General features: G+C 37.2%; 8 protein-coding genes, 2 long non-coding RNA genes and 2 other non-coding genes across 19 annotated transcripts in view; 6 read left to right on the forward strand and 6 right to left on the reverse strand.

Moving 5' to 3' along the window:
• Window positions 1-20801: 20801 nt before the first annotated feature.
• On the reverse strand, window positions 20802-57811 carry LOC112152817 (BTG3 associated nuclear protein). The gene is made up of 13 exons (XM_024282611.2): window positions 57656-57811; window positions 55023-55101; window positions 54757-54866; window positions 54452-54651; window positions 53192-53281; window positions 52864-53036; window positions 51822-52061; window positions 49386-49544; window positions 47975-48096; window positions 45729-45800; window positions 43031-43075; window positions 27463-27603; window positions 20802-21701 (listed from the first exon to the last, which is right to left on the reverse strand). Exons 2-13 carry the CDS (start codon window positions 55093-55095, stop codon window positions 21585-21587), a joined length of 1542 nt encoding a protein of 513 aa, XP_024138379.1. The 5' UTR covers window positions 55096-55101; window positions 57656-57811; the 3' UTR covers window positions 20802-21584.
• Window positions 57812-61525: 3714 nt separating this feature from the next.
• fbxo31 (F-box protein 31) lies at window positions 61526-68832 on the forward strand. 2 transcript variants are annotated; one of them, XM_024282585.2, is made up of 10 exons: window positions 61526-62034; window positions 63338-63409; window positions 64316-64402; window positions 64719-64795; window positions 65787-65954; window positions 66060-66134; window positions 66227-66336; window positions 67313-67466; window positions 67644-68017; window positions 68298-68832. In XM_024282585.2, exons 1-10 carry the CDS (start codon window positions 61626-61628, stop codon window positions 68518-68520), a joined length of 1749 nt encoding a protein of 582 aa, XP_024138353.1. In that variant the 5' UTR covers window positions 61526-61625; the 3' UTR covers window positions 68521-68832. The 2 variants fall into 2 exon arrangements, with proteins under 2 accessions (XP_024138353.1, XP_024138354.1); XM_024282586.2 differs by lacking the exon at window positions 64316-64402 and having other exon boundaries at window positions 61527-62034.
• Window positions 68833-70990: 2158 nt separating this feature from the next.
• On the reverse strand, window positions 70991-76696 carry ces2b (carboxylesterase 2b). Its single transcript, XM_024282641.2, has 13 exons — window positions 76518-76696; window positions 74625-74817; window positions 74375-74516; window positions 74093-74226; window positions 73866-74019; window positions 73683-73787; window positions 73501-73599; window positions 73279-73422; window positions 73130-73207; window positions 72905-73052; window positions 72682-72831; window positions 71603-71675; window positions 70991-71533 (listed from the first exon to the last, which is right to left on the reverse strand). The coding sequence occupies exons 1-13, from the start codon at window positions 76588-76590 to the stop codon at window positions 71347-71349; spliced, it is 1680 nt and encodes a 559-aa protein (XP_024138409.1). The 5' UTR covers window positions 76591-76696; the 3' UTR covers window positions 70991-71346.
• Window positions 76697-80642: 3946 nt separating this feature from the next.
• Window positions 80643-80715, reverse strand: trnar-acg. The gene has a single exon. It is a non-coding gene; the product is annotated as a tRNA-Arg (tRNA).
• Window positions 80716-81723: 1008 nt separating this feature from the next.
• Window positions 81724-92131, forward strand: fanci (FA complementation group I). Of its 4 annotated transcripts, XM_024281656.2 has the most exons (37): window positions 81724-82015; window positions 82116-82188; window positions 82271-82401; window positions 82548-82701; window positions 82812-82869; window positions 82975-83016; window positions 83088-83211; window positions 83288-83373; window positions 83445-83577; window positions 83649-83726; window positions 83824-83960; window positions 84107-84287; window positions 84356-84443; window positions 84518-84648; window positions 84725-84795; window positions 84889-85003; window positions 85077-85199; window positions 85396-85464; window positions 85547-85648; window positions 85722-85910; window positions 86983-87104; window positions 87289-87450; window positions 87531-87710; window positions 87794-87960; window positions 88034-88104; window positions 88199-88315; window positions 88382-88433; window positions 88521-88648; window positions 89720-89785; window positions 89876-89972; window positions 90043-90227; window positions 90304-90360; window positions 91301-91360; window positions 91439-91507; window positions 91592-91687; window positions 91776-91877; window positions 91989-92131. In XM_024281656.2, the coding sequence occupies exons 1-37, from the start codon at window positions 81923-81925 to the stop codon at window positions 92049-92051; spliced, it is 3972 nt and encodes a 1323-aa protein (XP_024137424.1). In that variant the 5' UTR covers window positions 81724-81922; the 3' UTR covers window positions 92052-92131. The 4 variants fall into 4 exon arrangements, with proteins under 4 accessions (XP_024137424.1, XP_024137423.1, XP_036068372.1 ...); XM_024281655.2 differs by having other exon boundaries at window positions 91592-91877; XM_036212479.1 differs by lacking the exon at window positions 91989-92131 and having other exon boundaries at window positions 91776-91936.
• Window positions 91504-101518, reverse strand: polg (polymerase (DNA directed), gamma). Of its 3 annotated transcripts, XM_024281659.2 has the most exons (23): window positions 101106-101515; window positions 100211-100808; window positions 99904-100099; window positions 98545-98712; window positions 98295-98441; window positions 98137-98216; window positions 97879-98061; window positions 97665-97807; window positions 97451-97574; window positions 97159-97383; window positions 96960-97077; window positions 96593-96673; window positions 96410-96523; window positions 96177-96337; window positions 96051-96104; window positions 95857-95974; window positions 95044-95179; window positions 94719-94965; window positions 94527-94649; window positions 94263-94431; window positions 93675-93883; window positions 93435-93595; window positions 91504-92181 (listed from the first exon to the last, which is right to left on the reverse strand). In XM_024281659.2, exons 2-23 carry the CDS (start codon window positions 100780-100782, stop codon window positions 92117-92119), a joined length of 3594 nt encoding a protein of 1197 aa, XP_024137427.1. In that variant the 5' UTR covers window positions 100783-100808; window positions 101106-101515; the 3' UTR covers window positions 91504-92116. The 3 variants fall into 3 exon arrangements, with proteins under 3 accessions (XP_024137427.1, XP_024137426.1, XP_024137425.1); XM_024281658.2 differs by having other exon boundaries at window positions 96410-96673; window positions 101111-101518; XM_024281657.2 differs by having other exon boundaries at window positions 96410-96673; window positions 101106-101518.
• Window positions 101519-101599: 81 nt separating this feature from the next.
• Window positions 101600-101672, forward strand: trnar-ucg. Its single transcript has one exon. It is a non-coding gene; the product is annotated as a tRNA-Arg (tRNA).
• Window positions 101673-102426: 754 nt separating this feature from the next.
• Window positions 102427-102825, forward strand: LOC112152218. The gene is made up of 2 exons (XR_002920255.2): window positions 102427-102673; window positions 102761-102825. It is a non-coding gene; the product is annotated as an uncharacterized LOC112152218 (long non-coding RNA).
• Window positions 102826-105691: 2866 nt separating this feature from the next.
• LOC112152933 lies at window positions 105692-112659 on the forward strand. The gene is made up of 3 exons (XR_002920414.2): window positions 105692-105828; window positions 106985-107205; window positions 112148-112659. It is a non-coding gene; the product is annotated as an uncharacterized LOC112152933 (long non-coding RNA).
• Window positions 112660-122594: 9935 nt separating this feature from the next.
• rhcgb (Rh family, C glycoprotein b) lies at window positions 122595-135070 on the reverse strand. 2 transcript variants are annotated; one of them, XM_024282579.2, is made up of 11 exons: window positions 134755-135070; window positions 126695-126884; window positions 125776-125926; window positions 125529-125676; window positions 125283-125449; window positions 124290-124427; window positions 124056-124192; window positions 123864-123964; window positions 123689-123762; window positions 123359-123429; window positions 122595-122829 (listed from the first exon to the last, which is right to left on the reverse strand). In XM_024282579.2, the coding sequence occupies exons 1-11, from the start codon at window positions 134969-134971 to the stop codon at window positions 122781-122783; spliced, it is 1443 nt and encodes a 480-aa protein (XP_024138347.1). In that variant the 5' UTR covers window positions 134972-135070; the 3' UTR covers window positions 122595-122780. The 2 variants fall into 2 exon arrangements, with proteins under 2 accessions (XP_024138347.1, XP_024138346.1); XM_024282578.2 differs by lacking the exon at window positions 134755-135070 and adding an exon at window positions 130090-130390.
• Window positions 135071-137459: 2389 nt separating this feature from the next.
• On the reverse strand, window positions 137460-140205 carry gdpgp1 (GDP-D-glucose phosphorylase 1). The gene is made up of 2 exons (XM_024282577.2): window positions 140052-140205; window positions 137460-138877 (listed from the first exon to the last, which is right to left on the reverse strand). Exon 2 carries the CDS (start codon window positions 138867-138869, stop codon window positions 137802-137804), a length of 1068 nt encoding a protein of 355 aa, XP_024138345.1. The 5' UTR covers window positions 138870-138877; window positions 140052-140205; the 3' UTR covers window positions 137460-137801.
• Window positions 140206-141003: 798 nt separating this feature from the next.
• Window positions 141004-142867, forward strand: part of LOC112152873 (titin) — a 7657-nt gene continuing 5793 nt past the window's right edge. The window contains exons 1-3 of the mRNA XM_024282707.2: window positions 141004-141162; window positions 141547-141613; window positions 141825-142867. The exon at window positions 141825-142867 is cut by the window's right edge and continues 5218 nt beyond it. Of these exons, the coding sequence (XP_024138475.1) occupies window positions 141142-141162; window positions 141547-141613; window positions 141825-142867 (1131 nt within the window). The 5' untranslated portion in view covers window positions 141004-141141. The remainder of the gene's footprint in view (window positions 141163-141546; window positions 141614-141824) is intronic.

A 142867-nucleotide genomic window follows, 5' to 3' on the forward strand; every position in this document is an offset into this window, starting at 1 on the left:
ATCTGACAAAACTTTGTCAGATTCAGTTGGCTTTCAGACTGATGTACTGTATGTTTCAGTGGAGCAGAGGTAGGACAGAAATCCTGACGATGAGGTTTATAAAAAGCTGGAAACATGGATGGAAGTTTCAGTTTCTGGTCCTCTCCTTAGATTTACAAATCATTTTCCAGCTCACAGACAGATTAGCCTTCTTTCCAGTTGCTGGCTCCTAAATATGTAACTTGCATGTTTTATGTGGGGATGCATCCTGTTGGCAGTTTTCTCAAAACCTTAAAGCTTTTGGGCTTATTGGAAGAAACTCAATCTCACAAGCAGCTGTTCGCATTACTGATAAAAGGCTATGGCATGTGTGTTATTTGGGATGCATGTTGTATTGGAAAGTATACAAAAGGATGTAATGAGGTTCTACGACCTATGCGAACACTATTCAACAGGCGACCACAGACAAAGAGCTTTAAAGGGCCTATAACAAGATTTTCTAAAGCCTTTTAGAATAAACTATATCCTTATATATGACCATATATTTTCCTGAAGACACACATGTTTCAGTCTTTCCTAATTAATCGGTGGTCAGACCAGTTCCTCTAATTCTTCATTCATTTTCACCTCCTCCAGGAAATAGTTTGCTCTCTTTCTGCAAACGTCTTTATCTCCCTGTGCAATTCTTGGATTTGTTTAGGATCCACCCAAACATGTCGTGCAGATTCATCACCACTATGTTGTTTGACGTATGCCACCACACAAAGTTTTAACGCTAAACCAAAAAAGCCTTTCTTGGTAATCACTACACGAATGCAAACAGAACCTGCACGACTGTGCACGGCCCAGGGGATGGGTGTGTGTGTCTTAAAGGAGCCTGGCCACTATTAGAGACTGTCATCTAAAGTAAAGAACACTTGTTAAACCCTGCGGATATTGGAGGCTAGATTGGGAGATTGTGCATTTAAAATTGAAGTGTTTTGCTTCGCACCGTTAGCTCAGCAGAGAAAATGTGTGTGTTAGCCTGGAGGCGGAGCTGGAAGTGGAGACTCTTCCTGGAAGGGGCTGTTCTCACTTTTTGACATCAGCTAGTGAGAACCTGCTCGTTTTTGTGGGTTGGGAGGGGCTGGTGCTCAGAGCGCAGGCTTTTTAGAGGAATGCTCAGAAATATGTGAATGGATCAAAATACCACTTTGGGGTGTTTTAATGAGAAATGAACTTATAATTCAATTAAAAGATCAAAAAGTTGATTTTACATGGTATACATCCCTTAACCCCTTCACATAGTTCGTGTATGATTTAATAAAGGACTCCACTTTATTCAGCATCACCATAATCAGAAAAAACACTGAAGTATATTTTTTATATACTGTATTTTTCAGACGATAAGTCTTTCCAGAGTATTAGTTACAACAGCAAAAAATGCATAATAAACCATAAAAAGAAAAACATATACAAATCAGTTTGGAATCTAAATTAAACTTTTTGTAGAAACTGAATAAAATACAGAATCAACAATGGACATTTCTTCTTGAAAGGCAAATAATACTAATAGAATAGATGACAATAATAAACTTAATATAAGCATGCTTCACTATCGTAACATATTGATACTTATTTAATGAAACATAGGAGGAATCTAGTGTAAAAACGCAACATATGAACAACTATACAGATAACCACAGCATACAGAACATATTAACAAGTTAACTAAACTCTTTGTATTACTTAAAAAAATGTTTCATCCTCTATTTTTCCTTCAGAACAACTCCGCAAAGCCCGGCGTCAGACAGAGCAGATCTACTTCTTCTGTATTACTATAAGTAGCAAATACTAATGCACCTACACTGCCCTCTAGTGGTTTTTGCTATGCATTTTGGAGAAAAAAAAAATCACATACAAGTCACACCTGAACATAGGTCGCACCCCCCAGTCAAACTTTGCAAAAAAATGTAACTTATAATCCAAAAATATGAAAATTGGAAATAAATGTAAGCATGAAGTAGTTAAATGGTGCTTTAGAGGAGAATCTGTATGTACATCGGTACCATATTTCTCATTTCATTCATTTGTTCAGTGTGAACAGCTGCCTGTTAAAAGCACATTTTTCATGCATCAATTATAAGCAACTGTTGAGTGAAAAAAAATACTAAAAAAAAGAAATATCACACTTGTAACAATGTTTTTGTGGGGCATGAAAGATGTTTTGGTTTGGTCACACCAGAATCTCCATCCTCTGCTGTGATACACTATTCAGTTTTCATAAAGCCCAACTTATCACCGATTCAAACAAATAGATCCCATATGCAGGGGACAACGATTTTGTATATATTTGTATCAAAAAAAGGAATGCACCCCACCCCACAATGCTCCTTATTTATATAAGAAAGAAATCCAACAAATCTGATATTCTCAAGGTGATTATCCCGAGAAGAAAGATGCAATAATGGGATAAGACAGCAACACATGGAAGGCATTGGTAGCAATTAAAGTACAGTAGTTGAGACAATTTTATACAAGCTGAGCAACATGTATACGGAGAGAGTGCACGAATGTTGCCAAAAAAAGGTTAGGGCAAACTTGCATCTCTGTGCCAATATCCAGAAGTGATTAGCCTGAGAGACATGGGAGGTACATGCAACAGATCACTAACAGATGAAGAGGAAACGCAAAGACATACGAAATGCGTTTAAATATCCAGACGATTTCCCACAATTTACTCATCTCACCAAGTTGTTCCTGTCAATAAACTCCGCTGAAGCCAAAGCATCTGTGGTGGATGGAGGCAGCCAGCTGTTAATGATTTAAGATCTTATTAATCTATTGTGCTTTTTACACATGTAGGGGGAAAAACACTAATTGTCCTAGAGTTGGATGAGCCCTGGAACAATCAGGCTCACTTTGTCCTTCAGATTTTATGTTAGAAAGTGTAAATAGAAATGCATCAACTTCAAAAAGCAAAGAATTACACACAATCTTGCTGTGGGTAATGCAAAATGACAAACAAGCTGTAGTTTCATCTTTCAAAATTAGGCTGGATGCATTTAAATATAATAAAGTTCATATTTGAAAACATAGATCTACGTCACTAGATCAAAAACTGGCATGCGAACAGGAAGCACATGGGGATGTGATTTGTCTTTAACAAATCGCCATGAACATCATTCTCACATTACCATGTTCCCAACTTTTTGTTTTCCCCTTTTACCCAAGAAATTGGATCCTCCTAACTTAAAATCTGTGCTGGTGACAATCTCACATGCTGGCTGAGCGATTTCTGAATGCAGTTATCCAAGTCCTCTGCCATTCCATCAAAATCCTGATGAAAAAATACTTAATATTTCTAAAGTTATCTTGGATCTTAACAAGTTCAAAACAGAAACGGTGCCAGCGAGTGTTCTGCATTTTGCGAGGAACATGTGACCATAAGAAAATCCGATTGCGGTTTATAGCTGCGATGTGCAATGTTACTTTACTGGCTCCAGAACCAGACTCAAAAACAAAGAGCGACGGTTTTTTGGACTCAGAGTTTGCGCCCTCTCAAGAATGATGTCACTAAGTAGTTTTTCCCCCCGACCCTGTCATCTCCTGCTCTTAAAGTTTGGGCCTCCTTCAGTTGTGATGTCTCTGGCCTCGGACCATTACCAGGAGAGCTAGGCCAGAGAGATGGAATGAGGGAGCTGCCAAACTGTTTTTCCAGCATTTGATCAAGCCATATTTCTTTGCAAATTTGTGGCGAGACTGATTTGTGTGTTCACAAACACCTGCAGCTGCTTTTCCCATTTCTGGTTTTCTTGTTTTTCATGGTACATTTAAAAGAATGTATGCTCTGCTTGGGGTAAAACTGACAACCAGAGCTTTAGGAATAAAAGGATTTGTCTAATAAATACATCTAAAAACATCCTCAAATTTAAATAAAATGCATACGGATAATTATGAATCATTTTGGTATAAATTAAGCAAATGTCTTTACAGGCTTGTTGTATCTGGGGGATTCTCAAGTACACTCCATCTTTCTTTAATCGAATCCAAGTCTATTTCAATCTTTATTTCTTTTTGTTTACCCGGAAATGTCCTCCACTAAATGTCCTCATTTGATCCAAGCCCATCCATTCTGAAGAACCTGCAGGGAATCTACAACTGCGATCCTCATTTGGGACTTCTGAGTCCCACACAACTACAAAAGTTGCAGCTCTGTGTGGGCCTTACATGTGGAAGCAATCACAGCAGACAGAAAAGAAATGAAATATAGAGCTAATACAAAGATGGACCGGTAATGACCGAAATCTGATACCTAATCATAATATGGTTGCTCAGCAAAAGCGGTGACTTCAGCTGTGTGGGTGACTCTGATCTGAGGTCCAGGTCAGTAAAAGCCCAGATCAGATGTCTGTTTTTTACTACACAAAGGAGCACTTTCACTATAAAGTAAATTCAAGCCAAAACTACTGTTCACACTGTCACTAATGCAATTCAGCTAACAAATTAATTTAAAAAAGCACTTCAGGTAAATAACAAAGAAATTGCAAATTAGTATGACATAATATAGGAAGTCTAAAAGGCACAGCAGACATATTTTCAATGTTGAAAATTGCTCCTCTTAAGAAGAAATTTAGTTTTTAAAACTATTTTACCAAAAAACATTCATTTTCATGACTAATGACTATTTGAAATGCATCTGTAGAATGAATTCATCTCATGAATTATATGATTGAACAATTTATCAGACTTTGAAAGAGCCTAAATGCAAAATTTTCAAGTTTATTCTCTCATGAAAACAGCTTCAATATTTAACCATGTCAAAAACAAACAAGTAATAATTTCTTAGGATCAGATCAATTTACTTTTACTAGCCAAAATTCAATTTACTAATAACAAAAGAATGATTAAGATGTTCTCTAGGTATTTTTTTTAATAAAAAACAAGTTATACAACTAATATTCAGTCAGTTCGGGTATCAAATTGCAGTCTCAGAATATAGACACAAATAAAAATTATTTAGGAAAATAATAATAATAAATCTATAAAAGCAAAACTGATCTGGTAGTCTCAGTATTATCTTTAAAAAGGAACTTTTCCAGAGATGTGTCAAACACTAATATCACTGTTTTCCCAGTTGAGAGATTTGATTCAGCTCATATCCTGTAGACATTTAGGAGGAGGGAGATTTATGGATTATCTGCTCTAATAAAAAAAAGTAAAGATTCCACAAAAATGTTTCTGATTCCAAAATGGGGGAAAAGCACCTAAAATGTGGAAAATATCTTCAGAGTTTTTTTCTTTTCAAAATCCAATTCGAGTTTTTTGCAAATACTTAAAATTTCAAAGAATAAAAGTTGAATGAGACTAATTAGTTAGTCCTTTTTGAATTGACTTTTTCAGCATTGTACACATTAAAATGCTGCACACAGTTTTACTTGAAAATATATTTTTTTCTAAATTGAATGTAATAATACTTTAGAATAACCAGAAGCTGAAGTCTGTACCATTAAAAAAAACAAGTTAAATCTATACAAGTATGGACAAATAAGCCAAAACAAAATACCAAAACTGTAGAATTTGCTTGGTTTCCATGTTTAAACAAAACTTTTCATTGATGTTCTTCTTTATTTATATTATTACCAACATGCATCACAAGTGAACAGACTTCATTGCATCCACTACAGTTTATGGTTTCTAAAACACTAAAAGCATGGTATGTGTGGTTGTCAAGTTCTGCATATTTATTGACTAAAATGGTTTTAAAATCCTTTTAAAAATATTCAGTCAAACAAAAAAGACATTGATTAATCAATACAGAAAAGTTCATGGTCTAAAATGTTTATAAAGAGAAGATCAGTCTGTCCTCCTCACTTTGTAAGACAAAGCGAGAAACGTGTTTGGCTAAAATTGGACAGAAAATTGACTAAAGCCACACTTTTTGTTTAGGATAAAGACCTCAAAAACAGTCTCATGAATAGAAAACAGCTCCACACCACTTAGATGTGTTTATGCCTTCTAAGCTTTGTGCTCGTCGTTCTGTCCACTTTCATGAAACGCCAAATGATGTGGTTGTAATCTTCTAACTGTGTGAAATGAGAACAATCACGGGACAGGAGAGAACAGTCATCCACAAGTCTCACAAGTGAGTTTTTCCAAATCTAACACAGGTTCTATGGAGAGAAAATAGACTCTTTTAGTTTGTTTGAGCGTAATTCATGACTTGTAATCCCTACAATACATGACTGGTCACAGTGGTTCCTCTTAAAATGTGACTCAACTTGGACCAACCACTGTCAACAGGGCGGCAGTATCAGGAAGCCACGGCGATGGCGGTAAGGGATTTTCTATGGGTGGCATCAGCACCTGCTTCGTCCAGTTCATTAATATATGTCTATGGTGTGCATGTATCAGGTGACTGGTGAGCACTTTTAAATGATTTGTATGTGTAGTTAGTCTTAAGCTGCTGGAATTTTAAGTTATGTAAATTTTACTTTGTATTTTGTCATTTTTATACATTGTGAATACACAACTGCAAGTGCACACAGTTAGTCACAAAATGTAGTTACAAATCAAGAAATAGACTCGCACATATCCAAGTCTCTGATTGTTGTGGCGCCAAGCCAGGTCTCCTCATAGTTAAAACCACCAAAGTCATGAAGACTAACTGAGATCGCTGCAAATATTGGTTTAAAAAAAGATGCATTTAACTATTGGTACATAAATAACAAACAAGCAAAAAACAGATTAATAAAACAGTCAAGCCTTTATCTCCAACAAGAGGACTTAACCAATAAGGACAATTTTCATTATGAACAGAACATTCTGTTGAACTTAATAGAAAATACATTTTAGTTTGAAGTGTTACACCAATTAAAGCTGTTCCAAATACTCAATAAATATGTAGGCTAAACGTATGTGTTACAATGTGGTTAATTTAAGATAAAACACATTAAAGTGCCTCTATGCTACTCAATCTTAGTGTGTTTTTCTTGTTCGTCTTTTTACTAAAAACTGTTTTCATATGTGCATAGATTTGTTGTTTCTAGGCTAAATAAAGAGATTTACATTTCCTAATGTCTCATCTTGTTATTTATCTTCAGTTATATTTCTCTTTTAAGATATCATACAACACTTTGAAAATTTGAATCCCGACTCTTTTATAATACATATAATCTAAGAAGTGATTGTGAAGGTGAAGGTTCTAGAAAACAAAATAGCAGCTTATTTTGGTTAAGCACCTTCATTAATGTGCTTAAAGGCTACACAGTGCAGAGGTTCTGCAATACATGTTTCAACCGGCAACAATCTCACATGTTCACCAGGTTTGACCTGCAATATAGGTTCAATGTCATGCGATTTGTACGTAGAATCCGAAAATGAACATAGCAATTTCCATTGCTATGTATGGATGTGAGTCTTGAAACGCACATTTACACTTTGATTGGAAATGGCAACTTGAACCAAGGACAGTGTGGACAAAGCCTTACAACATGTTAGCTTAGAATTAAGCAGATTGCATCTAGAAATATTGTTCTGAAAAAGTCCATAGTCCAACTATAGGACACAATGAAGGGAAAAAAACACATTGTCTGATTTTTAAAGCATTTATCTGTAAATTATGATGGAAAATAATTTGGTCAATAACAAAAGTTTAACTCAATACTTTGCTATATACACTTTGTTGGCAATGACAGCAAACGTTTTCTGTAAGTTTTCACAAACTGTTGCTGGTATTTTGGTCCATTCCTCCATCCAGATCTCCTCTAGAGCATTGATGTTATGGGGCTGTTGCTGGGCAACACGGACTTAGAACTCCTTCCAATGACTTTCTATGGCATTGAGATCTGGAGACTCGCTAGGCCACTTCAAGACCTTGAAATGCTTCTTACAAAGCCACTCCCTTCGTTATCCGGGCCGTGTGTTTGGGATGCTGAAAGACCCAGCCATGTTTCATCTTCAATGCCCTTATCCATAGAAGGAGGTTTTCTCTCAAAATTTGACATTACATGGCCCCATTCACATCAAGCTGCTTACCTTTTGCAGATTTCCAGCCTGGTGCAGGTCAACAATTTTGTTTCTGGTGTCCTTAGACAGCTCTTTGGTTTTGGCTATAGTGGAGTTTGGAGTGTGACCGTTTGAAGTTGTGGACAGGTGTCTTTGATATAGATAACAAATTCAAACAGGTATACAGGTAACGAGTGGAGGACAGTGGATCCTCTTACAGAAGAAGTTAAAGGTCTGTGAGAGACAAATCTCGCTTGTTAGTAAATGACCAAATACTTAATTTTCTGCCATAATTTACAAATAAATTCTTTAAAAATCAGACAATGTGATTTTCTTCATTTTTTTTCCATTTTGTCTCTCATAGTTGAGGTATACCCAAGATGAAAATAACAGGCCTCTCTCATCTTTATAAGTGGGTGAACTTGCCCAATAGGTGGCTAACTACCGGTAAATGCTTTTTTGCTCCACTATATACACAGAAAATGTTAAAAATGGGAATTCTGGGTATTTCTTTAGTCAAATCGTGAATCTGGAGCAGATGAATAAATACAAAAGTCTGTAGCGGTAACAAAGGTGCAATATTCGGCAGGCCACAAACTCCGTTCTGATGCATCCACTTTCAGACAAATAGATCCATGTATGTCTTTGTTTTCCAAGCTGGCCGATAAAAATATATAAATACACTGAACAGCGTGATATTGTGGAATGAGGAGGAGAGAGCATGACTGATTTACAGCAAAAGCAGTTATTCTGATTCTTTGAGGTACCACAATCAAATAAGTAATTAGACACTAAACGGAGAAAAAAAGATCAGTAATGATTGTAACATGGCTTCTTCTGGTTGTGTGCAAAGAATTATTGTTAAATATCTTCAACATGATGACTCAACATGAGTCAGAAAACATCTGCACAGCATTGTTGTGGGATGTGACCTAATTATGGGCATTTCAAACAAGTTTTGCAATTTAATACCATTTTCCACGAGTAAAAGGATTTGTCATAAAATATGAAGAAAGGAAAATACTAGAAATCTTATCTGTGACCTTTAAGAACGTGTGATTTACTCACATTTTTTTAAATGTCAAATTGTTGGGAAAGTCCCTAAACCTCTACATTTCAGTTCAAAGATCCAAGTTAGAACTGCAGAAAAGATAGGTTAAAGTTACATGGAGAAAATTAGCACTTATGGTAAGACAAGAGCACCAGGAAATGAATATAAATCAGTATAATGTCCTGTGAAGTAATGGAAACACATCCGAGTGTGAGTGTTGTTACTAAATTCCTTCACCCACTGATCACGTGACCACAAAGAGTCAAACCAGATGGTGGAGAGTCAGTGTAAAAAATGAAAACTCTATTGTTTACTCACAAAAACAAGCATGCAGACATAAAAAAAACACCACCCCAGCTCCAAAAGCTTTAAAGAACTGCACAGATCCAACACTAAAAAGTACCAACTTCCCTCTAATCTCTGATAATGTGACATATTCGGTAAAACAGAATTATTCTCCTCTGTTGCAAAAACTGTCCGAAGACATTATGCTCATCATTGTGGCAGGAACACATGAAACAGACTCGCACTGACCTCTGACCCTGCAGTGCACCCCCTGAACCTGACGTTATGTTCCGTTCGGAGTTTCCTGAGTGGAGCTTCGTTAAGCCTTTGAGCTTACATGTGATTTCTCAGAGGACTTGAAGAGTCGCCGCTAGCCGCGCTCACTTCTTCACATTAGCCATGAATATGGGGTGTTTCCTGATCTTATCTCTCGTGGTCCAATTGCATTAAAGTGCTGCAGTGCCGGCACACAGCGAGGCAGAACAACATGCACCTAATTTTCTGGGCCGAATCAGGCCAAGCCAACTGATGCTTTTGTACTTGGGAAAAGGTTGTACTCACTGACTGCAAACCAAATAAGTCAGTAGAACATCCTGATTTTGTACCAATTCTGTTACTGCTTCTACTAAAACTGACATCATTCAAAAGTCTGAAGCACAATTTGTATTACACTATGACACAAACCACACAAATAACCACAAAGGTCATAAATTCTTATATTAGTTTTTGTGCGTGTGTATTTTGCTGTTTTTTTTTTTTTTTTACATGCTCTTGTGACCTTTTTCTGATGGTGGAGGACAAATATAAAGAAAATGTAGTCAAAAATTTTATTTCTGAATATTTCTTCATTCAAAATTGTTGTGAATCAGGAGCAGACGAAAATATTCTGTTTGAAAAAGCTTGTAGTTCTGACGTAGAAGCCACAATCGGTAAGTTACAAGACCCCTGCTCCGCTCCGTTCTGGTGCATCCACTAGCAAATACATGTACATCTTTATACATCTTTGTTTTCCTCGCCCAAGCTGGCATTCAACTCAAAACTGTATGGTTGGGTAGCTTGATTTGACAATTTTTCATCTGGCAATTTTCGTATTGATTTAAAATGTTGATAAGACGATATTTAATTAATTATTTATGAGCCTCCTTCAGTGTCTTAGTTTTGTTTTCCACCTAAACTCTGAACCTCTAGTTAGAAGAACAGCACACTGCGTTTCTTTATGCAGTTCTACGCCGCACCACAACAACAAAATCTCACGTTGATGCCGGTATCGTGAAAACATGGATTGTGGTGCTTCTTAGCACCAGATAAAAACCAGTGAAGCAATGAGGCTGTGCAGCGGATCATGTGTGGAGCTTTAGCTTAAAAAAAAAGAAAATTTGTTTTGGTAAAGTCGTGGGATATATCATAATATTTATTGTAGCGTGAGACGCAAATCGTGGTACATATTGCACTGCCAGATCCTTGCCAATACACACCCCTACCAATACCGTTAGGTTGGGGGTGTTAGGGACTAGTGGGAGAAAGTGTAAACAGACAGATGATGGGATGTGAGGGGGGCTTAGTCCATATCAATAGTCCAACACACTGTTAGGCAAATTTCTAATGAACTACTGCCAAGCCGCAGACACTTTGTCCAAGAAAACAACTGTTTTTTTTTCTTTTTAATTTTGGCTAAAAATCACATGAAAATAGATCAAAAGAAGATCCAAGCAGGACTTTAGAGTTACTTTAACTCCAAGAGTTTTGATTTCTAGAAGCTAATAGAAAAATTTACATTATGGGAAGAAAAAAAGGCTTGAAGGTTCTAGAAAACAAACAAAAAAAACATATTTTAGTGGGGACAGTGTCATGTAGCTGCACCTTCATCAATGTGCTTAAAAGCTGCACTATGAAGAGGTTTTGTAACCATCTCACACCTCTACAGTTGGGGACCAGACCTCTTCTTTTAAGATGACAAAGAGCAGAGGTCATCAGAAACTCCCTCTAGACTGCACGTAAAGAAGATAAAACGTGCAGCCAGCAGTCCTGACCTCAACCTCAATAACAAACTCTCCTGTGGGATCCTCTTGGGTGTGTTGTTTGCACAATAACGACAAAAAAACACAGTTGGCTGATTTGGAGCTGAGATGCTATACTTTAGTGTCACATAAAAGGGTGACGTATGATTACTCCACACACTAGTGTCTTCTTTTAACCGGACTTAAACCATCCAAAATACACCTTGACTGCAGAGAATGAAGTTTGTCTTTGTCAGAGAAGATTTGGCAAATGATTGTATCGCTATCATTCAACCACATCTCAGAAATGCAAGCTCTTTATTATTCATGCAATATGCTTCAAAATAACTGAAAAAGGAGCCACAACAAGACCTGAGCCCTCTGCAGTTACTGAGGTGAGTTCACACAGCCGTGCAACACAAATGGTGCACATCAAGAAGAAGAAGTTAGGTTTTGGATTTATATGGATGACACCAAAATCTCCTGCAGACACTACAGACCTGTGGAAAAGCATGCAGTCAAATGATTGTAGCAACAATGTTAACGGCAATGAAATGAAATCCAGAAAACATTAAAACATCTATCTTTATGATGTGGCTCCAAATGGTGGGTTTACATTAATATAACTGGTGTTTTTCTTATTACCAACATATTCATTTGTTTTTCTGTTGATCTGTTAATCACGCCTTATGGTATCTGCCCTGAGACTGAAAGGTTGTGAGTTCAAATCCAGGCCGAGTCATACAAAAGACTCTAAAAATGGGACCCCACGCCTCCCTGCTTGAAACTCAGCATTAAGGGGTTGGATTGGGGGATTAAACTGAAAAATGGTTCCCAAGTGCAGCTGTGTCTGCAACTCACCACTTCCACCCAGATGCGTGACACTTAATGGGAGTTTAACTTTATCCGGAAAATAAATAAAAGGGATAAGGAGAAAATATAAAAACTGGGATGGGATCAACATTCTTTTTAAGACAGTAAACATGATTTATGATTTTAAAAACTCACATTTCTCCAAACTACTGCCAATTAAAGAGGTTGAAAATTTGAGATTGACTTTCTTACTGGTCTTAAATGAGCTTCTCCTCCTAAAAAGAAGCTGTAATTGTTTTCAAAATAGAAGAAATACTATCACTTTTTATGTCATTATAGGTCAATGGGCTTGTTAGCACAGAAAACTTTTCTAACATTTTAGAGCTTGCAAATTTAAATAAATTAAAAGAGTTTTCAGTTTTCTATGACTTTGACTCTTCTTTGCAACAATGATCGTCAATGAAATGGAGCATGTTTTTTCCTCAACCGTTTTGATTAGTCAGAAATGTGTTTATGGAAAAGTTAGGTCAATTGCATAAACAAAAGTTCCTCATCTCGCCTGTAAAAAAACAATTTGTGAAATACTTTTTGACATGTATATGAAATACCTGATATTGGTTTAGAACTGAAGTTTAGTGAGAAACATTGCTAAACGATTCCATTTAAATACTTCTCAAGTATACACTTTCAGATCTGCCAAAGTTTATTTTTATTTTAGATGGATGGTATTATATTACCCTGAAACTAAATCATTATTTTATCTTTGTGTAATCTATAATACCACTATAATCTGACTTTATTTCACAAAATTGCCTGGATTCCCAGCTCCTTCAATCATCTGAATCACACATGACTGACTCAGTCGTGATGATTGCTCCATATCTTGACTTTCTATGAATGTGAAAACTCAGCCTCACCCAAGAATTTCTCGTTTCTATTGACTTTGGTTTAGTGCCAGAAAAAAAAAAAAAACATGATTTAACTTCATATTCTGCATTTGCAACAAACTAAGATCCCATCTGCTCAAAGCGTGTTCATTCTGGAGACGAGTAAATAATCGAGTCCAGAAAAAGATGAAGTCCTCTGCTAAATATACCCGAACTTTAAAGTTATGTGGACTACTTTGCAGCAAACACTGACGGATTCACATGAATTGGATCTGTGGGAGTTTTGATGAGTTCATGAGTGAGTACGGCCAAAGGTGGCGGGATGCAGTGTCAGACTGGCGTTCAGCAGATCCAGAGACCTCGGAGTTCCTGTTTTCCTGGGCTGACCTCCTGGTACGGCTGGACCAGGGGAAAACATGCTCTGAGAGATCAGCCGTGTATGGCTCCAAACAAAGCACTGTACTGCATGCCACATCTGGCATAATCATATTTGGAACCAAAACAAAGATAAGAGGAGGAAAAAACAAGTCTCTGTGAGTATTTAAACTCCTTAATAAGAATCATACTCGTGGAGTTTCCTTTCATCACGTGAGAAATGCCGGCGTTAACAAACAAGCAGTCTGTCTCCCATGGAATCAAGAGCTGGCCTCGGTCCAAACTGGGCGACCTCGCAAAGTCTGTAATGTGTCTGCAGACAAAAGACCATTCCGGCTTGTCAAAACTCACAAGGTGTGAACTAAAGCACACAGCAGAGGGTCATTTCATCCTTCACTCCAGTCCGTCATAAAAGAATTATATTTGTTTTTGTTTATTTGTTACCTAAGAAACACTCAAAGGAGATCTTCACACACATTTTAATACTACTATAACTGATCTGACAAATGTTTCCCAACATTTGAAGTAAGGTGGCTTGCTTCAACTGACCCACACACTGAGTGAATGCCTCACACTTACTGTCTTGCCAGGAAGATTAGATGTTTATCCCGCTGCGGTTCATAAAAATGTCTAGGCCTCCCAGCATCCTAGACATGATTTCTTGCAATCCCCTCCTTATCACACATACCAAAACATATTCATATCTCTCTTTGAAACAAATCATTTTGCATGTTGCAAAACCTCAAAGAAAATCCTCTTGAAAACCACTTTCTGTGTGGCCAAAAACCAGATTAAGGTATAAATATTTGCTTGTTTATGTGTTGACACTTCCCATGCTTGTAAATGGAGTCCATCACGTGGTGCACTTGCTGGTTGCATGCTTGTTTACCTAAACACTATAAAAATACAAAACACCCAAAGCTACAGAACTCTGGACATGATGTTAAATAAAGAAATTAATACATACATTTTTACATCAAAGTAGCATTGTTTGGCATACAAATTAGTATTTTGTGGCCATACATTATCAATATACTGGCAATTTGGTCACTTGTGCACACGGTAAATGCTAACTTGTGTGAAAAAAATACTAACCCCTGCCCAAAAATTGCTAATAGAATGCTAACTAAATGCTAATTTGAGGCCACAAAATAGCAATTAATGCACACTTGTTGGAATTTTGTGCACACAAAATACTAATTTTGATAACCTGTGCCTACAAAATGCTAACTTGTATCTGCAAAATACTGACTTATGTGCAAAAAATGCAAATATGTGGCCACAAAATAGCCATTTGTGTGCAAAAGTTACCAGTTTGTGTACAAAAAATAGAAATTTGTGCACACAATTTTATCCTGAGCACGAATAAGGCTAATTTTGATAACTTGAGTGCACAGAATACTAAAGTATGTGCAAAAAATACTAATTTATACAAGAAAAAGGTTAATAAAATGCTAATTTGTGGCCACAAACTAGCCGTATGTGCGCGCACACATAATGTTTATTTTGTAGTTACAAATTCATTAGTATTTTATTAGAGATATTTGGCACTTCAATTTAGTACTTTGTGAGCATAAAATGCTAACTTGTGCAAACAAAATACTAACCTTTGTGCAAAAAAATGCTGATAAAATACAAATACATTTTTAATTTGTAGCCACTAAATTGGTATTTGTCCACACAAGTTAGTATGTTGTGCACAAAAGTTAGCATTTTTGCACACAAAATCGCAATTGGTGCACACAGTTTAGCATGTTGTGCGCAAATAATGCTATTTTTGATAACTTACAGAATGCTAACGTATATAGGCAAAATGCTAAATTGTGTGAAAAAAAAATGTTATTAGTAGCCACAAAAAACATTTGTGCCTACAAGGTACCATTATACCATATACCAAATACCATATAATGCTAATTTTGATCATTTGAACGTACAAAATGCTAATTTATGCAAACAAAATACCAACTTGTGCGCAAAAATGCTAAAAAATTGCTTATTTGTGGCCACAAAATTAGCAATCTGAGAGCACAAAAAACTAATTTGAGTTAACTTTGGTGTTTGTTGTTGTTTTTAATAATGTCATGTCCAGGGCTCCGTAGAAAGCAACTAAAAGAGGAAATACAAAGAAAAGTAAAGTTTGTAAATACAGCTCTCTCCTTTTGGTTACGTTTGAAAAAAAAAATCAATCAATAAACATTTCATTGAATGATTCAAAGCGTCTCCAACTCACCACAGACGATCGAAGCAGCCGGATTCGCCCGAGTCTGAGCTGTCACATCCCGGTTTGCGTCTGAAGAAGCGTTTTGGACCGTGCCGCCGCTGTCTGCAACACTGTACCCCTCTTCTCTCACACATCTGGTCCCCAAACTGAAGCAGCACCTCCTCCCCATCCAGGCAGCCGCAGCTGGACACCGCGCGCCCTCCTCTGAGTTTTTACAACTTTTGACGAGGCGAGGGATTCCCTCCGCTGTCTGCGTGAATTATCAAAGCTGCACAAGCAAACTATTCATGTGTGATGTTCCTCATCCCACCTCCATTTAGGCAGCGGAGGCTTTGATCCAGAAACACGGTCTCCTTCACACAGAGATGAGCGCAGCGGAGGCAAGGTGGGGTTACGCGGGTTGCCAAAAACGCACTAATCTGATACAAGGCTGGTAATTGAACCAGCAACCGGATCCGCAGATTGATGCTCTGCTAAAGGTGGGCAGTACTAACTTAATGAAGTAGCTAGGTTTTGACGAAACTGTTACGAATAATTTTACTACACAACTCTGGACATGATCAATTAAAACTAACATCCAACTCACATCCTAGCGATTTCAGCAATCTTGGCATCAAAACTTCTTCAGGGCATTACTGCTTGTATTTTTGTTATTCAAATACTTTAAATATTGGACAAAATATGAAGTCTTCAAATATTGCTATTTTAAGTAAATTAAAATATTGTTTACCTCATATTTTAGCTACATGCTAACATTTTTTGCTAATTTGTTATCTACTGGGGTTTTTTAGGCTAATTTCGAGTTTAGCTTCTATTTTAGCAACAGGCTAATGTTTTTGACCAATTTAGTTTACTTAGGAATTTTTGGCTATTTTGGAGTTTAGCTAATATTTTGGCTATATGCTAATATTTTTGCTAATTTGTTATCTACTGGGTTTTTTAGGCTAATTTCGAGTTTAGCTTCTATTTTAGCAACAGGCTAATGTTTTTGACTAATTTAGTTTATTTAGGAATTTTTGGCTATTTTGGAGTTTAGCTAATATTTTAGCAACATGCTAACATTTTTTGCTAATTTAATATCTACGGTGTGGGGGGTTTGGCCAATTTAGAGTTTAGCTTATATTTTAGCAACATGCTAACATTTTTGGCTAATTTCATTTACTGAGGAATTTAAGGCTATTTTTGAGTTTAGCTTTAAGCAACAAGCTAGCTTTATGGCTAATTTGGCATCTACTACGTTTTTTGGGCTAATTTGTACTTTAGCTCATATTTAAGCAACACACTAAATATTTTAGCAAAATAGTTATGTATTAGGGATTTTTAAGCAATTTTACTACACATTTTTTCAGAAATTAAGGTCAACTTAAACACTCTTAGTTCTTTAACAAAGTGTCCAGGTTTTTTTTTTTTAGAACATTTAACATTTTGCAAATAGCTTTTGCATTTTCAGCAAATCCCTTCAGCAGTTAAAGTAAATTGCATCACCAGCAAAAAGCTTCAGCATCTTTACTACTTTCAGATCACAATCACAAGTAATACAACTTTTCTAGTTTACTTTTTGCTAATTCTTCAATTTAACAGCCCAATTAATTAATTAATTATTATTAATCCAATTCTTAATCCAAAAACCAAAGTAAAGGTTAGAAACTTGTTTAGGGCATAAACAGGTATTAAGGTAAATACCTCAGCAAGAACCAGACTTGGCTGTAATGATAATTTACTGAGACTGTTACACAAAAGTAACCCAGTCTGTATGAAAAGGGCATCTCACAGGTGTATCTAATTAGAAAGTGATCAAATCAGTCAGAACCATCTGATGAGGAGAACCAGTAAGTGAACCACATGGCTGATGTTGCAATACAGGAACTATCCAGCCGCACAGTTTTGAGCTAGAAGCCAGATCAGACAAAGAAAATGAAGACCTACATGGATCTTGTCGTCTACAGATATATCAGAATGACTGTCACATCTACAAGCTTTTTCCAATGTCATTTTTATCCATCTCCTCCCAATTCACAATGATTTAAATAAAAAAAATACTCGGTAATATAATTTTAAGCTTAATTTTCTTTATATATGTCCTCCATCGTGAGAAAAATGTCACAAGAACATGTTCAAAACACAGAAAACCCCCATTTTCTTCAGAGTGGGTCACTCATTACGACAATGTGTTACTTCAGCCAGAGTAAAATTATTTTGGTAAATGGCATTTACTTATATAGCGCTTTTCTACCTTCCTCAAAGGTCCACTTTACACTCACAGACCCATTTGCACAATACTGGTGGCTCAGCTACCGAAAACAGATGCCAACCTTCCACCAGAGGCAAGATGGGGTTCAGTGTCTTGCCCAAGAACACTTCGACACATGGGCGGGCAAGGTGGTAATCGAACCTGCAATCTACCGATCAAGGGCTGACCGCCCTACCACTGCCCCACAGCTGCCCCATTTTGGAGAAACTCCTATCATGCAGTGGAGGACAAAGCATATCTCAAGGACACTCTTACTTAATACAAGTCATAACTGGTCTTTAGTCATTAGTCAGTATAGTGCTTAAGACTCACAGTTAACTGAAAATATAAAAGTTTGACTGGAATAATTTCAATTATTCCTCTTGAGCCAATCTCTACATGTTTTTAGAAGCAGTGGAGCACTGAAAAAAGCAGCAAGCTCAACACCACTCACACAAATTAATTTGTCATTCAGTTGTAGGGCTGCACTGGGAATTGGACGGAGCCACCAATATTAATAACAAGTGGCAAGTAGCCAAGCAAAACACAGATTGTGCTTTTAGTCTGTTTAGGTAGCTTATTGCCGTTTTAAAATAATTGCACTCTATTACCATATCAGTCTTACTATGGGAAAAATCACAATAAAAAGCAGCTGTGGTACAGAACCAGCCTTTAAATAAAATATGTCAATGCATGACTAATTCTAATTTGAGATGGAAGTTTTTATCTTGAACTTCTGGCAAGTGTAGTCAAGTTTTGTCTGCATCTGTGCTATTAAAAATATTTGAACATATAGGATTTTTTTTATTGTAGTTTTGTCCTCTTAGGACCTGAACTCTCATTTGATATCCCTTTTTTAATTCTCTTAGTTATTTGGACCTATTGAAACCTGTTAAGTGTAAAAACTATCATCTATTAAAATGTAATTGAAGAGAAAAATGATGTGCACATATGTGCATACCAGGTCTGAATTTCTATAAAACCCAATAAAGTCACCATTATGTAATAGAATATAAAATGATTTATTTACAAAATTACACAATCCAGCACATCTCAGGGCTTTGGACTCATTTTTGGTTGTCAGAAACCGAACATTAAAATATAGACACAGAAAAAAAGGTAAATCTCATCCACTGATGTGTTGAGTAGGTCCCCACTCCTCGTCAATGTGACATGCCATTAGAGCAACCAGAAATCATTAAGTTTTTCTTAATATATTGTATTAGCATTTAAGCTGCACCAGAATTAGCTGTAAGCTGATGTACACCTGCCTTTTCTGGGTGCATTTATGCTAGTATAATAGCATTCTCCAATAAAGTGAAGTCCCATTGTACACATATTTGAACATCGTGTTTCATCACATTTGCATTTCATGACAAAGTTACAATGCTATATCTAAATAAGTATAAGCTATTAAATATGTTTGGGCTTCTTACCTTGTTGAGCTTTATGTTTGGAGCAGCCGACTGAATTCTCTCTTCCGTTCTCTGCCATTTTGAACTTATTCTGTAATGTGGCGAACTCTTCTGACACCACTAAATGGTTGTATAAGTGTCTACACATGTAGTCATGGGGCCCAAAGCAAGTAGAATTTACTACTGTAGAATTATAACCTAAAATGTGTTGTGCACATATGTGGATGCCAGGTCTTAAACCTTTTCCTTAAGGTTTAAAATGCTTCATATGACTTGAACCATGCTAGTCTTAGCTAGTCTATGCAAATTTAGCCCATTTTCTTTTTTAAATACAGCAGCACAAATGACCACAAAAGATGTATAACAGAAACTCTTCAAACTTAAGCATCAGAAAATAAAATAAAATGTTTTTTTTAAGAATGAAAGATAAGTCTTCCAGTCAGAAATCAACTCCACATCTTTTTGCTCCAAAATGGATTCTCCATGCAAAAAAATTGGATTTCCACATTAGAATTCTTAAAGGCATCCAATTCAGTTCAATTTATTTATAGAGAGCCAGTTTACAAATGAGGTAATCTCTGAGCATTATTACACAAAAAGCAAAAACATCAGTTTTATTAAATATGATGATTCAAATCAGTCCAGAATATTCCAGCAAAGACAGATTGTTCCAACTCTAACAGTAAGTGATCAACAGATTACATCGAAGGGTTTTTTTGGTGCAATCCCAATACTGAGGAAGCATGTTGCCATAGTGACCGATCCCTCTTCTGGGTGGAGCTCAATGAATGATACGGTTCTCTTCCTTCTAAATTTCTACACATGTGACAGGCTTACTGGAAGAGTGATAAGATCAGAGAGTAAATACATATTACACCATGAAAAGCTAATCCACTATTGAGGAGAATTTTAAATGGGAGAAAATGATTTTTTTTAGGTCAAACGAGCAAAAAAAAAGGTTAACGCAAGTTCAAAGAGGGAAAAAAAATAAACATCGGAGGCTCTGTGAGAGAAATTTACAACATGAAGAGGCTGTTTAAAAGGAGTCCAAAACAGCAATGACAGACTCAAAGGAAACAAGAAGAAGCGGCCAAGACCGTGGATGTTGATTTATTGGGTTCGTTTTTGTCGCCTGGTTGTTATCTTCACTACAAAATACTCTCTTACATCACTGTGAGCATGGGAAACACATCCAATCCAGCACATCCATCCCCAGGGGGTCTCAGTCAGTGTCATGCTTATCTTTTTTCTTTCAGACTGCTATGACACTCATGGTTAATGAAGCGTCGCTTCAGCATAACACGTCCCTCGTAGTAAAAAAGAAAAAAAAAAAAAAAAAAAACTAGCACACGATGAGGTTTAAGAAACACGCTGAAAAGCAAAGATTGATTACAAACCCCCATAAGTTTTGCCTTTCATTTCTTTCGGACTGCTGACAGTCCAGTAGCAAGTTTTTTTATGATCTTTGAAACAAATATGATGCACATTTACTTCACAAAACTATTTTGCCCCGGAAACCTCCAAATAGAAATGATCGTTTCAGACGGTCATAAATCGTCTTCTTTTTTTTTTTTGTGAACCCAAAATAAAAGCACCCTTTTATGGTAACCACAAACATGTTTATTCACATGAACGGATCAGTCACACGGACAAAATTGGAGGAAACAAACATCTTTTAAGGTTTTCTTACCCGCCGAAAAGCATCTAGTTGTGCCTACCACTGGCACCATCTCTTTAATTCATGTCCCTCTGAAGTTAAAGCTTCAACTCATATCATCTTACAACAACATAAATAAAACAAACTAAACTGTGGGACTGAACAACTATGTAAACAAGCTGAACACAGTAAAAGAAAGTTAAGCTAATAGCTGGGAGACAAATTATGGTCTGTTGTAATAAAATAAAAAACACTTAAAAACAACTGAGGTTAGCATTTCTTATCTAAATCCACTTTCCAGTGCAAATTCCTGTAAAGATTTAGTACAAATATCTCCGTTATTTTTCAAAACAGATGTGAAAAGAGAATTTGAGCCGATATTGAGGCAGGGCGACGCTCCGCATAGAGACAATTCTCCGTTTTCGTCAGTGCAGAAAGGCCTTTTTCAAGATGATGGAGCACGAAGGTCTTTTTAAGTTCTGTGAATATTTCCAGATTGCAAACTCTGGTTGGCGATGAAGGGAGACGTTTGCCAGGAAAAACAATGGAAAAAAATGTTATCCCTCTGTTTCATCTGCGACCTTTAATATTTCTTCAGACTTTCGAAGTTAGGTGCCTGTCGGACTGTTCATAAAAATGTATTAAGCCAAACTGAGAGGAATAGACTTGTGTTGAACACGATGAGATCTCAGGTGGCAACTGAGGTGACAATCTGGACAACCTCGCCGCTGCCTCCGTGGATGGCACCTTGGATGGCTTCTTTCACCTCTATGTCGGCCTGCAGGGCGGGGGCCAACTCAGCAGCCTGCAGAGAGGACCATGAAAGGAAAATACAGATAAATCATCAAACCATCACTCTTGAACTCACCATTAAATGGGACAAATACTATTTTTCAATCTATCTGAGGCAACTATCAGCTCAAATAATCTAACATGATTGATTCCCCTATGATGAGCCGAACTGAGATAAGAAATGATGTCATATTTTTATTAGTATCATCATTCTTAAGTCCTTCAGTCTTTATTTTAAACCTGTTTTACTCAATGGTGAGCCTCAAAAGTGACAAAAAAGCAGAAACATCATTCACAAAAACACATCAGTTGTTTCAAAAAAAATTTTTTTTTTATTAAAGATTTAAAAAAAGCAACATTTTTTTAAACCATGGGACAAACTGGAATTAGACCATTGATTTTTCTCATCCACAACAATTATAAATATTTATTGGCTTTTATTAACAGTCATGGAGATGAGGGAGAGCACCATATTTTAAACTGGAGTTCTATGGTTAGTGTTGCAACATAAAAGAATGTTTCATAACAGCGTGGTCTCACATGAGTTATGACATTGAAAAGAACAATTCATTCACAGATTTTGTAAAATTGGATACCACTGGGTTTGTATAAATCGATGCCAAAAAGAACAAATTGGAAAGATCCAACAGCACCATTTCAGGAAAAAGAGACCATTCATTACTAGGGAAGAAAAAAACGAAAAACTTCCTTCAAAATACTTGGACAAAGCTCATACTTGTGACAGAGTGACTTAGTTTCTATAGTAAACTTCTCATACGAGTTACTAAATAGATTAGGCGTCAAACTACAAGGAAATCTAGTTGGGCAAATAAATTAATTGTCAATCACAGCTTCTAAAAGTTGTCCCAGTTAAATAGATAGTCGAGTTAAACCAGAGGTCTATAATGTTCATAATAAATACACTTAAGCTGTGAGAGAGACAAGATGTATAAAGAGAATCCAGGAAATTGTTTGATATTTAAATATTTTTTATGCTACCCTGGTTGTTAACTGACAGAAGTCAGTTGTTTTCTGTAAGTTTTCACCAGGTTTAAACACACTATAGTTGCTGTTTTGGTCCATTCCTCCATGCAGATCTTCTCAAGAGCTGTTCTGGGGCAGTTGCTGGACTTTTAAATCCCTCTACAGATTCTTTATCGGATTGAGGTTTTAATGGGGGATAGAAGAGGGACAAAATTCTTACTTGGAGTTTTTTTTTGTCATCATTATACAAACAAATTCTTAAAAAATAAATATAATTCAACAGACATACTCTGGATTCCTTTTTTTACATTCTTTCTTAAAGTGTATTTTATTTGCTTTTATGTAAAGCGCTTTGTGCTTCTGATAAATAAAAGGCGCTGTACAAATTAACAAAGTTTGAAGTGTAAATATGATCAACATTACAGACCTTTCTTATTTTGGAGGGCAATTTGGAGGTTTTGGTATGGTCGCCTCTTTTAAACAAACGTTTTTCAAATCGGAAATTGTTTTAGGTTGATAATTCTTGTTAATTTTATCCTTTTTATCTTTGTATGTGGAATGTGGAAAATTGGTGACTGACACATTCAAATAAGAAATAATGAAGTGTGAAATTCTCTCTAAAAGCCATGCCATCATGTAAACCAATACAACCTAGAGAAAAAGCATTCATAAAAAAGAAAGAAAAAAGCATTTTAGCAGGCTGGGTACTAGTAACCACTGACTTTGGTTGCAAAAAAAAAAAAGAAGATAAAAGAAAAAAAACAACATTCTATATCTGAATAACACCATAACAGAAATGATTTATCCCATAAAAGCGAAACTTTAAGGCAGCTCTATAATAAAAGCATGGCTACCCTCTTGAGACAAGGGATATAGACTAGTGGATCATCAGCAAAGAATGGGCATGTGTGGTTATTTATACCGCTCTCAGCATGTAATAGTGGAGTTTTAGTAAAAAAAACACTGATAAGTAAGATACATGAGTTAGCCCTTTTCATTTTGCTATGAAGTGTTTCACTTCATCTATGTGTACGACTGAGACAAGACTAAAAGATGAAAGGATGTGAACAAGAAACAAGGCAACAGGAAGGGAAAAACATGACAAGAAAACAAGTTTAAATCCTTCCTGACTTCCTTTATGGTTGATGACAGAGTGAGTTTGTGCAGCTAAAAAAACCCAAGAAAGAGAGGTCCGTGACTCAGATGAGGACTATGAGGAGTGACTCACTCCTTCCTGAAATACATGCCAGAGGTTCCTTCAAAGACACCTGCAGCATGTAACCCTCCCTGCAGCCCAGCATGCTGTCACTACACAACAGCTCTGAATGGAGAACAGCTGGACCCCGGCAAAAAGAACAATCCAACAATCAAGCAAGCATCGGCTTAACGGAAGCCAAGTAAACATCAGACTTTTCAGAGGAAATTCAGCCCCTAAACATTGCAAAGTGAATTTTAAATTTAGTTGGAAAATAAGATAAGAATTAATCAGAATCAACATAAAATTCAATTCTTTTAATGTATTTTAAGCAACTGTCAAGATTTTGGAATAAGATTTGGATTGGAACTAGGTTTAAACATATTTAGAAAATAAAATTATTGCTAAACTATTGTAAAGAAATTTCTTTGTTTTTAACATGTTCTTGTAGCACTTTCACGAGGATTGAGGACACACACATATATATATATATAGGGAGGGAGAGAGAGAGAGAGAGAGAGAGAGAGAGAGAGAGAGAGAGAGAGAGAGAGAGAGAGAGAGAAAATTAAGATTAAAATTACGTTTTTTTATTTAACTTCCTGTGAGTTAGGAAGCAGATGAACAAAATCCCATTGGAAAAAGCTTGTCGATTTTCAGAGAAGCTCCAGTTGGTTAAATTGACAAACTCCCAAACCCCAAACTTCATTTTGATGTATCAACTTGTGGACAACTCCATGTACGTCTTTGTTTTTCTCGTCTGAGCTGGTGTCCGGTTCAAAACTGTATAAGGTAATATTAGATTGGGGTATGAGTGTGTAAACAGATGGGTGACAGAACTTGGGGATATGCTTACTCTGTGTCAATAGAGTAAGCATGTTGAAAGCGGTATAAATAACCACACGTTTTAAGCATAACTATTTTTTTTTCTAATTCTTAGCTTATGATGTACTAATCTATATCCCTTGTATCAAGTCATGCTTTTATGCGATTTTGGAGGAACTATGTCCTAGAAAACGACACAGGAGTTTTTGTTTTTTTGGCTAAAAAGGACATAATCATAATTTAAACGCTTTTAAAATAGATCAAAAGATTATCGGAGATGCATATCATTTTCCTGGTTACTTGTATGGTAATTTTTCTTAAACCTAAACATCAATTTTGTGAGATAAACTTATTGGAATTCTGCTTCTATCCACAAATCAGAAAATGTCTTCTGTAGAAAAATGGATGTAAAGTTGCCACTAACGGAGTGCAATAATTTGCTGTTTATCCTCCATATATTAAACAGGTTAAATAATGCTGACTGAAGACAACTCTATCATGGTCACTACTGATTTTCCAACATTTATGCGGAAAATAGCTAAAATCACTTAAGAGTAGGAAAAAAAAAATTCTCTGTCTGCTCAGACTCAAACCACACATTTGTTACAGCTTTCAGTTCAATAAATCAGTAACTTTTATTGAAAAATGTGGAATTGAACTTTATTGCTCAAGCTAATGACATGTGAAGCCCAAGAGTACCAATGGCTTGCTAAAATGCTTGTTGGAAAGCAAAAGATATCCCTTTGTACTTGCCCCTACTTAATCTGGTAATGGAAACAATTAAATAAAAAGGAAGGAAAATGCCGAAGCGAATAAATAGATTGGACCGAGTAATTTTTCAAGGATTTGTTTAAATGCTACCATGTGTCTGGAAACTGATGAGAACAGGTCTCTTTGTAAGATATGTTTCCAAAAGAGTGAAACAAGACCAGCGCTGACCTTTCTGTTAACTTTGACCTGACAGACAGTAAATAGTATGAGTGAGTTCAGAAACTATATTTGATAAGGAACACGCCGCACCAGGTAGGATGAGGATGTTCCTTTCTGGGTCTTGAACGCTGCTCTGTTTCTTCAAACTTCCTTGGAGAGGCTGTAAGGGGTTGGAGCGGACAACGTGCACTTTGAGGTCTGGTTTTTACTAAATTAGTTTTTTTTTTTGTTTTTTGGTTGTTTTTACCCAGAGTTGCTATTGTCCCAGCAACCCAAACCAAACGGCCGTACTGAACCCCATCTGCTCTGAACCGTACGCCAGTGACTGATCAAACCTGCGTCAGCTCTGTTGACTTTGCTGAGCTCTGTGTACAATCAAACACCAAGGAGTAAATGAGATCTTTTCAAGCCAAAAGAGTCCCTTCAAACTAATCAGTTGAGTAAACAAACAGTTGATTGCAAGAAAACAAAGAACAATTAAACACGATTATAGTGTTTTTCTGTGAATCACACCCAAAGAACGTAATGAGAAGCAAAAAGACAATGCGCGTCTAAGACAGTCCAATCATTTAGATAAATGTGAATTAAGAACCAATAATAGTTTCAGACTGAAAAGGAAAAGACTTTCATTCAAAAACGTTTTTATTTTGATATGAAAGTTAAACAAAGTTTTGACTAAAATCATAATTAAAGATCACTGATACAGATAAGAAGAAGTAAATACCAAAAACATTTTTGGAACATTAAGGAATAAAAAAAAACAGTTTAAATAACTGTAAGTTTGGTGACTTCTTCAGAAACCTGTCTGCTTAATCTCAAAATGCACATTTCTCAAACTGCAAAACATGTTTTTATAATGTTAAAATTAGACTTAGGTAAAGTATATCGACTTAAAGTTAAATTACCTTTTTGCTTTTATTAATAAAACACTAAAAATACCCAAAATCAATTGATAAACTACTTGAATCTTATTTTTAACATTATGAGAGCCTCATCATAATCACTTGATAACAGAATAATAAAAACCAAGAGTCAGTTTTTTAAAAATATTATTTAGATGAGAAAAAATGTTTGGTGAAATATAATAATGGAATTGGAGTTAGATATTTGCCTTTAATATGCACACAAAGGATGGTATGCATCAGAACTTAAACAGCAACATAATATTTAATTGGAGGGGACCAATTGTCTTCAAAAAATATTTTTACATGATATTATATTATATTAACAGTAGATGTAGTTAATAAATTAATTTCGATTTAATTTTTAATGATTTTAGGTGATACGTTATTTTTATTATTTATTAAAAATAAAAAAAGCAAAACACTCACTTAAAATAACAAAGTAGTCCTTAGATGATTCAAAAGTAACCAACAGTCTAAATGCCTAAACTTTTTTATGCATTTAGCGTAAAATGTGCTTCTTTAGCGTAAGAAGGTTTAACTGATTCACTTTTAATAATTACAATTATTTTATTCTTTCTGATATTTTTTCTGAAAATATACACATTTAATGTTTTAACAATACAAACCTAAAGAGGTTTAGGGATTTAGTTATATATCTTCCCCACACACATTAAGGCAGACTATGGTGCATGACTTCATGTACTTGACAAGTGAGTTTTTTTTCCTCTAGTTTCAGAAATGTGTGGGATATCCCTCTATTATAAAGAAAAAAAAGTGTAAAGTAGATTCCCATTACTACCACTGATTGTCTGTTTCATAATTGGCAGCTGGAGTACATCCCAACAACAAACAGTTTGTGTTTACCGCAGGGCTGAAGTTCCTTTACCCCCCCCTTTCTGGGAGAGTACTGCAGTGTGACATGTGGAAAGAGGATTTACCTGAACAGCTGCAGCGTGATCTGTTACAGGTGCCAGTTGGACGTACTGCACTTGGATATCAGGCGGGAGGGAGGAGCCTTCTACTGCTGTGGCTGCTCCATCAGCAGACGCAACAGCGATCAGCTGAGCGCCGCGCAGCACCTGAGGAAAGAGACAGCAGAGCGCCGACTTAGGACTATAACCATTTCAGCCTTTCCTCTGCATCGTAAGTTATTCTGCTCACCTGTGAAAAAGATAAAAACTTAACACATATTTTATTTGGTATTTACATTTTGTTATGATCTGATTCTTTTTTTTTTTTACAAACATCTTTGTGTTATTCAGCCAAAAAGAAGCAAGAACCTTTGCATTTTGTATGGAGGAAAGTTTGACTCGGCCATCCTTAAAATCCATTTTAAAAGGGTTTCCAGTGGTCTTTAAGTTATGATTATGTTGTTTATAGTCCCAACTTTTTTCATTATATTTTCTTTCTTTTACTGCAAGTTATTTAAGTTCTAAGTAAAGGCATGTGGTGCCTGCTGGCCCTCACCGTGAACATTTGATTGAGAGATACTCCTAAGCCACTTCTAGAGGAAGGGGTGTGGACTTTGAACAAGCTTACTCATGATTGGCTACAGTAGTTGTCCTAGAAACATTGACTCTGACCGACTCGAACCAATCACTGTCGACTGGCACCAAATGGTGGAGTCCATATCGCAGAAAAATGGCAACAATGGGTGATGCTGTTGGCACGGAGTCACCCCTACTTCCCATCATCCATCTGTTACACGCTAGCTTACAGTCCATCACAACCCTAACCTAACATTACCAGTGCAACAAAAATGGTGAGCAGTACTGGATCTAATCAGCTGTACAGTTCTGAGCCAGATTCCAGGTCGGACAAGGAAAACCAAGAGATCTAGTTGCCTTTAAGTGAACACATTGGAATGGAGCGGAGCAGGGAGTCTGTGACTTGCAGATTGTAGCTTGTTCATTGCAGCAAGAAACTTTTTCCAATAGCACTTTTTTCGTCTGCTCCCGATTTACAACAAATACTCAGAAATGCAAAATTTTAGGCTTACTCTTCTCGATATCTATCCTTCGCCATGAAAAAAAATATGCCACAAGAACATGTTAAAAACACCAAAAACCCCATTTTCATTGGAGTGGGTCTTTAAAACTAACACATAAAAGCTTAATTGGTAAGGATTAGAGTAACCCACTGATCCTTTAAGATGAGTATAAATGAATGACACTGTGATGATAGTCATCCCTTCAACTTGGTGATGCTACAGCGCCGTCCAGACTGTGAATACACAGAGATAAATGCCATGTGAATTTTTATGGTTACACATGTCCCCTTTCAAATATTCAGACACAGCTGCTGTGAGAGGAGTGGGGCACTGCTGTAAATCTTAAAGACTTAACACCCATGTGACAAGAAACATACTAATCAACATGCAATCATCCTGTCAACACAAAGACACAAAAAGATGGATGGAGGGGAAACATTCACTTAGCTTTGAGCAAAAGCATGTTCATTTTAATTAGACAGACAACAATGAATCTCTAAAGTGTGGCCCCAATCTTTTAACCATAAGCTTCCCAGAGGGAGGCTATTACCTTTTTTGAAGTGGGCTATTTGTTGATGATTTTTTTTAAATCCTTGACTCTCCCAACATCCTAAGTCTACAAGTTTTCGCGTGCATCTTGTGGTGGGAGGTCTCTGTTGCCACTTTGTCTTGTTCCAGCTGTGCTTAATGTTGAAACCGACTGAGACATCTTTAACAGACAATAAACATTTTTGTTTAAATATGTGGAATAGTCGAAACCTCACAGGCCTCAGACGATATTTGTTGCCCTATAACCCCCCGAAACCCCGAGCCCGACTGTGACTTTGATGATCTGAGCCTTAGAGGTTCATTGTGAATTCACCAAGGAGACACTTTGCCAGCTTCACCACAATTTCTGCTGCCTCATCACCATAGTGTGCCAAGCCCAATCAGGCCTGATGGAAGCCATTAGTGTAAGAGTTGAGCCTGACTCATCCCATTACGCAGCAAGGCCACTTCAAGAAGTGACTGGATTGGGGTTGACTGTGTTCATCTTTTGATATCACTGAGGAGTCAAACAGCTGTGCCCAAATGAAAACCAGCTTTTGGTGACCCATAAAACACAATCATGTGGAACATACCCTGGAGGGTTGCTATAAACAGTGATCTAGTAGGGAATAGGTCACCATGTTAAGAAACACTCAGATCTGCCATCCTTCCAGGTCTTTAGGAAGAATATCGATGCAGCGTGCGTCTGCCAGCAGAGACATTTCTTAGCAAAAGCTGGAAAACTGGAAATAAACACCTGGCAATATTTGGTAACCAGACGATGAAAATGTTGTCAGGCAAAAATCACAAACATCGGGGATTTCAAAGGCTGAACCCACCCTAACCAGTGCTGACTCAGACAGCTTATTGGGAACATGGAGAACCAAAAAGCAAGTTGGCTAAATATTTCTTAACCAAACACATTCATAGAGAGACATCTTCTTGTCTAACAGTATTTCCGAGCAATGCTTTGTTTTTTGGTGAGATGGTTTTAGTGTAAAACTGTCAGGTTATGCAAGAATACTTAACACTCGTCTGACTCAAACAGTCGCTACTTTCATTTGAGAGCAGTCTGCATTCTCAGCTGTGAGGAGCGGCACACAGAGGCTCGCTAAAGCATTTACAGAGTTGGAACAGAGTATGAGATCTGTGCAGTCATTACACGGAACTTTTTGGCGCTACATCCTGTCCCACGACTTTCTTTGACAGAACAACTGGCCTCCTCTTATTCGGTTTAACAATTTTACACGTGGCTTTAAAGCATAAGCCAGTGGAAATCAATTAGAACTGAATGTACAATCAATAAACGAAAATTGTGTCATGAAAAATATGTTTTTATACATTTATTAATGTTTAAACTTATAAGTAATGAGGCTTAATACGCTACTAATTACGTTTAATTTTGTTAAAGGAGCATAATTATCATAAGACTCACTAGCAATGATGTATTTAAAATTATTATAATGTTTAGAAAAGTCTTGATGAGGTAAAAAAAAATGTAAAAAATGTTATTTGAAAAACTAAAAGAAAAACAAAGTGTGCGCACAAACTTTTGAACACTACTATTGCCCAAAAGACCATCTGCGGCACTTTAGGCGTCTTCTGACCTCCAGATTTTAGGGCCTGACACCTTTAAGTAATCAGATTGTTGGCCAGAATGTGCTGGAAGACCACAGAGCAGTTAAGACAGGCAGGATTAAAGGGCTATTACACCATTACATAATACATAATAGAGAAAAAAAGAACATGGAATAATCTAGAAGTTCTGAAATTCCCTGCAGGCTTTATAGCAGATATAGCCTTGAGGAAAAAAAAAACAGTGAATGCTGAAATGCAAAATGGATTTAAAGCTCTAAAGATGTAAAGCAATGGGAAAGAGAAGACAGATGCATGAAGAAGAAATACAGCAGCAGCTTAAAGTGAAAAAGCATGTTTCAGTGACAGAAGGAAAACAACCCACTGGATAAGGAAAGGTTTAAACTGAACATCCATCTCTGCTTGTCAGAGAAGCTTAAATTTAAACTAGTTTCCTTTCACATTGCAGAAAAGTTGTGAACTGAATCATGACAGCTGTAAGACAGTTAGCAGAAAAATGAGATCTTTTAATTCTCACTTCTCATCTGAGTCACACTTTAATACACAAAAGGGTGCAAACTGACACACCTCAAGGGCCTTTGATGAAAATCGTGCTTTTGGTGTATTTAGCATGTTCTTGTAGCATTTTTCTCACGATGGAGTACATATATAAAGAAAATTAAGCTGAGTCATCTATCCATCTTAAGCTGTGATCCGGGGGTTGCCAGACCCAGTACTGCCATTTTTGTTGCACCTGTAATGTTAGGATGGGGGTATGAGGGGCTGTAAATTAGTGGGAGAGACTTATATTGCTATAGATGCTATGCTAGCCTGTTAGCATTGTATGTAAAGAGCAATGCCACGTTGGAATAGTCAGTAAACAATGAGACGGCTTAGCTGATAGACGAAAATGACCCTAAAATGCTTAATTTTGATCTGATTTTAAAAGGAAAAAAAACCTCTGATCATCACAAAAATAAGACCCAGGCCTTAGTATTAATGTTTTTGTGCAAGGTGCAACAGATAAACGACATTTCAAACGTTTCTATAAATAGATATGTTATTAAATGCAATGCATACCTGATGCATGGTTGTGATTTTATTCAAATCTACATAAATATTAAGATTTATACAAGCTGTTAGACTCCTCGGTCCGTGTTTATAAACAGGTCGGGTGTTCCTCTTCTCTCGCCAGGACTGAGGAAATCCTGGTTAGTTTCTTTTCTTCCGCTTAGTAATATTCTTACCAGAGGGTCGTCTGGTCTGGTCTGAGGTCTGTCCTCCATAAAACAAAAATATTGGCGGTTCTGCCAGAAAATGTGGAAATAGTGCAAAATCTAAAGCTACCGTTACCTTTGAATAGGCTAGAGATCAGCCTTAACATTCACTATTGAGAGTAAACTCACTCAGAATCTTCCGATTATGATTTATATAAATTCTCCTCTATTATCTGACAGCAATAATTTACTTGTAAAAAGTCACATTCTTGTTTTTTCAGCTCCGTTTCTACAATTCTAGCACAGCAGTAAATAAGCATCTCAACATATCCAATATGGCGACCAACTTTGCATATGCATATACTATGTCCTAGAAAACAACGCAGGTTTTTTGATTTTGTCTAAAAATGACATGATCCTAGTTAAAAGACCACTAGGAACACTTTTACAATAAATCAAAGGATGATCGGAGTTTAACGGGAGATCTCAGTTGAATGTCATAATTTTCTAATTGTTTTCCTTGGCGGACTCCCTTTTTTAAAATATTCTTAAGCATCAATGCTCTTTTTTCAAAAGCACACCAGAATCTGTCTTTTTAGACCAAACAAATACACATTTCATGCTACAATAAATGGAGCCACTTAAAGCTGGTTTCTGTCATACTTAAAGAAACACCGGCTCTTCTTTCAGATCTAAGAGGAAAAAAAAAACACGGAAACGAAAAAAGAAACATTTGGACTTTGGAGTGCCTGGAACTTCCTCTCAGTCCAGCAGCTGTCAACAACATCTGAGGTTGCCAATATTGGACAGATGTCCAAGCAGAAACACTAGCTCCGGGTGGGTAGGTGGGGTCAGAGTCAAGGAGTGAGAAAACTGAGGCTGGTCTACAAATTGGCTGGGAAGATCCACATTTGTGCAGCAGAGCTTGTTTTGTGTGGATCTGGAAAGTCAAGTAACGTGTCTAAAAATGCTTTATTGGAGTCAGTGAGTCTCTTAGTTAAGTTAAGCATTGATGTCTCTCTTTTTATTAAGTCTGGGCCTCTGCACATACTGTAAATACCAAATGATTAAAAAGAAAACAGGGAGTTTGTGGTCCTTCTAAAGAGGAAAAAAGCGAAAAACAGAAGTCAGAAATGTTTTTTTTTTTTCTTCCTTTATCAAATGAGATCTCTTTCACCTCTTGTACATTAAATAATCAATAACTCAATTCTCAACTGACATATAATTATTTGCTTCAAATGTTATAAATGACCTTGTGACCTAAAAATTTACAATTTTCCTCCAAACTGCGAGTCTGGAAATGAGCAACAGCTCAACACCTGCAACCAATCAAACCGTCCTCGGCTTCATAACTCCCACCAGCAAAGAGGGAGTCACACTGCAGCAGAGCTTACAAAGCTTTTCAACTGTAGCTTCACTTGACCTCTGATCCCCGGCCACAAAAGCAGGAGAGTGCTGATGACAAAAAAAAAAAATAAGTGAAGTAGAGGAACAGAGCTGCCTGAAGAACAAAAAAGTAAGACAGAGTCATTGGAGGTTTACTCTGTTCTCCATCTCAAAAACAAACTTGGCGCGCCTGAATGACGAAGGCATTTTTACGACGTCAGTAAATTTTTAGGATTTAAGATGTTGCCTTTATCATGTTTCCAATTATCCTGCTTGATTGAACGGAGCCAGAGGAGATGATATACACAGGTTCTAAAACTCTACTAACAAAATATCACACTAAGACACCCATCATAACAAATCAATTTCGCTTATGCCAAAATTTAACAACACAGCGATGAAGGCCAAGACATTTCTTAAAAGAAATATTTTCCAAAGATACCAGAGTGGAAGAATCCTCTTGTGCCGTTATAAAAAAATTTGGTGTAATGTAAAAAAGTAGATCTGAGAACTGTGATTGAAGTTGTCAAAGACACTCGACACTTGCAAACCTGAATCAGGTTTTGGATCCACAAAAACTAAAACGGCATGGAAGCCCATTTTAACACATCAAAGAAGAACAAAAATTCAATTTTACTACTTCTATTACACTTTAAACAGGTAAAATAATGTTTGGTTTACTCCCATTTCCATTAGTCTCATACTATCTCTTTGTATTAATCATCTGTTTAGTTCTCACAACAACGTTTAGAGAGATTGGTGTGTGAATTATGATGTAAATGTTAAAAAAACAACCTTTAGTACAGATTAATGTTACAAAATACTCTTATGATAATAGCAGCCACTTTTGTTTATTCCCATTCAAGCATAAGTGAGGTAATGACGACACTTTGATGTATACTCACGTCTAATATTATGTCTCTCTTGCAAACAAGAGATAAATAACGTGGATGGGGGGGGATGCCATACCCTCTTAGATACAGGCGCTCACACTCAGGACTAAAAAAAAAAATTCCCAGTCTTTCTTCCTTTCCAAAATGCCTTCAGGATACAACACAGAGCACTGCTCCTTTGAAATACGATCCACTGCTAGGCCTCTAAATCTCGAAAAGTTAACGTAGATCAAGCTTATAGTAAATATAGGTCATAAACTATTTTGTCTTTATCTTATCCTCTAATTTTTATCCTCCCTGAGCACTGTAATTCACAGGCATCAGGAAAAATAATCCTATAGAAAGGAAGCATTTTTTTCAAGCAGAGACACATAAGTTACTCAAGCTTACAGCCTGCCAGACGACTCTCGCACACATCAAACTCAGGTTCTGTAAGGTTAAGCCTTCCCTGATCATCTGCTTTGCTTTTTGAATTGCCATATCAGACGTGTATCAAAAGAGACCGTCTTTGTCACACAAGATGAAAACACACGAGTGACTTTGAAAAGTGAAACTTCTTAAACATCCGTCCTCCTTCCCCTCTCTTTCATCGGCAATTAAAACAATTATGTAGTATATTTTTCTTCCTAGAGCCGTCTTCCAAGTCCTGGCAGCAGGACCAGGAGGACCGGTGCCAAGCTGGCCTCTGCTCTGCGACCCATTTCCCACACTGACTGTGAACAGTGTCACTTGGGAAGATCCAACAGGTGCACAGAAACTTGCTGACAGGAAAAGATGGCAAGGATTTAACTATGAGGAGGGGGGAAAAGAAGCAGGGGAAATGTGTTGAGGCTTTGGAGAAACACATCTAAAAGCCTCGATGGCCAGCAGTCAAGTCCATCATCGATAAACGATGCAGGCCGATGACAGAATCACTGAATTTTGCAAGACTTTATAGCCCTCTTGAGATGTGCTGGATTCTTCAGACAGTCATGGTAAGGTTTAATGATATCTGATGTTGAGAGTCCTTTTACATCTACTGGCCTGCTCAACAGTGGATTTGCTGCTGCTCTGCAAGACTCATCACATCAATTTAAGCTTTTTCACACTAGAATAAACAAGAAAAAAATGGTTAAATACCACTACAGTGTACAGTTCACTCACTTCATTTGTTGGAAGATTGAAAGTCTATTGACTTTTATATCAACTCATATTACACCTAACTGAATGAAGAAAGACCCGACATGAGCAATAGACATTTAAAAAAATCAATTTGGAAAGTTTGGTAACTTGTCCAGGGCGTGCCTCGTCTTAAGGGAGCAGAGATTAGAGTCAAGCGAGACTTGTGACCCTCATTAGGAAGAAAGAAGTAAAGAAAGTAGACAGAGTTATAAGAAATTGTGGTAATGATGAACATTTTTTTTTTTTTTTGTTCTTTTCTTATCAGCAACATCAAATGATTCATGAAACGTTAGAACAATAGCGGGAAAATGAGTCAAACAGTTTCTCTATGGATCAAGTTTTTCCCGTCATTTCATTTTGCCTCTCCAGTTTTTCCTAATGTGGCACAGCACTACAGTCATGTTACAAATATGTTTATCAGAAGTGCCTTATTAGTAAGAAACATACTGTGGGAAAATTGGAGGTTTTATAACTTGCTAAAGACATTTTATGCTTGCATTTGGAAAAGTCGGTGATCAAGCTAGATTGAAAGGAAATGACCTTTTTGTACAAAACTCTGCAGGGGTAGGAAAGCTTACCAAATGGACAAAGAGCTTTCCAATGTAGAAAGGTTTCAAGCAAGAAACTAATTCTGTGTTTTCCCAAAAGCTTAGCGGTCTCAACAATTGTGAAACAGAAGAAGTTTGGAACCGCTAAGATTTGGCCAACCAGTAACTCTACAGGGAAGCTTTTCGTCAGAGAAGTAACCAACATCTCTGCCACTTTGGAAGAATGAAGCTGCTCCACTTAGTGAGGCAGAGTCACAAAAGGGCTGTGCACATCGTGACAGTCCAGACAAAGTTAGCCAGATGTCACTGAGAGAACCACAGAACTGAACTCTGTAAAACAACTGCAAACAGAAAGTCTGGCAAACACTAGATACTGCACATTACAATAGTAAAAACCCATGTAACACTGAAGAGAACTGTCACTGTGGCTGCATCTCACAGGGAGGTTTTGGGCGAATGAAAGAAGTTCAAGAAGTTTTGTCAGCATTCCAGGCAAGGAAAGACAAGCCAAGCCATAAACAACAAGATCTGACAGATGAGCTACCTTAAACCCAGCTCTTTTTTTAACTGAATAGTGACCTAGTGTTGCCAAGAGAGCGTCCAAAAAAAAAAAGCTATGAGCCTCTGGGTTTTCCTATAAAATATGACAGTAAAATAGTATAAACCACCAAAAGCTAAATCAGTTTTCTATATTTTTAAAAAATAAATATGCAAATGTAGAACTAATAAAATAATTTTACGAAATCATTAAAATGAAATCAGATTTTTACTAACAAGGCAGAAAATAAAATAATGCTTTTAAAAGACATTTTATCAAACCCTCTTTAAGATAAGCTGTTTGTTTTCTCACTCCTCAATAATTCACTTTTACAATAACTGATAAACAGAGGACCTCATTTGTCATCCTTGACACACTTGGAACGAAACACAACTTTGATTACCTTAGTGGGGGCTCCTCTGCACCCCTGCACAACCTTTCCGCAGCAGGAAGGACTGCAGAGAGCTCGTGCTGAAGCAGAAGAGTTTATATGAGGTCATTGCTCCTGCAGAGGGCCCGATCCCTCTCCATGGTTTTAAACCTGGTAACACCCTTATTTGTTGTGTGATTCCCTGCTCAGTTGGTGTCAACTTTTAAGAATCAATTGTAGAAAAACGTGTCTTCCAGATGGTGTACTTTTTTTTTGCTTCTGTCTCCCTGTTTCCTTTCTGCCGTTTCCTTCCCTCTCCCTCGTTCTCCTTCTCATCAGTCACTCCTTTCATCATCCAGGCTCCCATTTGGTCTGCATCAGTTCAGGGTAAGATCACAGCACAGAGGAAGGAGGGCACTAGATAAGAGGCTGGAGACCGTGCAGTAAAGGACTTGTTATTTTGCAGTTTCATGGCTCTGTCTTTCCTCGGCCGTCTGCATGAGAAGGTTTTTTACGGGGGGATTTTGGATCCCTTTCGATTTGCGTTGCTGCGACTCTCAACTGGCATGGTCACCTACAGTTCAGAGCTTAAGTGGTCCCGATTAACAAGGAAACAGATGTGCAATCTTTTGAATTGAAAGCAATGGTGCACCATAAATCTGTGCTCCAACTGGAGCTATACAGTGAATTCAAATGATGGTGCACATGAGCCGTTAGATAAACATACAAAGGGAAAAGCAAGATGTGTTTTGCGTGCTGCTCGTGCATGTAGAGAGTCTCTAGTGGAAGTTCGGAGGACGATTGATGGACGGAGGGAATACATGGGTCAGTGTGTAGCCTTGTCAATATTTTAATACAGCCTGTCTCCTGAAGGACAAAAACAACTTTTTCTTCTGTAAAGCTGGAAAAATGATTTAACCTCTTGTACTCTACCTAAGTCCTAAATGTATTTGCAAATCTTTTGGTGAAATAGAAAGCTTTAAATTTGGTCTGGAAGTTTTTTAAAAGAATAAAAACCATAGTAGTACTGGCGAGTTTGCATGATTTTATTAGAACAAAGACAACTAGGATTGTTGAAACAAACTAGGCATTAATTAAAGAAAAGCTCATTTTGGAAAGGCAGCTTGACCTATAAATGATTTGGTAAAAGAGCACCTCAATGCATGTGTCTTACATTGTATTTGAAGGTATTTTTGCAAGCGAAAACAAAATTACCCGTATAATTTCGGAAGATCGGTTTTGTCTTTTGACAAACAGCCTAGAGCGTGAACTCAAAACATGTGGTATTTGTTTACACAGGAACAAAAAAAAGAGATTTGGCTTCAACACAACTAATTAAAGAAGCAATTACTTGTATCCATCGCCAGCACAAGGTTCAGAATCTTCTGTCTTGATAAACTCAAGACAGAAGATTCTGAAATTCCTCTTATGTGTGACACAATTTTTGCATCATACAAGAAGCTTCTTGCAAAGCTTGACAATGAATCATCAAGGGTTGATCCTGGGGTTAGATACAAGTTACAGTATGCCCACCAAAAAAAAAAAAGAAAAATAGGGAGCAGATGGACAAATACCAGACAAACAATGCACATTTAAAACACTTTATATAAATGAAAAAAAAAGAAGAATAGTTTTCACAATAATACGCTTCCATCTTGGATTACCCCTGAAGGAGTTAGATGTGAAAACATATGTTAGCTGTTAAAACTCAAAGCCTGAGAAAGCAGCGGGATTTGACCCGACAGTGTAAACATCTCACAGTTAACGTAACTTGGAGCAACTGGATGTGGCAGGTGGCCTTTAAAAAACAAGTGGAACCGCAATCTCGCCACACAGGAAAAATGAAATAAAGAGGAGGAGGCTGCGTCAGAGAGGAGCAGCGAGGAGAGCAGTGGGATGCAATGAACTGCACAGACTAGGTTATGCTAACATAGTCGGTGATATTGCACTGGATTACAAAAACACTGACGTAATGGATAAGTCTTAGCCTTTATCTATGTAAACAGACAAATTGTCTGTCAATTGTTATTAATGAATTTTCTTCCAAGATACTCATAGTCGGTGGATAATGCAGAGTTTGTATGCTTCTTATCAGATTTGGTTAAAAGCAAAATACCCTGTGGAACAGGTGCTACTGATGCACTCATGTTTCTTCTAACGGATCTTCTCCTCTCGGGCTCCTTGTATGAAGAGAAAATAGACTCACTCCAATTTGTGTGTGTAATTCTTGGATTATAGCTCATACAGCTCATTACGACAGCTAATTACACACACAAATCTGATGTGAGACTCTTTCCGTGTCTCAAGATTGGTGTGTAAGAGATGCGTTTAAATACTGCTACAATGCTGGGTCATCATAGTTTTCTTATCCGCCACTTTGAACTTAGATTGTAAATAATATCAAGTGAAAACTTGACATCTTTCCACTTTCGCAAAGTCCACCTATGACTATTTTTTTTTATTAAAAAAAAATTCCCAGTAGTGTTTTAATTGTGATAATGAAGTTTTTAACCAGAATCCATGCACAACCTAAATGCTTAAAAAAAAAACATTTTTCATGGTGATCTGAAGCTCTGTTTCCAAAATCTCCTCTGAGGGGGCGTGGCTTTTGGAACTGAGTGGAACAAAATTTGGGCATGTTGGTGAAGAAGCGGGCTGAAGCTGAGCTTATTAAAGCCCGCCCCTTTTATCTTGCAGCATTCTAGTAGCATTTAATCGCATCACTTATAGTAGTGATGCGTCAGAAACTAGACATTTGTGTGTCATTTTTAAAGATTTGTGGTGTAGTTAGTTTTAAGCTATTGTAATTTTAAATTTTGAATGTGTAAATTGTATTTTGTATCTTTTTTTTATTTTGTCATTTTTTTTCATGTGACTACACAATTGCAAATACACAAAGCTATACACAAAATGTATTATAAATGAGGTACAGATCAAGAATTACGCACACAAATCAGTCTATTTTTTCTCCATATCTTTGTAATGTCAAACACACGTTTAAATATCATATATTCTGGGAACACTGACAGTATTGTCTGTTTTTTATTTATTTAAGGACATAAAAGTGACTTGTTTTGGCCTGAAACATGAACATTAAAGAATATGTTTGCAATATATTGAAATAGTGCCAAAGGAAACACAATGTAAAAAGGTTTCAGACATGCTTTTCATTTGGGAAAAATTTCTTGACATTCCATTAGGAACATTTTTTTGTTGTTGTTTTTTTGCTATTTTTTTAATTGATGTAATTTTAAAGAGGATAGTGATAGTTCACAAGTCAAGACTTGTGTTCAAAGTTGTGTTCTGACTGCATGTTGTTCTTCTGCACAGAAAAGAGTAGTTCATGAACTCAAAGGAATAACTTCTGGAAATCTGTTGCAGAGCTAAATCTAAACCGGGGCCAAAACTTATTTAAGATCCTTGCGAGAGACACAGAGGAATGCAGCTATCAGGCCCCGCCAGCAGGCCATCTGAGGACATCAGCATGCATGCTGGGAATTGGGGGTGGTGAGGATTCACAGCGACTACCTCAATCAATTCGAAAACCCACACAGAGCTTAACAGGCAAATGTAACAATACAAACAACAACAAAAACCCTCATATAAAGCAGATGCCCTCACACATCCCAACACAAAGAGCATCTTGAATCCATAAGGAAACCTAACGACTTAGGTCTTCATCAGAATATAAAGCATTGAGAAGCAAAAGGAACTTTGTTCAAACAGTGGGTGGCTTACCACTCCCTTTCAACATCACATTTCTAAATATTTTCAATGAGTGACAACTTGAGTTTTTTTTTTTTTATTCAAACATTAGAACTAGTACAATCCTGTTGTGGCCAATCCATTGAAAAAAATGTATGTGAACAATGAGAGCATTTTTAATTCAAGCTTAACATTAAAGTATTAAATGTTCTTTCCATGCACAAATGCCACATAGATTATAATGTGCTTTTATAATGTTGAGCCAAGACAAACGTAGGTGATCATTTCTAATGCACAGTGGCCCCAAGCTTATAAAAGAAGCAAAATATCACTAAGAGAGGAGACACTGACCCAAGCACTTAGAATGAGCCAACCAGAATAATACATGAAACTTTCCATTTCTTTGCAATAATGTCCACGGGGAACACTAAAGCTTGAATAAAGTTTTATTTTATTTTTATTTTTTTAGTAAAAATATCAGGGTTATACCAAAAATGTAATTTAATAAACTAAGACTTATTTTTTCTACATTTTATCTTGTTTCATGCCTTAAATTATTAATTTATTAATAGACTAAATTAGCCATTTTTATGGTAAAAAAAAATAAATCTAATTTTTGTTTCAGTTGTTTTCCCCTTTGCCTTTACATGTTTCCTGATCACCCAACATAAATACCTGAGCCGAACAGTCATTTTTTATAGCTTGAACTGTATACCTGTGATGGCCACTTAGAGCCATCAATCTGAAGACACCTTATAAGTTGAGTTATACCATCAATTTTAAGAGCTAATTAGTATTTGAGCTTCAACTCTTCGGTTGATGTGATGATATAAAATTTCAAACATAAATCTCTTTCTTCACAACGTTGACCATTTGCTTACCTTCTGTAAAATATAATAATGATCATTATGACTTGTTAGATTTGTCTCATATCAAACCCAAAAAGCAAAAAGTCAAACATTCCTCTTCTTGCTTTGTGATGTTTTAGCTCAAGTTGAATCAACATTTTTCCAAGGACTGCTGCTCTGACATTCATTTGTATCAAAGCCTTTTTCCTCTTTGGGACACAAAAGCTGTCACCTTCCTGAATGCTGTGATTGCATGCAACCATAGTGTTTATACTTGTGCATGATTATTTAAACAGATGAAAATTGTACTCAAGGTTGAACCAGACTTCTGACGGTTCAAATGTGTTTTTTTTCTTTTCATTCAGGAATACGTTGTTATTTTTTCCCCATGAAGGAATGCAGCAATGTTGGAGTGAGCCCCAAAATACAGCCACAGAAGGGCCTCCTTTCTAATCAAACTACATCAGTTATCAGAAGCTTTTATTGCCAAAGCATCAGGATGTGGAAAGCTGTTTAAAGTCACAGTTAATTTACTTTAGGCAAACGTCTGACTTTGAAGACAGCAACAAAGAAGGGTCATATTTAGGAAAACTTCCCTCAACCTCTTAGTCAGACATGGAGCAAAAACATTTTTTTAAGAATGAACAGTGCTGGTTGTAATTGTGCTAGTAGTGCCATTCATGAAAAACACATTTTTTTTTTAATTTTTTTGAAAGAGCACCTGCTTTGACTAAAGAAAAAAAAACTCTCAGCATGAGAAAGAATTTCCTTTCCTAATGCCTCATTTCTAGGCAAACAAAAAAAACATCATGAAAAAAGGAAATCAGGGACCCGTCTGTGAACTGTAATGGCCAGACAAAAGGCCAGATCTGCTTTGATCAGCGTTCACTGAAATTTGAAAACAAACAGGAAAGTCCCCCAGTCCACAGTCAAAATGGAGGAGGCAGGATTACTGAACGAAAAGACTCAAATCATGAAATACATATTTATGCACCATACTAGCATTTCCCACGATAAGGAATTAAGTTAAAGTGCTGAATCTAAATCCATGTAGAAAGTTAGGACTGCAGACCGACAGCCATGCAGTTTGAATGCTGTGTTTGTGCTCTACACAAGTAGGGCTGGATATCGATAATCATTTCCAGAAAAGATTTCATTCGATTCACAAGAGCCCGGATCGATTCAATTCAGATTTTTTTTTTCTTCTTCAATTCAGGTCAATTTTGAGTTTACACATTTATACACATTGTTTAAAAATACATTAATAATCTACTATATGTTTTGAATATATTCATATTAATCTGATACAGTTCACACACTGTAAAATTTATTAGTGAAATAATGAGATTGTTAATAGGATACATGGATTCTCAAAAGGAGAACCTTTAACAAAAATGTTCAGATCATTAACACTGTAAACATTATTCTGCTTCTCCTGGAGGGTGATTCAGTTTGGCCACTAGGTGGCAATTGTGTTATAGCATTCCACCTTATTCCAGAAGAAGAAGACGGTATGAGGAAAAAAAATATTTTTTAGACCACAAATGGCTAATTTAAAAATATTTCCTTAAACATTTTGGAAAATTCATACCTGCAAGTGTATAAAGATGTTCATTTAGTCAGTAATGTATGTTTAGGTCGACAGAGCATCAGCATTAGCCGTCCTATGGCAAATTCTATTAAACGTTAGTATCAAGCTTAGCTTTATGCATAAGTACAGATGGAAGAAAAAGAAATGCTCTCCTACCTGTCCGTCCTGGCCAACGTGCACCTGATGAATCTGAAGATTTCCCTAAAAGGGACAAAACACAAACAAGTAAGGAGACTATTTTAATCAAAACCTTAAAAAAATGTACCCACAAAGTGATTAAAGTCAGAAAACTGAGCTAAGCTAATTACAATGTGCAGTAAACCAGGGTAAAGAGTGGATTTAAAGCTGTTAAAGCTAATCTTTGCATGCTCAGTGATCACTGGCTGTGTAAGAGGAGGCTAACACATTAATACAAAAATTAGACAATCTACATAAATTCATCTCCAAAATTTAAAGTCCTTACACACTTTACATTTAACAAATTTGACAAATTTCACCCATTTTCTTATTGCCAATTAAATTTCATGCACACACACACACACAATGCAGTCTGAGCTTGCAAACAGACGAGGAAGGGATTTCTGAGATGGTTTAAGCATCATCCTAGAACCAGTGACTTTGATGAAAGGGCCAGCTGCTGATGAAAACATATTTTGGGATTGGCATTCGGCTAATAAGGGATTTTGCTGGTAAGCTTTAAAGTTAAAAAAAGGAAAGAAAAACAAAAATCAATGAAATAGCGAGGAGAAGAAGAAAAATGTTACAGAAAACAAGCTGTGTCACTCAGCTCCTAAATGTTCTTCAGTGCTAACACTGACGGAAATGAGAAAAACACTTGCTTAAGGTGTTAATTTCTTTTGCACAAATGTCGAGCTGTCAGACATGTAGTATATATGTATTATGTACAATATTTGATTACATGAATGAGAGTGTAAGTAGACTGGCGCCTTGAAATAAATCTCTCCGACTTCCTTGAAAAATCATTAGCCGCGATGCTGATGCAGGAATTCCTCCTAAGAACACAGTGTGGTTTGGGAGTAAAGTTTAGAAATGTAACTGGCAGCCTGCAAGTGCGTGCAGCAACGTCTGATGGGGACATGAGTCACCTGAGAATTATGTGGAAACACGGCCCTCTGCTAAAGCTGTTCAATGTATTGTATAAACAATAATATGTGCTGCAGTGGAGCTGCTGCCAATCACAGCTTAAAGGCTTCAACAAGAAAGGAAAATGCTCAAAGGGTACATATGTGTATGTCAATGAGCCCTGTCCGGCTAACATAGCAGAGTTTCGATCATCTTAAAAGCAGACTTCCTGAGTACCTAATAATGTATGTGCAGCATTCATAAATTTGAGTGGCTACTGGAAAGTGGCAATAGTTACTTAATGACACCAATCACTCCTCCGTGTGCACGTGCTTCATCATCGGTTAATCTATCTTGGAAACACTGTGCTAGCTTTGCTAAAAGGGCTCGCCACTTTGGGTTAATAGCATTTTTAAAAAAGCGGGGTTGGATTTAATAATAACCTGACTGTAATACTCTCATTTTACTAGAGAGACGCTATTTTTCTTTTAGAGGCTAGACATTAATCTTCACGCTTGTGTAAATATTGCAGATAATTCAAAACAGCAAGTCAACAATGCCAGTCAAAATATACTCATAAATTAAAAAAAAATACAAACCATTCATAAACAACAATGTAGACACCCTTTTTTAAGCCACAAATTTTTCATGAAGAATGAGCTCTGCTCTGTTTAGAGACATACTTCTCAGTGAGGTAGATGCACCAAAACCAACGATGAGAAAAACCTTCTGGACTATGCTTAAATTCCCTCGCTACTCCCTAACCCAACAGTGGGCAAAATAAAATATATGTCCTGAAACTATTTAATCTGGCCCACCAAACTGGAATAAATTATATTGATCATTTTATTTTCCCTGTAGCTCAAGTATCGCCCCATAGATGGCACACCACAAATAAATTAACTTTTATTCATGGGAAGAAAGTTATTCTGCATTCATGAAGATTTGTTTTGTATTTTTGATATTTGTGTGGGATTTCCAAGGCATTTTTCCCAATTATTCCAACACCACATAAACGCAGCATTTCCCTGAGTTTGAGTTTGTCCCTGAGGGACACCAACCTATTGTTGAAGCTGGAATTAAAATGAGAACAAAAACCACAGTTTTGAAATAAAATCTCCAAAATGTTGTGTTTTAAAGTAATTTTCAGTCAAGAGTAAAGCATGTTTTCCTCCAGATCGCGTGTCATTTCTTTCTTTTACGAGGTGAAATACCAAAACACACAAATCTGCTCCTGGTCCGCCCCTTCTGTCAAATTTTAGAACCCCGAGTAAGAAAGTTTGCCCACCGTGCCCTAATCCCTAAATGACTACAGTATAGGATTATCTAAATTACTATGATTATATATTTTTTTGAAACGGCAAATACAACATCACCCTTTTGCTGAAGTAAATATTAACAAATCTGAACATTTTAGGAAAATGAATACCCTTTGTTCTGACTATAAAAACTTAAATAAAAATTGAAACAAATTTATTTTCAAATTATTAATAGTTCAAACACAATGCATTGTGGGCCATGTTTGCCAATCTATTCAGCGTTGATGAATACTATTTTTTAGCAGAGACTTGTGGGAAATTTCCAGAGCACTGGGTTTTGGAATTGTAGATTTAAACAGTCCTAATAAACTGGTTAATAGCTAATAAAGTGAAGATTGAAAGTGTGGGCACCCCAAGTAAAATGTTATATTATTGTGCATAAAGAATATAACATTTTACCTGGAGTGCCCAAACTTTATAGTGCACTAAATAGTGAGGGAATTCAGACTTACCTCACTGTCCTGTGTGATCTGGACCTCCTCTCCTTGTGGTACCTGGGCGATGTGCAGCTGTCCCTGTGGAATCTGCAAAACAGAAAACAACTACTGAACCTGCAGGAGCATAAATGTGCAATTAGGAAATTTGGGGAAAACAAATTTTTTATCAATAACTGTAAAATAGGTATCTGGGTATGTATTAATTTTTTTGTTAAATTCGTTGTCACTTAAGAGACTAACCCGGATTTTCAAACAGCTATGACATTTTGTTTCACAAATATATCCACACATGACAAAAAAAAGTTATATTTATGGACTTAAAGAGGTTGCAAAAAAGCTAAATGTTTAGATTAAATAGTTGTTGCATAAAAACATTCAAGAAAAAACATGCAGACATTTTTTTTTCTTTTTAATTCTGCCTTCATTAAATTAGTCTTATATTGATAAATAATTACCAATTCAATTTAAAGCTTATTTAAGAACTTTATCCAAAAATGAATAACTGATTAAACTTTCAAAATAAAATATAAAGTTTTTTTTCAAAGGATTTTAACAACCTATAAAATGTAAAAAATGTATATGTAATTTACAAAATAAGAACATTCTTGCATTAACAAGATATTTTCATTTATTTATTTTATTTGAATATGAAAGACACTTTTGATTTTCTACTCTTTTTCAGATTATTTTTCTGATTTTCGTTGCATCACAAGTTCCTTGTGCAACAATGACAATAAAAAAAATGATTCCGATTCTTGTTCACAGGAATTAAAGACTGAAAACATCACCTTTAATCAGTCAAACCCACATCTGGTTTGGACAGGATATACATTGTATGATTTATTATTAAGAAAAGTAATCCAGCAAACAACAAAATTATAAATGTTATTCTTGTTTAAAAATATCGACTTTTTTCCCCTGTTAGTCGAGGAATAAACTCCATTTACTGAAAATTATTTTTGAAGAAAAAAAAATAAAGAGTTAAAACTCAACAAAGCCTTCTTTGAGAAACTGTTGATATTGTGATAAGCCAACAAAAATGCTTCTTCAGACACAGAAAGTTACAAATCCATCTAACTGATTTCTACATTTCAGGCTAATCTCCAACCCTTTATTTCCTGTTTTCTTACATTTTGGTCTTTTCTCAGGACTGTCAAAACATATGAATCACACAACTGTTATCCAAAGCCAGAAACGCCCCAAAATGTAATGACATGAGTGTGGCACTGCCATTACACACGAGAGAAACATGAATCAGAGCTTTTTACTACTTTGTACAGTCAACTGTGTGTTATAATTACATTTTCTTGGTTGGCAGAGCGGCTTTTCAGTTCTTTGGGAAAATGTAAAAGCTGACTCATAATCAAAACTGTCCTGAATTGTTACAACACACAATAACTTAAAGTTGTAAGAAAATATTATTTTCTCTATGGTAGAGAACAGGGGTCTGCAACCTGCGGCTCCAGAGCCACATGTGGCTCTTTTATCTCTTCATGGTGGCTCTTTGGCAAAACATAAAATAAGTCAGGGAGACTGATGATCCAGCCATGTCCACCATCAAGAGTCAGCAGCTCCCTGCTAAAGGCTGCCTAACCAAAACTACCTAAAGAAAACAAATAAACCAAGCCTGCAAACTAAGACTACCAAGGTCCAACCCCAAACTAAAATAACAAAACCCAGCAGTGTAAGACTACTGAGGACAAAGAGGGGAAAAAATAAAAGAAAAATAAAATAGCAAATTTTTAAAGTAAGGATTACTTAATTAGCATTTATACATTTATAAATTGATAGCTGAGGGGCACATAGATGATAAACTATGTAGAGTTTTACATCCCTGTTGACCCAAAGATGTTTTGTTTGCTCAACACTACCTCCAGAATCAACAGATTTTATATGCAAAACAAAACTTTGGTAAAAAGTTAGATATTTTATAAGTTAAAAGCTTATATTATCTTATGCTGCACAACATTGAACTGCACCGAGATGATCCTGTTTGGGCATAGATCGTATTTTATTTTGAAAATAAGCTTAAAAAAATAAAATAAAATCACATTTTGAGAGATGCTAGGTTCTTTTTATATTTCTGCTTTTGTTCGTGCCAAAAAATAGGCACATTTCATATTTATTATTAAAAAACAGAAGGTCGTGAATGTAAATTCAAATTTCCTAATTATGGCTCCTTCTAGGTTTTGATCAGAAGAAAACAAACCCAAAAAGCTTTTTACTGTTAAAGGTTGCCGGCCCCTGGATGAGACACTCACCACCTGAACTTGCCCATCTTCACCGATTCGGTGGAACTGGACCTGCTGATTGGCTAGCGTGTAGTGCAAGGTCTGCTGGGTGGCTGCCTCAATGTGGGGAGTTTCCTCTGAGAGGCTTTCATCTGCATAAAAACAAAAAGAGTCTTTGTTGCATTTACAGTACATATGGTGAGTGCACAGTCCCTGCAAAGAGAAGGAAACAAAATGAAGGCATTCGTGCCATCACACCTAACGTGAAGCAGCTCGGCTAAATGTCTGTGCTTCATTGAGCCAAGCCGCTAACCCAAGGCCTCTCATCACCCCATCCCCGAAAACCCACAAAGAAGATATTATCCTCAAACACATAAGCACAATTTCAAATGTTTGCTTTTAGGATTTCTATACAAAAATTAAAAATAAAAATCAGCAAGAAAGCTTTTTGGACAGATCCCAAAAAGAAGTAAACAGACAACTTTGAGCATGACAGAGGATTTAGTTTCCAAGAACACTTATCAGATGCTGTTTTTGAAAGTAAGACTTTCTCTCATCTTTCATTGCTACAGCTGTGTACCATATTACGTAAATAACTACTAGGACTTTCATTTACCAGATAAGGAAGGATGTGCCAGGTGGTTCGTGTAGACGGAGTCGGTTTGGACCCAATCTGACAGCTTACTAATAAATAGTGATTTTGAAAGCATAAGAAGTGCCTCTTTCTGTAAAATTACTGCACAGAATGCACATATGTGATTTGCATGCTGATAGATGCGCCACATGAACTAAGATTTGTGGAATGAAAAGACCTGACAAATCCACCCCATTGTGTGTGATCACAGGATACGCGAGTTTCCTCATTTCCCTGATCAGAGGTGAAAGGTCACACCTCACTGGGAGGGAAGGACAGAAAGCATTGTGTGTAGATTACAAACATCTGCAGTCATCCAGCCTGCAACTGCGCTTAGGTTATGATTGCTTTCATATAGCAGATGAGGTAAGACAAAAACTCCCTTCCTGCATTGACTGTTAGCGTGTAGTGACCTTCCTGAATGAAATAACTAAGAAGAAAAAGGGTTCACAACCGGAGCACGTGGGTGGTCTGGAAATATATCACCACTCTATAGGAAGAAGGTGAAGAGGAAATTAGCTGCAAAAGTGAGGGCACAACATCTATGAAAAAGGACGAGGAGGTTTTTACTGGATCTAGTGATGCTGAAAAATCTACATTTTATGTTTTCATGGGATTATTTTTGACCAAGTAATATGTTGGGCTGTTATTTTTGAGGAAATAACCACAATAAAAAAGAAATATCATCATCTTGCAGCACATAAAACCCTAAGATAAACAAAAGAGTGCCATTAAATTTCCTTTTACACACTCCAACATACTGTCAAAGACCGTATTCGAGGATATTAGCGAGATAATCTCTTTTACCTGCTGCTGTGTTACGAGGTGTGCGCTTGGAGAAGCTCTTGACTGCCAAACTCTGACCTCGCTGTTTACGCCTCCAAGCAGTGCGACACTTTGAATCAATGCTCTGCTTGATCCGGTACCAGTCCGACTCGGAGATGCCAAATTTGTGGAATAGGTGGCCTGTGGAGAAATGGAGATGGAATCACTGATACAGTTTAATTCTAGAAACATAAATAAAAATATTTCAGGGAAGCACACACATACAGAAAAAAATGCAGATTTTACTTTGGTGGGTCATTCTGTTCTCTAGAAACACCCGGCCGTGGAGATTTGAGGAAGTTCTGGAGGGGATGTTGGAGCAAAGACTGCTCAAGATTAATTGCTAAAGCTGTGCCTTGACTGCACACCAGCATTTGTTTCACTGCTGGCTACTCCTTCTAGCAGAGGCTGCAGCAGGAGTAATCCTCTCGGCATCATCGGAGATTTCGTTTAGCAGGAAACGAAAGCTGCACATGTTGGTCTCAGTGCTAAATGTTTTCTAACTTTGAAGCACAAACAGCAGTTTTCAGAGCCTGTGTGTTTTAGAAAGCATTAAACAAAAGCTCTCCATTTCTGATTAAATCTTAAATTTAAGGAAGCTATAACTGCTTAATTCTGGAAATAAGAAGATTAAAGAGTAATGATATGTTTTTATTAAATTGGATTAAATATTGACTCATTGAATGTCTGATTTGTATTGACTTTTGTACGACTTTGTAAGAGTTTTCACATATATAGTGGTTAAACTAGAGAATTTATGTCTTTAAGCAATAAAATTATTGAAAATATTAACGCTAACATTAAAAAAATTACAGCAATAGCATTTTTCTGTTGCATTATTAAGTAGAACAAAACTGTGTTGTGAAAAAAATGTATTTAATTCAGTTTAATTACATTTTTTTGTTTAGGAGTCTGTATATAACTGCTTAAATGTTAAAAGAACATAATTTTTAATAATAACAAAAATAATAATAATCCCATAACAGTAAAAATGAGCCACTGCCTGGATCATCTTCAACTTTCTCACCTGCTGGCAGGTTAGCACAGGTCTGACTGTCCTGCATGAACTGCTTGACAGCTCATTTCTATGTAAGCTACGGCAAAGCACAACATTTACAACCTGAGGGTGGAAATGAAACAAAAGGAGAGCTGAGGGATCTGAAGGGTTTGGAATGAAATTATATAGCAGCACTTTGTGCACATGATAAGTCTTGCAGAGGCATGCAAAGCAGGTGCACCTTCTTTTTACTCTTTTTTTTTTTCTTCTTCTTTTTGGCAAGGAAAATTAGGTTCAACTAAAGTAATCTAGCTTCTACCAAAGCCTCTGCATTACTGTCACACTGCAGGTGCAAGTGCAAATTACCAAGGAAAATAATGCTTTTTTGTAAAGATTAATTAATTTATTTTTTTGCATGTTTTTATATATATATATATATATATATATATGTGTGTGTGGGTGTAAACTTTAACAAAATTCTCTTAAAAACTTTAGCTTGTTAAATGAAAGGAAACGGTTGAAGGACATATGATGCTTGAGTATAGCTTTTTTTAAGTTAGTGAAAAAGTTAATGTTTTTTTTTTTAATCAAAAACGTACATCCTCCAGCTACACAGTGTTGAAAAGTAAAAGAGCAGGGAACATGCAACGCTATCCGACCATGAGACATGCACTTCAGAAAGAGCTTTAATCCCACATGTGTTACCGGGTAAGATTTACTAAACCCAAATTCAAGTGGGATACACCATGAACTTTTAAACTGCCACAAAACCCATATCAATGTGCATTATATGGCCAAAAGATTTGTTTAATGATGAATCTGTCTACTATTCAAGTCCAGACTTCTCCATCAGAAATCAAAGTTGACTGAATTTAGAGTGACTCCATTAAGATATTTCTACCACACATGTGCATGTCATTTAGAGTCTGGTATGTAGTAAAATGTGTTACACATTAATGTGAGAGCAATGATGAATGCATGTTGTTGTAGGCCACCTTGGGAATAGAGACTGCAATCTATTTCTGTGTCTTATTGAACGCTGCTTTGTAATGGAGTAAGGATGAAAAGTATGAAGGTCTTGGAAAGTTCAGTTACTAAATAACATTTATACATACACTTTGGCAGTGCAGAAATTGTGCAGTAAACATTAATGGTTGCCAGGCACTGATTTAGCAGTTACAACACTGTCAATTTGCCGATTCAGCCACTAAAAACTGACAACTCTATATCACTGAGATCCACTTGCAAGAGTTTTGACAGCTCCTAAAAATCTTACAAGCAGACCCGTTTTCATGTCATTAAACGCTGATGACTTTATCATTAAAAGGAGTTTTTAGAAACTCATGAATTCCATTAAGAAGTATATCGATTTTGATCTGAAGTGACAAAAATCAAAACAGGCGTTTAGAGTTCGAACTCACAGCGAATTCCATAGATCATGAGTGGGTCGAGCTGCTTCTTTCCATGTTTTCCCTGACCAGAAAGGTTCGACATGGCCTGGACCTCGCGGTGGAACAGGTAATCCAAAAGGGTCAGCGCCATTTTCTCTGCTGTGCGACAGTTTGTGCTGATGTGAAGCATGTCGGCCGATGACACTGGACAACGGACGCGCATCTCTGGGTTGTTCTCATCTCCCAACCAGGTGCCTTCGGGATAATCCTCTGAGGAAGAGATCAGTCATTTGTCAATAATACTAATATTTGAGTTTAAAGAAAACTATTTTTTTTGATGCACTCAGTGACCAGCACTCTGAGACAGTGGATGTAACACAATAGCACCCTCATGTGGTGAAGACAGAGTAGTGAATACGTCCAGGACAAAATGAGTGTTTGTCAGCAACATTTGTTACCTGTTAAATGTACCGCATAAACGATGCATAAGAACACGATTATGCTGACGACCACAGTTCTGCCAAGCTAACACAATAACACTTTGCATTCGGGAAAAACAACTTCCCCTCCATTAAAAATTACCCGACCAATGAAATCACACATAACAAACAATGTGGATTTCATTTGGGCTGGCACAAACAAAAATGCGCTTTTCTGTTCTAAAAGCAGGCAGAGACAGCCTATTCAAAACAAGTCTAAACACTGTCATCTGGGGCTGATCAGTAGAGATAATTTCATCTATATGAAATATTTGTTGTAACTGTAACCTTTAAACAGTTGTTTAAAGTTCGAAATTCAGTGCGACTGCTTTAAACGTTCCTATTTTTCTGCTAAAGTTGACATGAAAACTTTGCCAGTAAAAACTTGTGGTTTCTGTAGTATAAAAATTGTAACGTAAGAAGCTTAATTTTCTTCTTGTGTCTCTCCGTCAGAGAAGCAATAACCGTCTAAAATAACAAACAAGAAATAATGGTATTCAACAGGATTTATAAACTTGTCCAAACAAAAAGGCTGCAAACAAACATTCATATTTGCATTTCCTTTTTTGGCATTGACAGCTATGTGCTTGTACCTTCTGCGTTGAGTGTGATGAGTGTGACGTTTTGGCCGTTCTGAGCGCCGCTTGAGTGACCGCTATTAGAGATGGAGTCACTGGCCTCTGAGCCGCTCTCCTGATCCTCCTGGCTTTCCTCACCAGCTGGAACTTTGACCACAATCGTGTTCTGACGCTTCCTGGTCACTGTGCTGCAAGCAGAAGAGCCGTGTTAAACGCAAAGGCAACCACCAACTGATTACTGAAAGCAGATCTACACGACAGTTTTATCAGAGCTAAAGCTAGTTAGAAGATGTAGTTTTTTTTCCCAAAATGAGTCGATTGTTTTAGTTGTGTTAGTTCTCACTTGCTGAGAAGGTTTTCCAAAGGAGAATCCTCTTGGCTTGGGGTCTTCGGATTATCCCTGTTGACTATTACATTCGTCTGTGGGACAACACTGAAAGAACAAACAAAAAATCATAACAATAAGCAATTCTTTGTCATCAATAGTGTGTAAAATGATTGAAACAATAAATTATTCATCAGGGCTGCCACGATCAGTCGACTAATCGACCACTAATCAACTATTGAAACAGTCGACAACTAGTTTCATAGTCGATTAGTTGTTACTTTATATTATATGGAGTCAAGAGTGTAGTAAAGTTTAAAGTTATAGTAAGTTATCTGCTAGCTTTTTTTGGACTATTTTGGCATTTATTAAGGTTTTTTTTAGGCTATTTTGGAGTTTAGCTAATATTTCAGCTAGATGCTAGCTATTTTGGCTTTTAGGATTTTTTCAGTTTTTTTTAAGCTATTTTGGAGTTTAGCTAATATTTCAGCTACGTGCTAGCTATTTTGACTTCAAATGATTTTTTCAGTTTTTTTTAGCTATTTTGGAATTTAGCAAATATTTCAGCTACTTGCTAGCTATTTTGGCTTTTTAGTATTTTTTCTGCTTTTTTAATCTATTTTAAAGTTTAGCTAATATTTCAGCTACATGCTAGCTATTTTGGCTTTTAAGGATTTTTTCAGTTTTTAAGCTATTTTGGAGTTTAGTAAATATTTCAGCTACATACTAGCTATTTTGGCTAATTTAGGTTTTTTTCAGTTTTTGAGCTATTTTGGAGTTTAGCTAATATTTCAGCTATGTGTTAGCTGTTTTGGCTAATTTAGGATATTTTCAGTTTCTGGGCTATTTTTGAGTTTAGCAGACATTCCAGCTACATACTAGCTATTTGGCTAATTTAGGCTTTTTCAGTTTTTTTGGCTAATTTTATATTTAACTAATATTTTAGCTGGCTATTAGCTTGAGCGATTTCAGCTATCAACTTCAGCATTTTTAGATTTTAATTTCAGCATCTTCAGCTATCAGCACTACCATCTTCAGTGCCCAAATTCAGCTTACAGCATTCACACTAGCATTATTCCAGGTAATGCCATATATCTCATTTTTAGTTACTTTAAAGCTAATGATGGTTAAGATGTATGCTTTACATCCAGTTTGCATACGACCCGATTAGTAGACTAATCTGAAAAAATAATTTGTGATTAGTCAACTACTAAAATAATAATTTGTGCAAGCACTAATCCTGTTGACCAAATGAATAAAATATGCGGTGAGCCATACCATCGCACTTTGTTCCAAGTTTGAGTGGCACCCTGTGGTGATCCTGCAACCATAGGAACCTGGATTGGACTCTTGGAACACGGAGACATGCTGTCAAGTTTGCGTCCAAGAGCTTTGCATGTGGCATCCAAGGCCTGTAGCTTTGATTCGATTCCATCCAGACGTTGGCTGATTGATCCAGTGAAAGAAACCAAAAGGTTCTGGAAATAAAAATAATATGACATAGTCGTTCTCTCAAAAATAATATCCAACATTGAAAGATATGTGTGAACGTTTTTGGAAACCTTTTCATGAACAGCTGCTACCTTAATAAAAGATAAATCTTGATTGTTGTTGTTGTTCTCCTGGCTCTGGCTTAGTTTTCTCTTCTTCTTTTGTGGTCTTTCTTCATTGTCGTCATGATTGTCCAGCATTTCTGACAAATATAAAAATATACTTTTAAAAAAAATGACACTACAACATTGAGCATATTTTATAGTCTTATGTATTTAGCAGTTAAAATTAGCTAACTTTAATTAGCCATTAAATATTGATGTAGATGTTATCTTTAAATTCCTTTTGCAAAACTCACCTGTACGGTCTTGGTGTGTAAAGTCCTCCACTGTTATTTGCACAATGTCATCTAACTCTTGTTCAGACATCATTCATAGCTGAAAAGAGACAGGAGGGAAAAACTGAGTTGACACGTACCTTTACGTAAATAATATTTATTTTTTACCTCAAGTTGTTTAAATAACTTGAAACAAAGGAACAAATAAAGAAGCTAATGATTTTTATTTTGAAATTTCAACACGATTTAGAAGTTATATATCAAAATTCAAAGGAAAAATGTTATTATGACTTCTTGTGTGCATAAATATCACCTCCTCTATCATTTAAGAGAAACTTTAACTTGTTTTTTTGTGTTTCTGTCTTTCTTGAATTTAACTGCAGGTCTTTAACTGCCTTAAAAACGTCCATTTGTTGTTCCTGTTCTTAAGACCACAGCCCCCACTAAGGTACACAAAAACTTCTTAAAATTTGAAAAAAATTCTCTAGATGAGCAATAATTCTCCCGATGGGGGAAAGAAAAATAGTCTTACCAAGAAATCTTTTTTTTAAACTAAGATTAGTTTGCTATTGAAAAGTTTGTATATCACCTTTACTTAACAGAACTGGGTTCTGTTCAATTTTATGCTCTGGCAGCATCAAAACCACAAAAGGGATACAGCAGTTTCATAAAATTGACAAAAGGTAAGGAAATAAAGCATTTTTCCTGAAAGGCCAGTATTTCTTAAGATTCAATTTTTGCATTATGAAAAAAAAATGCAGTTGACATTTTATTAAAAAAAAATAAACAGAACTTTAAGACTACTACACTGATGAAGCGTACTCTGGTCCCACGCATGGTCGGGCAAGGCAGGGGTAGAGCCCACAGGCTTCCGGTCAGGGGTCAACTGCCCTACCTCTCCACCATGGTCACCCCCAAGATCTTTATAGTATGACACTAAATTATCCTTTTCACTATTAATTAATAACCAAACAGTCAGAAAAAAGCTGGATTAGTCTTAAAAGATTAATGGGGCAAAAAAGAAATGCTTGCAGAAATTATTGCAGATTTATTTCATATTTGGCCTTTTTTATCTATATATTGACAACTCTATAACAAAGAAAACAAATCGACTTGAACTGTTTTTAAGCAAATCATTTTTGCTTTATTTCAGTTATGAACGTGTTTGACTAACAGTATCTGGTACTACTGTTGTTGCCACTGATAAATATTTTGAAGCTGTTTAAATGTTTGAGTATGCGATGACAATGAGTTTTATTATATCAACATTTTGAATCTCAACATGTCTGGCTGACTATAAAAAAAGACTTCTCATCACACCATGTAAAATATAGATTTGTTGTGCAAATTTCATAAATAAATACAATAGTTTTTTATTTCAGGAAGTGTTTTTACATTTTTATGAACATGTTACTGTTATAATAATTTCTCTTTGATAAGCTTAAATCTATTTATGTATTATTTATGGTTAAAATACTTGTAATTACTGTTTTTTTTTTTTTACTCAGATCCTTTATATCTGAAGTTTTTATTTTTCTTATAATACAAATCTTGACCATTACATCAATAAGGGTTACGTATGTTTCTTAAAGCATGCATGGGAGAGAGAAGTTAAAGGTGTTTTGCTCTTCTGATTCAACTTTTCTTAAAGGTCTATATGAATTAAAGTCCAACCATTATTAGATGTAACATTCAAAGATAACTTGCTATTATATTAAATGTGTGTTTTAAAGTGAAAAATTAATTAAAATAGAATGTAAAATAATCAGTGTTTGGGGCTAAAGACCACCTTTTAAACAATTAATTTGGGATTGGCATTGTTATTTGTATATTTTCTTTACATAATTTGGCTAAATGTAGCAGGAAACAAATATTTTTTTATTAAATTAAAATGCCAATACATCTGTTCACATCACTTCAGCAAATATTGACTAAATGTCTGATTTAAATAAATTTACATTTTTGTAAAAACTGATCATTTTCTATCACAGGGTGACATTTAATGCACTTTTGAAAATTACTTTCACATACACATACATGCATGTATGCATTATTTGAAGACAATTCAGTAAAAATATCAGACTAGTAGATAAAATTGGTAAGAAATTCCCTACTATTTGTAAACTGGTGGCTTATTTTAACAAGGATAAGGCCAGACTTTGTTTTAGACCTTTTACGTTTCAAGTTCCACTAAAAACAAAATATTACATCCTTGCCTTGCTTGGTAAACGATGCAGCTAGCACATTAGCTTGCTATGCTATCACTACAACTGGGAGGGGATTTAGCGAACTAACACTGGAGGAAAATAGACCCTGCTGGGTATTTATTATTGTGAGCAAAAGTACAGTTTATTACAGCTGTATGAGGTCACAGCTGTCCATTATAACTAGTTTCCATAAGCACATATCAGTGATGCACTGGCAATGGCTAAAGTTAGCACAATCCGAAATGAGAGCTACTCTTTAAGCTAAACCAATGCAAATATAACGCTAGCTTAGTAGTTAGCATGCTAGTTAGGCCTACAGGCCGCTGAAACGCAACGACGTAATTTCTAAAATGTAAAAAACATAAATTTCAATATGATTTTGACTTGGATTCTTAGACCATTGCTCACACACGTCAATTGCACGGTGTAAGAGTGGGCTTATATTACCGTGTGAATGACGAATTCTCGTGTTGTTTCTAGAGATTCCGATAACGGCGTCGTTCCTCGCGAGAGATGAGCTCGTGCCTTCCTGTGCTCCTCCGCCGACGGCTACTGCTGAGACGGCCTGCAGGGGGAACGTGCCGACTCTCCATCAGATATCAGGTCAACGTCAGGGTGGAAAGTTTTCTTCATCAAACAGGAGAAAAATATTTGACACGGACTATTTTTGCACAAAAGGGCCGAATGCATTAAATATCATGAATAAATACTTGTTTAAATTATTGGAATTTTAATGAACTGCTTGCCTTACCCTCAGCAAAAGAGTAGTTATTTAAGTGTATTACAAGTAGGCAAATGCTTGATACGATAAAAGTGAGGCACTTTACTTGAAATGTACTGTTTATATGTTGTAAATTTAAAAATGTCCAATTTATTCTGAAGTATTCATTTGGTAATAGGCTACTTCCTACACTATATGGTCTATCAGGGGCAATCTAAGGAAAAAAATGTAAAATTATAATAATTATTATGCAAATTAATATTTTCTTTTGACTTTACAGTTCACATAGCAAAATAGTCAGATAATTTAAACTTTATTCAACTCATTCATTAATAGTTAAAGCGCACGTCACTCCACCAGAATCTTGACTACAGCACCCACAATGCTCTAGTAATCAATCAAGCAGTGGCTTCATGGTATACAAGTCCACATTTTTACAGAATAATTAACACTATGTACCAGAGATTACCAAGAGTAGAGATTACACTGAAAGTGCACCAGATTATAAGGTGTAATTTCTACTATTAAGACAATTTTTTTGGCAAAAATATAGTGTGTTACATTTGGTTTGAAACAAAGTCTAAGCCTTTTTATTATCAATTGAACAATGAGTATTGTGGGGTCATGTCAGCACAACATGGAAACTTCAGATACTCTATCAGGGAGGGAAAATAGAGTAAACAAACCTCCCACCACCATAAACATATAAGACAACACACAACCCGCTCAGATAAAAGATACATTTTCATATTTTCCCTTTGCACCTTTTCTACTCATCCATCCATCCATCCATTTTCCTGACCGCTTCATCCCGTTCGGGGTCGCAGGGTGCCGGAGCCTAACCGAGTTTTTGGACAGTGGGAGGAAGCCGGAGTCCCCGGTGAAAACCCACGCATGCACGGGGAGAACATGCAAACTCCACACAGAAGGGTCCCAGCCGGGATTCGAACCGGGGCCTTCTTGCCGTGAGGCAAGAGCGCTAACCACTGTTCCACCATGCAGCCCCCTTTTCTACTCATGTTTAAGCATATTATGCTTTCTTTTAATGTAGTTTATTTATTTACTTTTTATTTTGGTAAATTGATACATTAAACTAAAGAAACATTTTTTTTTCTTCTGTCATGTTTGTGAGGGCATATTTTTTACCTCTGCATGTGCACTTGAGTATTCACATTTTCTTTACATTATATAATAAATTATTTGATTAAAAAAGTTCATCTTTTTGATCAACGCTCATACTTAATTTGGGTGTAGAAGGTGACACATTGTGGTATTGAACTTCTGCCAATACATTACAACCATAATTTTAACTTTAACATACAGTTTCTATACCGGCTTATTCCAGGTCAGGAGGATGCTGAAGCATACCCAGCTTCTGTTATCCAAGGAACAATTTATAGTCTTTAATCAACTTAGGAAGCATGATTTTGGTGTGTGGTGCTCTGAGAAAACCCACACATGTAGAGGAAAAAGATACAAACTTCACACAGAAAGATCCCAGCTGGGATTCAATCTTCTCACTGTGAAGTGAGAGTGCCAATCACTACAGTACTACTTAGCCATTAGGATAATTACAATCTAAGTAACATGTATTAAAATACACAAGTTAACATGATGAAAAAAAAGTTAAATGGTTTCCTTTTAAACATAGGCTTTTTAAAGTCATCTTATATGGATAGGTAAGGATTCTAAGGATGGTGGGAAAAACAAGGAGAGCTTTGTAGAATACATGGAACTATGCAATATAGTTTGGCCAATCAGAATGCTAATGGCATTCCCTTTCTTTCCGACATCTTCTGCCAACTTGCAGCCTGGAGGTCTTCTCTGCAGTCCTAACATTTTTTATGACAGATGCATTAAAGCAACTTTTATTTTCAAAATGCATAATTATTATGCTGCCTAATATTTGTTGTTAATACAATTAAACATCGGTTTTATGTGAAAAAACTGATTGTTCTGCAGTTTACATGTTGTTTCAGATTTTTTCCTAAGAGATAGGCTAATATCATACAATATTTATCAATTTGTCTCTTTCTTTTATGTGAATTTGTGGGCTATTACATTTTTGAGAATAAATTGGATTGTTAAATATAAATATTTCTATTTATTTAGCTGCCATAAAAGCAACATTTTTAAGCAAACTTTTAACAAAGCTTAATATCCATGCATTGCATGAGAAGAACACGAATAGAATAAAAAGGGCAAAAAAAAAGAAAAGTATAGTAAATGAGAAATAAAATTATGATTACAGAAAACACTTGAGTAAATCACAACATAATGAAAATTGGCGAAAGTTTAGTTTATCAGGATTTAAGATTTATATTTTGAATTTTTGAGAGGTTCTCTGTATCTTGTAATTTCACAAATAAAAAGAGGTAAACGAGGTTAAATGTCAGTACGGTATATTTACATTTATGAATATGGAATTTGGCTAAAAGAAACATTTAATTGAGTAAATAGACCTAGTTTTTTTCAAAATCATATCACTAGATGTGTAACTCAATACGTACTGTGTCACCAGACCCTTGCCAACACACACCTGTAGTATTAATATTGAGTTAGTTTTTTTTTCCTAAGTCATACTTTTTTGATGAATGGTAAAAATTTGTTCTGGTACAGTATAGTGTAAATACATATCAATACGTATTGCGATATGTTTCAAATGATACAATACCTATCATGACCATAAAAAAGAGAAACATTATTCTGGTACAGTCTTGAGATATATTACGAGTATTATGGTATGTATCACACCACAATACAATACATATCATGATACACACACATTATGACCACGATACGCATTCTATCGTGGTGTGATACATATCATGATACAATACAAACAAGGATACACAAATGATACATATTGTATCATGAATTGTACATTACATATGTATCATAGTACATATTGAATCAGGATATGTATCATATCGCCAGACTCTTACCAATACACACCCCTAGTATTAATATTCAGTTAGAGATTTTTTCTAAGTCACGTGTCAAAGTCAAGGCCCGGGGGGCCAGATCCGGCCCACTGTGTGATAATATCCGGCCCGTCAGATCATTTTTAGTTTTTGTTAATAACAGCCCGATGTTGTCTTGTGATAGTAACATATAGTAACACATTCTTATTCTCAAGTCGTCACATATTCAAAAGTTTTTAAAATTTAAAAAATGTTGTTTTAGTGTGTTCAATAAATGTTTATCCTGTTCGGCCCCCAACCAAGGGTGTGTTTTGTATTTTGGTCCCCTGTGCAATTGGGTTTGACACCACTGTTCTAAGTCATGCTAAAAAAAATAAAAATAAATAACAATAATAAAAAAAAAAAAGTTAGGGAAAAATTGCTCTGGTGCAGTCAAATATATCGCGATAGGTATCACGAGACGCGTATCGCAATATGTATCGTATCACCAGACTCTTGCCAAGACACACCTCTAAAAAGTAATAACACCTTTAAAAAATGTAATTAATTATTAACGCACAAAAAGCACAAATATTAAAATGTAAATAAAAAACAAAGATTAAAAAACAAATGTATATAATATTAAATCAATTTTGTTTTAACGTTCTTCGCTTGACGTGTTTGACGTCAGAAGTAGCGTCTGTTGTGCTGGCGAGGACTGAAAGGGGGATGAGCTACACTGCAGCTAATACATGTTTGTAGTGATGTAATGTTGCCAGTTTGGTGACTACGGATGGCTGTTTGCGCCCGGCTGTGCGGAGTGGGTCAGTCTCGGAGGTGCAGGAGGCGACAGCGGAACAACCAGCAGGACCAGGGAAGCGATTCGGACATGGACGAGGAAGAAGGGGAGCGGATCGTGGGTCAGCGGAGAACCGACGCGGGCTGCTGCGGAGGCCCGGACAGCGCCGTCGCCTCTGCAGGGCCGAGTGACGCTGGCGAATATGGCAACGGTCATGTCAACAGAGGAGCTTCTGGAGACAACTCGAGACCTCCGCAGTCTTTAGCGGAATTACCGCCGGAGCTTTTAGTGGAAATCTTCTCGCTGCTCCCTGGAACTGTTCTGCCAAATGTTGCCCTAGTCTGCAAGAAATTCAGACAAATCCTCAACACAGAAACCATCTGGAGAAAGCGATGCATGGAAGGTAAAACCTGCCAAAAATACTCAAAAATCCCCTACCATCTTTTTATTTTATTTTACATGAAGGCGCCTACATAATATCTATTATCTCCACGAACCAGGAGGGACCTATTACTACGTCAGAGCCATAAAAATAGATTGCCGACTTTCAATGATGTTTGTCCTATTTTAGTTGCCGTAGAGCTAATCAAATATGAGGCAAAGTGCACCCAGATACGTTTATTTTTAGAAATCCAAATCTCAAACATATGTATTGTGTCAAAACATAGCAGTAGAGTACAATTGAGGCAAAATACAGAAGTATATTTTCCTGTTTTTATATGCACACAATGCATAACATTGATCATTTTATTTATGTGTAAATAGTTTAGCTAATTTATTGAAGAAATATAAATAAGTAAGACTACATCTGATTGTGTAACAAGGCCTGGATTTAGCCAGCCTCTCTATGAGGTGCATATGTGAATATTATAGTGTGGGTGTGTTGATAACTTGGGGTTTCATATACCCACAGTGGCCCTAAAATGCACAGAAAACCATGCTATCAACAAATTCATCAATCCATATATGTATAATCTATTTTATGTATTCAGTTTTATGTCAAATGCTCTTCCTGACACAATCCTCTGCATTTTCTGGGCTTGGGACTGGTTTGTGTTTTTTGCGGGTTCAATTATTTTATTTTTTTCTTTTATTTTTATCATTTAGGTAGATCTAATTTTATTATTGTTTGTTTGTATGTATTGTATGTATTTTTTTTTCTTTTTTAAAATTTATTTGTGATTTTTATTTCTTTAGTTAATTTTGGATTTTTGCGGGCCTTTTTACGCTCGGGTCACTGGGTGTAACCGCCCTTTTTCTGCCATATTAATTTAATTAAATACTAAACCAAGGAAAGCCAAACTTGCAACACAAGTTTTTTTAAGAGACAATTTATTTCTTTGAAACATTCATAACACTGTTAGAAAACAGAAAAGGAAGGTTGTGCAATACTAGAATTTCATTTGTTGTAACTATTTACTTGTTTTACCAATTTTGGCTAGAGATCCATTCATGCAAAAACACTCACACCATGAATCAACTGTGATCAGATCACTCCAGAGTCATCTGACTTGATTTTCAATGGACTGTCTGCCTCTGGCTGCCAACATTTTTAAGTTGGAGCTCATCTTAGCGATTCTTTCCACTTCCCAACTGATTTATCAAATTAGTACAGGATTATGCCAACTTTGTAAACAGTTTTTGAAAATATTATCTGGTTGGGACTAAAAATCATAATGATCCATTCTCCTGTTTTTGCTCTGCAGAGTTTGGCATGAACGAGGATCTGAGGAAGATGGAGGCAGGAGGAGTGTGCAGCCAGGACCTCTATGTCAAGCGTCAGTTCTTTAGCTTTTTACTTCTTTCATAACTTTTGTTTGTTCTTCCTCATTTGGGCTGTTTGTCTGCACTTATGTGCAACTGTGTTCACTTGCGGTAAGGTTGCAGATGCAGGAAGAAAAGCCCATCACGGCTGACAGCAAATGGAAAGCACTCTGATTTTTATTTTGATAATTACACCGCTCCCGTTGGTTCCTAATTGTTTGGAAGCAAATATACCAGCAATATCAGCTCTCATCGAGCAGAGTAGGGAGTGTGCAGCACTGGGCCCCTTTAAAGACCCACTCTGATCACTTTTTGATCTATTTTAAAAGCGTTCCCAGTGGTCTTTTCATTATGATTATGCCGTTTTTAGCCAAAACCAAGAAACGTGTGTTGCTTTCCGAGACATAATTTCTGCAAATCGTCAGGAGTTCAATAGAAATTCTGAGTTGTGTCCAGTGGAGCAACCCCACCCCCCTTCCCCTCTATTGCTGAGAGCTCTCTTTTTATATGCTCTCCCGCTAGCTTAGCCCCAACTTAACATTACTGGTGCAACAAAAATGACGACCAAAATCGGAGCTGTCCAGCCATACAGTTTGGAACCAGATGCCAGCTCTGACGAGGAAAACAAAGATGTACATAGATCTAGTCCACTAGAAATGGAAGCATCAGAACGGAGTTACCCACCCAGCATATTTTCTAAGCTCTTTTTCACAATTTGAATAAAAACATTCTTATAAATTAAATTTTGGGTAACTTTCATAAATAAATTTCCTCCATTATCAATAAAATATGAATATTAAAAGCACAGTTTTCATCAGAGTGGGTCTTTAAATGAGTCTGCTTCATCATGGGGGCGGGACTTGACCGAGCTCGCCTCCGTGATGGGCTGCTCCACACATGCCTGTGTTGTGCCTGTGCAGGTGTCAACCCACGGGTCAAGTCAGGGCGCTTTATGAAGCTTCTCCCGGACTACGAGCACATGGACTATAGAGACGTGTACACGCACTGTATGTAACATATAAAGCAGATAGCTTCAGCATGACCCTTTCTTTTTTGTGTGGGAGAATAGATTTTTGAGCTTTTGCAGTGGAATGCATCTTGTCTTCAGTTCATTTTTTTTGCATTTGTCACTTGGCACTGTTGATGCTTGTACATTAACTCTGAAAGTCACATGGAGTGTGTAGAAACTTTTCTTGTGAATGATTAATTCCTGTTGGTGTTATGTCTAAAACAAAAAAAAAATAAGTGAGTTTTTGTCATTCGTGCCGAAGCAGGAGGGAAGTTTATAACATTTTGTGATTTTGTTGTGCTCTTGTGTTGCAGTGCTTCACCCATATAGGCATATCTTGGGGCTTTGGCAGCCTGACATAGGTCCTTATGGGGGATTGCTCAACGTTGTGGTAAGTGTTTCTTATATTGTGGTTGTAGTGCAGGGGTGTCAAACTCAAACACACAAGGGGCCAAAATCCAAAACGCACCTTAGGTCACGGGCTGAACAGGATAAACATTTATTAAACACTATAAAACTAAAGTTTTAAAACTTTAAAACCGTAACTTTTTAACATAATTATTAACTAGATATATAGCATTACCTGCGATAATGCTAGTGTGAACGCTGAAAGCTGAATTTGGCCACTGAAGATGCTAGTGCTGATAGCTTAAGATGCTAAAATTGATAGCTTAAAACGCTGAAAGCTGAAAACACTGATAGCTGAAATCACTGAAGATAACAGCTGAAAACGCTGAAGCTGATTGTCAGCTAAAATATTAGCTAAATGCCAAATTAGCCTAAAAAAACAACAAAAAAAGATAATTTAGGTTAGTCAAAACAGCTAGCATGTAGCTGAAAAAAATAGCTAAACTTCAAAATATCCTAAAAAACTGAAAAAAGCCTTAATTAGCCATAACAACAAGCGTGTAAATATTAGCGTAACTCCAAAACAACCTAAAAAAAAAAAACATAAAAAGAAAAGCCCAAATTAGCCAAAACAGCTAGCATGTAGCTGAAATAGTAGCTAAACTCCCAAATAGCCTAATAAATCTTAGTAAATGCCAAAATAGCCCAAAAAGCTAGCAGAATGACAATTTTTAAAACTTTAAAATTGTAACTTTTTACCATAATTATGAATAATAAAAAGGCGGGAATATTATTCCAGAATAAATCAATTTAAACCTTAAATCACTCTCAATATTTTACTTTCCATAAAAATATATTTTGTCAATATAAGATTGGGCCATTAATAGCAATAAAATAAAATGATCTGGAGGGCCGGATATAATTACCTGGCGGGCCAGATCTGGCCCCCGGGCCTTGACTTAGGAAGAATGACTGCAGTCCATTTATGACAACAGTCTTCATCAATAAGGAATAATTCCATTTATTTTTTGAAGGTGGATGGTTTATTCATCATCGGTTGGATGTATTTACCACCTCATGACCCCCGGGTGGAGGATCCCATGAGGAGACGGCCACTCTTTCGCATCCACTTATGGGAGAGCAAAAAAGCCACAGTAGAGTGTATGTATGGACACAAAGGTCCCCACAAAGGAGACATACAGGTGGGGACAGCAGACAAATTTTGAAATACAGAAAATGTATCCTTTTTTTATTTGAAAGTTTATAACATCCACTCTTAAAATCAAATGTTTATATTCTTTTTTCAGACAGTAAAAAAGGATGAATTTTCCACTAAATGTAATCAGACTGATCATCACCGGATGCCTGGGGGCAGACAAGAGGTGAACCAGGGGGGAATACCTCTAACATTTTAAATAGCATTTGTTTGAAATGCTCAGTAATAATTATTATGATTGGTTTTATGTTTACCTAGGAATTCAGGACGTGGCTGGAGGAAGAATGGGGTCGAACACTGGAAGAAATTTTCCACGAGCACATGCAGGAGCTGATCCTGATGAAGTTTATTTACACCAGTCAATACGAGTATGGCTCCTTTTAGTACCTTATGCTTACAAAACTAGAAACAGTTTTGATTAGGGATGTCTCGATCCGATCACAAGGTCGGAAATCTGGCCCGATCATGTTTCAGAGTCGATCGGATAATGCTTCTCGATCAAGGATTGGAAATTAATTTTATTCTCATTATTATGATCTATGCTATATATTTCAAGCTTATTATTCTGGGTACAAACTCTACTAAAGTCTGCATGTCATGAACGGAACACATTGTATTGCTGTCAAGGACAACAGAAAACGCCACAGTTTGGTAAAGTTAGGGAGACTTTCACAGATTTGGATTTTCCAGCTCAATAAGTCTTTTAATAAAGGCCATGTGACACAGCCACTATGTACATTATTCCACGCAGGAAATTTCAGTCTTTTGTGATACATGCGTGATAAACCTAAGTGTTTCTTGTGTTCGTCATCCGTCAATGAGTGCAGATGCCGTCAAGAGTTTCAGCCGGTCTATACGTGAATTTCATTTTGAGCGGTTTAAAGTTTTTGGTTGGTTGAGGATCGCTTAATTTATGCAAGTTTATCTGCAATTATTAAGTAAATCTTGCTCAACATTCATGCTACAACAGTTTTGGAAGAAACTCGTCTTTTTTATTTATATTTTTTTGGTGATATGAATCACATATGATCAAAAATGATTAATAGCTCTTAAGATACTAAAACTACAATCACCAAACATTCTATTATGACTAATTATTACTTATTTTTAATAGTTAACTGTTTTTCATAGGTGTAAATAACACTATTTACTTGATTGTTCAACAGGTTCACTATTTAAGTGTTAAATGATAAAATAAGGTTAATAAAATCAAAATAAGGGTCAGCCTTGATCTGTTTTTATTATTTTTATGTGTTACAAAACTTGATATCAGCAAAAAGTCAAATGACTCGAACAAAAAATATAGACGGTCTAAAACTTTGATTGTTTTGTTTTTAATTCCAGTAACTGTTTAACATACCGACGGATCTACCTGCCTCCTGCGATGCCCTCAGACCTGCTGCAGCCGGGCCTTTTCAAAGGCACCTACGGCAGTCATGGCCTGGAGATCGTCATGCTCAGTTTTCATGGTTCTTCTGCAAGAGCTACCAAACTTACTGTAAGTTTATACATTGTAATTCTTTCTTCTTCTTTTTTTCTCCACCTCTTCAATAAGAAGTAATGAAAGGCTAATGCTTATAAGTAGATCTATTTTATACTTCCACAAGAAATGAAAGAGGTTTCTGTTGGTTGTGTTAGCATCACACACTGACTGAGTCTGTGCTCCATCCTGCAGGGAGATCCTAATGTTCCTGCTGGCCAGCTCACGCTGGACATCGACCTGAGGAGGCCGGTGGTCCTCCCAGACTTGGAGCAGCAGCGTAACATCGAAGAGCTGTCTCGGCTCGTGCTCAGGATACACGAGGAGGTGCAGAGTGATGCGGAACAGCAGGACAGTGAAGCTCCTCCCGTGGTCAAATCTGCAGAAGAGGAGGGGGCTTGTGGTGGTACCAGTGGGCCAGAACCAGAAGAGGTAGACCACGGTGCCTGTTCAGACAGCTGCCAGCCTGGCCCCAGCAGCAGCAGCAGTCCTCCAGAAGCCCAGCCATTTGTTTTGCCTTTGGGCGTCATGGCTCGCAATGAGGTGTATCCTCGCACTTGCAGGAAATGGTAAGACTTTCATCACTCAGTATAGAACAATGTTCAATGTGCAGCAGAACGCAAAATGTTTAATTGCTCATTGAACTTCTTAATAGCCAAAAAGATCTTTAACCCCTTCATGCTGCTAATTTGAAATTAACCATTAAATCCACCTAATTTACCATCATCTTGAAAGGAAAACATATATATATATATATATATATATATTCTATATACAATTTTTTTCACACTATATGGCACCCTGTCAATGAACAATCAATTGATGAATTCCTGATGTGATGTGTTCCAGCTTCTACGGGACGGGCCTGATTGCAGGGCACGGCTTTACAAGTCCGGAGCGCACCCCTGGACTTTTCGTGCTGTTCGACGAGGACCGCTTCGGTTTCATCTGGCTGGAGTTAAAGTCTTTCAGTCTGTACAGTCGCCTGACGGACCATCTACCCCACGCTCACGCCCCAAACATGGAGCGATTTGAGGCCATGCTACGTAACATGCAGTCCTGGACATCCTGATTCTTCAAGCTTTAAGCCCCGCCCTCCTCTCACAATAAAGGAAAACCGAGTGTTTCAATATGAAGTGGACATCCTGATAGGTGTTGACCTCAAACCTCCAGATTGTATCTGTGACCATCCCATTCTGGATTTTTACCATCTAACTTTAGAGACTCATGTCACGCCCTGACTTCCTGTATCTGTTACCACACATGTGCTCAGAGGGGCCTCCACTATTGATTCCTTCGCCTCAATATTACCCTAATCCTCCAGTGCAGCATGACAAGGGGTCACATCAAAAGTTGTGTATTCCCTGCTGGGCAAAAAAAAGAATGATGCCACTCATACTACTTATTAAGGATGAAGCTGTATGTGCCTGTGATTCCTAAACCATGTCTGTACTGGATCATGCTTGAAGCAATTAAGTGTCCAATGTATTTTACTATATAATAGTATCATACAAATTCAGTGCCCAACTTATTTAAACGCATGCTGCAGTTATTTAAATCTTCGCACATTTCACTCGCAACCACTATTTATACATTTGTTCTTAAAGCAGCATGTTTTGCTTTGTGGGTTTTTGTTCTTTTGTGTTGTTGAGGCGTAAGATGTTTAATTAAGGGGCATCTCAGGTGTTTCTCTTGGACAGAAGTGGGTTAAAATGAAACAAAATCATACATATATATTGAAACAAAAATGTCAATTAGCCCCATAGATATACAATTAATTTTTACAACTGGGCAATTTGTTAACCCTTTAACACCTGAGCCGTCGCCAGTGACGCTTATACACAAAATCTTTAAAATACTGTAACTTTTCAACCGTAAACACGATCAACGTAATTCCAGCAGATTCTGAAGGAGAAATAAGCTAAAATAGTAGAAATTTCGTTAAATAACTATGAAAGAGCGCTGAAGGAGACCTCAATTTCTGAAAATTTGTGTAATAAAATTGCTTAAAAATCCCTAATACATGCCTATTTTGTAAAAATATTTAACATGTTGCTTAAATATGAGCTAATTAGCCCAAAAACCTAGTTAGATGCCAAATTAGCCAAAAAAGCTAACACTACTTAAATAGTAGCAAATTCAAAAATAGCCTAAAATTCCCCAGTTAACTAAATTAGTCAAAAATGTTAGCATGTTGCTAAAATAGAAGCTAAACTCTAAATCAGCCTAAAAAAACAGTAGATAACAAATTAGCCAAAAACTTTAGCATGTCGCTAAAATATTAGCTAAACTCCAAATTAGGATAACAAAACGACCTCAGTTGATGCCAAATTAGCCAAAAAAGCTAACACATTGCTTTTAAAATACTAGCTTAATGCCAAAAAAACAAACCTCAAAATTCCTCAGTGAACTAAATCAGTAAAAGCATTTTACTAAAATATAAGCTAAACTCAAAATTAGCCAAAAAATCCTCAGTAGATAATAAATTAGCCAAAAATGTTAGCATGTTGCTAAAATATTAGCTAAACTCAAGATTTTTTGAAAATACAATAAAAGATGAAAACATAGCCCATTAATATATTTAAAGGCTTGTTGCTAATCTACCTACAATTTTTTAAATTTGAAGACTTTCTCATTCATTACATATATTTAAAAAACTATAAAGTTTGTAAATACCAAAAAATACAAGCAGTAATGTCCTAAACAAGCTAAAGTTTGATTTTTTGAGCCGAACAACACTCAGAAAGGAGCAGGAGAATCACTATAGTGTGAATATTTACTAAGCATTCACACAATAAACACTGGAGCTCCGGTGTTGAAGGGTTAACTTGATTGTAAGCTCATTCATCTTGGAATTATAGTCCTTTATCTGGTAAATTTACACTTACCTGGAGAGAAGTTTTGCAATAGAAGACAAGCTTACCAAAACAAGAACTGGAATCTTCTCAAGTTTCTGAATTGTTTGGATGCTCCCGTGCTAATTTTCCTCAAAGTTGTCTCATGTGACACTTTTTTTTTCCATATTTTTTTTGACTGACTCAGTCTTTATCCAAGCTGTTTTATTTGGAAAGCCACATAATCCAGTTCTCCTGATCATCACTCAAACCTAACCTCCTAAAGTGCATCTCAAGGGTACCAAGTTAGCATCTGTTATGTCTCATCATGGCCTAAAAGAGATGCCCAGTAGCTTTCCTACTCCAAGTGCACTTTCCTGGGCAGTTTAGGGAATCATTCAGAAACCAACGGCCAGCACTTTTATATCCGACTGCAGCTTTACTGGCATCTGCTAAATAAACTTTAAAAAAGGCATCTTTGATTTATAAGACATTTTATTTATACCTTAAAAACTAGCTGTGACATTCTGTGAACCCATCTATTTAAATCATTTGGCTGTTAAAAAGTTTGCTTTATGCTATTATTGACGCCATATGCCTGATTTCATGGAATATGTATGTTAATCCAGTTGCACTGCTCACATCGATCTTCAGGGAACTTTCAGCTTAAGTACTGTTCTCAGTAATAATAAAAAAAATGAGCAAAGCTTTTTGTCACATCACTTTATTGTATGGAGTTTCAGTGTGCTTCATATTTGTTGGGATTAAAAATTGATTTAAGAAGGATTCTTTGAAAATTCCATATTCTTAGATATTGGACCTTAATAGTACCAGGATAAAGCATAGGCTTTTGTTATTTTTATTATATGATATTTAAGATATTCCATTTAAAAGCCCAGGTTTAGTGTGAAATCTCCATTAAAAATATGACTCAGGGGGAAAAAGGGGAAAAAAACTGTAGCATTTTGGGTGCTATTGTATTTTTGCTACAGAATTAAATCTCAGATTTTTTTTTTTTATGTCCCTCGTAATTATAATCCCTTTGGCTCCAATTGCAAGCGCTATTACAGCTCCACGTGTTCTGCCTTCTCTTGATGTTGTCGAATCTTCTCTGGTAGGACCTCTGTGGCAAAAACAAAGCGCTCTTTCTTCAGGTGCCGACCAATCACCTGCTTGTTCAAAGCAAGGGCCAGGTACTCCTCGTCTGCGTCGTACTTCGGCCAGTGTGCAAGATTTTTGGCATTGGGAGATCTAAATGTACAAAATAAATAAGATTATTTGTGCATGATATAAGTAATTTATTTTTACAGCAGTTCTTACCCTGTACGTGCAAAGTTGCCCCAGTAGTTCATCATGATTTTGCTGAACTCTTCTTCCTCTGGGGAGCATTTCTCTGAAATGACAATAAACCCTTTTTTGTTAATTAAAAAAAAAAAGAAATAAAAGTTAAAGGAACCAAAGTGAATATAAGTAAAAAGTAAGTGTATTTGCAGGCCTATTTTGGGCGCTTTTTGACAAGATTTGAGAACTTCTGCCTCTTTTTTTTCTTGTTGGTATATGTCACGTTAGATGCTCGTTTCTATAAGATTTCTTAATCTTTTTACTTTATTCTTTAACAAACCAGAATACATTCATGTACTTTAAGAATACTTTAATTGATTTAAGGACTTTGCTAAAAAGCACAAAAAAACATTACATTTAAAGAGTCCTCAGATGAATTGGAAAATGTCATAGTTGAATTTTTTTTTACATATGAAGCTTTTAATGGACATAATTTTTCAAAGAACTTCAAATTTTTTGAAGGAAGCACTTCTTTTCTAGCCTACAGGAGAACTGGTTGATCCCAGAATTATTAAGCTAAGTTATCAGTTTTTTATTATTACATCAAAATCTTACATAATTTTATTAATTTCTTGTTTGAAACAAACTCAATTTTGTAACATTATTCTTCTTGGCGGTAGAAATGCTCCATACAGTGCCAGCTACATCGTTTTTTGTACTTCATTCTAGCACTTCTCTATTTAAGGTAAATTACTCGGAGTAGGCCACATTAACATCCAACCAAGGCCGGATAAAGGCAAGGGTGAGGGGTGGCCAGTGCCCCCAAATGCTGTGACCCCCCCCCCAAAAAAAAATTGGGGTTTTGGGGGCTTAGAAACACCCAAAACTCTCAGTACGCCCATGTGATATTTTACCTGCACCCCATAGTGGGGCTGGCTAAATTCAGGATCAAAAGCCAAACCCTCTAATTGTAAATTAACTTTAAAGAACAAATTATTAAGAGGTGTTTTAAATGGAAAGTGCATGATTGGTTGTCCAACTTTTGCAATAAAAGGTCTGACTGAAACGTCTGGATTCCGTAAGAGATGTGCATCAGGGGGTATTTACATCCCACCAACCATTAATCGTGACATCGGTGGTCGTGAAGCAAAATCCCAGGATTGAGAAGATGTCGTCTCCATGGTCACACTTCACAAAGCTAGGCCTGTTCTTCTTCAGGAAGGAGGGAGGGTGCTGGTACTCGTACAGATACACAGGAACGCCCGCATCTGTCAGCAGTGAAAAAGATTTCGATTCTTAGCTGGTAAGCAGAAACTTTAAACCAAGAAAAAGAAAGCATACCTCTGTGAGCATTCACAGATTTAAGGGCAGGAATGGTGAAAAACAAATCTCCAAGCATTTCTGTGAATGCATCTCGGTTTCTGATTCGGTCTTCTCCATTGCCAGTGTACTCGCTCACTATCAAATCTCTGATGTATTCATCTTTAGGCTTTAAAGAAAAAGACATGTCTGTCAAAGCACTAATGGCAACTAAAAAAAAGAAGTATCAAGCAGCAAGAGGCTTACGTCGGTGTAGAGCATGGATACTGCGTTCATAATCTGCTCTCTGTCTAAGCCTTCTGTCCAGTTTGGAGGAGCGAAGAACTAAAGAAAAGAAGAACAAGTTCTAGTTAAATTTGCTAATCAATACTTTACAAAAACTTTGAGGTACTCACATTAGAAAGCAACCATCCTGCTTCATGATTAGTTGTACCAGTCATGAACGGCACATTGAGGACTTCACGTTTCTGGTAGACCTCTGGCACAGGTTTCTTCAGGAAGTGTCCGTCAACATTGATAGTAAGTCTTAAATTTAGATTCTAGGGGGAGGGAGGGGTAAAGTTAGTGCATAAAAAGTATAAACTAAGACTAATAACTAGAATTTCACTGAAACTCACATTCGTAAATGAAATCAGAGTGTCAAGATCCACATTTTTCATGCATTCTGCAATCTTCTTTGTACTTTCAAGGCTGCAGCCTGATGCGTTTGCTACCGCCTGAGGAGAAATATAATGCAGCTCAATTTAAAATTGGAAAAAAGTCATTTATAAAATCAGAAAAATAGCAAAAGAAAGCACACCTGCAGTCCTTGGAATGGCTGATCTGTCACAAGTAAGTCCATTGCAGCAGTTCCACTCTGAGCAATCCCGCCATGAATCAGACCTTTAGCCAATGGAGAGGCAAGCTGAAGATAAAAGAAAACAAGGTTTTGAGGAAAGACGATTTATCTGCAGCAAAAAAATCATAAAGTCCTCATACTTACCAGCAGAGATACACTCACTCCACCAGCCGACTCGCCAAAAACAGTGACTGAATTTGGATCTCCTCCAAAACTGCTGATGTGCTCCTTGACCCACTTCAGAGCCTCGATCTGGTCCAGCAGGCCAAAGTTCCCGGGCAAATGCTCGTCTCCAGTGCTGCACAACACCACAAGTCAGGATTTTTTCTTAAAAAAACAAATGAATAAGGAGTCAGATTACGCATTTCTACCTTAGAAAGCCCAAAACGCCCAGTCGATACTGGATTAGAACCACAATTACATCCTCATAGACAGCCAAGGCGGAACCATCGAACATTGAAGCAGAACCCAAAGAGAAACCTCCGCCGTGGATCCACACCATGACCTGGAAAGTGAAGAAATACACAGATTTACTGTAACTTCCCAACGGATAACACGATCAACGTCATTCCAGTAGATTCTGAAGGAGAAAAGCGGCTCCTATGTTAAAGGGTTAAAAGTTGATATTTAAGCATAAACCAGAGGCTGCTTACTGGGAGCCTGGCATTTTGCGGTCTGTTTGCAGGAGCGTAGATGTTGAGGTAAAGACAGTCTTCGGAAATGTCAGGAATTTCTGCTAGCAGGGCACCAAGTTGTTTCAAGAGGTCCTTGACAATTTCTATGCTTTGAATGCACCTGCAAAAAAAGAGTAAAATCTGAGTCACCAAAATGCTAAGCTAAGAACATTTTCAAAGGTTAGATAAAATGATTATTATTATTATTTAGATTTTAGATGCCGTTTACATGAAGGGTTGCTTGGTTGCATCTCTCATGCCGTTCCATCCCTCTACAGGTTGGGGTGCGGCCAATCTGAGGGAGGGGCCGACAGGTGGTTTGGCAAACGGGACACCAAGGAAGGCGTGGGCCCCGGGCTCCTTCCCCTTTACGCTCACATACTTCCCTCTCAGACTGCCAAGCTTTGTGTGGACTTCAGGAGCTGTCAAGAGAGAATTATTTTAGGTTATTAGTAAAAGCCTGATTTTAATTGGAAGAAACAAGTAGGAAAAGCAGGGGCGGAGCTACAGTGGAGCAGTAAGGGGAGCAACAGCCCCTCAAGCAATAATTTTGCCCCCCCAAATTTTTTTGTCAAAATTAGTATCATTATCAACAATTAAAAAATATATATTTAAAAGCTTTTATAAGCATTAGTATCTGCACCTAATGACAATAGTAAAACTGTTTGAAATAGGTATTTTTGACTTTCCAAAACCTTCTTCCCCCACCTTTCCTCCTTATATTTAGCTCTGCCACTGATGAAAATTAATCACTAAAATATTTTTTTGATGTACAAGAACTCAAAAAAAAAAAAAATTTATTGACAAAAGTTATATTAAAAGTATTGTTATTACCGGCTCGTTGTTATCTTGCACTTATTTATAACTTGTATAATTTTTTTACATATTTTTACAAAGAGTAGAATACTCAGTTATTTAAGGTTTAAGTTGATTTATCCTGGAATAATATTCCTGCCTTTTTATTACTAAACTTTATGTTAAAAGGTTAATTTTTTTAAGTTTTATAAATGTAGTTTTATTGCTTAATGTTTATCCTGTTCGGCCAGAAACATAAGGTGTATTTTGGATTTTGGCCCCCTGTGGGATTGAGTTTGACATCCAGGATCTAACATGTTTAATGACTTTAACTAATGTTTATATATATCTTTTTTGTTCAGCACCTTATATTCAACAGCAAGTTGAGGAAAAGTGCAGTATAAATAAAAAGATTGATTGATTGTATTGGTTTTTATGAAAAATAAAACTTAAAACTCATCTTTTTAGTATAGCTTTCACATAGTTTTTACATGTCCACCTGTTTTTATTATGTTTTATTTATTTATTTTTTACTAATAATTTGATTTAATTTGATTTTAGTTAGAGGATGTGTTCTTTTTATTCATTATTTCTATTTTTTCCTTATAGTTGTTTATTTTATTGTGGAAAGCACTTTGAGATGCTCTGTAGAAGGAAAATTGCTACATAAATAAAGTTGAATTTAATCTGATTGAGGAAAGTTGATAACCAAATTAACATAGAATACCACGATAAAAAATATTTTAAAATGAAATAAATTGTTTATGTTAATATTGTAAATTACCATTTGGATTTAGGCATAATAATGCTTTATTATAAGTGTCCTTAAACTACTTATATGATATTAACGAGCATTAGTAATGTGGTTTTAAGATGCCTATAAAGACATGTATTAGCATTTGTTAATCCTTCATAAAATATTTGCTAACAGTTGCAATGTTCTTCAAATTTCCTGTGAGTTGTGATAAATCTACTAATTGTGTTCTTGTTAACAGTTTATTGAGAGCTTACAGCTCCCTAATATTTGTATCATAGTCATATAATCATAAACGGTAACAGTCACCCTTGGCCTCACTGACAATTCAGGTAAAAGGTAGTGAGGATTAAAGCCCTGAGCGAGATTAGGTAACACCTGGATGTGGTTTCTTCCATTTCACATATTTTACAGACACACTCAACCCTTCACCAAAGTTTGGATTTGTCCAGTTTGTACTTGAACGTAGCACAGATAAAAGCAACAGCATGAACATAAAACAAACACAAGAAGAAGGGAGTTTCCTTTGTCTAAGTTCTGAGCCTGAGCTGTAATGAAAGACTGTATACGAACCGTCTCGGTCTGCAGCCACACTGAGCACAAACAGCAGCAGACAGAAGAGAGAAGGTCCTGCTCGGAGCGCCATGGTCACCACTGCAGACCGAACTGTGGAGAGAGTGCTGCAGGAAAGGAGAGCAAAGTGCAACAAGAGAGAAAGAGGCCCGCCTTCCACTGAGCTTCACAGAAAAGTCCATGCGACTTAAAAAAGAAAAGTATTACTTATCTACAGGATGTGAGGTCATTTTTTTTTCTTTGGAAAGCCTCTCCTACTGGCTGTGGAGTTGCAACTCCCTTTTGTGCAGCGCTCAGATTTGCATGAAATGTTATTTATGGCAAACCAACAGAAAGTTGACTATAAAAGACTTTAAAAAAAAAAACGGTCCATTGTAATGTTTAAGCAACATACTAAACAGTAATAATAAATACATATTTAAATAGTGCCCAGTACATGCTCTTGGAATGTATTTTGTTTAATTTAGTTATTTTTATTAGGTTATTTAAGACTGTCAAAGTGTTCCACATTTACAACTGCTTATTTAGCACAAACATGTATCAGATAAACATTTCTGTTGTTTTTATTTATGTCAGTCAATCTAAACAAAATAAGACAAACATAGGAGATATTTAGCCTATCCATACATAGATATACAGCATAAAAAAATTAAAGGAATATTCATGACTCGATTGAAAAAAACAAAAAATTAAGAGAAGTTACGCATCTATATACATACATTCACATAATTACTCCTAATCATAAATAGATATATTTGTGCTTGTGCATACAATACATGACACATCCTCCTGAGTGGTTAGCAAATTAGCACATTTAAAAAATCTAATGTTTTTACAACTAAAAATATTTCTTTACAATTTAAGTGTAATTTCAGTTTTTTAATACGTGTCAAAACATTTGGATTCTTGACATTAATGCTGTCTAAAAGTGGAAAAAAAAGGAAAAAAAAGAAATTATTCATACTAACACTACAGAGGGCCCCATCTTATTGTTCGCCTGAGGCCCCCAAACCGCTAAGTCCGCCACTGTTGGCCACCGCTGACAATAACGATAAAACATTGGGAATCAAAGAAAGAAAAGTTTGCAATCTTTAACTTATCTAATTCCTTCCTTTTCAGGTTTGGGTGCAGCCACTCTCAGGAAGTGTCTCACAGGTCAAAGAAGGCAGGGCAGCTCTGACCTTTATCCAGCTTGAACAGAGTTCACCTGCAGCACAGGTGATGTCAATCTCTTGAGTGATGATATCTTGGGTGGTGCTGGAGCTGTCAGAGCTTCTACCTGGGATCTGTGTGGACTCCCTCTGCCTTGGGCATCCCACCCAGGATTATATGTTGGAGGGTGCAATCTCTTTTTAAAAACATTGTATATAAAGTGCATGTGTTTTTATTTAATTTCATGCTGGCTTTTATGTTTTTATAATATAATAAACTAGTTTTAACCATTGAAACTACATCTGGCCCCTGTGTGTGTGTGTGTGTGCATAAAATATTTTCAAGTGCCTGACCTCTATCCTACATTTTCACATTCTCAGGCTGTGTGGACTCAAGGTGCTGTCAGAGGATTAGGACATCAAGTTAGAATGTAAGCACTGTATTATGTCATGCTTTACACAAAAAAGGACTGCTGTGAGTGTAGCTGACAGATGGGCTAAAACACATTTGCTGTTTCTCTTAGTCATTGTTCTAAAATATGTCAACTTGTAGGACACACCTTAAATTTGATGATTTTATTGTGTTCTGAGTTTAATTATTTGCAGGGCTCAACATATTTTAATCTGCTTCTAAATGCAAGTTGTGTTTTTTTCAGAGAATCAGGTTAAAGTTCTTGTTTAGATAACACAAAGCAACCACACATGGCCTCATTGACGATATTAATTTATGGAAACAAAGGTTATATCCTTAAAATAAGAATAATTAGAATGGCATATTATTGAGTTATCCTGCATCATCTGAGTTAATGTGTGGAAATGTGGTGTAACACATAGAAAAATAATGTAAGGTTGTTGTGTTTATTGCAGAATAAATTAATTTGAATAATAAACGCTACAAGTAAAAAAATATATATTAGACATAGCATTAAGTAGCTTAAATAATAATAATAATAAATACCTTTTATATATCAATTACTGCATGTTTTTGCCTTAGCCAGCTTGCTTTAGTAAGTACTCACTGCACAGAGATCACATGAAGAATACCTGATTTTTAGTCTCATTCGCTGTAGGAATCCCTGATCAATTCCACAGCCATCAGGGAAATGTTGGCATCCCAAGCAAAACATGTGGTCTGATCTAGGATCCCCAACATATCCAGCTCTACACCAGAACAAGAACAATCCTGAAAGGAGAATGTGGTTTGCCCACATACCCCTGTGCCAACATCATGTAAATATTTTTCATCTGAATAGGTTCATCCCTGGTAAGATGTTTTATTATCTTTCTGTCAAAATGTGAGTTTTCAAATGAAATGTTTGAGAGTCTGTTGCAATACCTCCTTAATCCACTAGGAGGTGTCAGGCACACTGAGGAAGGAAGCTCTTGTGATCCACAGCCACTGTAACACACCCTCACCAGAGAGGCCTTATTCTGAAGATGAAATGTTACCATTAATTATTAACGGATTGTTTTTTTTTATCTTTACAGCCTCCAAAAAAGATCTATCAGCAACCAGTCACAAGTTCTCTTTATATGGTGCAAGACTAAGACTTCTTAAAAACATAACTGTCCGTTTTCTTTCCATTAAATTCACAAAGACTGTTCCTACATTTTCAGCCAAACTCTCAAATGGCATCAACACCCCAAAAGCTGGACTTTTTTGTTTCATTGTGCCATCAAGGTCTAGTTTACAGGTTCTGGTTCTATCCGTTATAATAAACATTTCCTTACAGTCATGCCTGTTTCTGCTACGCCGATCAGTCTCTGTGACGCCATCACCTCTGTCTGTTATAAGCACACCATACACAATAATACAGAAAAAATGGAAGCAGGGTGTCATGAAAAAGAAATATATATATATATATATTTATATATATAAAAGACACCATGACATGCAGAAAAAATTGTGGAAACAGACATCATCCATCCCACCATCAGTAATTTGGGAACTGGTTTTGAGAAACCACAGAGGCTCAGTCTTGTGTTGGGGTGCTCAACTTGAGAAATGTGGATATGAAAAAAATAAAAATGGGATATGAACTCACGACCACTTTATATGCATTAAAACTACATGTAGTCCATCCACAGAAAACTATGTTTTTGTATCCAAATAACCTTTTGTTTTATGTTTGATAATTATTGCTGTTCTGTAAAGTTTTTGAAAAATAAATCATTGTAATGATGATACAGTTATTTTAAATGTTAATTTTCTGCAATATTTTATTGGTGTTTTCCCTATGAATTGTTGTATTTATCTTTTAGTCTCCTACAAATGTGTCATTTTAACACTAAGTATGTTATTCATGTTATTCAAATATATCTATTTAACTTTTGGATAGATGCTGTCTTGTTATTGTCATTTAGAAAGATTTTAGATCATGTTTATGGTAAATCTCTACAATAAAGTTATTTTGAAATTTTCCATGAACATTTTCAATTTTGTTTCATTAAAGAAAAATAATTTATTTGTTATTTGTGTTCATCTTTTAATTCAACAGTCAGGTGTGTAGATGTGTCTGTGGTTTTTACATTAATACCTTAAAATTTATGTCATCCTGTTCTAGTATTTAATTTGAATGCCTTCAAGATTTCTTGATTTAATTAAAATTTCCTTTATGTTGAAATCTGATATGTAATCAGATCTGCTTATTTCACAAATAACCAAAACGAGCATTAAACCCACGCTGTAAAAATAATAATAAAAGAGACATCTTACGAGTTTAGGCAGTGTTGAAACCAAAGAAATACATAATCGAACTCGCGCCGTGCGTATTTCATCGACTTCCTCATTCCTCCCTATCGCGCTTAGTCTTTTTTATCCTGGTAATACGCGTCCAATTAAATCCCTCCCTCCTACCGAGTATTGAACGTCTCTTCCAATCACTATGCTTATGTTGGTAAACATTTAAATTTCACCCAAAGGATTTTGGGGGAAAAAAAGTTAAGGAGGTTATGAAAAAAAGAAAACATGAAACGAGCCAGCCAGGAGTCGAACCTAGAATCTTCTGATCCGTAGTCAGACGCGTTATCCATTGCGCCACTGGCCCGCCGCGACACACCTTGCCACCAAGTGAAATTTGTAATTTTGTCCCACCGTGGCTCATCATTTCCCACCTTGACTCACTTTGCTAATACTTCGCGTGTTCATCCAATCAAATCACTCCATCCTACCAAGAATCTACCACGAATTAAACGTCTCCACCAATCCCGTATGTCTCCAAAGACAAACCCATAACGACCAAAGATCTCGAGTTCGAATCCAGGTCTTGGCATGTCTTACACGATTGGAGTTTTTGTTACCAAATAAACGTTTCAATGTTATTTCAAATATATTATGTAGTCCACGTTTGTTGCAATTAGTGCACAACGTCTATATTTAACACAAAAACATGTAGATCAGAGATGTGGACTAGGTTATAGCAAAATAGATGTACAATACATAAGTCACCCCCGACATGTTTTATTGTGCTAAGGTAACTTTTTGTAAGATAAAATAATATGGTTATTATTATTAAGATTTTTTAAGCTTTTCGGTAACGGGGCAAATACAAGGATAAGTAAAAGGCCAGCCCTTTGAGGCGTACATACAGTCAATGGGCGTACCCGGGCGTTCCAGATTCGTGGTTGTCAGGTTTGAAAAACATAAGCAGAGTTAGGACAAGCATTTTACTCCTTGGTGTAATTATTTAATATTTTAGCCATTATGTGTGGGTGACTGTCTCATTTTTTTTCTTCAAAATAAATAGCCTATTTTTCCAAAATTATTCATATCAAATACAATTTTAAATTACAACGAACTGAAGGAATCTCTGTTAAACAAAAGCAAAAATGTAATGAAGTTTGGAAGTAACTTGCTTGCAAAATACTGGAATTAAGTATGTTCATTCAAAAATAATGTATTACAGAGATTAACTTATACTTATTCAAAGAGGTGTTACCAAGAAATCCCATTTTCAAACTGAATAAATCGTCCTTTTAGAATTTCTTTAAATTATTCACAAATTCCGCTTTATTTTGATGTGGCGGACGAACATGGCAACCTCAAAACAAAACAGGAAGTGTTCGCTGGCGGGAAACCCGAAAACGTTACCTAAGCGTCTCCTTTGAAACATCGTCAGATACGTTTATTTACAGCGAATGGTTCATTTCAGCTTCAGCTAGAAGCTTAAAAAACAAGCAACATTTGTTAGAGTTGGCAATATACCGAACAGAGTTTTGACCTTCCCAAGTTTTATTGGCGAGTTAGTCTAAATTATGAAAGCTGAGGTGGAAAAAATTGTGCTGCTGTCAGACAAGGACACCACAACCGAGCTTCAAAAGTACCTGTCTTCTTTGACAAATGACCAAGTAAGTAAAACTGTTTAATAAAACAAACTATTTGTTGTCAAACTAAAGTCACGTTACGTGAATTAAACATGTTTTTTTTCCCTTGTGGTTTCTTTTCCAGCTTAATACTGTTATAACCAATAGTGCTCTAAAGGGCAAAAACGTCCTTACGTTGATTAAAGGCATATTAAAAGGTTAGTATTTAGTGTTATTATCATGCAATCACCTTTACGTTAATTTACTATTTTTCTTATTGACAATGAATTTGTCTCATAGGTTCTCCTCCTAATTGCACTGAGGGCTCAAATCGGAGGCTTGCTGTTTATCAACACTGCATCCCTTTGTGTGAATCTGGTGACCTTCAGACTGAGGTGGCTGCTGATATTATTGGACTTCTTATGCTTGAGGTAAAATTATATAATACAAAATATGGTGTATTTTCTTTAAGGGTGTAAATTTATTTCATTTTGAAGCATTATAATAGTATAGGTTGATTAAAAACTTGCCTCAGACAGATCGATCTGGTGTGATTGCTTCCTTTTTTTTTTTGCAGACTCACACGCTGTCCGGACCGTCTCTTGCACAGCTGGCAAATCTATATGTTGATTCCATCAAAGTGGGTAAAATGGGGAGTGGAAAATCTCTGGAGCTTTTTCCAACAATCCTTACCGCCCTTGCTGCATGTGAAGCCTTGTCGTACGGCAAAGGTAACATGGCCTTTCTGTAGCTACAGAATATAGATGTAGTCTAATCGAATTAAAATAGGGGCGCGTGCAACTTCAGCATTTTTAAAGTGATTTTATAATTTTTTTTCTAGGTGAACTCAGTGGTGAAGAATATAAAAAACAGCTGATTAACAGCTTGTGCTCAAGCAGGTAAGGATGTGTTATTTTGACTAAATTAAACATTACTTCTTTACCATTTAGTTACATATAGGACTTGTTGCTAAAATGACTTATTTTTCTTTGTTACCTCTGGAGATGGGACCCACAGTGTGTTATTCACCTGACAACCATGTTCAGGTAAATCCTCACAGAAAATGATAAATCAGTAGTTTCCTGTTTGAAATTGATCAGAGTTTGTCTCCCTTTAGGGACGTCCCCCTGTCCTCTGACGAACTGAAGTTTCTGGTGGAGAAGACGCTGAGGATGTTCACCAAACTGGATCTGCAGGAGATCCCGCCGCTGGTTTACCAGCTGCTGCTTTTGTCCGCTAAAGTGAGTCTCAGCCCGTCAGTTTTCAGTTACTGCACGCTATACGTGCCTTAATGTGTATTTGTCACAACTTTGTTAGGGCTCTAAGAAACAAGTCCTAGATGGAATCATTAATTACTTCAAAGAGCAGGACATTCGCCAGGAAGAAGAGCAGAACTGTGGGGAGTAAGTGTTCGTATTATTTAGCTAATATAATTACTGTTTGTTTGTGTAGCTTAAAATCTGCTCCATTTCAGAGACATGGATCTAGAAGTTCAGTCTATTCCTCAGGACCAGCTGAGGCATGTGGAAGGAACGGTCATTCTACACATGGTGTTTGCCATACGGCTGGACCATGAACTCGGGAGAGAATTCCTTAAAAGCTTCAAGGTTTTTCAGAATAATGTTTCCTCTCTGAGGTGTTTAGATTGTGTCCTGACTCTGAAATTGTATTTCCGCAGACTTCCTATGCAGACATGTGTCCTTTCAGTGTTGCCCTTCTGCTGTCGGTGGCTCGTGTTCAGCGTTATGAAGAGCAGGTGGGAAAATATGTTTTTTTCTTTGAACAAATCATCACTGTTGAAACTGTTTCTTCGATGCTTCATTTTTCTTTTGGTGACTCGTGTCTTGTTGCAGGTATTTGACCTTTTAAAGGGTGCAGTTATCAAAAGCTACAAGGACGAGCATCTGCAGCAAGGGTCAAAGTTCCTGCAGGATCTGCTGCCGGGGAGCTGCAGCGTGGCTCAGATGATTCTGGACACCGTCAAGAACAGGTTAGCCTAAAACGATCCGTTTTGTGTGACAGCTGCACAATATTTTAGTGGTAAATGTTTGGGTTTTATCTGGATTGCAGTCTACAAACATGAATGACCAGGTTTTAAATGAACAAAAATCAAAATCAGATGTTCTAATTTTGCAGTATTTTTGGATGGGATCACGTCACCCAGGGTCTGGTTCAGCTGGGCTTCTTCCTCATGGACACGTTTGGACCCAAACCGGGACCATTTGGCAAAACCACAGAGGGACCTGTTGGCACAACGCGAACCCCCACTCAGCAGTCCTGTAAGCTAGGGGGGCAGGTCCTCTTACAGGGCTTTAAGGTAACACACCTTTTCTTCTATCAGTTTTCACGGAGCTTCACGTTTACGCAGTTCCTCCTCTGTAACAGATGCATGAGCCAATCAGAGGAGAGATCCTTGAGCAGGTGCTGAATCGTCTGGTCACAAAGTCGGCTTCGCCTGTCAGTCATTATTTAGGTAACTTGAGCTTTACGCTCAACTTTCAGTTTGTGTTTTCATAATTCCATCCAGTGACGTTTCTGCCTGATCAGATCTTTTCTCAGACATCGTCATCTCCGCTCCCATGATCCTCCTCGAGTCGTCCTCCAAGGTTATAGAGACGTTTGACCACCTGTCCTACCTGCCTTTAGCCACGGTTCAGGGTCTGCTAAAAGCTGTTCAGGTATCAGACACGCAGATTCAGGAGAACTTTGAGGAGATTTCTGCTCGTCACTGGTTTTATTCTGTTCTATCTGCAGCCCCTTCTCAAAGTCAGCATCTCCTTAAAAGATGCTTTAATTCTGGTTCTTCGGAAGGCCATGTTTTCCAGGTATGTCCTCTCCTTCAGAAAAAAAGATGAGTTTTGGTCAGAACAAATAAAAATCTTACATTTTTGTTCTCCCTTTTTAAATGAAAAATCTAGCCAGCTGGATGGAAGAAAGTCTGCAGTCGCTGGTTTCTTGTTGCTGCTGAAGAACTTCAAAGTTCTGGGCAGCTTGGCTTCAAGTCAGTGCAGCCAGGCAGTCTCCTCCAGCCAGGTCTGGTTTGGAGAATTCTAATGGAGATGATTCATTAAACCTCATCCGTCTAACTATATTTAACCATGTTTAGGTCCAGGTGGATGTTCATTCTCGTTACAACTCTGCTGCTAATGAGGCGTTCTGTCTGGAGATCCTCAGCAGTTTACGCCGCTGTCTGGGCCAACAAGCAGATGTTCGCCTGATGCTGTACGAGGTCAGAGGTCACTTTTCTCTAAAACAGACAGGTGGATCTGCACACTAAAAAGCAGCAGAATTTCTCTTTGTACGACAGATTTATGTTGAAAGTGCTAGTCATCATGAGTTAAACATTTTAATATAAAAATGTAATTTTTAAAAATTGTCTCTTAAATCTTTATTCAACTTTTTAAGATTTAAGTTCTTTCTTTCAGGGATTCTATGATGTTCTCCGCCGCAATTCTCAACTAGCAAGCTCCATCATGCAGACGCTGCTCTCACACGTATGCATGAGTACACCCTCTATGTTTTAAGCAAATGATATAAACAAACAAGTATTTGAAGTTTATTTTATATTTTTTTTAGCTGACACGGTATTATGAGCCTGAGCAGGACCTGCTGCCTCCGCTCAAACTGGAGCCGTGCATCACCGCTCACGGAGACCAAGTCTACCTTCAGGAGCCGCTGGTACTTCCTTCACCCTCCTGAACGCTCATGCACCTGTTGATGTGAGCTGTAAGCTAAACCCGTGGTGTTTCAGGCACATCTGGTGAGCTGCACGGTGCAGTGCCTGCTGTGGCTGCAGAACACGCAGCAGTCAGCCAACCACAATGCCGATGACAGCGACGACGACGAGGCAGAAGGAGAGGGGTATCAGTCCCACCTGCAGACGATGCTGGAGAGCGTGACCCGGCGCATGATCAAGAGTGAGCTGGAGGACTTTGAGCTGGTATGGAGTTCAGAGCACACACTGCTCTCTAAGTGGGTCCTCTACTGTGTTTCTATTCTTGCTAGTTCTTAAAGTTCCACTCCAATCAACTATAGTGACTCTCCCGCTCCTTTCCGTAAGTTTTTCGGCACGTAAAAGCTAAATTTTTGCAATAATGGCATCAAAACGTTGAGCTCGTTTAGGACAATTACTGCTTGTATTTTTGGCATTCATAAACTTAAAAGTTTTTGAAATATTGAGCAAAATATGCCCCATGGAAAATGAATGAGAAAGTCTTCAAATTCCATATTTTCACTTAAATTAGCAACAAGCCTTTAAATATATTTCTTCATGGGCTATGTTTTCATCTTTTATAGTAATTTTCATAAAAATTGGGTTGTTATATTAACATTATTCTAATTCTTTTGGATAATTTGTTATCTACTGAGGTTTTTTTGGGCTAATTTAAAGTTTAGCTTTCATTTTAGCAACAGGCTAAGGTTTCTGGCTAATTTGGTTTACTGCGGAATTTTAGGCTATTTTGGAGTTTAGCTAGTATTTAAGCTTTTTTTTGGCTAATTTGGCATCTACTGCAGTTTTTTTATCTAATTTAGTGTTTAGCTCATTCTTAAGCAACATGCTAAATATTTGACATGGATTGAGGATTTTTTAGCAACCTTACTTCAAATGTTTCAGAAATTTTGGTCAACTTCAGCGCTCTTTCGTATTTCTTTAACTAAATTTCCAGTCTTTTGCCAAATAGCTTTTGCATTTTCAGCAAATTCCTGTAACAATTAAAGTAAATTGCGTCAAAGTAAAAAGCTTCAGCATCTTCACTACTTTCAGAAATTAGCCTTTACACTAGCATTATCGCAGGTAGTGGCCTGTCATTTGTAGTTTGTACGTGACAACTACAAATTGTTTCCAACTGTTATTTTGTGTCTGCTCCTGATTCACAACGATTTGAATAAAGAAATACTCAGAAATATAACTCTGTGCCTTATTTTTTTCTCCGTATTTGTCCTCCATCATGAGAAAATGCAACGAGAACACATTAAAAACTTCCTCCTGAATGGCATGTTTTTATGATCAGGACAAGTCTGCAGAGTTTTCGATGGGATCCAGTGTTGGAGTGAAGAATAACATCTACGCCGTGCTGGTGATGGGAGTCTACGAGGTTCTGATCGAGTACAACTTCATCAAAGCCAACTACAAGTAAAAAGACCTCTTGTGTATTAACCTTTGTTATAGTTCAATATGAATGTGTGGCGCAGAGGTGGAGCGGTCTACCTGTGATCAAAGGATTGCAAAGGGCCAATTCTTTTCAAGATGCAGACAGGAACTTTTGAAAAAATAAAAGACAAAACCATACAATACTATAATTCCTTCTTTTTTGCAGTAAGAGCCGCTTCGAGGAGCTTATCAATCTGTTCAGCTGCTACAACAAACTGTCCGAGATCCTGAAAGAGAAATCGGGAAAAGTCCGAACTCCTTCTAACAAGACGCCCCGCAGTCTGCTCTCCATGGGTTTCGCCTCAACTCTCATCACTGTCTTGTTCAAGTAAAGCTACTCACTTGAATGTTTTCCGCTTGCATTTAGTTCTATTGTTTAAATTAACCATTTTTTTCTCCCCTTTAAAGAGACAACAGTCAAAGCAGAGAGGAAGCCCTTTCTGTACTTCGCTCCAATGCAGAATTTGTGCGCTATGCGTTAAGCGTAGTTGTGCAGAAGATCCAGCAACTGGAGGAAAGTGGACAAACCGATGGTCCGGATGGACAAAGCGCAGAAAAGACGTTCCGTTTTCTTTGTGACATGACAAGGTTGAAGTCTCCCACCACTCCTCTCCTCTTCTCTGTGACTGAGGGAGGAGCAGGAGGTGACTGTTGTCCAAATGTCTTCCCAGCGTGCTGATGTGGCGGTACACGAACATCCCCAGTGTAGTGGAGGAGGCAGGGAGGAAAGACAAGCGCTGCAGCCTGTCCCAGCTTTGTTTGGAGGGTCTGCTCAGGATTTTCACCGCCTGCCAGCAGCGTTACCCCGACAAGATGGCCCAGCTCCTCTCTACTATGGGTTGGACATGGACTCTGAAAGCTTTACAAACTGAAGAACAGCAGAAATTCAATATACTTTTGTGTTTTTGCAGACATTGAAGAGGAGGAAGCAGAGCAAGACGAAGCTACAGAGATGAATTACTTCTACATCCGACAGTTTCAGGTACATACATTCTTTAATTTAATACTAAACAGGATTGAATTTTACATTATAAAGAAAATGTTGACTAAAATGCAGTTTTTGAATCGTCCAACAGAGGGCGCTGTTCACTAAGTTGAGTGGAAATGAGGAGGATTTTAACAGCAGAGAAGCTCAGCTGCTGGTCAGCATTTTGAGCGTGCTCTCACGGCAGCTGAATCCCTCCTCCAAACAGGTAAAAGTCACCGTCTTTAGTTAAAACAAAAGGATTTCTCTCCTGACTGTATTTCATCTTAAACAGTTTGTACAGATGATCACATGGACAGTGAAAATCTGCAAGGAGACGAGTTTTGGTGAGGCACATTTTTCCTAAAGCATTATACTTCTTTTCAAGCGTTGATGAATTTGTTTTAAGCCATCTTTTTAATGTGCTTTTATAGAGGATTCTGCATTCTCCAAGGGCCTGCTTTCTCTCTTGTTTAACCTCCATGTTCTCTACAAGTCTCCTGCTGGCCTTCTGCTTGAACTCTGCCAAGACATTCACAGCCAGCTGGGAGATATCGATGAGGTATGCTAGTCAGCAATTCTTATGTTTAATTAAAAAATAGTTCAATGTAGTGTAAATAATATTTATTTACCTAGCCAAAAAATGAATAATGAACTGTTATTTAGACTTAAAACATTAACTACTGGATCTAGACAGATTAAATAATTTTTTTCTACAGTAAAAGTGCAGAGACTTGTAGTTTTTTTTTTTTTAAGTCAAGCATTTTGGGTTTTGTTTTATAACCAGTTTACACAAAACACAATACATCGCAAATTTATCATTATCCCAATATCAGCCTGTACAATACACGTATCGAAAAAGACAGCTTAAATTGTGATAAATGGTTTATTTAAATGTTCACACATGCAAAAACAATCTTATAGCAGATTGACATAGTAAACAAGTTCTTTTCGCATTAGACCCATCCAATAGACCTCTTTTATGTTAGATGCTTATGTAGATGTGGGTCATTTGGAGAATAATTTATGTTCTGTTTAATCTATTTAAATAAAACTGATGCAGTGAAATAAATGTATTAGTTGTTTTGCTACATGGTCATGTTTCGCAAGTCAAATCGTCATTGCAATATTTATCACTAATATCGCACATCACTAGTTTTTCTAATAAATACCCTATATATATATATATATATATATATATATATATATAAATATATGTCTGCCTTTAATTTCCTTCAAGAACTGTCGTTAAAATGTACATTCTAACTGTGAGGAGGAATAATTTTAACTTTACATTCATAAAATGCAGTTTTCAACTTAAAAAAGTATGCCACTTTTCCTTTGAATTAGAAAAAGATCTAAACCCAAACAAACAGGATTATTCAAAGAGTATAACTGTTATCTATTCATAAATGTGCAGACAGGTCCAGTCATAAAACTGGAACTATAACTAAGGTTTTAGTAGAAGGTGATTCCAAAAACTGGACAAAAGACTTTAATAAGAAAAATCAAGTGATATGAAATTATAATCTTGTGTTTTTATATCATTTTGTCTAAAATATAAAAAAAAATTGACAATATTTGTATAAATGTTAATATTTAAGTCGGTTATTTATTTATTTTTTCCAATCAGGATGTGGAAGTGGAAAAGCAGAATATCTTTGCTATTATTAACATGAAAACAGCTTCAAACGCAGTTGTAAGTACTTTTTTTCATGAAATATTTAATTTTACTGCAACCAAAACCTTTTGCTTAATGCATTTACAAGCTCCTTTTGTCTTCTTCCAGCTTTTTGTGCTTTCCCAAGTAGACAAAATTCTTGATGAAGTCGAGTGGCTTATTGCCAGAAAGAAGAGTCAGGCGTCTTCTGAAAAACCCAACGGCGGTAAGAAACATATGAAGCCATGATTCCAGTGGAAGAAACTAGTTCAGCTAAATCATCTGTCGTCATGAAGGTGAGGACACTCAGTCTGCGAGCCGGCAGGATCCGGTCGAGAAGGCAGTGACGCTCCAGCTGGGAACGCTCGTGACGGCGCTAAACGAACTGGTCCAGACGTCCCTCCAGCCGGGAAACTGCACAATCACTCTGCTGAGAGTGCTGAGTCGGACCTACAGCATCCTCACAACTCTGGTCAAATATGTGAGTCGCCGTCGGAGCCGAAATCCCTCTGAGGATGATATGAATTCACTTTCTCCTCTTCATTTCACATCATTAGTACATCCAGGTGTGTACGAGTCAGCACAGTGCACTTCCAGCTCGTTTTGAGAAACTGGTGAGTCCAGGTTATTATTCATCTTCCTGTCATTATGAGATGTTGCTGTAATTATGTCCTGCAGCCGTCCTGGACCAAATTCTTTTCAAAATTCCTCTTTCTTACTGCGCCTTTGAGTGAAAAATAAGCTCACGCCACATGCGTAAAAACTCCAGAAAAATGACATCACAGAGAGAGAAACCAACAAAAAATGAACAGGGTCACAATATCTCACACAGCTCAAAAATATTTCAAAATTCACCAAAACAAAAAAAAAAAAAAAAAAAAGCATGTTGAGGCCATCCAAATGAAGTTTTAAAATTATTATGGGATGGCCACGGAGCCTTTGGCTTGACAGCCATTATGTGGAAAAATGGCAATTTAATATATGGGAAAGAACTTTTTTTTTTTGTTCAAGTGATCTTCACGAAATTTCCTCTAAAAAAACAGCGTTAGTAGCTGGCTTTCTCAAGGAACAGTGGTTTTAAAGTTTGTAGCATGGCGAGCTCTTACAGCTGGCGTTCCCTGGTTGCTCACACATTTTTTATCGGAATATTGTGAAAATGTATTACATGAATCGTTGGCTCAAGGTGAGCAAAGTGATACAAACATATTAGTAGTGTGGGTGTGGTTGACAAAAACATCCGTTGCCAAGCAAATAAAAAAAATAGCATAAAAAATATACATGGATCTGTTCATCACTCAAAGGTGACAAATAAATTCAGTGGTTGCTATGGAAATGGAAGCAACAGAACACAGGAGTCATAAACATGGTGAAATGCTTGTATTGATTAGATTTTCACTCTGTGATGTCAGAGTTAAAAAAAAAAAGTAGTGAGCATTGTGTCCAAATTGCTTTTCAAATTCATGCCACTAGATAGTCCAGCTCTATTTTTTTTATTTTTTAGTAATTGGTGATCAGATTGGGAATTCAGAAATGGCGTTAATGTTTTGTTTGCAGGTCAAGTTGTCCGGCTCCCACCTAACACCCCAGTGCTACGCCTTCATCACCTACGCACAGGTAGAGCCAGCAGCATCAGCTATAAGACCCTCCTCTTTTCAGGTTTTAAGAACTTGTCCTTTTGTTTTTGGGAGTTAGAGTGGAGAAACCGTCGAAGGGGATGAGAAGAAGAAAAAGAAAAAGAACGAAGCGAACACAGTTGCTTCTGTAAGGACTTTAATGAGGTCACAAAGGGTTTGAACAACAGTCATTATTTGCCATCACACCATGACTTTCCTACGCTGCTTGCAGGCAAAGCTTTTGCGGGAGACAAAGGCCACGCCAAACCTGATCTTCAGCATTGAACAATATGAGAAGTATCTCATTACACTCTCAAAGAAGTCAAAGGTACACCTTAACTTCATTACAAGAGACAATCTTGTAAAGAATGTTCACAGTTATACAACATATAATGTCTGTAAAAATGTTCCTCCAGGTAAATTTGATGCAGTACATGAAGCTCAGCACTTCAAGAGATTTCCGCATCAACGCTACGACTCTGGAAGCAGCTCTGCAGGAGCAGGACCACAGTCAGGAGGTCAGTGCTGTTTTTAGCTTAAAAAACGCCCCAAAATGAGATAATTTTACAAAAAAAAATAAATAAAAGTTTGCAAAGAAATTGTTTGACCCATTTCTTCTCTTCTTTCAGACCACAGAGGCACAAAATGCAGAGGAGACCCAGGAGCCCAAAAAGAAGAAGAGAAAACTCTGAGCTCCAGTTTTTGAAATGATTTGCTGTGAATGTTGTGATTCTTGTTTTCAGTGGTTTAGATGCTCCTATCTTCCTTTGTCCAGAGAGCCTCCAGTAATGTTGATGATCTGGTAGATGTCCAGCGCCTCACCTGTTGAAAGGTGCAAACATTGTTGATCAGTCCACTCGTTTTTCATGTCACGCCACACATTTAGATTGAAATCTTCGTTCTTAAGGAACATTATCTGAAGAATGACTTAAAGTATGTTTTCATTATAAGATACAAAAATATTTTAATAGTGTTTTATCATAAAACTGTTGTGTATTTCAACTGTTTTGCTCAGACACACATAAGTACAGTCTAGCATCTTGACAGCAGGTAATTTCACTTCACACAGGACAAATGAGATTAAAACTCATTTATAAAATGATTACAAAGCTTAAAATTATCTTAGTTTAAATATTTATGAGTACATAGATTTCTGCAATACTTCAAAATGTATAATTTTTTGCACTTTCTTACGGAGCCCCCCAAAAAGGGACATCGATGTAAAAACTAATTCCTAAAAATTAAAGTAATTTTTATTTTGGTTACTATCTGTTGTGCACCAGATAGTAAACAGATTTTTCTTTTCAATTTCAATTTTTAGAAAAAAAAATCTTTTGGTTATTGACCAGAATTTTTTTTTTTTAAAGAGAAAAAAAAAAAGAGTACACACCAGTAACTAACCAAAAGTAAGCAGGTTTACTAACGTACTTTTGGTTAGTAACTGGTGCGCACCAGATAGTAACCGAAAGAAAAAAATGTTTTCTAAAAATTTAATTAAAAAAAAATTCTGGTTATTACCTGGTGCGCACCAGATAGTAACTAGAATTTTTTGTTTACTTTAATTTTTAGGAAAAAAAATATTTTTGGTTAATAACTGGTGCGCACCAAATAGTGCAAACCAGTTACTAACCAAAAGTAAGTAAGTTTACTAATGTACTTTTGGTTAGTAACTGGTGCACACCGGATAGTAACTAAAAAAAAACGTTTTTCTAAAAATTGAAGTAAAAAAACATTCTGGTTACTATCTGGTTTGCACCAGATAGTAACCAGAATGTTTTTGTTTTGTTTTGTTTTGTTTTTTTACTTTAATGTCCCTTTTAAGGGCTCTGTAATATCTGTATCAAACAGTTTTTCTGCATTTTTCCACTTCAATAAAAATTTCTTTAAAACAAACAGGATTGTTCCTTCTTTTGCTACAGGGTGGCACTTCAAATGTTGATGTAGTTGCTTTTTTTTTTTTTGGGGTGGGAGACTGAAGTACAGGGAAGATGCAGACCGTGATGCGGAAGACAGCAAAAAGTAAAAACTTTAGACGTCAGACCAGCTCTGCTTTGACAAATGAACCCAGAACTGACCAGACGGAAGGCCGTATCTCCGCTCCACTCCTGTTGGGTTGGATGGAGTCACACAGTCCATGACGACCTCCTTCCTCAGACACTGGTCGATGTCCACCGCGCTGAAAAAAGCCACAGACTGGGGCAGGTCTTGCAGGCCCAACGCATGTGCAAACACGCTCCTGCAGGAAACACAAATATATGTCAATCCCTCAGCACACACTTAGATTTGAGTGACCGTGCATGACGCTCCAATCCAACCTCGTGAGTAAGTTTGTGATCTGAAGGGCCAGCGCCGCTCGGTAACGGTCCTCGCTCCGGACCAGGTAGCGCACCTCATCGTGGATGCTGATGCAGAAACGGCCATCGATGTCGTGCTCTTCGAAGAGCCACTTCATGGCCACCAACATCAGATGTAGGTAATCCACTGCAGAGCTTTGGACCACCCAGTTTACTCTGCTGGTGATGAACTGAACAAATACAGCAGCGACTTAAAGTACTCTGGTCCTCTTTTCATCTATTTAAAAGCATTCCTTTTAGTTACAATTATGCAGTTTTTATCTGAAATTAGAAAAATGTGTCATTTTCTAGAATAAAGTTTCTGCAGAGCGGCAATTGTGAATGGGATTGCTTTTTCAAACGAAATTTTTGCATCTGATTCACAACGATTTGAGTAAAAAAAAAATACTCAGAAATGCAATTTTGATCTTAATTTTCTTTGTGTCCTCCATCATCAAAAGTGCTAAAAACACATTTAAATTAAAAGTGCAGCTGTAGTTCATCATCCACATCCTTAATTCTCAGTAACTGTCGGACACAGCTGTCTTTTTTTTGCTGAAAGCCTTTTACCTCGTTTCTAACTGCCTTTGGCTCCAGAGCTCTGCTGATCCTGCAGCGTAAGACGGGGGTGGCTGGCTGCGCTGAGTGAGCGATGCTCTCCAGCTTGTTGAACATGTCTGACTCTGTGCCTCCAGCCCAGACGCGCTTACCAACAATATCCCACTTCTTCCGCCGAGAGCTGGTGGTTCACAAAGACCCGACAGCAGAAATTAAAAAGGAAAATAATTGACAAAGTGCTCCGAAAAATAAGTTTTATTTGGTTTGCTTGCTTACGACTGTGAAGCCACTTTAGAAATCCTCCTCAGCTCCTGCAGAGAGACGCTTCCATCCTCCTCCCTCTGCACGTCAAAACCCAGTTCGTTCACCAGCCATTCACCCTCCTCTGACAGATGGTATCTATATTAAAAGGATGAAATTCAGCTCCACTGAAACCCGAATAAAAGCACTTCTACTAACCGAGCTCACCTCCGTATACCCTTGGTTAAGGCGTACATCTGCTTGGCCTTACTGGCAGCTTCCGTCTGATTAAGGCGATGGTTGAACTGCATCAGCAATCTCTCAGCAAAGGGCTGTCCTGCACCATAGATGCGCCCGTAATTGAAGACCTTCGCATGCTCCCTGCTGATGCCCACAGCCTCAGCAGTGCGGCTGTGAAGGTCTGTGCCCTGACTCTTCTTCCCTTGAAGGGTCATCCAGCCAAACGCCGTACAACCTGCACCACGGACACCCCACGTTTAGCCGCTGTTTGACATTTTTGATGCAACCAGTTGGAACGGGTGGACAATACAACCGTGCATGCCGGCAAAATGAGCCTCTCCAAGTACGGCTGCAATCCACAACTCCTGAGAGTCCACGTCCGCTCCTACCAGGTGATATCCAGGAGGCACCTGTACCATGGCCTTCAGCTCACTGCCAACTCGATCCCTCTGGGAATCGAAACGCCCAAATGAACAGTACATTTCTCGACTATTGTAGATCAGGGGTCCCCAAACGTTCTTGTGAGGGGCACAAAACTGTTTTCTTCTCTGATGGGAGGGTTGGTTTGTAGGCTAACAAAAAAAATGTAACAACCACAGCCTAAACAAAGATTTATGGGTTTCCAGAGAGCCAGAAATAGCCAAATTTTAAATAACCCATTTCTGTAATCTTCAGAGAAAAAATAATACTAAAACATTTTAAAAAACTAGATATATATCATTACCTGCGATAGATTAATAGCTGAAGATGCTAAAATTGTTAGCTAAAAATCTGGAAAAAGCCTAAATTAGCCAAAACAGCTAGCATGTAGCTGAAATACTAGCTAAATGCCAAATTAGCCTAAAAAACTGGGAAAATGTCTAATTTAGCTAAAACAGCTGGCACAAAACTAAAATATTAGCCAAACTGAAAAAAAAAAAAACTGAAAATAGCCTAAATTAGCCAAAACAGCTAGCATATAGCTGAAATGTTAGCTGAATGCCAAAATATTAGTTTAAAAAACTGGAAAAATGTCTAATTTAGCAAAAACATTTTGGGGGCCCGGGCCAAATGTGGAAAAGGGACGGCTTCGGCCCGCAGGCCGTAGTTTGGGGACCCCTGTTGTAGATCAAGCTAAAATATTTACCCGAGCATTGCTAGCAGTCAGCCATGTTGGCTCCACGGCCCTGCGAGTTACAGTCCCCGCAGTGACGACCTGAGGTAATATAGCACCATACTGGCCCTCTTCATCAAAGTCTTTGTGTCTTTGGGAGACAAACATTTTGTTACATGCAAAAGCACGTTTTCACATTTCCGTCAGTGACCATCAGTGCTTCAAACCTGCTGACGTTACGAGGAAGCTCTCCCTTCCTCAGCCACACCACCATCTGAGAGCTGAAGCAAAAAGGAGGAACATGTTTTCAGCTTCATTTAAGATGGAGAACGGTTCCGCTGCAGGAAGCTAACCTTATGCGTTTGTGCGCGTTCCTCCAGAACGACATCATTTTGTTGATCTCCAGAGCTCGGGCTGCGTTGGTGCCTCCTCTTCCTGCCCTAAGAGTGCCATCCTCCATCTTCACCAAGAAGTCCTTAGAAAAAGGACTGCCAACGTTGTTGTGGTTTCCGTCCTGTAACCAGAAGCAGAAAGTCAGGAAAAAAAATGGTCTCACTGAAAGTAAAAAATAAAATCTTTTCTTCACCTTATGAGGTAATTTGAAGAACCAGCAGCCAGGAATGTTAACATCATTGTAGGGGCCGTTTCCATGGTGATAATGGCAGTCACTTTCCTCCGGAAAAAACTGTGGATCTAGAGCCTGTTGAAGACATAAAAAATGATTAATTAAAAACAAAATTGGATCATAAAGTTTAAAAAGCGTGCTCACCTTCTTCCTCTTGGTGTCATTTTGAACTGATCCAAATCCGTTTTCATCTAAAACGTTCTCCAAAGAACTCATTTCCTCCACCTTTCACAGATGACAAACAAATGTTTTTACAGAAATATATGACTAACACCAAAGTACACTACTAATTTCAGATTAAAACTTCACATTCCAACACAAATAAATGGTGATCCTTTTTTTTAAGTTTCTGTTTTAAAATCTGTTTAATTTGCTTACAAATAAATTAAACTAAACAACTACTGTTGTTGTTGCTTCATTTTATAGTTTTACATAATTTTTGCAATCTGGTTCTGATCAGATCAAGTGCAGATTGATTCATTTCAGAAAATATTCTTTATGACTTGAGCACCTTTTCCCACACTGAGCTGTCAGTCCAGATGAGATCATCAGAGTCACCAGAATCCAAAGATTTCGGCTGCACTTTGCTGTTCTGCTCACAATACTCTTTGTAAATCCTCTCGATGGATCTGGAGGAAACAACATGAAACGTGTTGAAATCTTTATATAGTGCAAGTAGTGTATAAGCGCATCTGTTTTCTCCAAAGTACCTGTGTGGACATACAGGGCCGGCGTTTTCTCCTGCAGGATTTAAATTATCCTTCCGTCCAGGAACCAGATATCCCCATCCGTGCTTCTCCGTGTAATGGAGGGGAAAGCCGTCCCACGTCAGGCCCATCAGTTTGGGCGTCAGTCTCATCTGCAGACTGATGAGGGTGGCTCCTGACGACCAGCCGTCATTCTGGGACATTTTCTCACACAGCTTACGATACCACCTGCAATGCAAGGAATTAGGACGGTTTTTGATCAAAACTGGAGGAACATGAAGTGGAGCTGATTTACCCCGGATGACCGGGCAGATGCTGCCTTCTTTTAGGAAGTCGAGTGACTGTTTCTTTCAGTTTTTCAACAGCTAGTCTGCTGGGGCAGGACCCCTCCATTTCCTCCTCGGATGGTGGACCTGGATCTAAAAAAATCACAAACTACTAAAGAATATTCTTTTGCAATGTTGTTAATAAGCTCCACATAAGTTCTCCACAAGCTTCTGAGTTTTTACCATCGTCCAAGTCGGGAAGAAGGCTGGAAACTTGTTTTCCGGCTGTTTTTTTAGCTGCTTTCTTCTTGCTAGCAGCCACTTTTTTCTGCTTAAACTCCTGCACATCCCACTCCAGATCCCAAAGCCAGGGGTCTTCTTTGTATCTTAAAGACACACAAACCACAAGTGCAGTCGGGGGCCTTTGTGTGAAAATCCTGAACAAAACATTTCTGACCTGGAATCCTGCAAGAGTTGGCAAGCGTCGTCTGCTAGAGTCATCAGAGACTTCTTCATCTCTCTCTGGAGCTCGTCGTAAACATCCTGAGAGTCTTCCAGGTACCGACCCCAGTTCTGATTGACGGGGAGGTAGCTCACTCCCATCTCAAGCATTCCGGCGAACGTCACCGGATGGGGGCACCTTTAACAGACAGAGGAATAGATCAGAATCCAGGAAAAACACACCGACAGTGATTGTGGTCTGGAATGTCCAAACCTCTCCATGAAGAGAGGCATCTGCTCGGTGAACACCCGGTGTGTGGCCTGAACATCCAGGGCGCAGTACTGCATCAGTTCCTGCAGGGGGAGGCAAAAGCAAATTCATCACAACATGTCTGACACAGAAATGATCTTCACATAAGACAACTTTCTAACCTGGAAATTGTTCCGCACATCTGTCATGTTGCCTTTTATGAAGATCTCTCTGGCCTCTTTTTGCAGAGGTGGCCCCCCCACATACAGATCATGGACATCAGCCAGATTGTTGATGCTGCTGATGTTCACCCAGTCCCAAGAACCAATCTATGCAGCAAAAAAGGGGCACTATTGAGTTTTGTTAGAAAAAAGACTAAAAGACAGATTTTAACTCGTGGAACAATGTAGAACAAGAGTGTAGTGATCGAACCATTGGTCCATCTCTTTTCTGTCCTGTTTTCTTGATGTGTTCTTTGACCTCTTGTACACCCTTCTTTTTTCCTAACTTGTTGGCCATCCACAGAATGCGCTGGAACCCTGTCAGTCCTGAAATGGCCATGTGAAGGCTCATGGTGTCCAGGAAGCGCACCTTTGAGCCCTGCCCAGAGAAGAGTCAACAGATTGATACAATAATCTGAATCTATCAAGCCCTGGACATGACATTCAAAAAATAAAAATAATGTTCCCTAGAATCAAACATTTACGATCACAAGATGGTGTTTTGTGCACATAAATTAGTACTTCATGGACACAATTTAGCATTTATTCGTTTTTGTGGGCATAAATTAGCATTCTGTGTGCACAAATTGGTGTTTTTGTGCATAAACAACTATACTGTTGTAAACACAAAATAGCTTTTTATGTGCGCATATTAGTATTTTCTCAGTGTACTTTTGTATTTTGTGTGCAGAAATTAGTATTTCAATATCTTCAAATTCTACTACTAACTGTGCTCTCCTAATGCTAATAAAATGCTAAGTTGTGGCCCAAAAAAGGTAACTTGTACTCACAAAATACTAATTTGTCCACTTAAAATGCTAATTTGTGCACACAAAATACTAACTTTCACTCACAAAATACTAATTTGTGCTCAAAACATCCTAATTTGTGCACACCAGTTACTCTTTTGTGCCCACAAAGAACTAATTTTGTGCACAAAAATGCTAATGTGTGCACAAAATGTGCTAATTTATAAACACACAATGCTACTTTGTGCAGAAAAAAGTGTTTGTGCTCAGTAAATAGTAATTTGTGCAAAAAAAACTAATTTGTGCTCACAAAGAACTAATGAGCACACAGAATGCTAATTTGTGCCCAGAAAAATATTAATTAATATGTGCATGTAAAAGACTACTTTGTGCACACAAAATACTAGCTTTCACTCACATAATACTAATTTATCCCCACAAAACACTAATTTTGTGCACAAAAAAATACTAATTTGTGGATGCATAATGCTAATTAGCGCAAAAAAAAAATATTTGTGCTCACAATATAATAATTTGTGCACAAAGAAATACTAATTTGTTCTCCCAAAACACTAACTTGTGTGCAAAATACTAATTCCTGCACAGAAATTACTCATTTGTTTCTTACAAAATACCCATTTGTGCACATACAATGCTAAGTTGCGCACATACAATGCTAATTTGTGCACACACAATCCTAATTAAATTCTACTTTGCGGACACTAATTATTTATTTTGATGTTTCCTGCCATGTCCAGTGCTCTGTAAAAAGAATTCAGGCTTTGAGGTGTTCAAAAAAACAAGAAGCATATTTTACTAACCTTTAAAAGGTATTGCTCCTTGATGTGAGATCGATCAAAACTGACGTTATGGCCCACTACAAGCCTCTCCTTCCACTGACCGCCTGGTGGACGTGAAGAGTTCAAAGGTGTTTCCAGAGGAATAAGCTCAGCAAGACTGAGCTGATTTGACCAGGAGTATCGTTCCTCTATTAAACGTTTGCTACACCAGGAATACCTAAGAAGACAGAGACATACAATCACACTCCTTCCCAAAATTCCATTTGATATTTTGAGTAACAGAATCAGTAATTTCTCCTGATACTTCTAATTTTGCTCCATTTCTCACCAGTTTGTGGGAGACAAAGCAACGGCCAGTGTCGGACACCGCCCCTCTGTCATGCACACCTCCACATCGAACACTAGCACAGATTCAGCCGGAAAATCAACTTTCTGAGTCTCCCCATTGGGCCCATAGCGAGTCCAGCCCACCTCCCAACTCCACTCCTGAGGCATGGATGGCAGCTCTGCCTGTAGCAGCCTGGTGACAGCCTCCAGGTAAGGAAGGCTCTGCTTCTCAGCCAAAATGCGGAAGTGCTCGTCGATGTTTTTGCCATACATTTGGGGGAGTTTAAGCTCAACGTCAGGCAACAGGGAAGCTTCCTTTCCCCACAGCTGGTGCTTCTGCAAGTGGCTTATGCTGCGCTGGACGGCCTCCTCGCTGAACTCTGGCACTACACCGCGGAAGATCTGCTCGTGGAGGTTCTTCGACAGCATCTGGATTTTGAGGGGGTTCAGGCGGGTTTCGACCGAGTCCTCGCCCTGAATTGAGTGAGGTTTGGTGGAGAAGAAATATCGTGGATACCTCCATTGGTGAGAGACTAGAGTCCTCTGGAGAGGACAGCGTATTAAATGATGCATCACGACATGAGGGCTTTTCAACAAAGCTGGAAAATAAAAATAATACAATAAGATAACAATAAAGAATTCATCATTTTACTACAATTAACATCAAATAAGGTGATTATGTGCAAATGAAACAATAGAAAGAATGTCAATTTTAAAGAACATAAAATGTTTAAACACCAATGCTACAACACCTTGTCTGATATAGCTCATTTAGTTCCTGATCCTTTTTTTCTAAGTTATTATTTATTTAGCATCATACACGAAAGAAAAGCTTAGCAAGTCTAACCAACAGTTGTTATAGATAGACAAGTTGCATAATAAATCAGTAATATTACCTTACTTTTGTAGGTAATTGTAGGTGCTGCACCACCAATCACATGGATGTTTGTAAACACTGAACTTGCACATGCTAACTTTAAAAGTAAACGTTGATTTCTTGTTTATCTCCGTTAGGGCTTACTTTTCTTTTTTAAAAGGAAAAAAATAAAAAAATCCAATTCATTCGTTTTAAGTACCCGTCTTTCTTGCGTTGATTTTAAAAAAGTTTTAAAAAGGAGACTCTGTTCAGTAAGTGAATGTCCATGCTGCTGCTAGTGCGAATCACAGGAAGTCTTTACACAGAGCCAAGCTTTACTGGAGCGACACCGCGCGGTCTGGAAGATTATTGCATCTGAGGACTGATAAATGTGGAATTTTTATGGTATTTTTTCAACGCTTCATCAAAATTTTGAGCCTTGGATTGATTTCGATGATAAACTTACATGTACACCACATTTTACACATTTCTTAAATAAAATAAAGTAAAGTGTGTTCACATAGTAACGCAATCGGCCGCGTGGCCTAATGGATAAGGCGTCTGACTTCGGATCAGAAGATTGCAGGTTCGAGTCCTGCCGCGGTCGTCTTTTCTGCTCTTTTGAACTGAAATAATGTGACGATGGTAAATTGAAAACTGTCCCTGTCGGTCATTTTGAATAGCCCTAAATATAACGAACGCTGACTGAATTAACGTCATTTATTTGTTCATTCATGTTTATCTTTGTGACAACAGTTGTGTCTTATTGCATAGTGGATGGCGGAAGACAGTGGAAGTTGAACTGGATACCAATGAGCAGGAAATTACTCGGAGAGGAGCCTTCTCCAGGTGTTCTGCTGGACGGCGTCTGTTTTTCATTGTTTTAAGACATACAAATAATCACTAAAACTGCTTGTAATTCCAAGCTACTTTATTTTTAATACCCCACATTTCAAAATAATGATAATTAATTTCTGATGTGTAAATTTATGCTCCATTTGAATTGTAAACTGCAAGCACCTGTGCAGAGTGAATGGTAAACATACCCAAGATGGCCATCATTTTTCCTTTTATTTATTTGATTTTTGGTTGTAGTTACTTAAAAAAAAGATCTTATTTGCATCACAGAAAATAAAATGTAGAAGTTAAAATGTTTGTGGAACAGCAGCAATATAGTTTTCTTTGGGAAAGTTGAAATTTGTTGAAATTACTGCAATAATTTTAGAAGATAAAATAGTTTTAAATACTAAATTATTCTTTAAAATGCACCAAATGTCAGGTCCTAAAGCTCTGACAATATTTATTATTTGAAATGTAAGATCAAAAGTTAAAAGTTTGTTCATCGGGGAGATCAAACCAACACGAAATAATAAACCTAAGAAAAATATATTTGGATCTTTGCGTCTTTTTTTCTACCCTAATTGTGATTTTTGTGACTAACTTTGCTGAAACTACATGTACATATGAGCCATTACTTCAACTCTTTTGTCTCCAGACACCCCCTGGCCTCATCTCTCCACGTTCTTTCGTCTGGTTGCCATTGTCATGTACCTGCTGTGTGACCGGGACGGCAACAACTTGGAATCCAGTTTCTTCACCATCATTTAGGTGCATAAAAATACATTATCTCAAGCCCCCGAATTTAAATTCCTTTGATTTTGCTGATGTGGCTGATTCACTGTCTTATCATTTCAGATAGACAAGGATGGGAATAGTTTTGGGGTATTTGAGACCAAAAAAGTAAACATCTTGTTGAAGGAGTCATGTTATTTTTTTTAAAAACGTTGCTATTTATGCATATGCATGTATTCATAGATCTCCATGTGGCCACACTAGGACACAGCAAGAATATTTAGGCATCTGTCCCCGGATCTGGACAATCTTCTTCTTTATTGCTCTCACTTGAAGGGCTGGTGAGGCTCATGCAAATGCAGCACAAGTGCCTCGCATAATGTGGAATGAATCTGCTTGCAGTTGTGATTCCATGCATTTCCCTCAACCTCCACTGTTATTTGCACAGTAAAGCTAGAGAATGGGACAGTCAGCTTACAGGTCTGCTCCTATTCAAGAAATATCTTCCTCCAACATGTGAATTTCTGACATTCTGCATCATTTATTTTTATTTTACGAGGTTTATAAATATATAATTTTGTTAATCTCTTTTAGCCAAACATAACTTTTGGATCCCTGTGAAAAACCAGCTGCATTTTGGACCAGCAGGTGGCTGTCTGTTTGAAAAGCTGCTGTGACTTTATAGGATTTTTGTCAATATCAATAAATCAAAACCACATTGAAATGTATGTGTATGTGTGTTTTAATATTTATCATACGTTTAGAATCTTGAATCGTTTAAAGATTTTAAAGTTTCTCTGAATCCAGCAATGTTTGTCCTTCGTATTCTTGTGTTTTTTTAAACTGCTCGGATATTTGGCTTGAAAATATTTTAATTTGAAAGTAAAGTTTCACTTTCTTTTGCCTTTCTGCTGTGCATTCATGTCATAAACTTTGAGAGACTTTTTAGTGGATTCATGTGAAAAGTGAAGCTATAAAGACTAAAGGTAAGAGACACAGTTTTTATTTATTTATATATTTTTATTTTGATGCTGCAATTCTTTATTACCCCAAATACTCAGTAAAAAACACTCAACATATATTTTCTTCTCGATTACAGACGCTTATCTTTACACAGGAGGTTCACTTTAACTTTTCATCCATTGTGATTTGGAGAATGCCAGACTTAAAGAGAGCGGGAGATCTCAAAGATCCTTTATTTGGCGGGAAAGATCACCTCTCCTCCCCAATAAAAGAAAGAATTTGATTAATGTATCATTGCCTTCAGAGGTTTTAAGATGATCAAAAATCAAAGTTTGTAGCAAAAAAAGGTTTATGAATCACAACTCGAATCCATACTTGTATCAAAACAAGAAACAAGGACAATTACTTGATATTTGATGAGCCAAAAAAAATGCAGTATTCGAAACAATAATTAAATAATGATATAAGATATGTTTTAATATGGATATATTTTTTTGTTTTAACGCAGTAACATGCAACACTACTCATGAAAACTACATTTTATGTCAGTCCACATTCAAACTTTCTTTGCAAAAATAGTCTGCAAGGCAATATTAAGCATTTTTAAGGAGTTAAGAAACAGAATAATATATTTGATCCCATTTACAGATTAGATATTCTCTTTGGTTCTTGTATCCAAATAAAAAATAAATCAAATTTTATAGCTGAAAATTAGAAGATGGAAGATACAAAATCTATATAAAAGCTACTATTCTCATTTATTTTGGTGCGGACATCTGACTGTAGTAAGATATAAATGTATTCCACTCAAAGTCGTGTGACTACAATATAAAACCACAAAAAGAACAATTTAAATATCGAAAGTTCAGTAAAATTGGTGCAGAGTAAGACGTCTCGCTGCACAATCTTTGTAGCCTCAGCGGACTCTGATTGGTCGGCACGCCGCTCTGGTCCTGTTATGACGTCAGCGCGCGAGCTGTGGGTGAGGAGGCGCGCAGGCTCCGGATGAGACAGACGCTGGAGGATCGAGGATGCTGCCGGAGGCGCGTGGGAGCCACGACTCCAACTTTCTCCACGGGGCCCAAAACATGACGGCGGGGAAACAAACAAATAACCCGAACAATCCGGCTCGACCCAGAACCCGGAACGACAAGAACCGGAGTTTTCTGACTCAGGTGAGAAACGCCTCTCAAAATGGAGCTTATTGCATGAACATCACCCCATTTAACCAGCTTTGGATGTGTCCAAAAATACGCATAATCTAAATATAATTTAAAATATATGTATTTTGGATTAATTAGGTCTAGTTTGTTTATGAACGCAATAAAATGTGGTGGAAAACAGGAAAAAAATGTACCTGAATGGAGGCTTGTGACCTCCACGGCCTCCTGTTGTGATGAGGAACAAATTAGTTTTTGTAAAAGCTATTATTCCTCAGGATGTGACACAGTCTAAGAAGAAGAGGAACAATCAAAAGACCCATTAAAAGTAGATTTTCTTCAAAGAGAACAGAAGAGAGAATAAAAAGTCAGCGTAGAGGAAGATACTTTTCTGAGTTTGGGTTATTTTCAAGTAGGCATGATGTCTTACTAAATGAAATTCCTTTATTAATCTTCATAAAAAATATCAGTTCTCTTTTATTTTGAAAAGCCACAAACTAAACATCGATATTTTTATGATTAAATTTTGATGCACAAAAATAATTTAAGTGAAAAATCTCCACTGTGATTTATTTAACTTAAATTAGATGTAATCTGTCATGGGGTAAAATTGTCACCCCTCTTGTTGTGTAAAAGAAATTCATGTTTTTAATTTCCAGAGATTAACCCTAACCGTGTTTTTTATTTAATTTACAACATAAATCCTAATCTCACCCAAACTGTAGGATATTAAAGTCATAATTTGCCTTCGAATATAACCCAATCAGATGTTATTCTATCATTTTGTGTCATGTTTTCTGCACTTGTGTTACAAAGGATGTGTGCAGGTGTGTAATCGGGGCCTCCTGACGCTGCTTGCCTCCCCACAGGTCAGCATCACTCCAGGCTGCAGGGCTGCAGCATGCATGCATGCATGTGAGAATGAAGGAGGTCGTTTTTGTCTTTGGTTATCTAGCTGTATGAGTGTTAAATACCTGTCATAAAGCTAGATAACCGAAAGTAGAAATGACTTTTACTGTTTTCATTCCTGAGAGGAAGATCTTCAGAGAGATTTTATTTTGAAAAAAGGTAAGAGAAATGTTTTTAAAGCTCAAAAAGTGGTGTATTACCTCAAAAATAAGTCAAAAATCTATTGAAAAAAAATGAGAAAACATTTTTTAAATGAGAAAAAATCAGCAAATGGGTTAAGAAAGACGGTTTTACCAAGAATTCTTATTTTAAGCAGAAATATAGTCTTATTTTGCTGTTGAAAAACTTTATTAATAGGATTTATTTTCTTTGCAAGACAGAAAATAAGATATTTTTCTGGAATATTCATTTTTTGCTGTGTGTAGTCATTTTTTTTAAAAATCTGAAACAAAATTCTGAAAATACAAGCAAAGAAATACATAAATAAATTTGACAGATTTAATTATTCACAGCAGAGCTTTCCTATAATTGTTTACTTCTTTCTGCCCGACAACTCTTCCGTTTTATTAACGTAGTTTTTGTTAATTATAAAGTGAAGTCTAAATGTTTTACTGTCTCTTTTGACGGTGCTGAGACCAAACAAGGGAAAACTTTAGCTCTTTGTTTAGTCCTGATGGAATTCGTAATAATGCAGGTGAGTTAGAGTGAAGAAACACTGACGTTGGCATGTGTATTTAAGGCTGCAGCACATCCTGAGGCCTTTAGTTTACATTGTGTCTCAGCTCAATGCAGGCAGAAGCTGAACTTTTCAACTTGGTACTTCAGCTCTATACGCTGCACACACTCAGCTCAGAGAATGCCATTAAAGCCTAAAGAGTGCCAAAGTGAGATGAGTTTTATTCATTCTGTTAACTACCTACTGCAGTCGAGTTCTCTGTCAAGCCAGGCTAATTGCTTCGTTTCACAGTCAGATATTGGTTGTGTGAAAAGGCCGCGCTCGGTTTTCTTCTTTTCCTCACTAAGCTTTCCTGTGTGTGAACCTGGCGTGCCTCCTTAACGAATGGAAGTAAAAACACTTGAAGTTTTTTGTATGGGATGGTCCGAGGGATCCTCCGTTTAACCTTTGCAGCCTCCCAATTCTCCTTTATTTGCTGAGAAAAACACTAGAAGGCCATTCTCTCAATGCTAGATGGTCAAACTTTAGAGAAAAGATTTATTTTTGGCTATAGTGATGCATTAACGTATTTTTTTTATTGCCTTCCGCTTCTGCTACCGCCTTCCTGCTAACATTGAAAGGTCTTCGATTTCTGAACAGAGGCGTCATTGAAAAGCAAGAGGAGAGAGGAGTCCGGATTTACCGCCTCTTCCCGCCCGTTCGTCGATGCCATCTGCGTTGCCAGCGGAGGCTCTCTGCCCGTGCCAGGAGTCAGACAAAGAGCCTCCCCAGATCCCCGAAGAGATGGCCGCACTCGCAGGAGCCATCTTGGGGGGGAGATGTTTGCCGCGGCACCTAAAATGGCTGGGCTGGCACTCGAGGTGAGCCGCGTGACGGTGCTTCTGGTGGGTGGCAGGGGTCGGTTGGCGGCTGTGCGATGGGGGGAAGGGATCGCCGTCCCATTTCCTCCCCAGTCACACATGGCCCCTCGTTTTTCTTCTGCTTCTGCTAATTAGCAGTTAAGGGGTGACGTGAGGGAGGGGAGGGGGGGTGACAATGGGTGGTGATAGTTGGTGGTGTGGGGAGGTAGCAAACAAAATTAATGAGCTGGCACTGGTTGAAGGAAATCTGCCACCCTCTCTTATCATGGTGCTTCTTTACTCGCTGAGGCACACCAGGCAGTGGCGTCGTTTCCACCTGACGAACTTCATCGATTAATTCATGCAAAACTGCTTTTGTGGAGAAGTTGTGACATTTAGTGCATCACCTCAGAGAATTCTCTTCAAGCTAATGTTGTTTTTCAAAGCTGCTCCTCGTGGCTAAAGCTAGTATTTCTGTATTTCTATTAGAGCATAGCATGCACACACACACGGTGTGAGTACAGTACAGCCTGAATGTTCATGTTTAAAGACCCACTCCAGTGAAAAAAACGCTTTGTGATCTTTTAAACATGTTCTTGTAGCATTTTTCCTCACGATGAAGGATGAATATAAAGAAAATTAAGATTAAAATCAGGAGCAGCACTCCACTCTATTCTGATGGATAAAATTCCCAACCAATCAATCCTTAAATTGATCATCCGATCAATCATCTGGCTCTAAACTGTACAGCTGGATAGCTCCCATAATGATCAATTTTTTTTTTGTAGCGCTAATGTTTGGTTGAGGTTGTGAGGGCTAGCTAGCGCAGGGGTGTCCAACTCAATCACACAGGGGACCAAAATCCAAAACACACCTTAAGTCGCGGGTCGAACAGGAAGAACATTTACTGAACGCACTAAAACTACATTTTTACAACTTAAAAAAATGAACTTTTTAACATAGCTGTGAATAAAAACAGGCAGGAATATTATTCCAGAATAAATCAACTTAAACCTTAAATAATTTTCAATATTTTACTCTCCATAAAAACATATTTTGTCAAAATTATAAAAGTTAGAAATAAGTGCAAGAAAACATTAGGCCATTAATAACAATAAAATAAAATGATCTGGAGGGCCGGATTTAATTGACTGACACGTGAGCTAGCAGGACAGCATTCAAATTAAGGGGATGATGGGAAATGAGGGCGGGCTTACTATGCCAATGGCTCCTCCCACAACTCAGAGCTGAATTTAAAGCAATTTCCTGCTGCTTTCTAGAAACTAATTTTCTTACTACTCCCTAAAAACTATATACAATCCAGCACCCCTGGATTTTGACATCACTTCGGACACCATGCTCACTCCTTTTTTTATTATTTCAAAGCCCACACAGTGAAAATGCTTTAAATAAAAGCAATTTATTAAGACATTTAATTATTTGATTGTGTTACGATGATAAAAATGTGGATGCTTTATTAAAAAAACTAAATTAAAATCAAATTTTTTCACTGAAATTGTTCAAACGCAATGCATTGTCGTCTATATTTACCAATTTAGTGAGTGTTGATCCTCACTGGATTTTGGGAAATTTCTCAATGTAGGAATTGTAGATTTGGACAACATAATAAATGGGCGAACGTGAAGGAATTTGGACACAACAAGAAAACAAAAAGTCTTGATATTACCTATAAAACTGCATAAACATGATTAAAAGACCATTGGTAACGCTCTTAAAATAAATGATAGGAGTTGGACTTCAAGTGTTCTTCGTTTCAAGTTTATTCAAAGTTTTGCCATGACGTTGTCACCATCAACGATGCTAAAACGTACAAACAAGCGTCTTCCAGCACAGAGCCTGTCACATGCAGAGCTGCTGTAAGAAACACGTGTGCTCACCGCCGACATGTGCAGCTGCGCCGCCTGTGCGTTAATGAACAGCGCCGTACGTTTCCACATTATCATTCAGCCCTGTACCCTCTGACTCCCCCCCCCACCCTGTCTTTAATAGCTGTCTGCCCGTCAACCCCCCCTCCCCACCCACCCTTTCCCCTCCGAAAGCCTCCTTTCCCACTATTGTGGGAACTGGTGGTGATGTGGCGGGCCCTGACTGGGGGGCAGGGTGGGAAAGACCCTCCAGACTAGACATGAGCAGATGCCTGAGACACAAGACTGTCGTGTGGATCACCAGGGTCGGGCGAGCCTCTGAGTTTGAATGTGCAAGTCCATGCTTGCTGGTGTGTGTGTGTGCAGTGGGAGGGGTCGTCGTCTAGCTCCTGGAGCACCACCTGATCGTTCATTAGTCCATTCAAGCTGCTCTGCATGTCTGAAAATCATGGAGATGCTATGTTTTCTGCTTAACGACGAGGATTTCAGCCTCGTTCATTAGACATGCATGTGTTTGCAGACATCTCCAATAGTTTAATTGTGCTTTTTAAGGATAACAAAAAACAATTGATGGCTCACCATTTTACCGTGAATGACTCAGCTAACGCAGTGGAATGACATAACCGGCGTTTAATGATTATTAATGAGCCTTATACTGTAGGAGTTCCTTCCCCAGATGTGTGAGGCGTGTGCAGCTCACATGTCAAAGGAATATTCCCGCTCTTCATTCACACACACAAAAAAAACCCTGAGCTATTTTCCTAATTGCATTTGTGCGGCTCAACTTCAGCTTCCGGCTGGTTTGACAGAAGAGAAAAAGATATTTAAAGAGGTATTTTAGAGAAAAAATGAGATTTGAAACGTGAAGGAAGGGGGCAAAAGGTAGAAATGTGAATGCAAAGGAGACAGCAGGTGTAAGCATCATGGGCAGCCATGTTTGAGCTAGCTTGCGCACCCTGAATGAATCTGCATGGGAGCCGTGTGTGTGTGTGATCACTGCAGCTACGCATGCTAACAGACAGAGGCGACGTCTCATCTGATTAGCCGGGAAAAAGAAATTCATCCTTCAGATGTGACGATGTAAAAACACAGATTTGCATAAATCCTCAACTGAAATTTTAAAGCAGGGAAACACACGTGTCTTTATGTAGCTAACAAAAGACATTAGAATTTGCTCTGAAGTCGTCAGCCGCCAGAACTTTCCATTTGAACCACCAAAAAAGTCTCGATTCATCTTAATGCTTTTAATTTGAAAGGAAATAACCCAGATTCCTTTGTGCTTTTATTGCTTTTGTAAATCTTCAGCACTAGGAAATGATATCGGATCATGACAGCAAGTTGCTTCTCATTCTGTGAGGGTGCAGCTTGGTATCCATAGTAGCCATGAAATGAATGACCTCCTTGCTATGTGTTAGGAATGCAAACCTTGATTTTAGCAACAAAAAAGACTAAAAAAATAGCCGTTTATGACTAAAAAATTGCTAACAAGCAAGTAGAAATAGTGATAAACCGACTAGTATGCTCATATTAATGTGATAAAACATTGGGATGCAACAATTCACTTTCCTTACAATTTAGTACAGTTCAGTTTGACACTAATTTAGTGTTATATAGTCGCCGGTGACGCTTAAAAACAAAAAAATCTTAAACATACTGTAGCTTTTCAACACGATTAACGTAATTCCAGGTGATTTTGAAGGAGAAAAGCCGCTTTTCTCCTTCAAAATCACCTGGAATTACGTTAATCGTGTTGAAAAGTTACACTATCCCAAAGACCATAAACACTGAAAAAAATAAGAATACGATTCAAGACGTGGACATAACTCGACGAGTCAAGTTCACGTCCATGGTTGGAGTGCGTCTGCAGCCTGTCATGGAGTTCAGGGTGTTGGATGTGTGTGAAGAGTACATAGCCTTTGACCTCTGCAGGGGTTGCTATGGGAAAGAGGCCGGTAGGTGCAGCAATCTAAGATTGAAAAGGCCAAATTGTCAGAGCTGTCCTGCGGGGCTTCAAACCTTTCCCTTCCACACAAACACACAAACTATTCACACGCACTCACAGATGGCACGGGCCAGCTTGGAAATGTTAGAGGCTGCTGTAGCTCTTCTGCTGCATGAATTGCTTTGAAAAAGGTAAATAAATGTGGTTAAAATTGCCTATTATTTAATATATTTAACAATTTGACGACAATTAGTCCCCAAATTGTCCAAAATTAATTCGGATTTCACATTCTTTTTCATTGATTATCTTCCCACGTTCTGATAAACTGTAACGCCACCAGAGAACCACGTGCTTCTGCGTCTCCGTACTTCAGCTGCTCAGCGTTTGATGTTTGACTGAGGGCGTGTGAGAGTGGGCATGCAAATCCGCCGATTGTAATTTGTGCATGTTCCCCGGCCCCTGTGTAAACGGGTGTGAGTGTGGCCTCATTTAAGGCTGCATTCATTCAGGGGAGGGGTCTGGCGAATAAAAGAGCGCGTATTTGCATACGCTGCATGCCGTCTGCATAGAGGGAGCAGTCAAAAAAAAAAAAAAAAAGATATCAGAGGTAGACAAAGAGAACGAGGACAAATCCTTCATTGTGGGCTCGGTGGGAGAACAGGCTCATCTGAATTGGGGAGTGGGTGAAAATTGACAGAGAAAGAGTTGGAGCTGGTTCCCTGCGGGGATGAAAGCTTTATGATCTGTCCGTGCGCACAGCCTGAAAATGGAGGAGAAGTACAACACGCCAGGCACAGGGGCCTTTTTTCCCTTCTTTTTTTTTTTACAGTGCATGAAAAGGAAGTTTGTTTTTGTGTGACACTTCCTCTAGCGTCTTGTGCATGGAGGGAAGAATCACACACATCAACAAATGCACTCACACCAAAACAGACCCACCAGTGGAAGGAGAAGAAAAAAAGATGCATTATTGTTTATCATTTTTAGACATAATATTTCTGCATGTTTTCTGTTAATAAAACAGCTACAAATATAGAGAATTGTCATTTACGCAGAATTTATGATTAACTATAAATCCCAAACGTGTAGAGGTTTTTTTTTCTATTTTTGTTCTAATGATTGCCTTTTTTTCTTATAGGATGGATCAGGCCACGTCAACATCTCCGCTTCTCTAAAATGGGATCATGAGGACCAACTTCTCGTCAAACTCGTTGGAAAAGCGTGAAACTCGACCGTACTCTGAATGAAGAACCCAGGATGTGTCGTCTAAAATCAAATGATATTGAGATTGTGTTACTGCAAAAATAAATCAATTATCAGTTTAGATTTAGAATGCTGTACAATAATAATATTAATCATGACTTATTTTTGTGAAAAAACAAAAATGTGATTAAAAATATGCAGGAGTTATAGCTGTTGAAAGAATGCTTTATTCCAAAAATGCATATTTTGTGTTATAATCCTTATCTAGTATAATAAGCTAAAAAAATGCTGTTTTTTGTTGTTGTATTTGTTTTACAATTTATTGTTGATTAAAATATCCAGTTTGTTTAAAAAAACATCAATGTATTTTTTTATCTTAGCCAAATTGTGTAAAAATCTCATTTCTGTTGTCTCCAATAAGATAAAATAAACTATTTATGACACTCATGACAATTGTGTGTTATTTCTACAATGTTTTTGTGAGAACAGGTTCACATAATAACCTAAAAGAGGGACTGAAAAAGTAAAGTGTGATGAATACTAGGGGATAAATAAAAAAAGGCTAGAATCCACATCATTTGTGCTGAAAAAATGTCTATTTGTACCCATTTTTATCACCTTTTTTTTCAATTGCGTAACTGGGAAAAGCCTTTTTGTAAGCTAACATACATTTAAGATCAAATTTTTACTCTATTTAATGAAAAAAAGCAATAAAAAGCTTAGAAAGTCCGGAAAAATTAATTTTTTCGGCACACTAGGGCCTTTTTTAATATCAATATCTGAATTTCAGACTATTATAGATGGTACATAATGTCAAAATGTTCATCTCTTCGATGGATAAAATGATGGTGGTGTAAGATTTTCTTGAAATGAGGATTATTTTTCCAAACTGAAATACTTTGCAATAAAAACATATTTTTTGAATTATTGGAGGCACATTTAGTTTATAAAGGTTCATTAATATGATACAAATATTTAATAATATGTAAGATAAAATCCAAACAAATAAACCTTCAGATCTACTCGCCAACATGAGAAAACAGAACATTTAAATGTTTGTCACCTAATACACATGACATAAAGAGATTGAAGAAAGGGTTAATGCACTCACTTGGGGGAAAAAATAAATAAATTTGCAGTCGATGAAGTATAAACAGTTCACGTGTGCATTTTTGGCTCCTCAAATCAAAACTCACCCTCATCAGAGAGCAATCCTCCCTCATGAAGGCCCACACAGGAGTCAGCATGTTTTCAATCCGTCCAAACATCGCAGCAGCTGATTCCAGTGATTAGTTCTCCTCTTTGGATGAAAGGAAACCAATTAGCAAGATCAGCCTCCGTAAAGCTGGCTGCGAAGGAAAGCCTAAATGTTCCAATGATGTTGTAAAAACTGTTACGCTGCTGTGATCTTCATCATTAAAACCTGGTTTTCCTCCATGAGCTCCATAAATGTAAGCTTAGCATGTGTTTGTGTCTGAAAACAAACACTACAGTAACAAATATGGATTTTTATTATTTTTTTACAGTCGAGGTAAAAATGTGATGAATGTCTCGCTGAGGTGGAGCAGCCTGTTGGTGGGATTCCCGGTCGGCGGCGGGGTCAGAGGTCCTGATGCGGACAGTTCCCTTGAGGACAATAAAGAGGACGGAGGGATGCAGAGGTCAAATGCAGCCAGAGCTTGAACCAGGGGTCAAGGGCGGCTAATTAAGTGGCGATTTCCTGCTATTCCCAAGTGACCATTGCATTCAAAGAGAGAGAAGTAAATACACCGTGGAGTCTGTTTAAAACAAGTTCATAAATTTGCTTAAGTTGGAAAAATATTTGGAACAGAAAACGGAAAAATTATGAGTTTTAAGGGTAAATTTCGTTAAAAGATAATCAGGTTTTAATTAAATTTAAGTAAAATAAAGTTTGCTTTTTTTTTTCAAGGAGATGCTGCCAAAGCTTTGGAATTTTTTGGAGGGAAAGAGAGCCGTGTATGTCTCTCCTGAAAGGGTATTAGCCTGTATGTGCATGATAATTTAGCATAAGAATGGAGATGGGGGCCTGTGAACTCCTCTGACACTGACCCCTCTCTCCCAGGATGTGAATAGTATCACTCAAGGGCTACCCGACGGCCTTTCAGACAGACCTGAGACTTGCCCTCGCCTACACTTCTAATCAGGCTGATTTAATGCATCCTACAAGTCCCTTCTCATCAGCCAGCCCACCGCCGCTTCAGAGGAGTCACCGTGCAGCCTTTCACTGCAGCCACTCAGCCCGAGTCTGGGCCTCCTGCACTTTCAGAACCCAGAAGCTGGTTTGGAACAACAGGGAGCCTCTTTCACTCCACAGAGTCTGGGTCTCTTTATAATCAATTGGTTCCTCCTCAAAGGAGGTGACGCTTAATCCAGACGCAAACAGTAAAAAGTTAATAAATCTTGTTGGTAAATAAATTGTTATTGACAAAACTGATCAAAGTTTTGTTTAAATATTAATAATATTATCAAATAAAAATATATTATAGTAATAGAGGTGAAAATATAATAAATACTTAAGATTTATCTGAAAATTGTGAAAATAATTTAGACAGAAAGGTGCTGAAAGGACAGCGCCAACCAAAAATTGAGTTCACAGGGAAAAAACTAAATAAAATCACAGCAAAAGTACTTAGATTTTATTTTATTGGTATTATGGGATTTTTTTCCTCCCATTTTTGTTTTAGTTAATAGAAAATCGACTCTTATAGAGGTTTTCTTTCCACTTGTAGCTTTTTTTCAGCTCAATAATTAAAAATATTTAATTTACTAATTGGACGAGGACACGTTTGATTGATTTTTTTCTTTTTTTACCCAAAAATATATTTGGTATTGGAGTTGTTTAAAAAAAAAACCCGGTATATTATCTTCATGGTTGAAGCGTCAGCTTTCTGACAGCATCAGTGCGCAGCGCGCCGTGCGCAGCGCCGCGCGCTTTGGACTGAACACAGTTGATTAAACGCTTGTGTATTAACTGTTTGTTAACTGTAGTGAGGCTTTCAAGGAAGGCACTGTCAGTGAACAGAATTGCCTAAAAACGTCAAGTTGGGTGCAGAAAAAAGCAGATAAAAGAATATAAAAGATTTAATTTACTCTCCTTTCTTTAATTATTTTGAGAAACGCTTAAATTAAAATGAAAAACATGACAATTTGAGTGGTATGTCCATGTTGTTGTTCATAATTGTCATTACATTTTTAACCTTAATAGTTTTTTTTAAAATTGACCCTTTTAGTAAAATTATTTATTTGCCAATTTGGATTAAATAAATCATTATAATTGTTATTAAAAAATGAATTAATTATAATAAAGTAAAATTAATGTTTGACATTTTATTACTTCAAGGACGATATGATTTAATGTTCTTATTATGCTTTTATATTTGTTTAACGGACAGATGCAAGTAAGAGCAGAAAAACTTTTGTTAAACAAAATGTCAAAAACAAAAAAAAAAAAACATTTGGACCAAAACTTTGAGAGATTTAAACAGCAAAAATGTGCACTGGGTTTGAAAAATAAGGAGAAAAAAGCCCGTGGAGGTGGTAAATAAGAATAAAAGTGAAGTCCAAGCTGGACCAGACACTCTATCATAAACTGGGCACGTGCTTGCTGTCGGAGCCCCGTGAAGTGGCATCTTTCAGGAAACCACGTGACCCCGATGCAGCAGCGCGATTGTAATTGGTGGATGAGAACGCGCGTCGCCAGTCAAAGGTAAAAGGTAAAAAGTTACCCATCGGATCCATTTCTGCAAAATACATTTTTTGAATTTTTTTCAAATTATTATTTAAAAGTTTATTTTTAAAAAAATGCAAATTAATATACTTCTATTTTTTCCTTTTGTTTGAAAGCACGTCCTTCACTTCAGCAGGAATTGAAGCACATTCCATGACACTTTGATTTTAGAGTTCAGTGTTTGACCTCTGACCGTCTGGAGGGCTGTGGTGACAAAGTCAAGGTTAAGTGGGTGGTGGTGGTGGTGGGGTGGATCAGTAAGACAGCATCTGATGGGTGGAAAAGACTCCTGTCTGGGAGTGCAGAATCCAGACAGTCCCAGACGTCTGGGGAAGGGGACCCCGTGTCATGCTCGATCCCCTTTTTTGTTCCCCCTATTGCCTCTTTGGCCCTGGAGCGAGGAGACACTGACGCTTAGAGAATAAAAACGTAAAAATAACTAAGTTGTTTTTAACCCAATTCTTAGGGTGAAAAAGGGACCAACTTTTTTTCTGAGTTGGGGAAAAATAAATAAAAATCAGGAATAAAAAACATGAAATTGGTAAACAACAAAAATAGTATTGTTTCAAAAAGTATGTAGAAATGATCCAAGGATTGGGTTGAATTAGAGTAATAACACGCACAGCAATGTCTCACTTGTTGTAGAAACACATTCTGAAAGTTATCTGTTAGATATCATAATTATTATTATTTTGTTTTTTACAATAAAATGTGCAGGAGAAGCTCTTGATAACTGTCACCCTCATTTATTATGATATTTTTAAATAAAATGTACTCTTTAAAAATGATTTTTAACTGTAGTTCTGTTGCTAAAAACACAGAAATTACATGAGGTAAAATTATTTATTAATTACTGTTTTAGAATTTTGAAAGAAATTTTGCAAAACTAAACAAGAATCTTTTTGTGTTTCTCTTGTAGGATCTCCAGGATCACATATCAGGAGCTGCTCCCTCTACAGGTATGAAAACGCGCCGCCCGCCGTCAAAGACAAGCAGGCAGTCATGCACTCAGAGACGAGGCCTCACAGACCTCCCGGGTGATCCGCAGTGGAGCGTGTAGCCTCCTGTCAATCACTGCACCCAGCCAGCTTTAAGAGAGACATTTCGTCTGGGACGTCGGTGGCCCGTCCCTCCCCACACATTCTGCTTCCCCTAGCAACCATTACCGGATGACTGAGGGGCTTTGTACCCTCACAACGGGAGTCTGCCATTGAGCCCAGAAGCCCATAGCAACAGAATTAGAGGGTGTCAGAATAGGGTCTGTCTTCTGTGAAACGGTGCTGAAAGCTCTGTTCATGTCCCCCATGTCTGGGACTCATATCACAGGTCTGAATGGCACCCCCACCTCTTTTTAAAAAACCAGTGTAACAGAGCGTATGAAGGGGCTAGTGGCGAGCAGATAGGATCATGGTTAATCTGCTGTTCCTCTCCACTGTGGTCCGATAGGGACACTTAAACAACCTCTGGGGCGTGAGGAGGCCCGGAGGTGACCTGCAGTGGACAGAGCCGAGGGCTGCAAGCACAGAACTGAAGGAACGAAACAAAAAACAAGCAATTAGATTATTGGAAATAAATTTACACTCCAATTGACTGTAAATAATCAATATCAGACTGTGTACTTGAGCAGTTTGAGGATTATTTAACATCAAAAGGCAAGTTTTTTGTAGGAGTTGACATCTGTTATATTATTTTTCAACTTTTTACATTTTTTTTACACTCAAATAACAAAAAATCTGCAATTTACATTCAAATTATTTTAATAATCTGTACTGACTTCCACTGAATTTCTGGCATAGATGCTGCCAAACTATTTAGTTTTTCCAGTTTATAACAAAAATCCACCTTGAAAGTATTTTTTTGGGCCTTAACCCACAAAGATGCAAAGTATCTGGAAACTAAACCTGTTTTTGTGGATGACATTCACCACTTTCACAGGAACGTGTTTTTGATGGTAAAAAAAAAAGAAAAAAATTGACATTTGTTTACCAAAAGCTTAAAAATTTCCACATCTATTGTTGAGAAATGTCAGCCAAATACTCAGCGACTACATAGCAGTGCTGTTTTTAAAGTGGCAAAGTAAAAAACTGACATTTCACAGAATTTACACAAAGAAAAGATGTGTCAGACATGTATTTCTTAAAAGCATTAAATCTTCAAATATAAAAAGAGACAAAATAAAAGGCTGTCTGGATGTGGGTTCAATTTAAGGCTAACAGAAGCTAAATTGAATCCATCTTTTGGTCTCACTGTTACAAATGTTTGATATTGTGGCACCTTAATTAGATTGCCACATTGTTTACAGGTGTGGCAAAAGAGCCACACCTGTAAACAATAAAAGGCCTAATTAACACAGAGTGTACAGTACATAGGGACTTAAATATACAATTTACAACAAATAAAGCAGTCATACCATATATAAGGGTTGGGTTAATGAAACTTCTTTTTGCAAAGCTCCATTTATCTGAATTAAATGTGTTTGCACATGAACATAAACCCTGAACACCTCTCTTGGCATCAGTTTTGAAACAGAACTTTTTAATGTTCTTCCTGCAAAATTCCAATTGATACAATTTAAGGAGGTCCACAGATCACATTAAAGTAAAACTATATGAACTATAGATTCTCTGAAATCTCACCACATGTTTGGTTATATTTAACTATTATTATTACCTTTATTTTTGTTACTGTGATCTTAACTTAAGGGGGCAGTGAAGAGTGTAAACATGTATGAAAGAACCAAAATTCTCATTACACTGTGTTTACAAAACAAACATGATTTAAAAAAATAGTTTTAAATTCAAACTTTATTCATAAAGGACTTTTTATACCGAGGCAAAATAAAGTGCTTTACAGTAAAAAAAAGAAATAAAATTATAAAGCATACAAAATTCTCTTAACCTTCCCAAACCCTCGTACCCAACAAAATGAAACACAAAATGACACATAAATAAGACTCAAAGTGTAAAAGGAAATAGAAACCAACATGGAAATCTGGCTTGATGCTGATGTAAAGAAAGGATATTTGAATGGATAACCTCAAAGTGCCAACAGAAAGAAAAAAGTTCTGACTTAAGGCCAAACTTAGTACACTGCAAAAAGAGGTAGCCTAATAATAGAGGGAGAAAACAATAATTTGAAGAAGAAAAGCACTAGAAAGTAGTAAAATTATTTGTCCCTGTAGCGCCATATTTACCGTACGTAACAAGAAATCTTAAATGAAGATATTAAAATTCACATGAGGATTCAAAAAGGGAAAAACATGCAATAAATAAATAAATAAATAAACTCTTAAATAGTATTACCAAAAACTGAATGTTTTACAGCCCAATAGCAAGTACTTTATTGCTCGTTCTAGTAAAATTGTTCATATTTTTTGAGTTTTTATGTACATAACTGTAGTTCATTTTGATTACAGTGACAAAAAGCTAGTATAATAAGTGGAAACGATTCATTTTAGAACAAAATGTGAGCAAAACAAAAATATTATCTTGGTACAAGTTGGCCCATTTTAATAAATCTTCATTAAATCTATTCTATTCATTTAGTCTTATAGAACATAAATCTAAGTTTTTGCTTCCTAAACAGTTAATGAATGCCAGTCTAAATTGTCAATATATTGAATTTTAAAAAAGCATCCAACATTTGTTAAGTCAAGCATTGTGAGTTTTTTTAGTCTTAAATCAAAAAGATTTTGACTGGTTTTGATAAGAATTTCCTTATTTTCTAGATCTTCAAAAATTCTCAAATTGTAAAATTGGAGAAAAGTTTGAAAAAGTGCAGACCAAAGATAAGGTAAAATAACTTGGTAAAATATCTTGAATGTCTAAAAACAAGGTTTTAAATCTTTGCAACTATCAAATAGTTTTGTGGTTTCATCATTTTGTTTGTTTGTTACCCCCGCTGAGATGACACGTTCAGGGCAACACAGAAACTCTGTAAAACCCGAGAAGCTTAAACGCAGAGAGAAAAGAAGTTCATAAAGACTTTTATGGACTCACTTTACAGCTCTATTTACACCAGAGCCAGTTCAGACTCCTCAATGCTAATTTAACCTCTGTTTATCCCTGTAGCTGCAAAGTTTTACTGCCCTGGTGGCTGACGCATTGAGCGCAAACAATCACACAAATCTGACAACAAACGGCATTACAAACATTACAACACACATGCTGCTTTCTTTGGAAAACAGTGAAGAAAAGGAACGGCAAAAACAGAAATCCACAATTCCATGACCTCCCACGTTGTGTTAGGATTTGCGCCGCTCTCTACAATCCACAGAAGATTACGAACTATAAACATCGTCATCGGCGCACAGAGGACGTGCATTCTTTATCATTAATGAGCATCTCAGTGGCCCCCTTCTTTTGGGGAGGAAGTTTTGTCCTTTCAAAGCTCCCGTCCTGCGCCTCTTCTCTCAACCGTCAATCAGTGATCCTGATTGAGTCTGGATGGCAGGCAGGCAGTCAGTCACCAGCACTGAAAGTGAGGCCTCACTCCCCCCTCCTTCATTGATGCCCCCCAGATGTCACCAGGTCTGCACCTCACCTTCTACTCAACCCTTTTTGATTCTGTCTGATGTGAAGGTTTCCACCTGTGGAAGCCTCATCCGTGACCAGTCTCTGTCCAAATGAGGCTTTGTAAAGACATTAACCCTGGCGTCATTTCAAGGGAACTCAGATTTAGATATTTGGACGTAACAGGCCTCTGCATTTGCCCTTTAAGTGGCTGATGAATAAACATGAGAGGAGCCAGGGCGGGAACTTCATGGCTGTAGCATGACAAGAGGCTATGTTTGTGCCTGTGTGTATAGGGGAGTATTGAGGGCAATGGGGAGCTTTTCTTCCCAGCAAGGCTGCATCTCGTTTAATTGGAGCACTTGTGGCACCATTACCTCCTTTACTCAAACACGTTACTGATGACAAAAGAAAACAGCACTAAGCCTGCCATTGTCGGCTGTGAGGCTGGATGAGGAGATGGATTCCTCGCTGCTACTCATGTGTGGGAATCGGCCACGCTCCCACCATGAGCTGCTGCTGCCGCCGCCGCCGCCGCTGCTGCTGTCAACCACTGATTTGGAGACAGAAACCCCCAAAATCCTGCGTCCTTCCCACCTCACCTCTCTACACAGGAAGAAATCAGCGAGGAACTCCACCATCACACGAAGTTTAATGACACAAAATTTAGTCATTATCTTCAAGAAACACAAATTTATCCTGTAACAATAAAATGATAAATGATCATGACAGTGTCTGGGATAGGCTCCAGCATCCTCATAACCCCGACAAGGAATTGAACAAGTTTGGAAAATGGATAGATGAATACAAAAATTAAGAATTTTTTCTGAGTAACAAAAACTTACTTTATTTTTTAATAGTTCTTCCTAAATTTAAGCTTCAGACTGATTTTGAATAAGACTAAAATTCAGGAAAATGAAGGAATTTAGATGAAGGTACATAAAAATGTAACAGATAGACCAAAGAATAAAAAGAATAAAATCTATCTGTGACAAAACTTAAAGGGAATTTTAACCTTAACAATGCATGATGGATTAAATTTGTCTTCAGTTAGCCTCAAATTGAGCCCATATGGAGACAGGCTTTTGATAAATTGAGCAAAAAAATATCTCTGGAGAATCTGCTCTTCCAAAGACTTTTGTTTGTTAAAATATAAAACAAATTGACAGGGTTTTTTTTTTGCAGAGCCCTTAAAAGGACAGAAAAGTTAAAAAAAAACAAAGGTACAGGTTTCTTGTGGGTAGCAGAAACCAGTACTTTTTTTATTTGTTACTTCTATGTCTCTTTAGGGGCTCTGTATTTTTTATCCTATTTGTACAAAATTAAATGATTTAGGAACATATTTAAACAAATGATAAAAAAAAATATGAGAAGAAGGATAATTTGACTGCTACAAAAACTCTTGCTGATACACAGAAACAAGTCAGTTTCTTTAGTCATAGAATCTAATGGAAAATAATAAAAAGAGAGAAATGCTGCTCAACTTTCCTGGTGTTATATATAAAAAGGCTCGATTCTGATTTATTTCTAAAATAAATAACACGGTTAGGACATTGCATATTATAATGTCTTCCATTTATTAGCAATTACTTCTTTATTCAAAAATAGTATGATTCAAAACAATATGCAAATATTTTCATGATTTAAACAAATTAGCTTTTGACATACACATTTGCTTTTTCTTTAATTTCCTTTTACATTTAGATCTTTTTTTTTTTTAGAATCTTCTGGCATTCATCATAGACCATTAATTATCAGTTCATAACAGATTATTTTTAAAACAATAAAAACACAAATATTAACAAATGTATTTAACATCAGACATGTTCAGTGTAAGTATAAAGAAGCTGCTGCACATGAAGTGTTTTAACAAAACTATCAAAGTGACGTTATAAAAGCTTAAAAGCTTTAAATCCATGATCAATAACAAGATAAAACAACTTTTATTGTAAAAGTCCAACATGAAAACAGACAAAAGTGATCAGCTTTGTGAAAAGGAATAAATAAAAAAAGGAAAGTGAATACATTCTTAGGTTTCACAGGGAAAAAAATAGGAGGATTAATGTATGTTTCAAGGCAGCAATAATTATTTAATCGACAAGACAAAAGGAAGTGTCAAATAGTTTCCAATTTCTATGATTTTATTTTGAAAAACTTAGATTGTCACCCTGCTTCAATGGGATTTAAAAGAACAAAAGGGAAAGAAAATAGTTTCATGGCCGGTAATGACAGGTGTGCCGTGACCGCTTCAGGTTTTTCACTTTTGTCCAATAGAGAAGTAAGTTGTGTGTCGATGACGCAGATGTTCTTCACGCTCGAGGCCTGGTATCTGATTCCATGGTGAAATTTGACTCCGCCCTGAAAAATATACAAATAAATTAACATAAATACAAAAAAATAAAAATAAATGGAACATTTTCTACATTTACTGCTTCTATTGTGTCCATTTTATTAATAGTAAATTATAAATGTATTAAGTCTGACTGGTTTCTTCTTCCATCATTTTTATTCTTACTGTAAATATGGCAGCTGTTAAATATTACCAAGGTCACTTTAAGGGCTTCAGACTCAAAAGCCCCTATTAATAAACAGCACGTTGCAGCTTTACTTAGTATCAGAACACAGATTTGCGTCACCAGTAATCCAGCCTCCGAGCAGAGGCAGCCTCTGTGACAATGTGGGCTTGAGTCAACAACTCCAGCCTGTGTTCCCTCCATGTTCCCTACTGAGAAAGCTAACCGCACACTCCTTATAACCTTGACTCTGCTGCCTCTAAGAGGACGCTGAAGGCATTGCGTCCCCCCGTGAGCAGAAAAGCTGCTGCTCAGTGGGAGAAATCATATCCATGACCAGACACTGTTGTCCCATAAACAAAGCAGATACGCACACGTCTTTATTCCGCATGTGATTGTTGTACTGCAGGACGGGCGGGACGCTCTCCTCGTCCTCCTCTGGCACCTGAGAACGAAACGTGAGGAAGCAGTTGGTAACAGCTGAGCACTTATTTTCTAAAACAGATGTAATTCTTTGGAGCAAAAACTGAATTGCAAATGTCTCTGACTTTCTATTCGTGAAATCAGTAATACAATTAAAAAAAATATTAAAAAAATGCTCTAAAAAGACAAGTAAAACACATTTTCCTTTCCATTCCTTAAAAACACAATTTAAATTGATTTAAAGGTTTTTATGAATAATAATAATCAAATCTGCTCCTCACCTCCCAGTAGGGCTCATCATCAAAGCAGTTGTCGTCAGCTGGATCTCCCCATATTGGTAATCTTAGGATAGCGCCTTAGAACAAACACAAGGACAATGATGATCCAACACAAATATTTGCTGTGTGTTTTTGTTAAAAACAAAGTAACAGTGTAAGTAAAAGTGAAACTGCTCACCTACAAGAATACCTCCACCTATGCCAAAGCAGAGAGCCACACAGAGGGCTCCTGCTTGGTGGCCGCCTTGTTTTGCAGGAGGAAAATCAAACAGATGTATCCTTTTGGAACAAAAAATAGATTTAAATTGTGGTCCACAAGGAGTAATTTCAACTAACAAATTACATTACATTTTTTTTTTGTAAGACTTACCCTTTTGCACCATAAACGCTCTCTGTGGCAGCAGCAGCAGTGATGGCTCCAACAATACCCCCAATGACTCCCGGCATGGCATGGAGGTTGTGAATTCCACATGTGTCCTGGATTTTCATGTGCTTTTCCAGGAAGGGCTGGACGACAGGCACGCATTTTGATTAAATGTGAGATCAAAAGTGAACATTTGTTTTTTTTTTTTTTTGCTTGTACTTATAAAAGTAGATAAATTACTGTGATGTAGACGTATCCTAGTGTGGACAAAATCCCACAGCAGAACCCAACAATCAGAGATCCATAAGGCATCAGCATAAACTCGGCTGCGGTTCCTACGGCAACACCTCCAGCGAGGGTAGAGTTCTGGATGTGGACCTGAGCGCAGAAATCATGGAATACATGTCAGGATGATTTGGAGTTCTTGTAAGGTTTCACGGTGGCACTCTCGCCTCACAGCGAGAAGGGCGTGATTTTAATCCTGACTTGGACATATCTGTGTGAAGTTTGTATGTTCACAGAGATTTTCCACACACACTCTGGTTTTCTTCTACATGTTAACATGTTCCTTGGTATGTGTAGGAAGGATTGTGTTGTCCACTAGTAGCCAGAATGGGCACTGGCCTCAAAAGGGATTTTGTAGGTTAAGAAGATGGATGAACAGAATTTTAGCCAAAAAAAATTGCTTTTTTTGTTATAATATTTTCCTGCTAATAGTAAGGAATAAAGTTACTAAATATGAGGGACATGATAAATTCAGTCTCTTTAAACTGAGTTTGACACATTTTTAAAAATGCTCAGTTTAAAGGGTTACCAAACAGGGAAGTTGGAGTCTGACTCCACCCACAGCCGACATTTGAAAATCCAGCGAGAGGGGCGGGGCTGAGGAACAGGACTGTTATCATTACTGGAGCTGCAGATCATAACGTGGGACTTCTGAAGTGACGTGAGACGTAAATGGTTTGACCAATCAAAAAATTCAGCTGTAATACCTCGTTTCAACCTGTAGGGGCACTTATAAAGCCACATTTATAAGTGGTCAACAGCCAATAAAAGTTGATTTAGGGATTAGTTACCCTTTAAGTTTCAAAAGTAACATACATTCTTAAGAGAGAAGCTTTTTTTGAGTCTTTGATCAAAGTTTAAGTAAATGACTGTCAAAATATGTATTTAGTTTAACGTTTAATCATAATAATGCCCATATGGTTTGAAGTAACAGTTTCTGTTCCTCACCATGTCCAGCTTTCCGTGCTTTTGAAAGACACTTGAAACAGCCACAGTAGTGAGCACCGTTGAAGCCAGCGACAGGTAGGTGTTGATGGCTGCTCTGTGCTGCCCGTCTCCATGCTCAGTAATGGCCGAGTTAAAGCTGGGCCAGAACATCCACAGGAATAGAGTGCCTGTGAATAAGAAGCAGTGAAAACATCTGTCTAAAAAGCATTCCAGAACCAAACAGCTGTCAGTCACAAGAGAATTTACCAATCATAGCGAAGACGTCTGAGTGGTAAACTGAGCGCTGCAAACGGCTGCTCTGGTCCAGATTTGGTCGATAGAGCATCCACGATATGGCGAGACCATAGTAGGCTCCAAATGTGTGGATCACCATGGAGCCTCCAGCATCTTTTGCCTTTAAATACAAAACAATAGCCATTTAAATCCAAACAACTTAGCTAATTCTGTAGTGATATAAAGCAAAATATGCTTTTTTAACACAAAAAACTATTACCTTTATGAGATTTAAGATAATGTATTCCTCCACAGCAAATAATGTGACCCCAAACAAAGTTAGGACCATCAGCTGGACCGGGCTGACTTTACCCAGCAACGCTCCATAGGCAATCAAGCAGCCAGCCACACAAAAATCCGCATTGATCATACTGTGAAGACAAAATGCATCAGACAAATCTTTAAAAAAAAACAGAACACAATAAAAAAATTGATTTCTTCTGAGAAAAGAGCCATTATAACCCACAGAAACCACAGAGTTCATTCAGACGCTTTTTCTCATTGTGTTCGGCACACATCCAACTTTCTTTGATATGTACAGAATCAGCATTTGTTCTGCACAATCATCCTTTCTCTGTATAGGCAGAGTATTTGTTTAACTTTCAAACACAGACTCTGAACAAACTCGTTACATAATATGTCTAGAGGGATCTCACGCAATCTCACAGTGAGACCAGTTTCTCCGCTTTGACAAATTTTAATTTCTGCCAACACTCTGGAAACATGCTCTCTTAGGATACTCCTCCAAGAAAATACAAACATATTTGTGAAGTTAAATCAGTGCTGTGACTTTAAAGTTTAAAACTGAAGTGTTAATATGTGTTGGATGGGTTTTTTTAACACCGGTATGACTGTTTATGGTGCTTAATTCAAGAAATTTGAGCTAAAAAATGCACAATGCACACAACTTCATTCTAACAATGGGGATCGGTAACAGTGTTTGCTTACTGAACTGTTGTCGAGGGAAACGCAAGTATTTGATGAGACTAATCAAAGAAGAGGCGCACCCCTATGAGGGGGAGGAAGTGGAATCGAATGTCTTTATCAAATTGAACTACAGATAAGAGGAGCCTCTCACAATTTCTTCCCTCTTCAGCACTTGTTTGTTATTATGAATTTATTTTAAAAGGTCCATTTACCCATAAACATTAATGGTTATCTTCCCATCATCGCCCAGGTGGTGAAACCAGCCCTGCATCAGCAACGCCCACTGGAGGCCAAAGGCGGCGATGAGGAAGTTGAAACCCACTCCACCAAAGCTGTATCGCTTCAGAAACGTCATCAGGAAACCAAATCCAACAAAGATCATCACGTGCACATCCTGGAAACCTACGGAGAAAACGTTCCATGAATTTTCCTGCATTTGTACGTTTTACATTTGGTAGTCTAGCCACAAAAAGAGGACCATTAATAAGACTGTACAGGACAAACGAGGAAAACATATCTCTTGTTATGAATTTGATCTCAGGGCTTTTGTTGCTTTGATGCACCTGCAGAACCAGCTCAGAACACCTGAATGATTCAGGTATAAATAAAAGTCTTCCCCTGTGTACACAGAGAAATGCTCATGGAAAAATAAATAGGGGTAAGACAAAGGAAAATATCACAACATTGATAAGTGGTGTGGTTCATTTAACATTACCAGATGCCAGAACTCATTTTAATCCCAAATGATGCCATTCACATGTATGGGTGCAGTTTACATTTCTCCAACAGTTGCTTTTAAAAATAGTGACAATTTAAATATAGACAGAATAATGTTATAACTCACTAATATACATGTATACATATAAACATCTACAGTAAGTTTTTAAGCAGTAAGATTTTTTAAGTAATTATTCGCATGCTACAGCTTCAAATATTTGAGGACCTGTCTATCACATAGTCCACCTTAAAAAAGTCCTTCAGTTATTATCCTAAATTAGAAGCACCTGTTTGAGGTCATTAGCTGCGTAAAGACACCTCAATCATTAAGACTCCAACAACTCCACACAGCCATGACCAAAGAGCTGTCCAAAGACACCAGAGACACCTGTAGACCTCCACATTGTTAAGATGCTTGGTGAAAAAGAACCTCTGTTGGAGCAATTATTAGAAAATGGAAGAAGCTAAACTGTCAATCTCCCTCAGACTGAGGCTCCATTCAAGATCTCACCTCGTGGGGTCTCAATGATCCTAAGAAAGATGAGGACCTAGCCCAGAACTACACAGGAGGAGCTGGGCAATGACCTGAAAAGAGCTGAGACCACTGTTTCCATGGTTACACTAAGATGTTTGAAATCATGCATGGGACAGAATGTTCCCCTGCTAAAACCAGCACATGTCCAGGCTCGACTTAAGTTTGACTATTTGGATGATCCAGAGGAGTCATGGGAGAAAGTCATGTGGTCAGATGAGACTGAAACAGAACTTTTTAGTCTTAATTAAATTCACCGTGTTTGGAGGAAGAAGAATGATAAATATCATCCCTAGTGTGAAGCATGGGGGTGGTAGCATCATGCTATGGGGGGTGCATTTCTGCACATGGGACAGGATGACTGCATTGTATTAAGGAGAGGATAACCGGGGTCATATGCTGAGATATTATAGGAAACGATCTCCTTTGCCTCAGTTAGAGCATTGAAGATGGGACTCCCAACATGACAATGACTCGAAGCACACAGCCATGATAACCAAGGAGCGGCTCTGTAAGAAGCATATCAAAGTTCTGGAGTGGCCTGGAGAGTTTCCAGACCTAAACCCAACAGAAAATCTTTGGCTCAAACTCAGTGTTTCTCAGCGCAAAAGCCTGACTGATCTACAGTTATTTAGAATAACATGAAATGTGATTTCCAGATATTTTTTTAGATTATGTCTCTCACAGTGAACATGGAGCTTAGATGAAAATTTCAGAGCCCTCTAAGTGTTACAACTTGCAAAAATCACCGGGCGTTCAAAGACTTATTTGCATCTATATTCACCATCCTAGGGAACTGCTAAGTGCCACACCACATGACAAAACAAACAAACAAATACAAAAAAATAAAAAAAAATAGACAAGTCAAATCTCTTTTCTGAGAACAACTACTTCTGGAAAAATTAACATTTGGATTGGTCCATAATAAAAGGGACATTGGCAATATTGAAATCAGATTTTTAATTCTAAATAACAAAACACATTTTTTTTCTAAAGTGCTACAATAATAAAAGGTTCACTCTGTTTCTCACCAACCATCTTCAGAACTTTTTCCACAAACACAAATCAAATTACAGTCTGAGTTTCACGTGTTTTGTGTTCCACCTGATAACTTGCCACCTGTGGCATGACACAATGTGTCATCTCCGAGCACATGCAGAGGGAACAGTTTACTTTCACAACAAGTTTGAACAATGCAAGCTGGCATAAGGGCACATTACATAGAAGGAAGGTATATAGAGACAAGTCAAGGACAAAATGTTTTGAGTTATAGAATTACTATAATTACTTCTGTAAATGATATTCACCAAATTAATTAATTCAAGTTATAATCAAGCTAATCCTTTTTGTAGTTTCGGAGTAACTTACTTTGAGTAGATTTGAATAGAATTGTACTGATCATTTTTATTGTAACAACTATCAACAAGAAAAAAATTGCAACAAAAATTGAAAATAGCTACAATTGTACATTAAAAATAGTCCATCTTAGTGGTAGACTAACTGCAGGACCACTTAGTTGAATGTTTTGAATTACTCTCTACAATTGTACACATATTTTTTTAACCTCTTTGTCAGTAAATTAAAAAAATAACTCCTGTTTGATTATAGTTACTACAGTAAAAATGAACTTTTGCTATGCAATGATGATTCTGAAGGCGTGTTAGAGTTTCCTCTTTGTAAAAATGGAGAAGGGAAGTTAGCATCCTTATTTTATCACCGATCTTTTTTTCTTTTTCACTTGTGTCCTCACAGACTAACTGATCACAGCTAATAGTCACTATTTCTCAGTCTGGTTCTGCTGGAAGTTTCTTCCTAATCTTTAACTGACAGGGAGTTTTTTAAATCTCTCAGGTTATTTTAACTTTTCTCATCACATGATGTACTTATTAGGATGTTTTGTTAACACTTCAAACTATTTATTTTGATCTTTGCCTGTAAAGTGTGTCATGGCAAACATATGAGCATTAAACCTGAGATGGTTTAATGATGACACTGACACCGTCTTCTGTTGGGCACGTTACCACCACGCCCTTCAAACAAACACAATTATAAAAGACAGGAAATATTATGAAATCGCAAGAAAATCTATACAGCAAAGAACTTACAGTATAGAACTGTAGCAAAATGAATTTCCTTGAGGGACATCAAATACAGGGGATAACATAGATCCACACTTGTTAGACTTCTGTAACTTTTTTTTAATTATAAAGTAAAATACATATATAAACATGAACTTATCTACGTATTACAAGCCTATAAATGTTATTGTGTGCACAACAAATCAAGATTTAAAATGTATACAAAAGTCATCACTTTAAATCAAGAGATTTAACAACATGAAAGAAGAACGTGACTTACTTGGGTATCTGTAGTAGAAGTCATTTTCTATTTCACTTACATTACTTGGCTTTTCTTCTAGCCATTTTGCATCTGATTCCTTATCATACCGGATAAAAACTCCAAACAAAATGATCATGGCTGTCTGCCACACGATGCAAACTGCTGGAAGACTGAGATGAACATTTGTATTTTTCTCTCTGTCACACATCGACCTAAAGCTTTGAGAAGCACCCATCGTTAAAGCTTAGCTGATATCTTCAAAAATATGTGTGAGAAAGAGTCAGAATCAGTTAGGAAGAGCACAAGTGTCCACCTGAGTCGTGCTCTGTAAGAGAGGCAAATGCTGCAAAGGCCAGAGCATCCTCGCGCTCAAGTTCAAGGTGTCTACCTGAAGGACACGCCCACTTCCCCTCCCACCAGCCTGCCTACAGAATGTACTGTACTCTGTCAATGACTTTGCTTTTTATGTGTACCTATATTCAGTTTCAAAACTGAAGAGGAACCTGATGAAATACATTTTTACACAATTACAAATTAGATTCTGTCACATTTTCATGCAAAATTGTTTAAAAAAAATAACATTGTACATCATTTTAAAAACCTTCACCTCCTTCCCCACACATTTTTTCATTTATGTCAGTCAAAGTTAAGAACAAAAGCTGGTGTCTCATCAAGCGACTTTTCACTGAACCTGCATTGAAGCATTAACTGTAAATAATGTGCTCTCGTGCTGCATCATCAGAAAGGAGGTGGTTTTATTTCGTTAACCATCACAGCCTCATGTGTCCAAGGATGTCTGGGAGGAAGCTGTCTCTGTTTCTAAATCGCAATGTCACCCAGCAGCTCCATGAAACTAAAGAAAATCCAATGTTTACATCTCTACGGTTAATGACTGTGAGAAAATGACAACACAAAAATAGGATTTCAAATAATTAGAATATTTTGTAGATTTTTTTTAGCAAGGCTTAAATGTCATAAACTAAGTTTCACTAACTAATCATAAATTAAACTCAAAGCAAATGCACAGGTTCCTCAGATCTCATTCATTTGATTCTGTTTGGTTCAATTGTCTCAGTTCGGTTTAACATGGGGAAGATGTCAGACTGTAAGCCCTAAAATTTCATATCTAAGGAGGCTGGCTGTTGTCAGAGCAGTGTCCAAACACATCAATGGAAAGTCTGATGGATGGCCAAAGTGTGGCAGGAGAAGATGCACCATTTTCAAAGAGACAAGATTCAAGATACCTGCAGACAAACGTCCATAAGAGATGGAGATGGACCACAACTGTCTGGTTCCTCAGGTTAATTCACTTCTGAGTCAATGGAAGAAACGCCTCAATTTGACCAAGGAGGAGAAAGACTGGACTGTTGGCTTGCGGTCCAAATCTTGTTTTCTAATAAAAGTAAAGTGTGCCTTTCATTTAGAAATCAAGGTCCAAGGGTTTGGAGGAAGACTAGCCAGGTGCAGAACCCAAGCTGCTGGAGGTCCAGTGTGAAATCTCCACAGTCAATCATTTCTACAATCTCAAATAGTCTACCAGAATGTTCTGGAGAATTTCATGATCCCTTCTGCTGAAGATCTAAAAGGAGATGCAGAACCTGGCCCCGCCCCATGCTACTGAAGTATTGAACATAAACATATAATTTTAATGATACTTTATTTTGATTGATTTGGTGTGATCATAATCTCTGTCTTTATCTTTTTGCAAAAACTGAGAAGTAAATGGTGGTTCCTATAATGTATTAAAATTTTATAAAATGCTATTCTTGTGTGTTTTATGAGTTGGAACCTGAATATATGTTAAAAACAACAACAACAAATAAACGATTAAAATAATAATAATAATAATTTTTGAATGGAATTATGGAAATGAATACAAGTTGTCATTAAGTAGGGGCAATGTACTTGTGAGTTTACACGACATAACCCAACAGAAGGGTGTAAAAGTATTGGGTAATGGCCCATATTACATGCCCTGGAGTTTAAATGTCATTCCAGGAAAGTCAAATGAACTTGATAAAGCTCGACGCCCACAGAACACCAGGTGCCTTTTAGTGTTCTGTTGAAAAGTAATGATTAATCTGCAAAGATCCAATAAACAAATGTTTTGTTTTACAACAGATATTTCTATTTTTTTTTGTTTTTTTTCTTATTGCTTTTTTCTGTCCGTTCCTCTCAGGCTCTAACTGGTCACAGCAAATAGTCAGAATTTCTCAGTCTGGTTCTGCTAAATCTTCCTAATAATTGAATGAGAAGGAGGTCTTCCTCTCAGCTGTCACCTATCGCTTGATCAGTTCCATGGACTGTAAATGAGGTCTGGACTGAGCGATCCCTCCCCCCTTGTGTTCTAAAAACAAAGTGCCTGCTGGTCCCAGAAAGCTGAAATCCAATAAACTTCTTTTGAGAAATGAACAGCTTTTACAGTGGTACTTCTTCCTAACTTGTTCTTGCTAATCATAATTTTTTTAAAGCTACATTTTTATTCTCTCGAGTCTGCTTTCAAGTGGAAGGGGTGTGGCTTTCCAACAAGGTCACTTACTCAGACCGACTCGTCAATCGTCACTTACTAACATCATCTGGTTCCAACATGGCGACGTCCATATAGCAGAAAAATGGTAACTGAATTGACTTCATTTCATGGGAACTGGAGAAAATGTGTTTTCCATAGGTGACATCACTCTAGCTCAGTCCAGTTCTATTATACAGTCAATGCTCATATCAGGTAATACACTGAAAACCCTTCTATGTAATCTGTTGGTTATTTATAAAAACTGTTGGCAAACAAGGTTCAATTGTTATCTAAAACACAAATGTCTGCACCCATCAGCTGATTTACTCACAAAAGCTTCTGAGAGGGATCAGATCTTCCTGTTCATCTGATACACAACAATTTCCAAAAAATTCAGACTTTTGTAACTACTCTCATCACATATCTTGGATATTGAGATGTTTCGTCCATATTTCAAAATATTTTTCTACTACTTTTCCTCCAAAATGCATCAAGACAAACATTTGAGCCAACCAAACCTGAGACAGTTTAATTACAACTTGACACTGACACTATTTTCTGTTGGTCACATTACCACAACGGGCTTAAAACTAGGGACATCACAATCTGATCACGTGATTGGAAATCAGACCCGATCACATAGTTTCTGACTTGATCAAATCTGATGTTTCCTCCTGATCAGATTCAGATTTTTTTTATTATTATTTTGATCAGAGCTGTGTATTTTAAGCTTTTTATTTTAAATAAATGCCTGAGTAGAAATCTGCATATCATGAATGTAATACGACATTTTACTGACATAAACTATGGTATCAGTTTGAGCAGAATGCACACAAAAACAGTTTGGTAAAGTTAGCAAGGTATTCACAGAGTCTGACTTTTTGTTAAAAAACACTTTAAATAAACGTTTCAAACTGACAGAGAGTGTCTCTTCTTTTCTGTCTTAACGCAAACAATGTCCTATAAAAGCATTTCAACAGAAAAAAGATCTGATTTTTGTTTCTTGACAATCAGAATGGCTCATTACGCTCATTAGGGTTAGGTTACTACGAGCGACCAAGAGCAACATTTATCCTCGGACACACTCAAAATACGTGCTGGTAATTCAGCAATGCGACTGCACAAATTACATGTAACCAACATGAATTTCCATCAGTTTTTGTGCTTGGTTGAATCTAACTACATGAAAATAAAATCGGCAAAAATAAAGAAAAACTAAGTAAATCCTAAATCTCTCAAAAACAACCAAAACCAATAAACTGATGCATCAATATAAAGTAGTCATGAAAACTCTTCATTATATAAATGCTACAACAATAATTAAGGGAAGTTTTAATGGACATATACTGTAATCAAACATTTTCTGAAGATCCTAAAACTACAGTCACCAAACTTTGATCATTGATCATTTATTATTAAACTTAAAAATAAATTTTATTTTGGAGAAAATCACTTCTATTCTTTAAGAATTCGTCATGTAAACATGGATTATAATAAATCAAAGACTTCTAGTTCTTGAGGAATTAACACTACAATTTCTAACTTTCTCACGTGATTTGATGATAATTATCACCTAATTTTACATGTCATAAAAATGTATATATTTTTTTCCAGTTGGTAGTTGTTTACTTAAATGTTCCATATACTTCACAGAAGTGATCTGCTTAAGTGTCAAATTATGAAAGAAGTTGGATAAAATAAAAAATAGGGACCAACCTGGATCTGCTAATAACTTTTTCTTTCATTTATCAAAAATATCTTACAAAATAATCGATATTGGAATCAAAATCAAATTGCTCTGACAAACAAAATTCAACTTTGGGACATCGGTAACTAAAAGAAACACTTTACAAAGACAGGAACAATTATGAAATCCAGAGAAAGTTATAGAACAAATGATAGTTAATAGTTGTGGTAAAATTAATGATCTCGAGGGACGACTGTAAATGACAAAAAAAACAGGGAAACATATCTAAACTAATTTAACTTTTGTATTTTTTTTCATTATAAAGTAAAACATATAAATATATTCATAAACATTAACATATCTACATGATTATAGAAGAAACCTGCAGAATTTATCAGCTGCAAAACAAATCAAGATTTAAAATGTCTACAAAAGTCATCACTTTAAATTAAAAGATTCAATAACATGAAAGAAGAACATCACTTACTTGGGTATCTGTAGTAGAAGTCATTTTCTATCTCACTAATATTTTTTGGATTTTCCTCTAGCCATTTTGTACTTGATTGCTCATCGTACCGGACAAAAACTCCAAACAAAATGATCATGGCTGTCTGCCACACGATGCAAACTGCTGGAAGACTGAGATGAACATTTGTATTTTTCTCTCTGTCACACATCGACCTAAAGCTTTGAGAAGCACCCATCGTTAATGCTTAGCGGATATCTTCAAAAATATATTTAAAAAAGGAGTCAGAATTGGTTAGGAAGAGCACAAGTGTCCAGCTGCTCTGCAAGAGTGTCAAATGCTGCAAAGGCCAGAGCATCCTCACGCTCAAGTTCAAGGGTGTCTACCTGAAGGACACGCCCACTTCCCCTCCCACCAGCCTGCCAACAGAATGTACTGTACTCTGTCAATGACTTTGCGTTTATCTGTGCCTATACCCAGTTTTAATACTAAAGTGACATTTGAGGATGTCACCAAATTGATTCTGTAACATTTTCACGCAAAATTATGTGTATTTTTTTTTTACTAGATTTTAAGCTATTTTAACAACTATTCACCTTCCTCTCTGAACTTTTTTCCCCCCATGTCAGTCAAAGTCAAGAACAAAAGCTGGTGTCTCATCAAATGACTTTTCACTGAACCTGCATTGAAGTATTAACTGTAAATAATGCGTGCCCGTGCTGGCTTCATCAGAAAGGAGGCGGTTTTATTTTGTTAACCATCACAGCCTCATGGATCAAGAGTCCAAGGATGTCTGGCAGGAGCCGGTCTCCGGCGCCACTGGGTGAAATGAGCTGTACGCTCTGGATAAATCGCAATGTCACCCAGCAGCTGTTCATGAAAGTAAAGAAAAAACAAACTTTTTTAGGTTTAAATGGTTGATGGCCGTAAGCTGAAGACACCGCTTCTGTATATGTGCTTTTTTACATGTCTCACACCTTCATGGTGAACAAATTTCAATATTTTTGAGGAAAATAATTAATTTTATCAATTTTGGGGGTCACATGGCTACCGAAGCCTTTCCCGGATTCTCTGTAACAACGCAACTATGAACTCATATTGATGCATCAAACCACTTTTACTCCAAAATTACTCTAATTTAACTTCAACTTCAAACCAAAAACACATGTGACTTTTTCTCTTTTTCATAGTTGGAAATAAATTTAAGCATCACAGAGTAAAAAAAATGCCAATAATGATTGAAATTAGATATTCGTTACATAATGATATTATTTGTACTGTAAATTCATTCTAAGTTGGATGTTTTTTATTTGGCTTTGCTCTGTTGACCACCTCTGTTTGAAAGGTAACATATAAATTAGTTGAGCTGATGTAATTTTCCAAGTAGGGGCAATGTACTTGAGAGTTTACAAGACATAACCCAACGGAAGAGTGTAAAAGTATTGGCTAATGGCCCATATTGCATGCCCTGTATTTAAATGTCATTCAAGGAGAGTCAAATGAACTTGATAAAGCTGGGTGCCCACAGAACACCAGGTGCTTTTCAGTTTTCTGCTGAAATGTAATGATTAATCTGCAAAGATGCAATAAAACAAATGGAAAAAGAGACACTAAATAATAGCTTAAAACATTAAATAGTACAAAACTTTAAGCGGTAATGTTATTAAATAATAACGGAAGCTGTTGTCTGTATTTGTCAAAAATAAAAGTACAAAAATCTTGAAGCAGAGAGAAATAAAGGCAAATAAATTGGGGGATAATTAATTACAAAAGTATTTTTTGTAAATTCACAGCAGCTTTAAGCTTTAAGCTGGACAAAATCTAGAAAGTAAAATGTAAAAAAATAATAAACCAACACTTGCACATCTGTTCAAGAAGACTAAATTAGCTTTTTAAATGTGGTAAAGTCGTAATAATTTACGAGCGACAAGTGAGCAGCTGGACGTATAGATAAACTATGCACTCCCCAGTGATGAACCTCATTAAGACAGGTATATGATTAGACATTTGACAGCTCAGCTTCACGCTGCTGCCTTGGTGAGGTCATTCTGGCAGATGATGTGCTCCTCTGGGGCACAAATTGTGTTGACAACGATAAAACATGTAAAGTGGTCTGAAAACAATCCTTAAAAGACATTCTATTTCTAAAAAATAGATGATATGATGCCAAATTAATTCAAAAAATAATGTTTTAGTGTTAATTTATTTATATATTAATATTTAAAAATCATTAGTTTAGTGTTTCAATTTAATCTTAGTGATTTAGCATAAAAAAAGGTCTTTAGGAAAGGACTTAGTGTATTGGTTGATGATGAATAAACAAGACATCATTTACATTAACAACTGTAAGTCTTTGTTGGTGTTGCATCATGGGAAAACATTACTCAGCATAAACCTTTCCAGCATTAAAACGGTTCAAGACATTTTGCACTGAACTTGACCAAGGCAGGACTGAAGAACATCATTTCTCTGAAGCAAAACAAAACACACTACTGTGTTCTTTGTGTTTTCTGGCCTCTATCTTCTTCTACAAAGATGTTTTGGCTAAACAAGAAAAAAGAACCTCTGGTGGAAATAGTTACAGCACATCCGCTTCTGTTCTGTACAAGCAGATCTCTAATGCGTAAAAGCTTTTAAAAGGCAGAAAACTAACAATAGGACACAGAAAATGTAAAAAATAAAATAAAAATATGAGTGTCAAATGAAAAAATAAAAATGTCCAGCTATGTTTTTAGGAATATTTTAATTTGCAGCAAGGGAAATTTAATCAAAACATAAACCAAACCCCAAATAAACTAATTTAGGATAAAGATATAGACTTAATTTAATCTGGATCCCATTCAAAAAATAATAAATTATATATGTAATCAACACAGGACCTTAATGAATTACCTGTGTCGTTATATAATGTTGAGATATCTAACATGTATAATGTTGAGATAGTGCTTTTTTTCTTGATTTAAATGCACTTAAATAAACTTTACAAACAGCAAAAAAATAAATATATGGAAACAGTTTTTAGACTTATGATTGAGAAGGAAATTTTACAGATAGATGGATGTTTTGTGTCAGTGTCTCAGGTGATTAATAAGCTGCTGCTCCAACTTCCTGAGTGTACTCTGAGGTAGAAGGTACCTCTGTATTATCTCAACAACGTCCTTTTCAGTTGAGCGCTCAAAGTCGTCTTTGTTTTTGAATGGTAAGTGTCCAGCCAGCTCACAGAGAGCTACGTTGAAGGCCGACTCTTCTTTGGCACCAAAGCAGGCGACTCTGGGCCAGACGACGATCCGCACACCGCTTCGTAGGCGGCGGTCCTCGTTGCTCTGAGCACATCCGTAGGGCGGACATCCTCTGGTCAAGAACAGGTTGTGAGCGATGTTGTCGTCCACGAGAAAATCTGTGACTTGACAAACCACTTCTGCGACTGTCTCCACCGTGTCTGCTTCTGCGTAAAACACAAATCCCCCAGGGAATTCTCTGGAAAGATAAAGTCCCTTTTCTGGAACTAAAGGCTCCACCGGGATGGATTCGATCTTCAGCTCGTGGTCAAGATAATATCCATGAAGGTGTAAATGGTTGACAGACGCAAACGCCCCAAGACTGTTGAACCCAACACGGAAGCCGGGGTCTGAGCTCAGGAGAACAGACTCGATGCTGATCTGGATTGCTGACTTTATCAGGATTTGTGGAAAACACCGCAAGGGATCAAGAACAAACAGACAGTGTCCAAACTCCAGCGGACTCACATTGACCAGGACAACCATCTTAGAGGGTGGAGGTGAAGCTGTGCCTCCATCTCTGCCCTTCACCATTTCAAATAGAACTTCATCTGGATTGATTTTGTTAAAGTTGAACTGTTTGCCATTAAACTCCTGCTTAATGCTTAATATCTCCTGAGGCTTTCTTCTCTCCGTTCCTCGTTTAACATTCAGCTGAGCCACAAAGCCGTGCTGACCTGGCAGTATTCGGGTTTCTAAACCCCTAAGATGGTAGCGGAAGAGACCTTTCTCCATCCTGTCAGTCCAGCCGGCCCGCATGGCTGAGTCAAACGCCGTCAGTGGCGTTGCCAGCTTGTCTCCGCTCCGACACACATCAGTGATGAAGTCCTGCTGAGTGTACACAAACGGAAGTACCATGTTCGGATCTGTTCACAAAAAATAAACAAAACAGGATTTTATAAGAGATTTTTTTTCTTTTGATTCAGATGTTCACATTTCCAAAATGGTAACTATAAAATCAGCCAAATATTTAAAACAAGAAGATGAAAAAATGTTTAAAGTCTGACACAAACTTATTTTTTGATCTATTGTGCAAGCTTTCACAGTCATTTTTCAATTATGATTACACCTTTTTGAGCAAAAATAAAATAAACAGTTGTTTTCTAGGACATAGTTTCTGCAGAGCAACACTAGTTCATCGATTGACTGTATAAGAAAGAAGTGGACTGAGTAGTGTAACAACACTCATAAAAAAAACGGCTTATTCAGGCTCCAGTAAAATAAAGAAAATTCAGTCACCATTTTTCCACAATACGGGTGTCGTCATTTGGAGCCAGATGAGGTTAGTAGGCGATAATTGGTTCGGGTCAATCTGAGTCAACGTTTCTATGACTTATGTTTGTCGTCAGTCAGGAGCGAGCTCGCCAGAAGTCTGTACCCCTTCCACTGATTCAGTTTGATTTGATAAACAACTTGCTTCAGACAGATTGATCTAGTTGGATTGTGGGAACAGAAATCAATTCATCGATTGATCATTACACTCCTAATAAAAAGCAAAAATGGTTATTGTGATAAATATAATGACTAATAGCTGTTTATTTCTCAATAAAAGTCTATGTGATTTTGTCTTCTTGGAGCCAGCAGGTACTTCCTGTCTGGAAGGAGGAGGAATCGCTCAGTCCAGTTTACTTTTACAGTCAGTGATCAGAATGGAGCAGAGCAAGGAGCTTGTGGCTTGCCTTGGTAACTTGTATGTCACACTTGCACACTTTTTCATCTGCTCCTGACTCACAATGATTTGAAATACATAAATACTCAGAAAGGCTAATTTAAGCTTAATTTATTGTGTCTTCTATGATGAGAAAATACCACAAGAGCATGTTAAAAAAGGATTTTTCACAAGGACTGGGACTTTAAATATTTTAAAACATTGAAAAATCTTTTTCTCTTGAATCAGAATAAAAGAACATAGCCCAGCTTATATTGCCTCAAAGTGTTTTTCTAAGTGAAAAAACTTAGCTTCTAAACAAACATTTCTCTAAACGCAGGTTTATTCCATTGCTCATAGTGTATCAAACATTCTAGTCGTTAATCCCTCACCTTTTTGCTTTGAATCGGTGTTTAGACAGTGTTCTTCTTGAACCGACAGTGGAAAAACGCGTTTAAAAAACCCAAGTTTTACGTGAACTCAAATGAATCACATTTCAACAACACCGGTTAGCTGACGTAACCAACTTCCGTGTCTGCTTGAGGATTTCCGGTTTAATTTTTCACAATAAAATTCATCCCTTGATTCATTTTTTCAACAGGAAGTTTTTATCTATATTCACGAATGTCAGTAAATATTTTTATTTATTTGCCTGCAGTGTATATTACTGCAAAGACTTATAAATGTATCACAGATTTTATGTATGTTTTGTTTGAACACAAACAAAAGTTTGAAAACTGAAGTGTGACACTGCTTTTCAGCAAAACTTCAATGAAAGAGAGAAAACGGGATATGTATCCGTTTTTAATCATAATTTTACATAATTAAGAAATCAAGATATTGTAAAATTTTTAACAAAAGCTAAAAAAGGCCTTTATTATGACAAATACCACAACTGTCCATAATTGCTCACACAAGTGAGTGACTGTTAAATAAAAAAACAACACAGAAAAAAATAATCAGATAAAAATTGCGCATCAATTAATGTCAAAATATTGTAAAGTATATAAAGGTCTATGTTTGCCAATTTTTCTTTTTCTTTTTTTATTCTTTGCGTTCTATAACATTTTATCACCACAATAATTCTAACATTTGATCATGTTTTATCATCATCTGCCTTTTTGCCATTTATGTCCTTTTATATTATGTTTTAATATAACGTCTATTTAGCAATCTGTCACTTGTAAAAGCCTATTAAAACTGTTTCATTTAATAGAAGTGGAGTAGCTGATGAGTAATTTTGAAGTTTTTCATAGCTGACCTATATAGACTAAACTAATACTGAAAGAATGAGCAGCTGTCCAATCCTGCTCTGCTTATTTTTGTCTCCCTCTGCTCTTGTAGATAAGCAAGCAGTGAGCAGTGACAGTCTGCTTAAAGTGTTTGGGCTCACCGTGCTTTGTTTCTTACAGCTAAGCATCAAAGAAACCAGAAGTTGGTAAGGACACTTGTTTGTTTTATAAAGGTGAAGAAAGAACAAGGATGGAAGCAGGCAAAAATGAAGTAAGTCTTACTTTTAATCAATAAGACCATAACTCTTCAGAATGATTCATAAGTTGTTGACAGTGAATTTTGTAGCCTCAATGATTAGTAATTTTGGTTACTTTCAAAAATGTGATAATTATAGACGGACATGTGTTAAGCAGTATAAATGGCAGACCCCTCTGGTGTAACTCAAGTTATTTTTAACACAGTCCACTGTCTGCTTCAAACTTCCACCAAATGTATAAATTTCTTGATAGTTTCTCCAAACTAAAGGAAATGGACCAATTTAACATAGTGACAAAACAACTTTTCTTATTAAATTGACCAGATTTATGAAAATATTAGTTTTTGATGGTTGCTTATTTTTATAATCTTTTTTTCTTTATTCACATCTTGTTTTAGACAGGAGACAAGTCTGAGGGACAAGACCAGATGGGAACCAGAAACTTTACACAAGTTACTGACCAAGGTATGACATGTACGCAACCTGGAACAATGCAGCCTCAGAAACCTCCTTTAAAATTTAATTCAAATTATTGAAAACATTTTTAACTGCGTAGAAGAGTAAATCATTCCAAATGTTTGTAATCATTAAAAAAAGGAGAAAAAAACTAGAGATGAAATGTCTGTTCTAATCGGGGGTTTCTTTTAACTTTTGGCTTTTTTTTGTATTATTCCAGGCCAGGGTGCTTCCTTTAGGGGTCAAGAAAACACTGCTGTGGTCCAGCCTGCCCCGAGCAAAGAAAAAGAAAAGACCATCAGACCAAAACTTCAAATAACTTTTGGGACTTTTACTGTAAAGAATGGAGAAAATTTAAACGTGGAGATCCCAGTGACAGGGAATCCTGCCCCGAAGATTGAATGGAAAAGAGATGCTCAGCCAGTTAAGGAGACGTCAAGGCTAGAAATTTTAACCAAAGCATCATTAACCGTCCTTCATATACGGCGCGCTGCCAGGGAACACTCCGGTCAGTATTCTGTTACAGCAAGTAACAGTGCAGGAGAATACACTGGAGAAGTCACTGTTGTTGTTTTAGAAAAACCAGATCCACCCAAGGGCCCAGTGGTTGTTGATGAAGTGAGTTCTGATTATGTCGTCCTTTCTTGGGAGCAACCAGAATATACAGGAGGCTGTCAACTAGACAATTACGTAGTGGAGAAACGTGTGACCACCAGCTCAGAGTGGCAGACTGTCTCAGCAACAACGGTGAGAACCACAATCAAAGTAACCAAGCTGAAAACCGGAAGTGAATACCAATTCAGGGTTTCTGCGGAAAATAGGTATGGGAAAAGTTCTGCAATCACCTCTCAGATTGTTATGGCACAGTATCCCTTCAGCGTGCCTGCTGCTCCAGACATACCCTGTGTGTCCTCTGTGACGAAATACAGCATGGTGGTGGAGTGGAAACCACCGCTCAGAGATGGAGGCAGCCCTATTATCGGCTATCACCTTGAACGTAAAGAGAAGAACAGTATTTTATGGACCAAACTGAACAAATTAGTCATCCCTGACACTCACTTTAAAGCAAGTGGCCTGGAAGAAAGCATCGAGTATGAATTCAGAGTCTTTGCTGAGAATGTTGCCGGACTTAGTCTGCCAAGTAAGCCATCTGGATGCTACATTGCAAGAGACCCGTGTGATCCACCTGGAAAACCAGAGGCTGTTGTTGTAACCAGAGACAGCATCACGCTTCAGTGGGCTAAACCACAGTATGACGGGGGA

Source organism: Oryzias melastigma, linkage group LG6, assembly GCF_002922805.2.
Source record: "Oryzias melastigma strain HK-1 linkage group LG6, ASM292280v2, whole genome shotgun sequence".
NCBI lineage: Eukaryota > Metazoa > Chordata > Actinopteri > Beloniformes > Adrianichthyidae > Oryzias > Oryzias melastigma.

Excerpts from the sequence above, each read along its gene's own strand:
- LOC112152817 (XM_024282611.2), bottom strand. The coding sequence starts at position 55,095 with ATGATGTCTGAACAAGAGTTAGATGACATTGTGCAAATAACAGTGGAG. Across the intron at positions 54,652-54,756 it reads AAGATTTATCTTTTATTAAG|AACCTTTTGGTTTCTTTCAC; the intron begins GTAGCAGCTGTT and ends TTTTATTTCCAG. Across the intron at positions 45,801-47,974 it reads AAGATGGGCAAGTTCAGGTG|ATTCCACAGGGACAGCTGCA; the intron begins GTGAGTGTCTCA and ends TCTGTTTTGCAG.
- fbxo31 (XM_024282585.2), top strand. The coding sequence starts at position 61,626 with ATGGCTGTTTGCGCCCGGCTGTGCGGAGTGGGTCAGTCTCGGAGGTGC. Across the intron at positions 64,403-64,718 it reads TAGAGACGTGTACACGCACT|TGCTTCACCCATATAGGCAT; the intron begins GTATGTAACATA and ends CTTGTGTTGCAG. Across the intron at positions 66,337-67,312 it reads ATTTACACCAGTCAATACGA|TAACTGTTTAACATACCGAC; the intron begins GTATGGCTCCTT and ends TTTTAATTCCAG.
- ces2b (XM_024282641.2), bottom strand. The coding sequence starts at position 76,590 with ATGGCGCTCCGAGCAGGACCTTCTCTCTTCTGTCTGCTGCTGTTTGTG. Across the intron at positions 74,020-74,092 it reads GGCGTTTTGGGCTTTCTAAG|CACTGGAGACGAGCATTTGC; the intron begins GTAGAAATGCGT and ends GGTGTTGTGCAG. Across the intron at positions 72,832-72,904 it reads ATCTGTGAATGCTCACAGAG|ATGCGGGCGTTCCTGTGTAT; the intron begins GTATGCTTTCTT and ends CACTGCTGACAG.
- fanci (XM_024281655.2), top strand. The coding sequence starts at position 81,923 with ATGAAAGCTGAGGTGGAAAAAATTGTGCTGCTGTCAGACAAGGACACC. Across the intron at positions 84,444-84,517 it reads GCCTGTCAGTCATTATTTAG|ATCTTTTCTCAGACATCGTC; the intron begins GTAACTTGAGCT and ends CTGCCTGATCAG. Across the intron at positions 84,649-84,724 it reads GTCTGCTAAAAGCTGTTCAG|CCCCTTCTCAAAGTCAGCAT; the intron begins GTATCAGACACG and ends TTCTATCTGCAG.
- polg (XM_024281658.2), bottom strand. The coding sequence starts at position 100,782 with ATGCATCATTTAATACGCTGTCCTCTCCAGAGGACTCTAGTCTCTCAC. Across the intron at positions 97,078-97,158 it reads GGCCCTGTATGTCCACACAG|ATCCATCGAGAGGATTTACA; the intron begins GTACTTTGGAGA and ends TGTTTCCTCCAG. Across the intron at positions 92,182-93,434 it reads GAGATACGGCCTTCCGTCTG|GTGAGGCGCTGGACATCTAC; the intron begins GTCAGTTCTGGG and ends ACCTTTCAACAG.
- rhcgb (XM_024282579.2), bottom strand. The coding sequence starts at position 134,971 with ATGGGTGCTTCTCAAAGCTTTAGGTCGATGTGTGACAGAGAGAAAAAT. Across the intron at positions 124,193-124,289 it reads TAGGATACGTCTACATCACA|CCCTTCCTGGAAAAGCACAT; the intron begins GTAATTTATCTA and ends CCTGTCGTCCAG. Across the intron at positions 123,430-123,688 it reads ATGATGAGCCCTACTGGGAG|GTGCCAGAGGAGGACGAGGA; the intron begins GTGAGGAGCAGA and ends TTTCGTTCTCAG.
- gdpgp1 (XM_024282577.2), bottom strand. The coding sequence starts at position 138,869 with ATGGTACTTCCGTTTGTGTACACTCAGCAGGACTTCATCACTGATGTG.